This window comes from Rhinolophus sinicus, chromosome 7, assembly GCF_057876585.1.
Source record: "Rhinolophus sinicus isolate RSI-liver-muscle chromosome 7, RSI-T2T, whole genome shotgun sequence".
NCBI lineage: Eukaryota > Metazoa > Chordata > Mammalia > Chiroptera > Rhinolophidae > Rhinolophus > Rhinolophus sinicus.
The window spans coordinates 24,164,977-24,309,155 of NC_142507.1; the positions used below are offsets into that span (position 1 = coordinate 24,164,977).

At 38.6% G+C, this 144,179-nt stretch overlaps 1 protein-coding gene across 1 annotated transcript; it reads left to right on the forward strand.

Moving 5' to 3' along the window:
• The first annotated feature begins 55,088 nt into the window (after positions 1–55,088).
• Positions 55,089–95,460, forward strand: OPRK1 (opioid receptor kappa 1). Its single transcript, XM_074318774.2, has 4 exons — positions 55,089–55,701; positions 56,046–56,350; positions 76,111–76,463; positions 91,560–95,460. Exons 2-4 carry the CDS (start codon positions 56,094–56,096, stop codon positions 92,084–92,086), a joined length of 1,137 nt encoding a protein of 378 aa, XP_074174875.1. The 5' UTR covers positions 55,089–55,701; positions 56,046–56,093; the 3' UTR covers positions 92,087–95,460.
• The last annotated feature ends 48,719 nt before the right edge of the window (positions 95,461–144,179 follow it).

The following is a 144,179-nucleotide window of genomic DNA, read 5'->3' on the forward strand; positions in this document are numbered from 1 at the left end:
GGTTCCTTCCCATTTGAAGAGAAGGTGCTGTTACACCGTGAACTCACCCTTCTTCCTTGAGCAAATAATAAAGTTTCTGCTCTGCTTTATGGAACTCATTCTCATTCTGTTGGCATGATCGACTGGCACTGGGCAGAAGGACCTTGGTTTGGGCCCCTGAGCCGGAAGGGCCGATAACGTTAGTATTTACCACGGTTATCCTGAAGGATGTTTTAATGATACAGAATTTCCCTTTGCACACTTACTAAAACACAAAGTCAGTTTAAAGATTGACTTTTTAGTAAACTATTCAATAGAGGTTTGCGATTTTTTCCATGGGAGCTCTGGCATGACATTTTACAGAAATTGGCCTCAATTCAGCTCTCTTATTGCTCATAATAAAACGTTATACTGAAGTTAGAAAAAGAAAGTGTTAAAGAAAACTCTCGTTGTTACAGAAATTATCACAGTAGTTTCAGATGGGGCTCATACAGCAAAATGTATTGATTATTTACCATTTCAAATCCATGGTCTACACAAAGGGCCACATCTTGAGATGAAATCAGAGACGGTGTCTAACCATGTTAAAACCACATTGTCAGAATTTATTTATCGCTTATATTTATTGGTTATGAGCCACTGCATGGTGACAGTGAGTAGGCAAAACACGAAGCTTGTCATGGGAGCTTTGAGTGACAGACTGAAAACATCAATGCAGCATAACTTTTCCTTGCTCTAGCCTTTCCAATGTTTGAGATTCCCACATTGTTGTTATTGCTAATGTACTTTGTTGTAGAAGGAAAGATATGTAAGATTGGGCACAACTAAGCTATTTTCACCAGCTTGTTTTTTTCCCCTTATTTTGTTTGACCTTTAAAATAAAATTTATTTTTGTCTTATTAAAACTCCTCAATTTTAATGCAACGAAGACATCATATTGTGAAGATATCTGCATTAGTCTGATACACACCAAAATATTTTGACTGTTTCTAAAGTTTTAGAATTCTGAAATTTTATTTTATGTACAGTTATATTTGACAATACTTAAAATTAAGTTGATAACAAAAAAATTTCTTAAATGACATAAATATGTCAAAATAAGGAATTTAAATGAGGGCTCTTGACTAGATAAAAACAAAATGATTAAAAATTATCCTCTGTGTGCATGAGTGTGTGGTGTGTGTGTGTGTGAGTGTGTGTGTGTGTGTGAAAGAGAGAGAGAGACAGAGAGAGACAGAGATAGAGAGAGAAACATGATGCCCGTTTAGTCCTGAATACTTCAATGTGTGTGTCATGCAGGGCGGCCTGCTGGGTCTCTGCTCCCGCTCCACACATAAGAACGCAGGATGTGGCTAGGCCAAAAAGGAATGCCAATGGAGCCATAGATAGGGGAGTCATACCACTATAGTCTTGCTGGCAGCTGGGTTGGAGACACAGGAAGCAGGAGCCACACTATCTGCAACCTGCCGTCCACTTCTCTGCAATCCACAACCCGCACTCCGCTGTGCTAACTGCAGTCTGTGCTTGCCAGCCAACATCTTCTTGCTAGCCCCCAATTTTTGCTAGCATAGCCACAGCAGTTATATTAGTGGCCAATGGCTCACTGGTTACAGCTGATGGTCAACTAGCCACAGCTGATGGCCATGCAATCACAGTTGATGGCCATGTACTACCTGAGTGAGCACCTTTCCACGTGAGGCCGAGAGCCTGGAAACTGCCCTCCTGTCTCTGTCCCCACAGTATATTTCCTATAGACAACGACATTCTCTTACCTCACCACAGAATAATTACCATAATTAGAAGAGTAATATCGATACAGTACTATCATCTACAGACTTCATTGAAACTTTTGTCAGTTGTTGGTCAATATATATCATTACAAATGAAAAGGGAAAGGATCACTCACATACTTTATTATGTAATTATTTAGGTATCTTGTATCTTTAATTTCCTAATATTACATCTGGGAAATTTTCTCAGTATTTCTTTATCTTTTATAACCTTGACATTTGCAAGACATAAGATGGTTCTAAAAATCGAAGCTACAAGGTCAGACAATTAAGTGCATGAACTCATCCTAGAAAAAGTGCTACATACCTCATTGCTGGATGTCACTATGGTCATCTTCGAAGTACTCCCTTTGGGAAGCTATGCACCAACGCCAGCACCTAGTCCACCCTTGTGGGGGCTGAGCACCAGAAAGTAGTTTCCAGGCTCTCGGCCTCACTTAGAAAGGTGTTGGCTCAGGTAGTAAATGGCCATCAACTGTGATTGGATGGCCATCAGCTGTGGCTACTTGGACGTCAGCTGTAACCAGTGAGCCATTGGCCACTAATATAACTGCTATGGCTGGCAAGCAGAGATTGCTAGAAAAATGGGAGCTAGCAAGAAGATGGTGGCTGAGCTAGCAAGAGCGGATTGCAGTTAGGATGGCAGGTTGCGGACAGTGTGGATCCAGCCTCCAGTGAGAGTATAGTACCGCCAGTGAGAATATACTAGTATGACTCCCCTATCTATGGCTCCGTGGGTGTTCCTTTTTGGCCTCACCATATCCTGCGTTCTTATGTGGGGAGCAGGAGATGAGACCCTGCAGGCCTCCCTGCACGACAAATGGCGAAGTGAGCAGGGTCTCCCGCATGACAACCCTTCAAAGCAATTTTGGAACTCTTTTTCTGGAATGGCCATCAGAGCTGTTGTCATATTATCCTGATGTCCTGAATATCATCAAAATGTCTTCCTTTCAGTGTTTCCTTTATCTTAGGGTAAAGAAAGAAGTCATTGGGGGTCAGATCAGGTGAGTAGGGAGAGTGTTTGTGGGGACAGACCCCAGAGAGCAGTTTCCAGACTCTCGGCCTCACACAGAAAGGTGCTGGCTCAGGTAGTAAACGGCCATCAACTGTGATTGGATGGCCATCAGCTGTGGCTAGTTGGCCGTCAGCTGTAACCAGTGAGCCATTGGCCACTAATATAACTGCTGTGGCTATGCTAGCAGAAAATGGGGCCTAGCAAGAAAATGGTGGCTAAGCTGGCAAGCGCGGATTGCAGTTAGCACGACAGAGTGTGGCGGAGTGTGGATTGCGGATTCTGTGGCTCCTGCTTCCGGTGTCTCCAATCCGGCCTCCAGTGAGACTATAGTGGTGTGACTCCCCTATCTATGGCTCCGTGGGTGTTCCTTTTTCGCCTCACCATATCCTGCGTTCTTATGTGGGGAGCGGGACCAGAGACCCCGCATGACACCCTGCATGACACATTGTCGTGCGGGGAAGCCTGCGGGGTCTCTGCTCCCACTCCCCATACAAGAACGCAGGATATGGTGAGGCCAAAAAGGAACACCCACGGAGCCATAGGTAGGGGAGTCATACCACTACGGTCTCACTGGAGGCTGGGTTCACTGGACGTGCGACCTGCTGTCCCTTTTGTCTGCAACCCACCGACGACTCTCTTTCACTCTCCTCCACTCTCCTCCGTAGCCGCAGCAGTTATATTAGCGGCTAATTGGCTAACTGGCTACAGCTGACGGCCAATCAGCCACAGCTGACGGCCATCTACTACCCGAGCCAGCACTCCTCCACGTGAGGCCGAGAGCCTGTAAACTACTTTCTGGGGCTCTGTCCCCACACACCACCCCTATAGGTTCTCGCCTCACAATCTACGCGACAAGCGTCTTCCGCGAGGGTCCCTGTGCCATATTAGCCTACTGACACCTACGGACGAAAAGAAACGGTAGTCTTAGGAACCAACAATGGCAAATCCCTTCCATCTGGGAGGATACATGCCAGCTTCTTGTCCTGGGAAAGGACGGTTGCTGCCACTGGCACCTTTCCTGGTTTGTGGTACCAGACCTTTATGGCAGTGCTTGGGGTCCCTTGCATAGTTTCAACATGTAACAGAACAGGGGACCCCATAATAGGCCATAGTGAAAGCACATAGTTCTCTCGCAAAATCATCCCGGTATCGGGACCTCTGTATACTACAGTCACTTGTGGTGGCCACTCAGCCACCACCCCTGGTGTCACTTGCAAATCATGAGTCAAACCGGCCCCCCATGGGGCTATCAGACCCAACCACCGACAGTGGGGGCTTTTGACCTGCCAGGGCCAAGTCCATTGCTGCCGTTCCCCTGCTTTCAAGCATGTGGGTGCTGGCAGCAAAATGTTCCCATTTCTGCAGTAGCCTGGCTTTAACAGAGTCTCACTGGTGGTAACTTGTAATTGAATGGGAGCGGCCGTTCGATGTAGCAGAGCTTCTACTGGTGCGGGCCCTCCCTTCCGTGGTCTCTCATTCAGGACTCTCAGGACGTCCCATAGACGCGAGGCCCAGTCACGCATCGTAGGAGGGTGTTTTGACACCCGGAGACCTTGCTTCAAAAGACCATTATAACGTTCAATCATGCCAGCTGCTTGTGGATTATACGGGGTGTGAAACAACCATTGCACATCCATCCTGGCAGCCCAGCGCTGCACTTCTTGCCCCGTAAAATGAGTACCCCTGTCACTTTCAATGACTTGGGGGCGCCCATAGAGGGCACACAGCCGTGTAAGGGCGACCACTGTATGCCGCTGATCCGCAGCCGGACAGGGCCAAGCAAACATCAACCCCGTAGCAGTGTCCACTGCTGTAAATGCATATATCGCATTGCGGGCCTTAGGCAGGGGTCCAATGTAATCCACTTGCCAGCGAGTGAGGGGCACCCTCCCTCGCGTAATCTGCTGTGTCTCCCAGGGGAGCCTCCGCCTTTGGGGGCTGTCCTGGGCACAGATGGCACAGTCATAGCAGGCATCTGCTATCTCCTGCCATTTCAAAGGCAGGCCCCAGCGTCTGCTCACCTGCCACATAGTTCGGCTTCCAGCGTGCTGTAATTTCCTATGCAGCCAATGGGCCACATCAGTGGCAGGAGCCCGCTCTAACGATCGTACCCGTGCTAAGGCGTCTGCTTCATCATTACCTGGGGACACTAAGGGGGAGTGACCTGTGACATGCATTAAGGTCACCTCCTTTCTCTGCCCTAGGTCCCAGAGGTCCTGCCACATGGCTTGACCCCACAGTGGACGGTGTCCCACCAACCAGTTTTGGTGTTTCCATGTAGGGAGCCACAACGTTAGGCCCCGGAACACCGCCCAGCTGTCAGTGCAAATAACTAGGGGCCCAGGCTCATGGCTGATCACCATCCACACAGCCCGTAATTCAGCCCACTGGCTACTCTGGCCCGTCCCAGTATCAAACCAAATGGTGTCTGTTTTGGGCTGCACACCAATAGCCGTCCAAACAGCTGCAACCCCTCGGCTAGAACCATCGGTAAACCAGGCATCCTCAGGTACTGGGGACTGTCTTTTTGTAGGGTGAGTGCTCCAAGTCCTCCCCTCTAGGCAGAGCACTTGGCTCAGCCTGGGCTACAAGCTCCACAGGCCCCAGGACCTGTTGTAGCTCTGTGCTCAAAAGGCTTGAACTAAGGGTGCTACGTTGCTCCAAGTAGGCACCCCACTTGGCGAGGGTGGTGGTCTGTGCCACCCCCGTTTTGGGTCCCTGGGTCCATGTACGGACCCACCCCTGGACAGGATAGGTTGTTCGAACCAATACGCGTGCCATTCCTGTGATGGCTTCTGTGGCCACTAGGGCTGCATACACAGCAGCCAGCTGTTTCTCTATTAGAGAGTAGCGGACCTCCGCTCCTTTCCATAATTGGGACCAAAATCCCACTGGCAACCGGAGACGCTCCTGCCGTTGCCAGAGGCCCCATCCATACCCCTCTTGGGTTACGTGAACATCAAGTTCAAATGGGCGGCCGGGGTCCACTACTTGCAGAGCCTGTGCCTGCTGCACTGCCCGTTTTGTGGCAATGAAGGCTTGCTCTATAGCCTCTGTACAATCCCATGAGGCCCCCTTTTTTATCATATTGTACAAGGGCCTTGCTATTTGTGCTAAATGGGGTACAAATGCCCGCCAATATCCTAGCAGACCCAAATATGTCTGCAGTTGGGAGACCTTGGTCGTCCGGGGAAAGGCTTGTATTTTGTCAATGATTGCCTCAGGTATAACCTTTGTCTTACCCGACCACACAACACCCAAAAACTTGACGGATAAGCCAGGGCCTTGGACCTTTTCCTCATTCACCGCCCAGCCGCGTGACTTCAGGTGGTGGAGAAGAGAGGGAGCTGCTTGCTCTAAATCAGAAAGAGAATCTGAGGTTAACAGAATGTCATCAACATAATGGAACAAGGCCACAGAGGATGGGTGATCCCACTGTGCCAAATCCTGGGCCACAAGCCCGTGGCAGATAGTGGGGCTGTGCAAGTATCCTTGCGGAAGGACTTGAAAAGTCCACTGACGCCCATCCCACGTAAAAGCAAACTGCTCTTGACACTCGGGTGCAATGTCAATGGAGAAAAAAGCATTGGCCAAGTCCACTACGTAGTGATATGTCCCCAGGAGGACAGTCAGACAATCCATCAAATCATGAATTGAAGGCACTGCAGCGTGCAAGGGTGGCGTCACCTTATTTAACTCCCTATAGTCCACAGTCATTCGCCAGGTCCCATCTGGCTTCTTGACAGGCCATACTGGGGAGTTAAAGGGACTGTGCATTGGCCTCACAATATGTGCCTTCTCCAATTCCAATATTGTACGACCGATCTCCTCCTGTTCTCCTGGCAGGCGGTACTGTCTCAGTGTAACCACGCGCCAGGGCTGTGGCAACGCTTGAGGAGGGTGGTGAGCATGCCCGCGTGTCACCGCTTTCACCACCCGGATCCGGAGACGGAACTCTCCTACCGACGTCTGTAAGCTGAGGCCATGTAGCATGTCCACCCCTAGAATATATTCCGGAACGGGGGAGACATAAACCTTGTAGGTACGAGGAGGGAGCCTTCCTATACCCAGTGGTAAGGAAACGGCTTTCACAGTCACAGTTTTTCCCCCGTAGCCATCAATGCAGATTGCTGGTCCAGGGAACATTTCTGGGTTCCCATAAACAAGACTGCAGTCAGCACCAGTGTCAACTAGAGCCAAAACCCTCTGTACATTCGAAGGGGACCAATGTATGGACAGTTCCACGTGGGGCCTCCGGTCCCTGCTCGTCCCCTCTGACCGGGTACCTTGGCCTCACCCCTAATCAAGCTGAAAGGAGTCGGCCTCAAGCGGATGCATGAAGTCCTGGAGGGACATGGGTCGCGCTTTCCCTGACTCCTCCTTTATGTTTCTCCGGAATTGTTGTTCCGGACGCAACTGTTTCCAAAGTTCCAGCAGGAGTGCATTGGGTTGTCGGTCCATTTTCTTCCTATCGACCCCTGCTGCCACCAGATCACGCCCCATCTGTGCGCGTGTTACTCTCTGAGGCCCACGACCTCGCCCCTTTACCTTTGGTTTGGGCTTCCACGTCTCAACTGTGCGGACCTCCTGTCTTAACTTCCTTCGCCTCCGGCTTTCAACATCCCCTAGGGTGGCCATGGTAGTTGTAACTTCATGGATCTGCCGCCCTACATATGGTGTAAGAATAGCAACCCAGGATCCAAAAGCACTCGCAGGTGCAGTATCCAAAACCAGATCTCTCATGCTGGCAGTAAAAAGCTCGTCATCTGGGCCCTGCATGTTGAGGTTAAAAATAGCATGTCTCATACCCATTTCACAGATTATTTGCGTAAGTTCTGTATATGACTGCCATTGACTCACAGTGTCTGGCAGCTCGCCAGCCTGTTCCCATACGGTGCGTACCGCAGCAGTGAGCCACGCCATTAGAGAATGGTTGCCTTGGTTGTTGGCCAACCTATGGCAGTTTTGTAACCTTTGTCGCAGGGACGGATGCACTGTCACGAAGGCTAGCTTTTCCATCTCGCCTGGGGAGCAGAGAATGCTGTCTGCTCCCTCATCCCATAAACGTAACAGCCAAGCTGAGACTGGCTCTCCAGGGCACTGTTTGTACCGCCTCCCCAGCTCCTGCAACTCAGTGGGAGTGTATGGGGTGTAGGTAGTGAACTCAGTCACAGCTGGGTTGCTGGCAGCAACGCCCCCGGGGCCCAAAGGTTGCTCACGTTTTACCCTTTGCTTCAAGATTGGCTGGGCTTGGGGGTTGGGAGCTACATTGTCTCCACTGGCTTCCTCCGCCTCTGCCTCAGAGTCTCCACTGTGGGGCCCCTGTTCTAACAGGCGGACCTGGGCTTCCAGCGCTTCCAACCGGGACACCTGGTCAGACACCCGGGCCACTTCATTAAGCACATTTTCCGTGTTGAGACTCAAGGCCTTGAGGAACATCCAGCCCACACGGCCGGCTGTAGCCTCCTCCTCCTCCGGCAACTGCTCAGCCAGAGCCTGCAGGGCCCTCTCCACGCTGGCCGGAGAGCCGTCCATGTCCTCCCACCCCTCCTTGGGGGTCCAACCCTTGAGAACAGTGGCCACCGAACACCATATACTGTGTGGGGGCCATACATCCTCCTGCCCAGAGTCAGAATCCATTCCTACCTGGTCGGAATCTTGCTCACCGTGCCAGGTGTCTGAGTGGGTGGAGGCCTCCGTGTATAATATCCACAATCCTCGGACCCAACAGCCGAAGCAGATCAAGAAGAGGAGGACAACGCCCTCCATGGCCAAGAGGAAGCTGTGCCATCTGGAGGCTCGAGTCTCCCAGGCAGACCGTGCCTCCGGCTCCCGGCGTAGCTCTTTGCGGGCCTCCCGAATCTCGACTTTTGTATGCATAAACTGCTCAACCATCCTTCGGTGAGTTTCGGCCGGTACCATACCCTGCTCGCTGCGCCATTTGTCTTGCGGGGAAGCCTGCGGGGTCTCTGCTCCCGCTCCCCATACAAGAACGCAGGATATGGTGAGGCCAAAAAGGAACACCCACGGAGCCATAGGTAGGGGAGTCATACCACTACGGTCTCACTGGAGGCTGGGTTCACTGGACATGCGACCTGCTGTCCCTTTTGTCTGCAACCCACCGACGACTCTCTTTCACTCTCCTCCACTCTCCTCCGTAGCCACAGCAGTTATATTAGCGGCTAATTGGCTAACTGGCTACAGCTGATGGCCAATCAGCCACAGCTGACGGCCATCTACTACCCGAGCCAGCACTCCTCCACGTGAGGCCGAGAGCCTGTAAACTACTTTCTGGGGCTCTGTCCCCACACACATGGTGCAGCGAGCAGGGTCTCCTGCATAACACCCCGCATGACAGTGTTCCAGTATAGTTATTTGTTTACTGGCTAAATTCTCCCTCACAGACAGTGCCTTGTGAGCTGGTGCATTGTCGTGATGCAAGAGCCATGAATTGTTGGGGAAAAGTTCAGGTCGTTTTTGTCTACCTTTTTCATGCAGCCTTTTCAGCATTTCCAAATAGTAAACTTGGTTAACTGTTTATCCAGTTGATACAAATTCATAATGAATAATCCCTCTAATATCAAAAAAGGTTAACGGCATCATTGCAAAAAGTTCACGAACTTAATTGTCAGACCTCTTATACACAAAAATATGTTTAAAAAAAAATGTCACTTCCCTCGTCTTACGTCAAATCCATTCCTACCTCTTCATTTTTTTTCACCGTATTCCTGCCCACCACATGTAGGTGACCAAACTCATTTTTTTTATGATTTATTCTTATGTCTTTTTTTGTGTGTGGAAGTGAGCAGAAGCAAGCATATTTTGTTTTTTATTCTCTCTTACACAAAAGGAAGCATACTATAAATAACTCTTCTGCATCTTGCTTTTGTCACTTAATAATGTAGCTTGGAAATCACTCTACATTTGTTCACAGAGATCTTCCCTATATTTTTATACACTGCTCAGTGTACCATTGTGTGTACATATCTTATTCATCTACTGTCCTGGGTATGAGGATTTAGTATAAGTTATTTCGATAATTTTGCAACTACAATTCATACTCTCATGCTGCAATTCATACTCTCCTGCATATATATATTTTCATATTGCTGCAGGTGTAACTTTAGGATAAATTCCTAAAAAGTAGAATTTGCTGAGTCATAAAGTAAATACATATGTAGTTTTGTTAGATATTGCCAGATTCTCTTCTAAAAGAGTTCTTGATTTTCTTTCCCACCAGTAACTTATGAGAGTTCTGTTTTCCCAGTCTCACTAACTGAATCTGTTATTACAGTTTTTAATTTTTGCAAAATTGTTGGTGATAAATGGTATCTCAGCAAACTTTTAATTTACAATTCACAAATGAAGAATGAGTTTGAGCATCTTATCATACGTTTAGGGCATATAAATTATATTAATGATTAGTCTATCTTTTACCCATTTTCTTATCAGGATTTTGGCCTTTCCCCCACCTCCAGTTTAAGAGTTTGTTATTTATTAGGGTTGTAGTCTCTTCATTTGTGATATATATTGCAATTATTTTCTCCCAGTTTTTAAGTTGTCTTTTGACATTTTATTTTGTTTTTGTGATTCAAAAGAGTTTTAAAACATGTCTCTTATTTATAACAACTAGAATTTGAATCACAGAAAATCTTTCCCAATTCCAGGTTATAAAATCTTTATGGTTACTTCTAGTACTTCCATGGTTTTGATCTTTTAAATTTATATCTCTGATCTACCTGGAGTTTATTCTTATGCATGATGGATGTTACTGATATATATTTTTCCATTGATCCACTTTGCTTTCTTGGATAGATCCACTTGATCGTAGTTACTTTCCTGTTAAGTTGTGAGATTCTGTTTGCTAATATTTTATTTAATATTTTGGCATCAATATTTATAAATTACATTTGTCTCTAATTTTATTTTGTGCATACAATCTCTTTATCAGGTTTAGTTCTTACTGCTATACTTGCTTCATAAAAATATTAGAAAGTTCTGAATTATCAATGTTCTGGAACAGTTTGTGGAACACTGGTAGAACTGAAGATCATAGAATTTCTCAGCGAAACAGTCGAGCTGTGTCTCTCTTATAATTTAGTTCTTTAATATCCTTCTCTTTATCTTGCAGTAAATTGGTTTAAGCTTTCTGTTTTTGTTTGGGTTAATTTTGCTAAACTGTCTCCCAATGCAATTATTTCATCAGTTTTCAAAATTATTCCCCACTTATTTCATTTCTCATTTTGTATGTGTATACTCCTTTTATGTTCCCTAAGGAATTAGTGTTTGAATTATTAAAAAGAAAACTGGATTTTTATTTTGATTTACTAATTAGGTGTGTTACTTTTTATTTTCTACCTCATTAACTTCTGCTTTTATCTTTATTATTGCTTTTATGCTTTTTTATTTTCTTTGTTGTTGTTTCCTTGAGTTGAGAATTTGGTTCATTTTTTTCCCATTTAAAAAAAATTAAATAAGAGTGTTTATCATAAATTTTCTTCTGATCACTGCTTTGCATGTATTATAGACTTTGATGTATATATATATATATATATATATATATATATATATATATATATATATTTATATATATTCTCATTATTACTCTTTAAATATTCTTTTATTTCAGTCTTTATTTCTCTTTTTACTCAAGAATTATTTAATGGCAATTTTTAAACTTCTAGTTAAAAGGTCTTTTTAGATTTTTGATTGTGTTAATAATGTCAACTTGTATTGCATTGTGATCAAAGAATGTGCTTGTAGTGTATCAATTTCTGCTAATTTACTGTTTTCCTTGTAAACAAGTATATGATCACATATTTTGTGAATATTTCATATGCATTTGAAAAGATGTATTTCCTACTATCAGATATGAAGATTGATATATATCTATAACAGCTGCTATATTCATTATTCTGCTTATATTTTTTACAGTCTTACTTATTTCTGTCTACTTGACCCATTATATTAAAGTCTCTTATCTTCATCTTTTTGCTTCTCTTGTAGTTTTCACTTTTTAAAGTTGATCGATGTGTTATTTGCTGATAGATATTTATAACTCTTCTCTCTTCATTGCAGATTGTGGCTTTTGCATGGAAATTTGTCTTTTGCCTCATTTAATATTTTCTTTACCTGAATTCTATTTTTGTATTAGGTTGGTGCAAAAGTAATTGCAGTTCAAAAGGTTAAAAATAATTGCAAAAACCACAATTACTTTTGCACCACACTAACCTAATGTAATATTAGGATCACAATCCTGCTTTCTAAATGTTTCTTTTTGCCCTTAACACCTTTGCTTGTTATTATTACATTTCTTTAGGTTTTCAAAATCCTGTCCTTTTCTGTAACACTGTTTATATGCTATTTGCTGGGATCTTGATTTGTGAGCTGAATAAAAATCTCCTTCTTCAGATAGGTGAGTTAAGCCTCATTAACATTAATAGATATGTCTGATATGTTTATTTTCAGCTTTGTCATATTTTATATTATAATTTTAATGAGCATTACTAAACTTGCTATATTTCTTCATCTGCATTATGTGTTTTCTTTGCTCTTTACTTTAAATTTTTCTTTTGGTATTTTGAAGCATATTTATTTCTGTTCTATTGAGTTCCTTTGTACGTATTCCTTTTGAATGTACCTAGTCCCCTGTTCTTTTTAAATAATCTTGTTGATTTGTAATCATATATGTTAATTCCCAACTGTTGCATATGTTACAATCAATAATCTTATCCTACTTTTTTTTCCTCTTGATTTTAGTTGCATTATTGCTACTTTGTGAAAACATATACATATAACATATAAAACATAATCTGTACTACACAACATATAGCTTATTCTTCTTCCATCCTTATCACCATTTTGTTATAGTTTTACATCTACAATTAAATATAATAAATTAATTGTTCACCACCAGTCATTTTTTTAAAATTTTATTTTATTAAATTTATTGGGGTTACAATTGTTAGTAAAATCAGTCATTTTTTAACTTTATTTTTATTTTATTTATTTTTAAAAATAATTTCTTATTTTTCAGTTATAGTTGACAACGGATATTACATCAGTTTCAGGTGTACAACATAGTGATTAGATATTTATATAACTTACGAAGCGATCACCCTGATAAATCTAGTACCCATTTAATACTATACATAATTATTACAATTCCATTTTGTTTAGTTTTTTTTTTTCTGGAGTTTTGTTCTGCTCTTTCATTTTGGACATGTTTCTTTATCTCCTCATTCTGTCTGATTCTCTGTGCTTGTGTCTATGTATTAGATTGATCTGCTATATAGCCCCAGTCTGGGCAGAATATAAAAGTTTGCAGTTTCTTTTATGCATTTGAGATTAAGGAAGGAACATACGGGAGATTACATGAAGGTGGGAGAAAGAAAGATAGGGACAAAATTATAGGACAGTAAAGATTGTGGACTTTCTAGAGGTGGTCATGTATTAGAAGGAGGAGTCTGGAAGGGGACATTTCAAAAGTGTGTTAACGTAGATGCACAGAAACAATGGACAAGCCTTGCTTAACGCAAAGATAAGCCTTTTACTAAAAAGTTATATGCCTAGGATATGACTATTTATCTGCTCAGTTAAGAATTTATGATCAGATCACTCTGTGAGGTTACTTCTCATAGAACCACTTTTTGTCCACAAAAGGATATTATCACAATATTTCTGAAAAAATCAATGTGTAATGTTGTCCAATGTTTTAAAAGAGAAGAGACAGCCAATATGAATAAAACTCCATGCTCTTTTGGTTGTATGAGACCTCACCTATATTTAGATATATTTATTTTTTGGGGGGTTAGTAAGGTGAATGTAAGGCCGATGAAGGGGATGAAGTGTGTTCTATATCATGCACAGGCGATCAGAGCATAAGTAGAGTGCATTTTCATTTCACAATGGCAAAAATACTTCAAATGGAAGAAAAAAGAGTTCTAAATCCACTATGAACTGTTAAACTGAAAGCTACCTACATTCATTTTTCTTCCATCCTCAAAGGTGTTGCTTTAATGTATAATTTAGACATCAGAGATAGTTTCATTCCAGGGATTTTTCTGGTGGGTGAAGTGACAAATCACAGGGCAAAAGGAGATTTAGAATGTTGTATGGAAATTTGAAGAGGCTTCTATGAGGAATAGAGAGGATGGAATATCCTAATATAGGAGAATAAGCCTAACAATCAGGTGCACGTATTTTTTTTTACATTTTTTTTTAGTTTCAGGTACAAAACAATGTAATAGTTAAATATTTACACCCCTCACAAGGTGGTAATCCCCCTTCCCCAATCTACCATCCCTCTAACATCGTATATAGCTGTTACAATTCCATTGACTCTATTCCCTATGCTGTACTCCACATCCTATGACCATATATATATACATATATTAAATTATAGTTGATATTCAGGATTATTCAGCTTCAGGTGTACAGTACAGTGATCAGGCATCTATGCCATTCATGAAATGGTCTCCCTAATAAGACAAGTGTCCATTGGATACCCTACCAAGTCTTTACAACATTATTGATTATATTCCCCAAACTGTCTTTTGTATCCCCATGGCAATCTTGTGGTTACCAATTTGTGCTTTTCTAATCCCCTCACCTTCTCTCTCATCCCCATCTCCCTCCCATCCAGCAACCCTCAGATTTTCCTCTATATCTCTGAGACTATTTCTGATTAGTTTGCTCATTTATTCTATTCTTTAGATTCCACATATAAGTGGGATCATGTGGTATTTGTCTTTCTCTGCTGACTTATTTCACTTAGCATAATGTTCTCTAGGTCCATCCATATCATTGTAAATGGTAAGATTTCATTCTTCTTTATGGCTGAGTAATACTCCATTGTATAAATGTACCACAATATTTTAATCCAGTCCTCTATAAATGGGAATTTTGGTTATTTCCACGTCTTGCCTATTGTAAATAGTGCTGCAATAAATATAGGGGTGCATATACGTTTTTTCAAATTAACCTTTTGATTTCTCTGGATAGACATCTAAGAGTGGAATTGCTGGATCATAAGGTGGTTCCATTTTCAGGTTTTTGAGATACCTCCATACTGATTTCCATAGTGTCTGCACCAATCTGCAATCCAACCAACAGTGCATGAGGGATCCCTTTTCTCCACAGCCTCACCAGCACTTGTTTGTTGATTTATTGATGATAGCCATTCTGACAATTATGAGGTGGTATCTTGTCGTGCGGGGAGGCCTGCGGGGTCTCTGCTCCCGCTCCCCATACAAAAACGCAGGATATGGCGAGGCCAAAAAGGAACACCCACGGAGCAATAGGTAGGGGAGTCATACCACTAAGGTCTCACTGGAGGCTGGGTTCACTGGACGTGCAACCTGCTGTCCCTTTTGTCTGCAACCCACCGACGACTCTCTTTCACTCTCCTCCACTCCCCTCGGCTCTCCTTCGTAGCCGCAGCAGTTATATTAGCGGCTAATTGGCTAACTGGCTACAGCTGACGGCCAATCAGCCACAGCTGACGGCCATCTACTACCTGAGCCAGCACTCCTCCACGTGAGGCCGAGAGCCTGTAAACTACTTTCTGGGGCTCTGTCCCCACACTCCACCGCTATAGGTTCTCGCCTCACAATCTACGCGACAAGCGTCTTCCGTGAGGGGCCCTGTGCGAGGAGCCTGGAGGTGAATGCAATATCCTGGACACAGCCAGGCTCTCTGGGCACAGCCAGGGTTTCTCAGGGCACCACCAGTGCTTCTGGGCACAGCCAGACTTCCTGGACTTCTTAGGGTACCACCTGTCTTCCCGGACCCACCCAGGGTTTCTCAGGGCACCACCAATGCTTCTGGGCACGGCCAGACTTCCTGGACTTCTTAGGGTACCACCTGTCTTCCCGGACACAGCCAGGGTTTCTCAGGGCACTGCCACTCTCTGTGGGCAAAGCCACACTTCCTGGACACAGCCAGGGCTTTCAGGGCACTGCCACTTTCTGTGGGCACAGCCACACTTCCTGGACACAGCCAGGGCTCTCAGGGCACTGCCACTCTCTCTGGGAAAAGCCCGACTTCCTGGGCACATCCAGGGTATCTTCAGGGCTCAGCCAGACTTCCTGGACTCAGCCAGGGCTCTCAAGGCACTGCCACTCTCTCTGTGCCTCTCAGGGTACCCTGCTGGAACAACAGCGACTCACAATCAAGGTGCTTACATATTCTCAATGGCGGCCAGTCAAGAGACAAAAACAAATATCCCCCAGTTCCACTACATGGTGGTAAGTTCCCAAACAAACAGTCAAGCGGTCCATTAAATTAGGAATGGAAGGCAATTCCCCATAGTCCATAGTCATTCGCCAGGGCTGTCCTGGGGGTGAGGGATGACCTTGACCTCACCCTCATCTCCCACGGAGGACTCAGCAAGCATTACCTCCTGGGACTATAAGTCCTGCATCCGGGATGCCTGAGCAGGAACTTCCCGGCCCACAGGGCTGCAATGACCTTCGCTTTCTCCGGCCTGTGCTGGTTGGGGAACCGTCCACATCTTTCCACCTCTCCACGGGGCTCCATCTCTGCAGCAGCTGCATGGCTTTTCCTGTGCTGGTGGGAGAACCGTCCACATCCTCCCACCCCTCCACGGGGGTCCAGCTCTCCGGCAGCTGCTCCTCCTGGTCTTCCAGAGACTGAGTGTTCATAAGCACAAACTGCTCCACCACTCTTGGGAGAGCTTTGGCTGGCACCATACCCTGCTCGCTGCGCCATTTGTCATCGCTGCGCCATTTGTCATGAGCTTGCATGTGTTTTTAATTACTTAGGGCTTAGTTTACTCATAGCTTTTAATATACATTATCATTATAAAGGGAGACACTTGTGTCATGCGGGAGAGCCTGCTCGCTGCGCCATTTGTCGTGCGGGGAGGCCTGCGGGGTCTCTGCTCCCGCTCCCCATACAAGAACGCAGGATATGGTGAGGCCAAAAAGGAACACCCACGGAGCCATAGGTAGGGGAGTCATACCACTAAGGTCTCACTGGAGGCTGGGTTCACTGGACGTGCGACCTGCTGTCCCTTTTGTCTGCAACCCACCGACGACTCTCTTTCACTCTCCTCCACTCCCCTCGGCTCTCCTTCGTAGCCGCAGCAGTTATATTAGCGGCTAATTGGCTAACTGGCTACAGCTGACGGCCAATCAGCCACAGCTGACGGCCATCTACTACCCGAGCCAGCACTCCTCCACGTGAGGCCAAGAGCCTGTAAACTACTTTCTGGGGCTCTGTCCCCACATATCTCATTGTGGTTTTAATTTGCATTTCTCTAATTATTAATGACATTGAGCATTTTTTCATATATCTATTGGCTATCTGTGTGTCCTCTTTAGAAAAATGTCTCTTCATGTCCTATGCCCATTTTTTAATTGGTTGTTTGTTTTTCTGGTGTTGAGTTGAATGAGTTGTTTTTATAAATTTTGGATATGAACTGTTTATCATATGTATCATTGACAAATATCTTCCCCCATTCAGTAGGATGCCTTTTTGTTTTATTGATGGCTTCCTTTGCTGTGAAAAAACTTTTTAGTTTGATGTAATCCCATATATGTATTTTTTCTTTTACTTCCTTTCCCTAGGGAATATATCAGTAAAAATATTACTAAGGGTAATGTCTGCAAATCTACTTCTTGTATTTTCTTCTAGGAGTTTTATGGTTTCAGATCTTACATTTAAGTCTTTAATCCATTTAGAATTTATTTTTGTACATGGCATAAGGAGGTGATCCAGCCTCATTTTTTTTTTTTTTTTTTTTTTTGCATGTGTCTGTCCAGATTTCCCAGCACCATTTCTTGAATAGACTATCTTTACCCCAATGCAAATTCTTGCTTCCATTGTTATAGATTGATTGACCATATAGGTATGGATTTATTTCTGGGATCTCTAGTGTGTTCCATTGAAATAAGTATCTGTTTTTAGGCCAGTACCAGGCTGTTTTGATTACTATAGCCTTTTAGTAAGATTTGATGTCAGGTATCATAATACCTCCCACTTTGTTCTTATTTCTCAAAATTACCATGGCTATGTGGGGTCTTTTATGGTTCCATATAAATTTTAGGATTATATGTTCTATTGCTGTGAAAAATGTCCTTGGTAGTTTGATAGGAATTGCATTGAATCTATACATTGCTTTAGGCAATATAGACATTTTAACTATATTAATTCTTCCTATCCATAAGCATGGTATGTGTCTTCATTTATTTGTATTTTCTTTAATGACTCTCTTCATTGTCTTATAATTTTCTGAGTACAGGTCTTTTACTTCTTTGGTTAAATTTATTCCTAAGTATTTTATAGTTTTGAAGGAGTTGTAAGCAGGACTGTTTTCTTAATTTTTCCTTCTGATTGTTTATTATTGGAGCATACAAATGCAACTGATTTCTGAATATTAATTTTGTATCCTGCTACTTTATGAAATTCAGTTATCAGTTCTAATAGTTTTTTGGTGGAGTCTTTGGGGGTTCTCTATATATAGTATGTCATTTGCATATAATGACAATTTTACTTTCTTTTTTCCAATTTGGATGACTGTTTTCTTTTTCTTGTCTGATTGCTGTGGCTAGAACTTTCAGAACTATGTTGAATAAAAGTGGAGAAAGTGGGCAACCTTGTCTTGTTCCTGATCTCAAGGGAAATGGTTTTAGCTTTTCCCCATTGAGTATGATGTTAGCTGTGGGTTTGTCATATATGGCCTTTATTATGTTGAGATATGATTCCTCTATTCCCAGTTTGCAAAGAGTTTTTATCATAAACGGCTGCTGGATTTTGCCAAAGCTTTTTCTTCATCTATTGATATGACCATATGATTATTATTTTTCATTTTGTTAATGTTGTGTATCACGTTAATTGATTTGTGGATATTGAACCAAACTTGCATACCAGGAATTAATCCCACTTGATTGTAGTGTGTATTTTCAATGTATTGCTGAATTCTATTTGCTAACATTTTGTTGAAGATTTTTGAATCTATGTTCATTAGGGGTATCAGGCTGTAGTTTTCTTTTCTTTTTTTTTTTTTTTTAATGTCTTTGTCTGATTTGGGGATCAGGGTAATAGTGGTAAAAAGAGTTTGGGAGCCCCCCTCGTTGAGGAGAATAAGTAAGAATTCTTCTTTGAATGTTTTATAAAATTCACCTGTAAAACCATTTGGTCCATGGCTTTTGTTTGTTGGGAGCTTGTTGCTTACTAATACAATTTCCGTGGTGGTAATCAGTCTATTTGAGTTTTCCATTTCTTCTTGAGTTAGCCTTGGAAGGTTGTATGCTTCTAGAAAATTGTCCATTTCTTCCAGATTGTCTGATTTGTTGGCATATAGTTGCTCATAGTATTTTCTTAAAATTTTTGTATTTCTGTGGTGTCGTCACTTGTCCTCTTTTATTTCAGATTTTATTAACTTGGTTCCTCTCTCTCTCTCTCTCTCTCTCTCTCTCTTTTTTTTTTTTTTTTTTTTGATGAGTCTGGGTAAATGTTTGTCAATTTTATTTATCTTTTAGAAACACTAGCTCTTGGTTTCATTAATTTTTTGTATTTTTTTCTTTTTGTTTTGGTCTCAATTTCACTTATTTCTGCTCTGATCTCTATTATTTCCTTCCTTGTACTCCCTTTGGGCATATTTTGCTGGTCTTTTTCCAGTTCCCTTAGGTACAAAGATAGACTGTTGATTTGAGATTTTTCTTTTTTCTTTAGGTAGGCCTGCATTGCTCTTATGACTGCTTTCTCTGCATCCCATAGATTTTGGGTTGTTGTGTTTTCGTTTTCATTTTTCTCGAGCTATCTTTTGTTTCTTCCTTGATCTTATTGTTGACCCATTCATTATTTAGTAAAGTGTTATTTAGCCTCCATGTATTTGTGTGTTTTCCAGGTTTCTTTTTCTTGTAATTGATTTCTAATTTCAATGCACTGTGATCAGTGAAGATGCTTGGTATGATTTCAATTTTCTTAAATTTATTGAGTCCTGTTTTGTGGCCTAACATGTGGTCTATCTTGGAAAATGTTCCATGTGCACTCGAGAAGAATGCATAGTCTGCAGTTTGGGGTGAAATGCTCTAAAAATATCAATTAAATCCAACTGGCTTAATGTGTCATTTAAAGCTGCTGTTTCCATATTGATGTTCTGTCAGGAGTATCTGTCTCTTAGTGTCTGTGGTGTGTGAAGTCCCCATGCTATGATAGTGCTACTGTTGATTTCTGTCTTTATTTTGGTCAATATCTGTTTTTATATATTTAGGTGCTCCTATGTTGGGTGCATAGATGTTTACTAGGGTTATGTCCTCTTGTTGGATCGATCCTTTTATTATTGTATAGTGCCTTTCTTTATCTTTTATTATAGTCTTCATTTTAAAGTCTATTTTGTCCAATATAAGTACTGCTACTCCAGGTTTTTACTCATTTCCATTTGCATGAAATATCTTATCCCATCCCTTTACTTGCAGCCTGTGTGTGTCTTTGATCTGAGGTGAGTTTCTTGTATACAGCATATGCATGCATGGGTCATGTTTTCTTATCCACTCAGCCACCCTATGTCTTTTGATTGGAGCAATTAATCCATTTACATTTAAAGTGATTATTGATAGGTACATAGTTATTGCCATTTTGTTATTTGCATTTCTGGTCTTCATGAGTTAGATTGTTTTCATCTTTCCTCTGCTTACATAAGCCCTTTTAACATTTCCTCCATTGCTGGCTTGGTGAGAAGCTTATTCTTTTCTGAGAAGCTCTTTATTGCTCCTTCAGTTTTAAATGATAACCTCATTGTGTAAAGCAATTTAGGTTGTAGGCCTTTGTTTTTCATCACTTTGAATATCTCCTACCACTCCCTTCTGGCCTGCAAAGTTTCTGATAGTCTTATGGGAGCACCCTGTCTATCTCTTGCTGTTTTTAGGATTCTTTCTTTGTCTTTAACCTTTGCCATTTTAACTATAATGTGTCTTGGTGTGGGCTTGTTTGGATTCATCTTGGCTGGAACTCTCTGTACTTCCTGAGCTTGTGTATTGATTTCCTTCACCAGGTTAGGGAAGTTTTGGTCATTATTTTTCAAATATGTTCTCGATCCCTTGCTCCCTCCCTTTTCCTTCTGGTATTCCTATTATGTGTTTCACTTGATGTTATACCATAGGTCTCTTAAACTATTTTCATTGTTTTTTTCTTTTTGTTGTTCTGATTTGGGTGATTTCTGCTATCTTTTCTTCTAAATGGCTGATTCAATTCTGTGTTTCATCTAATCTGCTGGTAATTCCTTCAAGTGTGTTCTTGATTTCTGTTATTCTATTCTTTTCTGTTATTGTATTCTGTGTGACTGGTTATTTTTTTTCTTTTTACGATTTCTGTATCTTTCTTTATGTTTGCTATCACCTTGTTGAGATTCTCACTAAGTTCCTTAAACATTCTTATAATTATTGTTATAATAATGATAACAATAATTATTGTTATAATATATTGTTATAACCAACCTGTCTCTAATAGGTTGGTTACCTCTGTTTCATTTAGCTCTAATTCTGGAGGTTTCTTCTGTTCTTTTATTTGGGTCATGTTTCTTCGTTTCCTCATTCTGGCTGTCTCTCTGTGTTTGCTTTGATGTATTAGGTAGATTCCCTATGTCACGCAGTCTTTGCTGGGTGGTCTTATGTAGTATGTGTCCTTTATATTTGAATTGCATAGTCTCCCTATTCTCCTGTGCGGGTGTTCCAGAGGTGTCCCTTGTGTTTTGTGTATTCTCCTATTGAAGTTGAGCTTTAATGGCTTTTGGCTTGTCAGTTGGTGGGATGCCTCCCAGGCTGACTAGCTATGAGAATTGGCTATGCACAAAGTATATGAGCTGCTGTGTGAGGTTGACCCCTCGGATGAGGCTTGGCCCATGTGGGCTCTTGTGCCTATAGAGAATTCCTTTTAGGTGTGTCACTTGTAGGTCAAACCTGGTAATGCTCTGGTTTGGTCTGAAGTTGGCCTCTGGGTGTGTTGATTCTTGTGCCTCTTGGGCTGGACCCTCATGCAGGGTGATTTCAGAACTAAGCAAACCAACAAGCACGACTACATCAACAACAAAAAACAAATACACTCACACATAAAAACAACTGATGAGCAATAGTCAACACAAATAAAAATACCAAAAATACAAAAAACAAAACAAAAAATAGCAATACCCAAAAAAATCAATACAGAAAAACAGAAAGGAGGGAAAGTAGAACAAGGAAAAGAAAAAAGAAGAGAGAGAGAGAGAGAGAGAGAGAGAGAGAGAGAGAGAGAGAGAGAGAGAGAGAAGGGAAAAAGAAAGAAATATATATAACTAAAAAATGGTAATAATAATTTTTTAAAAAGTGCCAGTCTTGGCTTAAGTCAACCAAGATGTCTCCAGGTTGTCCTCTATTGTAGAAAATCTCCTTTGCATCTTGTGAAGGCAGAGCCAGAGCCACCTGGTGCCTAGAGTGACCCTGGCAATGCAGTTCTAGGTGCGTGGGACTATGGGGTGTGTTTGGTAGTTTTTACAAAGTGCAGTTTCTGCTTTTGCCTGCAAAAACTCGCACTGAGAGCACCACAGACAGCCACCAGGAGATGGGCTTTTCTCTGTGCGCAGGAATGCTGGGCCTTAGGACACTTCTTTGGGGGGGAGGGGTAAAAGGTGTGAGATTTCTGAGCTTTGGAAATCCCAGAGCTGCCTCTGCAAGCAACTGCTAACACCTAAGTGTCTCAGCAACTCTAATTGCCCTGCCAGGAGTTGCCCAGAAAAGGTGGGGGCTGGAGGCTTTGTCTCCCTGGCCAGCCCAGCAGTATCACACTAGTCCCAGCCTCTTCCCTAGGTCACAGCTGCAAACTAGCCTTTTCTAGTTCTTGAGGGATGCAGCTCCTCTGTAATCTGCAACTACTACTTTCTAATCCAGGACTGCTTAAAACTCTGGAAAGGCAGGGGTTGGAGAGCTGTGGGAAAGTGGGGGGAGGGGATCAGGCACCATGCTTTCTCTGCTCTCTATCTGACAGTGAGAGCCCAGCCACAGTTCTCAGCTGAGGTCTCTGCCTCCAGTGCTGTGCACTGCCATCCTATATGCTGATCCCTTGGCAGGACCGTGGATCACAGGGAGAGAGCCCACAGCCTAGCTATTGCAATCTCCGGTTTGTGTCCTGGGGTTCTGCATCTCCGCTGCTACAGGTCATGTGTCCGCACTTCCCCCTTCCCTTTTTCTCCGCTTGCCTGGTTTGCCCACCTTCAAGTAATCGTTGTGTGTATATCTTAGCTGTTCTGTGTGATGAGCAGGGAATCCTTTGATGTGCTGTAAATGTTCAATTTGTGGTAACTTCCAGGGGGAGAACTCAAGAAGCCCACCTCTCGCCACCATTTCTATGATGTCACTCAGGCACACTCTTATAAAGATCCCATATGGAGGATTTAATGTTTCCTTGTTTTTTTTTCCTAGAATTTTGTGATCAATCATATTAGTTATCCAGTTTAAAAGTTTTATTCTACATTGCAATTCTCTACAGCTGTCTCTGAAACTCCAGTAAAATCTATTCCCTTACATAGGCAGTAGTGTCATAGAGCATTGAGAACAGGTATATGAAGGAAGGTGTGGCCTCTTTGCTGGATCCTCTGTAAGACCAGGGAGCAGGGGCAGCCAGGGAGGACATGGTTCCTCCTGCAGTCCAGGCTACTCTTTACAGGACCAGGGGCTCAAGGCAGAGGTAAGCAGAGGGCAGAGAAGCATCCATAAGGAGGGACATGGATGAATATGAGACAACTTTTTCTATTTCCCCAAAAATGAAGGGTATGCCAAGAAGAAAGGCATGATAAGGAGGCAAGCACTGAGAGATAGGTTGATAGATAGATGTAGATATGTATGTATGTATAGATCAATAGATATGGATAGACAAAGATATGTGTAGATAGACATAAATAGATATGGATAGTTATATATTAATAGATATATATAGATATAAATATATAGATAGATATAGATGATATAGATATAGATGATAGATATAGATATGTAGGTATAAATGACATATAGATAAAGATATAGATAAAGATAGATATATAAATACTTTCCACACATCTGGATTACAATAGCACCAATGATTAATACTTTCCAACATTTCATCTCTAATCTTCCATTCCCCAGAGTATTCGCTGGAGAAGTCAGCAGAAGGAGAAGAGGAAAAGGGAAAAGTTAAAACACAAATCTGCCACAGGCTGGGTTTTATGGAAGCAGACACTGAGATGGAGTTAAGGGTACAAGCTGTTTATTGGGATCAATACTTCTGAAAGCAAGAGGTAGAAAGCAGCATTAGGCAGACCAGGAGGCAGGCCCAAGGAAGGATCAGCCAACCTGACAGGAGTTCTGAAGAAAGAATTTGCCTGGATTTGAGCCAATTGGCTGAATCTTTGTACTCCCCCGCTGAGTTACTGGATGCAGCTGCCACAGGAAGGGCGTGGCCTCAGGCCAGGCCAGGTGATTCTGCAGCTGAGGCCATTGTGAAGGAGTTGTCAGTTGAATCTGTCTGCTGTCCACTCCCCTTCCTTGATGTGGGGTCTGAGCATTGCCCATCCATGTCTATTACACCCATTCCCACCTCAGGTCTTTGAGCCAAGAACCCTGATGAGAGAGAAGCTCTCAACTGGATCTGAGACTGAAGTTTGAGTATGGTTATTCAGAACACATACTTACCTAAAAGTGGGGTTTCATTATGCAAACAAAACTGTTGTTAGAGCTAAAATTGGAGATATGGCGAAGGGATAGGAGGAGGGAGATTCATTAGAACACATTTTAAGGCAATATTGGGAGAAAAATAAAACTGCTTCCAAAAGTTCAACCCATGTGTAGGTCAAATTAATGGCCTCAGTTCTCTGTACTTAGTTGTATTCATGCTCTTTTTCATGTGACTTTTCAGTTCTTCCCATCATACATGTGAACTGTATTTATCTAACCGTTGCCCACATGACTTGCTTTGGATAATAGAATGAGACAGAGGTGATGGTGTGGTTCTTCCAACCTAGGCCCTAGCAGGTCTTCAAAATTTCTGCTTGCTTTTGTTCATCTTCCATAGGAATGAGCAGGACAGACCTGTGTTTACCCACTGGTCCCAGGAGGAAGACTGAGCAGAGCTGCCTAGCCTAAGATGCCCCAGCCAAGAGTAGAATCCTCAGTTAATCTGCAGACATGTAACTGAAGATGGTTTCTGCCAACTTCTAGCTAACCCAAAGATGCATGATAATAAATAATTATTGTATTAAGCTACCCAGTTTTTTTTTGTTGTTGTTTTTTTAAATTTATTGGGGTGACAATTGTTAGTAAAATTACATAGATTTCAGGTGTACAATTCTGTATTACATCATCTATAAATCCCATTGTGTGTTCACCACCCAGAGTCAGTTCTCCTTCCATCATCATATATTTGATCCCCCTTACCCTCATCTCCCACCCCCCACCCCCCTTACCGTCTGGTAACCACTAAACTATTGTCTGTGTCTATGAGTTTCTGTTTCTCATTTGTTTGTCTTGTTCTCTTGTTGTTTTTAGTTTATATACCACATATCAGTGAAATCACATGGTTCTCTGCTTTTTCTGTCTGACTTATTTCGCTCAGCATTACACCCTCAAGATCCATCCATGTTGTCACAAATGTTCCTGTATCATCTTTTCTTACCACCAAATAGTATTCCATTGTGTATATATACCACAACTTCTTTATCCATTCATCTATCGAAGGACATTTTGGTTGTTTCCATGTCTTGGCCACCGTAAACAAAGCTGCAATGAACATTGGAGCACGCGTGTCTTTATCTACAGATGTTTTCAGATTTTTAGGGTAGATACCCAGGAGAGGGATTGCTGGGTCATATGGTAATTCTATTCGTAATTTTTTGAGGAACCTCCACACTGCCTTCCATAATGGCTGCACCAGTCTGCATTCCCACCAACAGTGTATGAGGGTTCTTTTTCTCCACAGCTTCTCCAACACTTGTTACTATTTGTCTTGTTGATGATAGCCATTCTAACTGGGGTGAGGTGATATCTCATTGTGGTTTTTATTTGCATTTCTCTGATGATTAGTGATGTTCAGCATTTTTTCATATGTCTATTTGCCATTTGTATGTCCTCTTTGGAGAAATGTCTCTTCAGGTGGTCTGCCCATTTTTCAATTGGGTTGTTTGTTTTTCTGTTGTTGAGTTGCATGAGTTCCTTGTATATTCTGGATATTAGCCCCTTATCGGAGGCACTGTTTGCAAAAATCTTCTCCCATTCAGTTGGTGGCCTCTTTATTTTGTTGATGGTTTCTTTTGCTGTGCAGAAGCTTTTAAGTTTCATATAGTCCCATTCGTTTATTTCAGCTTTTACTTCCATTGCCTTTGGAGTCAAATTCATAAAATGCTGTTTGAACCCAAGGTCCATAAGTTTAGTACCTATGATTTCTTCTATGCAGTTTATTGTGTCAGGTGTTATGCTTAAGTCTTTGATCCATTTTGAATTAACTTTGGTACATGGTGACAAACAGCAGTCCAGTTTCATTCTTTTGCACGTGCTACCCAGTTTTTTAGGGGGAGGGGTGTTACATGGCAATAGACAACTGTATATAGTCCATTGGAATAGATGAATTCATACTCATGTTTATATATAACACGAGGGCTGGTGCTGAGAGAGGGGATACAATTTGTCATTTTTTTTTCTATTGAGTAGTTCATTTAGTTCTTATTGATTTGTTAGAGCTCTTTGAATATTAAGAGTTGGCTCTGCATTTTGTAACAATAGTGAATCTCAAAAGATACCGAATCCATACCGTAAAAAACACACATATTTTCCATTTATTTTTAAGTTGAGTAATTTATTATTCCAATAAAATATTTACCCAATTTTTAATTATTCCCACAGTCATATTCACTTTGCACAATTTTCCGAAATAGTCAAAGAAACTTCAGTGTTAGAAGGGAACTGGGAGATCTTTTAGGTTAGTGATTATTAACATATTCGTAATTCCTTTGACAGTTTAATGAAAACTTTGAACTCTTTTCCCAGAAAGAAAACTTATACAGAAAATATTTTGCACACAATTTAAGGGGGGGGGGTGTTCATGGAACCCCTGAAGCTCATGTGTGCACCCCGGTTCAAACACTTTGAAGTAATGACTAACAAAGCAGAGCTTCTTATTATATATGGAACCAACATTAGTAGAAAGTAAGAAGATTAAACTTAAACTGCCCAAGCAAGCAAAAAACCCATAGTAGGGATGAATTTGAACCAAATAGATTATTATTACTATTTTTTAATCCCTTAGGCTAAACTCTCCTTTTAGTCTGAGGTAAGTATAATTTTTTCAACTCTCTACTGCACTTTGGGGGTATAAATAAAGTTAGAGTACTGCTTTAAGGTTCATTTTAATTCTCTTGGCAAAGAAAGGGTCATATAATTGAGTGATTCTTCACTCTATTCAGGATACTTTCTCTGGATCAGATTTTTATTTCCTACAGTTTTCCAGGCAGCAACTTTATGAACACATAGAACACTACAAACATGAATGTGGGTGAGAATCTATGCATGAAAATCATCTAAAGCATCATTTGTGAACAGAGGAACAAGGTCAAGGGGACTTGGAACCATCTGGACATATTTTATCAGATTTTATTTTCACAGTTAAAGCTGACATAATAAAATATTAAAGGTCTGTATTTTAATAAAGCATTTTACTTTATGATCTTTGATAATATTGTCTTGAATTACTTTTATGCCTTAGAGAAAAAATGAAAATTTTAGATAATCATTTTTCAGGGCCACAACAGTGTTTCATAGATTGAATACTACAATTGTTCTTGACATTAGACTCACCTCAGAACATTTAGCAATATGTTCATACTCAGCCCCACACAGACTCGCTTTTACTATGTGTAAGACACTGTGCTAAGTTCTGAAGATCGAGGAACAAGACCTAGATATTCTTTTCAGAACATTATATTCTAGTTTGAAGGACATAAAATTGTCAGCCTGTGGTCCAATTTGGCCTAAAGATGAACATTATGTTTAGTCCATACAGAATTAAGCTCTGAAATTTTAAATTGGTAGCAAATTCATTTTACATTAAGCTAATGTATATTTTTCAGCCTTAAAATCTCAGAATATCCAGCAACACTGAGCCTACATTATATACAACAATCATCAGCTTGGCAGTGCCACTCCTTTAGAAGGATCAGGTCCTCATCTACTCCTACCTAGTCTAGACATTTATGTTGATTGTATGACCTTGTAAGCACTTGAGTGTGAGACAGTTGGTCAAGTCGAAGCAGAAATGTAGACCCAGTCAGTAACTACCCCTTATGAGAAAGGCTATAATAGATGTTTTCACATGAATCTGTAGAACGTGTGTGTGTGTGTGTGTGTGTGTCTGTGTGTGTGTGTGTGTGTGTGTGTGTGTGTGTGTGTGTGGTGTGTTTTAGAGGAGTAGTCCTGGAAATTGTTATTAACATCTTATGTTAAGTTGCATTTGTTCATGAGATTGATTTGCTGGTTATCTACTAATGCCCTAAGAGGACAGCCTCATAGCAAATTGTGAACTCAGTCAAGCACGATTTAGGCGACAGCCTGTTCATGTTGTCGATCTACAATTCCATTCACTGTCTACTAAGTACCTACCAGCACCATGCACTCACTTACAAACTAGATTTTTTAGGTCACCTCCGGGATTGGCTTCAGTGCCATTCTCCGTGTGCCCAGGTACCTCTCTAGTTCTCATATGTATGACCTTGCTTAGTTAACATTGGTAATGCTTTTAGCTCTTGTTACCATCTCAGAGGCCTATGAATTTTTTGATCGGGTACCCTTGAAGTCTGAAATACCTACACAACTAAAAGTAATGGAATCCTATTGGTAAAATGCTCTTCATTATGACAAGTCAATATTTGGAAGCAGGTACGTATCAAATTATGTCATATAGACTTCGACATTCATCTTGCTTTTTAGATAAGCCTTGACTAAGTGCTTTGAACAAGATAAGTACATTAAGGATAGAATAACTAGATCACATAGAGCTTGTTAACCTAAAATTGGGGCCAGGGGCTTTAAGTGAGAGGTAGCGAGCATTTAAAGATAAAGATAATAGCTATTTGGGAAAGCATCGATTCAGGCAGAAGCCCAAATAATATTCTGATGAGAAAACAAAGGCAAGGGATGTGGAAAAATTATATCAATAAAAGGAAGGTCTTTCTACTGGTGTAGATAAGCTAACATAGTGATGCTAATTCTAAGCAATGTTTTTAATTTCCAGTCCAGTAGCCATCAGTCAGTTATAATATCTGCTTTCTTATTATCTTTGCAAACAGTTCTTTGGGATACGATGTTGCTTTATGTCCTGCCCAAAGGTTACTTTGCCCTGTTTTAACATTCCAAATGTTTGAAGAGTAAGACATGAAAGGAAGTTCCTCTGGAGTGGCAGCTCTGGCTCTATTTTAAAGTGGCTCAGTTTATATATTTTTTTTTCTACAAGCTCTAGGATGCTCTGGGTCACCCTGGGGAAGGGAGATAGCAAGAGGCATGCGTCTATCTATGGAGGTGTGATCACAAGGAAAAAATATATGGGTAGAAGGAATTCATAATTTATATTGGAACTTCAACTGAGTCTGATCTTATTCTGTTGTATTCACATTTAACAAAAATGATCATCTCTGCACATTAAAGAAATACAGTGGCAAACAAGTTGTTTGCATGTCAAAAAGCTCCATGTATGTTGTGTCCTCAAAAACTCAAGTACTTAACACTGAGGCTTCAATCCAGAAACGTCATTTAAATGACATGATATTTATAAATATGAAATGTGTTATTGATGTTTTATATGAAATATAAATGGCTCAATGAAAATAAAAGCTCAAGCATTTTTAGTTTCCTTTGATACCCACCATATTAATGTGAGCAAAATAAAGTGAACATTGGAAGTAATGAATTATACAGCTTAAATTTATTTCCATTAAAGAAAAATGTCTTGCCTCAGAAACTTGAGTACTCTAGATTGATTGTATTGCTACAAATCATTCCATTATTTCTTGATCCTTTATCATGCTTGTTTGAAAAAAGCACCATTATCACAAACAGCTACATATTTAGTCCCATTTCCCTTTTATTTATGATTTATTATTTCTCTGCAATTACTGTATTTACACCAACATTAAAAGAAAAAAGTGTACTCAAGGAAAGGACAGTACTTAATTTCCTGCATAGGCAGGTAGTTTTAAGGCCAAAGATGAACGACCCTGCATGCATCAGCTTTAGACTTGAATTTAACTTCCCTGTCAATTTAGTAGTTATCTTGAAAAAGTGGCATATTACCTGCTTATTTTAAAATTGCGATTATGAAGGATAGTCAACTGTCATGGAACATTAGAATTGAAAGCAGCTAAAATGCAAAAGTGCCAAGAATTTCTAAGCATATCTGGGGTGGGGGTGGGGGAGTTTATACAGCATATAAAGGTGAAAAGTAATTATAGATCACTACTTTTAAAAACTGAAAACTATAAATTTATTATGTTATTGATTGTAAGGTCCCAAAATAATGACAAATAAATATAATTTTTCAATAAGATAGAAAAGAAAAATATTGCATGTTCTTTTCACTGCTGTTCATCTACTCAACAACAAATTGAGATGTTTTAGTTATTGGTCCTGAAATCCATCGTTTGAAAAGTTATTAATCTCTCTTTTGTTATGCTTGGTTCCTATGTCAGAGAAACTGTAATTAAAACCTAAGGAAAATATTGCTGAAAATAAGTGATCAAAATATCCCAACACTCACACACACACACACACACACACACACACACACACACACACATGATGGGGGAGAGACAGAGTAAACTCATGGCAACTGTCTTTGCTTGAGTTACTTCCCAAAAACAAAGCCTAGGACAAGAGCTTATATCTTTGGAAACTTGGAAACAGACCCTGAGATTTAGATATGTGTTGAGCAGGTTTATCAGTAAGTGTGTCCTCTGTGTTAACACGTGTAAAGAGTGGGGGAAGTGGATTTGGACCCATGGAGAATTTTCACTGTGATGCAATTGCAACAGATGCCTCAGACAATCCTACAGAGTGCTCTGAATCTGAGATGACCTTGTAGAGTTCCAAATTGGGGCAAGCAGGCTAGACCTTTGTATTTCAATACTGACAAGTTATTGAGTATTAACTGGTCTCAGGGAAGTTAGGATAGCCTTGAGAAATACAGCTCCTTCAGTCAAAAGCAATTTCAGAGAGCCATCAACAAGCAATGATTTCAATACCTGGGACATGAATGCTTTCATTCTCACAGGAGTGCTGGTTGAAGCACCACAGCATCCACTACAGCTTGCATGAAGGCTGAATATTTTGGAAAGCGGTCAAAAGGAAGAAGATGGGGGTGCAAGACAGGGAAGAATAAAATGGAGAGGAGAGGTAAGTCTACTTAAGAGGCATTAGTTCATAATTGAGCTGATCATTGGTATGGGCAACTGGGCTCCTGCTGAGAATCCTTAAAAAAAACAAAAACAAAACAAAACAAAAAAAAACTTTGTGCAATGCACAGAAATGTCCATCTGAGCCATGGCAAATGGGACAATTTATCAAATGACTTCATTCCCCAGTGGACAAACATTGCTCCAGCATAGTTAAATCCCTAGATATGTGCTTATGTCAGAAAGTTGCACAGACTCCTGCAGGACTGCCACATAATCGTAACTAAAACATTATGGAAGAAAGCAACAGCAATGTGGTGTAACCGAGGTGAGGTGCTCTCAGTTTACACCTGATTGAAGCCGGGTGCCAGAGCAGGGGCCTGAGCAAAGAGGTGGGCTGAAATGATATCAGACAGAGAGTAAATAATAGTAGTTTTGCTTTTTCCATTTTCAATAACAGTCTGATATTAGACCTTTAGTCTTTCTTGTTTATTTGACAAATTGATAACTAGAAATCATACCCTGAAAGACTGATATGAATATGATTGGGTCAAGGAGGGAGACAGCAGCTGAGGAAGAGTAAGAGAACAGAGCATAGCCACAAGTGTAGGAGCATCACCAGCGGAGAGCCAAACACAGGGGTCATAGAACAGACAGTAGAAGAAGGCCAAGGACCCTTGATGGAGGTGATTAGTTGGGGTAACAAACCCAGAGAAGTTGGATTATCAACACCTGCTACTCACTCAGCACAAACTTCCAACAGGCTGCAACAGAACTGCTGTCTCCAGGAAGCAGTAGTACTTAAGGAAGGGGGACAGGTAAGTGCCTTGGGCCAGAAGAAACATGCCATATGGCAAGATGAGTTGACAGAGTGCTTTTAGTGCCCATAGCTCTAGATTGAAAGGTACATTTTCTTCTCTGGAGAATTTGTGACACTGAAAATGCCCTTATATATGTTTGAAATTTTTTTTTTAACAGATCCATTGATTATTATTTTTATTGAGGTAAAATTCACACAACATACAACATGCCATTTTAACCATTCCAAAGTTTACAATTCAGTGACTGCCAGTATAGTCACGATGTTGTGCAACAGTTACCACTGTCTAATTCCAGAATGTTTTCATAGCCCCAAATGGAAACTCTGTGCCCGTTGGCAGTCACTGCCCATTCTCCCCTCCCCCAGCCCCTGGCAACCACTAATTTACTTTTCTGTCTGCATAGGTTTCCTTGTTTTGGATATTGCATACAAGTGGGATCATACAATATGTGGTCTTTTGCATCTTTCACTTAGCATAATGTTTTCAAGGTTAATCCATGTTGTAGCATGGAACAACTGCTTCATTCCTTTGTATAGCTGAAAAATATTACATTATGGGGTTAGACCACAATTTGTTTGACCATTGGGTTGTTTCCACCTTTAATTATTGTGAACAGTACTGACGTGATCATTCATGTACAAGTTTTTTTTTTCTTTTTTAAATTTATTTTTTAAATTTATTGGGGTGACAATTGTTAGTAAAATTACATAGATTTCAGGTGTACAATTCTGTATTACATCATCTATAAATCCCATTGAGCGTTCATCACCCAGAGTCAGTTCTCCTTCCATCACAATATATTTGATCCCCATTACCCTCATCTCTCATCCCCGCCCAACCCTATGGTAACCACTAAATTATTGTCTGTGTCTATGAGTTTGTGTTTCACATTTGTTTGTCTTGTTCTTTTGTTGTTTTTGGTTTATATACCACATATCAGTGAAATCACATGGTTCTCTGCTTTTTCTGTCTGACTTATTTCGCTCAGCATTACACTCTCAAGATCCATCCATCTTGTCACAAATGTTCCTATATAATCTTTTCTTACCGCCGAACAGTATTCCATTGTGTATATATACCACAACTTCTTCATCCATTCATCTATCGAAGGACATTTTGGTTGTTTCCATGTCTTGGCCACCGTAAACAAAGCTGCAGTGAACATTGGAGCACACGTGTCTTTATGTATAAATGTTTTCAGATTTTTTGGGTAGATACCCAGGAGAGGGATTGCTGGGTCATATGGTAATTCTATTCGTAATTTTTTGAGGAACGTCCACACTGCCTTCCATAACGGCTGCACCAGTCTGCATTCCCACCAACAGTGTATGAGGGTTCCTTTTTCTCCACAGCCTCTCCAACACTTGTTACTATTTGTCTTGTTGATGATAGACATTCTGACTGGGGTGAGGTGATATCTCATTGTGGTTTTGATTTGCATTTCTCTGATGATTAGTGATGTTCAGCATTTTTTCATGTCTATTTGCAATTTGTATGTCCTCTTTGGAGAAATGTCTGTTCAGGTTCTCTGCCCATTTTTCAATTGGATTGTTTGTTTCTTTGTTGTTGAGTTGCATGAGCTCCTTGTATATTTTGGATATTAGCCCCTTATCGGAGGCACTGTTTGCAAAAATTTTCTCCCATTCAGTTGGTTGCCTCTTTATTTTGTCGATGGTTTCTTTTGCTGTGCAGAAGCTTTTAAGTTTCATATAATCCCATTCGTTTATTTTAGCTTTTACTTCGATTGCCTTTGGAGTCAAATTCATAAAATGCTCTTTGGACCCAAGGTCCATAAGTTTAGTACCTCTGTTTTCTTCTATGCAGTTTATTGTGTCAGGTCTTATGCTTAAGTCTTTGATCCATTTTGAATTAATTTTGGTACATGGTGACAAATAACAGTCCAGTTTCATTATTTTGCATGTGGTTATCCAATTCTCCCAGCACCATTTATTGAAGAGGCTGTCTTTGCTCCATTGTATGTTTTTAGCTTCTTTGTCAAAAATTATCTGTCCATATTTATGTGGTTTAATTTCTGGGTTCTCAATTCTATTCCAATGGTCTATGTGTCTATTTTTCTGCCAATACCATGCTGTTTTGAATATTGTAACTCTGTAGTAAAAGCCAAAGCCAGGAAGTGTGATACCTCCATTATTGTTCTTTTTTCTTAAGATTACTTTGGCTATTCGGGGTCTTTTGTGGTTCCAAACAAATGTGATGATTTTTTGTTCTATTTCTTTAAAAAATACCATTGGGATTTTGATGGGGGTTGCATTGAATCTGTATATTGCTTTAGGTAATATGGCCATTTTAACTATGTTGATTCTTCCAATCCATGAGCACGGAATGTCTTTCCATTTCTTTGTGTCTTCTTCAATTTCTTTCAAAAATGTCTTATAGTTTTCAGCATATAGGTCTTTCACATCCTTGGTTAAGTTTATTCCTAGGTATTTTATTCTTTTTGCTGCAATTGCAAAAGGAATTGTTTTTTTGTATTTCTTTTTCTGAGATTTCATTGTTAGTATATAGGAAAGCAATGGACTTTTGTACTTGATTTTGTAGCCAGCAATTTTACTGTATTCGTTGATTGTTTCCAATAGCTTTTTTGTGGAGTCTTTAGGGTTTTCTATATATAGCATCATGTCATCTGCAAAGAGTGATAATTTTAACTTCTCATTCCCAATTTGGATGCCTTTTATTTCTTTATCTTGCCTGATTGCTCTGGCAAGGACTTCCAACACTATGTTGAAAAGCAGAGGTGATAGGGGACAGCCCTGTTATGTTCCTGAATGTAGAGCAAAGGGCTTCAGTGTTTCACCATTAATTAGGAGATTAGCTGAGGACTTGTCATATATGGCCTTTATTATGTTAAGGTATTTTCCTTCTATACCTATTGTATTAAGTGTTTTAATCATAAATGGATGTTGTATCTTGTAAAATGCTATTTCTGCATCAGTCGATATAATCATATGATTTTTGTCCTTTATTTTGTTTATGTGATGTATCACATTGATGGATTTGCGTATGTTGAACCATCCTTGTGCCCCGGGGATGAACCCCACTTGGTCGTGATGAATAATCTTTTAATGCATTGTTGTATTCAATTTGCTAGAATTTTATTTAGGATTTTTGCATCGGTATTCATCAGAGATATTGGTCTGTAGTTTTCTTTTTTTGTGCTGTCCTTACCAAGTTTTGGTATCAGGGTAATGGTGCCCTCATAAAATGAGTTAGGGAGTACTGTCTCTTCTTTAGTTTTTTGGAAGAGTTGTGGATTTCCTGTCATTCTATCTTTAATTTTCTGGTAAGGCTGTGTCTCCATTGTTTCTTTGCCTTTTTGTTGTTGTCTATTATTTCTGTGTGGTGGTATTCTATGATGTTTCCCTCTGTTTCTTCTTTTATTTCTTCTTCTTATTCAGTACATATTGCAGTTCTGGATTTTTTTTTTTTTTGAGTGGTTACCCTTAAGTTTATGTGAAAGAAAGTTTGATATTTAGAGTATTCCATTTTCTTCAGCACGCTTACTTTCTCCATTCCTGTATTCCGGTTCAGGTCTTTACTCTCCCCTTTTTTATGTTTTGGTTGCCACAAATTGTCCCTGTTGATGGTGGTCGAATAGCCTCCTTTAGTATTTCTTGCAGTGCAGGTCGTGTATTAGAAAATTCCCTCAGCTTCTGTATGTCTGGATAAATCTTAATTCCTCCTTCATATCTAAAGGATATCTTTGCTGGATATATTATTCTCGGATCATAATTTCTCTCTTTCAATAGTTTGAATATTTGGTTCCACTCCCTCCTGGCTTGTACAGTTTCTGCTGAAAAATCTGATGATAGTCTAATGGGATTTCCTTTATAAGTTACTGTCTTCTTTTCCCTGGCTGCCTTTAGGATTCTTTCTTTGTCGTTGATTTTAGTGAACTTCAATACAATGTGCCTTGGTGAAGGCCTGTTGAGATTGAGGTAATTAGGTGTTCTATTTACTTCTTGGATTCGAGGGTCCAGTTCTGTCCACAAATTTGAGAAGTCCTCATCGATGATTTTTTTTAATATATTCTCTGTTGCCTTCTCTCTTTCTTTTCCGTCTTTTATGTCCATTGTTCTTATATGGCTCTTTCTGGTGGAGTCAGAAATTTCTTGTTGAGTTATTTCATTTCTTTTAAGTCTCAAGTCTCTTTCTTCTTCCATCTGTGTGATTTCCAGGTTTCTATCTTCGATGTCACTGATTCTTTGCTCCATCTGGTCAACTCTACTACCTAAGCTGGTTATTTCGTTCTTAATTTCTTCTATTGAGTTCTTAATCTTCAGAAATTCTATTTGGTTCTTTTTAGAATTTCAATCTCTTTCGTAAAATGCTTGTGCTGTTCTTTGATTGTGTTTCTGAGTTCATTTAACTGCCTACTGTGTTTTCTTGCATCTCGTTGAGTTTTTTCAGAACTGCAATCTTGAATTCTCTGTCATTTAAGTCACATATTTCTGTATCTTTAAGTGCCTTTTCTGGAGATTTTTCACTTTCTTTCTGATCTATCTTGTTGCCTTGGTTATTCATGGCAATTACTGATTTACTATTTCTCTTCCTAGACATCTACAGGAGTGGCTTCTGCAACAGGTTGATATGAAGTGGTCTTTCTTTTGTTTGCCAGTACTTGTTGGTAGAATGTTTTATTTTTTTTTCCAACTGCAGCTTATTTTTCTTTTCCCACACGGTAGTGCTGTTTTCTCTGCACTATTCCAGCTTCTCACACAATGGGGGGGGGGATTCCCTGGGAGACGGGATTCTCCTCTGTTAATAGTTCATCTAGGTCACAGGGCACAGTGTCCCGGTGGGTATGCGGAGAGCTTTTGATCTTCCAAAGCTCTTTTCAGCTCCAGATTTAGAGCCCGTGTGTTCTGTTTCAGCAGTTCTGTTTCAGCAGTTCTGTTTCAGCAGTTCTGTTTACTCCTGCAGGGATCTGCCCAGATAGGTGGGGTCAGGGGTGGGGTGAGTTGTGAGAGGTGGCCCAGAGCAATGGCGGCAACCACCACCACAGCCGGTCCTGCTTCTATAGCTCCCTCCCCTTTGCCGGAACTAGTTGGGCTGCAAATTTGTGTCTGCGGTCCACAGTTCTCAGAACAGCAAATATTCTATTCTTTTGATCTGACACTGCTACTGTTCTGTTTCTTCAGGTGGGGGCAGGGCGAGCACTGGGAGGGTAGGGAGGGGGCGGCTAGTCTCAGTGCCTAAGGCTTCCATTCTCTGCTCAGCAGTGAGGGCTTAAACCACCGTTTTCAGCCTTCTTTCCTCAGTCTTTGCTCTGAGGTCTCTGCCCTGAGCATTGGGTTCAGCCGTATTATATGCTACCCCCTCAGCCCTGTGGGCCATAAGCAGAGCCCTAGCAGTCTGAGTTCCTCCCTCTCCTGCTGCTGCGGTAGTTTCGGGAAGCAGCAAGCTGGGAGCACTGAGCTATGTCTGTGCCCTGCCCCCACACAGCTCCGTCTCCACAGTTCTCCCTTTCCTCCTCCCCTGCTCGTGCAATTCTCCCACCTGTAGGTGACTTTGGTAGTCGGCCTCTTCGTCTCCTGTCTGCTGTGCCGGGAGTCCTTTGTGGAGTTTTTGTTGTTCGATTCGTTGTAAATTCCAGGGGAGCTTTACAGAGGCTCACCTCACGCCGCCATTTTTCCTCCTCACTGAAATTTAAATTATGTTACATTTGTGGTCTAGCCAATTACGAATATATGAATACATAAAAATAACTTCAGAATGATAGTGACCTGGATATTTGAAGAAGAAAAGAAATTGGATAGACATCATCAAAATGGTGGCGTGAGGTGAGTACCTGTAAATCTCCCCTGGAATTTACAACTAATTTAACAAATAACTCCACAAAGGGCTCCCTGCACAGCAGACAGGCAAGAAGAAGAGGGCTACTACTAAATTTACCTAATAGTGGGTGAATCGCGGGAGGGGGGAGGAGGGAAGGGAGAAGTGCAGAGACGGAACCACACAGGCACAGGATGCAGACCTAGCTCAGTGTTCCTAACTCGCTGCATCCCTGAACTACCCCAGCTGTGGAAGAGGGAAGAACTTGGACTGCTAGGGCTCCGATACGGCCCACAGGGCTGAGGGGGCAGCATATAACACGGCAGAGACCTCAGAGAAAAGACTGAGGGTAGAAGGCTTAAAATGATGGTTTAAGCCCTCACTGCTGAGCAGAGAATGGAAGCCTTATGCACTGAGACTAACTGTCCCCTCCCTACCCTCCCAGAGCTTGCCCAGCCCACACCTGCCTAGTGCTAGAAGATGAACAGTAGCAGTGTCAGATCAAAAGAACAGAATATTTGCTGTTCTGAGAACTGTGGACCACAGACACACATTCGCAGCCCAACTAGTTCCGACAAAGGGGAGCTGTGGCAGCAGGACTGGCTGTGGGGGTGGTCGCTGCCATTGCTCTGGGCCACCTCTCACAACTCACCTGGCCCCTGGCCCCACCTATCTGGGTGGATCCCTGCAAGAGTAAACAGAACTGCTGAAACATACGGGCTCTGAATATGGTGCAGGAAGAGGTTTGGAACTTCAAAATTTTGTTATAAGACGTTTCTAAAAGAAATCGAAGAAAACACAAAGAAATGGAAAGACATTCCATGTTCATGGATTGGAAGAATCAACATAGTTAAAATGGCCATATTACCCAATGTAATATACAGATTTAATGCAATCCCCATCAAAATCCCAATTGCATTTGTTAAAGAAATAGAACAAAAAATCATCAGATTTCTTTGGAAACACAAAAGACCCCGAATAGCCAAAGTAATCTTAAGAAAAAAGAACAGTACTGGAGGTATCACATTCCCTGACTTTAGCTTGTACTACAGGGCTACAATAATCAAAACAGCATGGTATTGGCAGAAAAACAGACACATAGACCAATGGAATAGAATTGAGAACCCAGAAATAAAAACACATAAATATGGACAGATAATTTTTGACAAAGAAGCCAAAAACATACAATGGAGCAAAGACAGCCTCTTCAATAAATGGTGCTGGGAGAATTGGAAAGCCACGTGCAAAAGAATGAGACTGGGCTGCTATATGTCACCATGTACCAAAGTTAATTCAAAATGGATCAAAGACTTAAGCATAAGACCTGACACAATAAACTGCATAGAAGAAAACATAGGTACTAAACTTATGGACCTTGAGTCCAAAGAGCATTTTATGAATTTGACTCCAAAGGCAATCGAAGTAAAAGCTAAAATAAACAAATGGGACTACATGAAACTTAAAAGCTTCTGCACAGCAAAAGAAACCATCGACAAAATAAAGGGGCCACCAACTGAATGAGAGAAGATTTTTGCAAACAATCCCTCTGATAAGGAGCTAATGTCCAAAATATACAAGGAACTCATGAAATTCAACAACAAAGAAACAAATAACTCAAGTGAGAAATGGGCAGAGGACTTGAAGAGACATTTCTCCAAAGAGGACATACAAATGGCAAATAGACATATGAAAAAATGCTGAACATCACTAATCATCAGAGAAATGCAAATGAAAACCACAATGAGATATCACCTCACCCCAGTCAGAATGGCTATCATCAACAAGACAAATAGTAACAAGTGTTGGAGAGGCTGTGGAGAAAAAGGAATCCTCATACACTGTTGGTGGGAATGCAGACTGGTGCAGCCGTTATGGAAGGCAGTGTGGACGTTCTTCAAAAAATTACGAATAGAATTACTGTATGACCCAGCAATCCCTCTCCTGAGTGTCTACCCAAAACTCTGAAAATATTTATACATAAAGACACGTGTGCTCCAATGTTCATTGCAGCTTTGTTTACGGTGGCCAAGACATGGACACAACCAAAATGGCCTTCGATAGATGAATGCATAAAGAAGTTGTGGTATACATACGCAATGGAATACTATTCGGCAGTAAGAAAAGATGATATGGGAACATTTTTGACAACGTGGATGGATCTTGAGAGTATAATTCTAAGTGAAATAGACAGAAAAAGCAGAGAACCATATGATTTTACTGATATATGGTATATAAACCTAAAACAACAAAAGAACAAGACAAACTAATGAGAAACATAAACTCATAGACACAGACAATAGTTTAGTGGTTACCAGAGGGTAAGGGAGGTGGTGAGTGGGAGATGAAGGTAAGGGGGATCAATATATATGTTGATGGAAGGAGAACTGTCTCTGGGTGGTGAACACACAATGGGATTTATAGATGATGTAATACAGAATTGTACACCTGAAATATATGTAATTTCACTAACAATTGTCACCCCAATAAATAGAAAAGAAAAGAAAGGAAAAGAAATTACATGGTGAAAATACTTTTAATTCAGCCTCCTTCAGAATTACCCTTAATTACCTTCTGCTGGGCATGCTCTCACAATCAAAATTACAGAACACCTATAGAAGAGACAATTGTATAGTGAGAATCTGAGGAACACAGGCATTTGAATTATCAGATAGATAAAATTGAAAAAGCAGTAGATTTAACCTTTGAACATTGTGGTGGATAGGAGCCCTGACCCTTATGCAGTCAAAAATCCACATATAACTTTTGACTCCCCAAAACCTTAACTACTGTCGTTCCTTGGCATTCACAAGGGATTCGTTCCAGGACCCCCTCCCTGTAGATATCAAAATCCATGGATACTCAAGTCCCTTGTATAAAATGGCATAGAACAACACATATAGACAACCCTCCACATCTATATATTCCCAACTTTGGATCTAAAATACTATTTTCAATGCATGATTTGTTGAATCTGCTGCAAAACCCAGGCATAAGATGGCCTACTGTATATTTATTGAAAAAAAATCTGCATATAAGTGGAAGCACAGAGTTGAAACCTGTGTTGTTTAAGAGTTAACTATATGTAAACTCTTTAACAAAATGAGAGAAGAAATACAATTACTACCAAGAAGCTAGACATTATCAAATAAGAAAAAGCAGATTTGAAAAACGATAGCATAGAAACTTTAGAAATAAACAATCATTAAAATTAAATACTCAGTGGATAGTCCAAACAACAGATTAGATACAGTTTAGATGGGATTAGAAAAGTGATTTGAAAGTACTTATAAGAAAAGTGTAAAGAATGTGAAGTGGAAATATTTAAGGACAGAATGGCTGAGAAGTATAAAAATATTGATGGAGAACATACAAATTCATAATCCAGAACATAATATTCTCAGCAGCAGAATTTTTTTTAAAGCCTCAGATAATTATAATTAAAGACCTGAAAAAATAAAGACAAAGATCTTAAAGGCAGATGGAGAGTAAAGACAGATTACTACAAAGGAATGAGATTTAGCCCATAGCTACTTAACAATGAAATCAAGGAGGAAAAAGATATTTTAAGACAAATGAAAATGAAAGCACAAAGATGAATAAATCTATGGGACACAGCCAAAGCAGTTTTAAGAGGGAAATTTATAGCAATACAGACTTACCTCAAGAAACAACAACAACAACACAAATATCTCAAATCAACAATCTAACCTTACAACTCAAGGCACTAGAAAAAAGAAGGACAAACAAAACCGAAAGTAAATAGAAGGAAAAAAATAAGATCAGAGTGGAAATAAATAAAATAGACTGAAAGAAGAAAAAAAGAACAATAGAAAAAATCAATGAGATCAAGAGCTCATTCTTTGAACAGATAAAATTGGTAAGCCTGCAACCAAATGCATCAAGAAAAAATAGCGAGAAGACCCAAATAAATAAAATCAGAAATGAAAGAGGAGAAGAGACAGCTAACACCACAGAAATACAAAGAATTATAAGAAAATATTACAAAGAGTTATGTATCAACAAATTGTACAACCTAAAAGAAATTGACGAATTTTTAGAAACATGCAATCTTTCAAGACTTAATCAGGAATAAACAGATAATTTAAACAGATTAATTACTAGTAACAACATCAAATCAGTAATCAAAAAACTTCCAACAAATAAAAGTCTTCAACCAGATGGCTTCACAAGCAAATTATACCAAACATTTAAAGTAGAAGTAACACCTATCCTTTTCAAGCTATTCAAAAAAATTGAAGAGAAGGGAAGGCTTCCAAACTCATTTCACAAGGTCAGCATTACTGATACCAAAAGCAGAAAAGACACTATAAGAAAAAGAAAATTATAGGACAATATTCTTGATGAACATAGATACAAAAATTCTTCAAAAAAAAATATTAGCCAACAGAATTCATCAATGTATTAAAAAGAGCATACACCATGATCTAGTGGGATTTATTCCAAGGATGCAAAATCTCTTTGACACCAATTATGAACTACCAGACAGAGAAATTAAGAGAACAATCTCATTTACAATTTCATCAAAAAGAAAAAAATACCTAGGAATAAATTTAACCAAGGTAATAAAACACCTGTACTGAGCAAACTATAAGACATTACTGAAAGAAAATAAAAATAAATGGAAGGATATACTATACTCATGGATTGGAAGAATCACATCATTAAAATGTCCATCTTACCCAAAGAAATACAAATTCAATGCAATAACTGTCAAAATACCAGTGGCATTTTTCACAGAACTAGAACAAAGAAACTTAAAATTTACATGGAACCACAAAAGACTCTGAGTAGCCAAAGCAATAGTGAGAAAAAAGAACAAAGTTGGAGGTATCATGATACTGATGTAAAACTATACCAGAAGGCTACAGTATGGTACTGGTATAAAAACAGGCACATAGATCAATGACAATGTGCAATAAATTTTTATTTAGACATTCACTGTATTTTTTTATAACACCTCATAATTTAAAAAGTTGGTTTGTCAGCAATTCCAGACAGAGGAATGGAGAGAGAAAATTTCAATATTGTCCTATAATCTATCTATTCATTACTTTTTTATATTGCATATTGGAAATCAATTTCACACTGCTGCTTCATTTTAGACGCTGTTTAAATGGAATTAATTCTGCACAAGATGTATCTTCTCATGAAATAAGAACAAACAAGAAATTTTACATATTTAAAAAGGAAACTAAAATTATTCCATAACTAAATTTATGTTAGTGTCTTTGCCAGGAAAAAAAAAAGCCAAGATCATAAGCAAATGAGACTAAAATGAGTGTCAGTCATTTGAATATCAAAATTTAAGATAAGTGTGTTTCAGAGTAGTATTCGTTCCTGTATCTTCAGACCTTCTGCAGGAAGGTGTGCACTTCTCCACAATAGGCTTCTCGAGATCCAGAGACAGTGAAAGTTCCAAGGAAACACTTGGAAAAACATTAATTTATAATACAATTCTGGAAGTTGAATTCTGGTATGAGTAATGTAATACTTCTCTTTACAAAAGAGACTACTATATGAAAATTTTATATAGTATTGTTTGTAATTTCTATAAAAATATAAAACAAGCAATTGTTGACTTTGTTTATTCCGTATTCAGCCACTGTATGGCATAAACAAATGAAAATGCAATCTTTTGCTCCAGAGCTGAATGGTGCAACTATTTTAGAGGAAATCCCTGAAGTTTGATTTGTATCACAAGATACAGCATTGTTTCTTCTTCTTGGGAAGACATTAGAGATGTTCTGTTTCCTTTCATTATGGTATTTCTCTTTCTTAAAAAATAGCGTTTTTACTGAGATTGAATTCACATAAAATTTAGTCATTTAATATGTGCAGTACAATGTTTTTAGTATATTTACTGAGTTGCATAACTATGACTACAATCCTAAAACATTTTCATCACCCCAGAAGAAACCTATACCACTGACAGTCATTCATTATTAGCCCCTCCCATGCCTCAGCAACCATTAATATACTTTCTGTCTCTGTAGATTTACCTATTCTGGATATTTCATATAAATGAAATCATGTAGTATATGGTCTTTTGTAATGGGCTTCTTTTACTTAACATACTGTTTTCAAAGCTCATTTGTAATGTAAAATGTATTAGTATTACGTTCCTTTTTTTTCTGAATAATATTCTTTTGTGTAGATATAGGACATATTATTCATCAAATCCTTTGATGGATATTACAGTGGCTTCCATTTTTTGACTATTATGAATAATATTGCTATTAACATTTTTGTACAAGTTTTGGTGAGGATATATGCTTTTATTTCTCTGGAATAAATTTAGGAGTGGAATTGCTCGGTTACATGGTAACTATATGTTCAATATTTTGAGGAGCTCCAAAACTGTTATCCAAAGGGGACACCATTTTACATTCCCACACCATTTTATGTTCCCACCAGCAATGTATAAGGGTTCCAATTTCTCTGAATCTTCTCTGACACTTGTTGTTATCTTTTTTATTATAACCATTCTAGTGTGTGTAAAATACTGTCTCATAATTCTGATTTTAATTTCACAAATGATTAATGATATTGAGCATCTTTTCATGTGTATGTTGGCCACCATAACTACGTTATTTGGGAGTTCATCCTCATGCAGCACCTGCAAAAGTTGGGATATCAGATGTGTGTACAAACTCCTTCCAAGGAGATATTAGTGACTTGGTTTTATTGTTAGAGCAGACCACAGGGAGAAGATGGAAGAAGTGTCTGCCCACTATCCTAGTCTCTAGGCAGGATCACAGCCAGCCTGATAACATTAGAAGATGGCCATCAGGTATTATCTTGTATAATAAGCAATTAGAACCCTTTCGGGAAAAGCCTGGGAGATGGCTGTTTTTGCTCGCTCCCTCTTCACTGAGCCCTCAGGGGAATAGTCACTGTGAATGCTTATGCACCCATTAAGAACTGCTTTTTCATTTACTACGCATTGTGGGTCTCATGGATCCAAACCCATTAGCTTACAGAGCTAGGTATTTGGAGGGGGGCTCTCAGGTGGTAATCTTACTTGCTGAGGTGCTTGATGTGTAGTCCAAACAGGGAGAGAATGGGAGTTAAGTGCTCCCTCCCTATTGTATGGCATTGTGCTGGGGGTGGGGATTATGGTGAGAGTGTCTTGACCTTTCTTATCTGTTTTGATGTGGATATTTTCTCATTCACCCCATGTGCAGGCGTCACTGAGCTAGTTTCTGGATTTATTTTAGAGGGAATGTGTAGTTGTAGATTTGGTACATCTGTGGGAAGAGGGAAGAAGTTCAGAAGCCTACTATGTTACCATCTTGGTCAAATGCTTCAGGCATTTTAATCAGTGTCATAAGAATAGAAATTAATTTTTAAAATCAGAACAGAGAATTTTTTATATTACCATTTAAGAAAAATGTCTTTTAAACAATTCTTAGATCAAAGAGAAAATATAAACAAAAATTAGAGAATTTCCTGAAATTAAGTTGTCTAAATATATCCCTTTTATAAAGGAGTTTAATATACATGTATGTTTTTCAAAATAATTTCCACTATGACCATTGGTCTCTGTTTCATAAAATATATTAACTAGCTCTTGCACAACAGACAATGAAACTGCAGTTCATGCTTCAGTGTTAAAGCAAACACTTAACAGTCTTCTCACATTTTAATTTCACCGTTATGACTCATCTCTGCTTTCATTCAAACTAAAATTTTTGTGCAACCTGGGGAGGTGAAGAGATCACTGGGTGGGATACAAAAGAATGATTCTATTCCTAGCTCCTCTACTTATTAAATGATCATGGTTATGTGACTTAACCCCTTGGAGCCTGTTTTAAATTATAAAACAGAGATAGTCACAGTTATTCTGCATAAAGCACAAAGAAGTTATTATAACCAAATCAGATATTATCATAGGAAGTCCTTTGACAAAAACAAAAGACTTGTACAACTTTATGATATTATTGCCATCATCACACACAAATAATTAATATGCTGCACAGATTTCAACATCAGAATAAAATGGTACCTTTGAAGTAAAACTGGATTTAAATTCTGCTGTATTATTGAAAATATTTATACATGAGTTCTATTTTAATTTACTTTTATCTCTTTACTAAAAGTAATATTTTATAGTAGCTACTCCCTCTGTTGCTCAAATGTCCTTGTTTTCACATTTTTTTTAAACTGGCGGGTGGGGAGTGAGAAATCAGGAATAAAATCAAACAGAATTCACCTCTGTGTCACCTGAATAGTTTCTTGTAATTATCTTTTTCTTTCATAGGGTAGATTATTCAAACTTTTTTTTTGTAGTTTGTAGAACTAGATTTTGAGTTTCTTTTTAAATATCACTCATTCGATGTAGTCTAAAGCTTTTAATGGTACATTCTGTAAAAATTCCAGAAATTAGAAAAGATCTCTTGTCTTATAAGACAAAGGAGTCAGTCAGAAATGATATTATTAGATGTCATGAGCTATTGAGGCTTCTCCACTCAGGACTATTTCTAGACTCTAAGTACTAACTGAATAATTGTGAAATTTATTGCAAAACAATTGACATTTTTGGCAAGCACTGCCTTCAAAGACAAAGCTTATACTCAGTCTAAACTCTCTGGAGTCATGAACTCTTAAGTTTTGTTAAGCTCAGTGAGCTTATTGATATTAAATGTACACAATGCTATGTAGGATTCAAGGGAATCCATCAGCTTGTTTTCTGTAGATTTATTATCTTTTGAGTTCTATCACTTTGCTCATTATTTTGAGAATGAAGATTGGTGCAGTCACTATGGAAGGCAGTGTGGAGGTTCATCAAAAAATTAAGAATAGAATTACCGTATAATCTAGCAATCCTTCTCCTGGGTATCTACCCAAAATATCTGAAAATTTTTATCTGTAAAGATATATGTGCTCCAGTGTTCACTGCAGCTTTATTTACTGTGGCTAAGACATGGAAACAACCAAAGCATCCTTTGATAGATGATTGGATAAAGAAGATGTGGTATATATACAAAATGGAATACTGTCCTGACATAAGAAAAGACAAAATAGTGCATTTGCAACAACATGGATGGATCTTGAGATTATAATGCTAAGCAAAATGAGTCAGACAGAAAAAGTCAAGAACCCTATGATTTCACTGATTTGTGGTATGTAAAACTGAAAACAACAAAGGAATAAGACAAACAAATGAAAAAAACAAAAACTCATAGACACAGACAATAGTTTAGTGGTTACCAGAGGGTAAGGTTGGAGGGGGGTGGTAGATGAGGGTAAAGAGGATCAGATATATGGTGAGGGAGGGAGAACTGACTCTGGGTGGTGAACACACAATGTGATGTATAGATGATATATTACAGAATTGTACACTTGAAACCTATGTGACTTTACTAACCATTGTCACTCCAATAAACTTTAAAAAAAATAATAATTTTGCTTTAAGAAGTATGTAACAAAAAGGAAAAGAAAATGCTATTAACGTTGGTAAATCAAATATAACCAGTCTCAAGTTAATGCTCCCTTTCATACACACGCTAACCTTGTATCAGCACCTTCTCTGGCTCCAAGCCTATTCATCTACTTTTGCTTCTTTATTATGAAATGTAACATATAACCTGCCATTATTCCTAATTAGTCAATATATGTGTTTTTGGATGTCAGATACTATATTGGGGATATCAGTAGTAATATCATTATGAATATTTACTAAATCAAAATGCTTTTCAGTCTTTGCATAGAGGACAGTGGATTTGGGGAGGTCAAGTGAACCAAGTGAGCAGGGAGGATGGGGGTTTGTGTCTTTGGGATGCCCTGGCAACACTCTGGGGGTTCTCCATAGCCTCTCCTGAGCCAAAGAATAGCAAGGCAGAAACAGGTTCTTCAGGGACTAAGTAGTCCCTCAGTTCTTGAGAAATCAGTCATCCTGAAAACGAGCAGTAGGTCATTCCTTCAGTTGTCGTGGTTTGTAAACCTGCCCTAAATTTCCTTGCTTGCTGGGTTGAGAATCAGTAGTTACAGTTATTCTCAAAGATTAAAATCTCCTGACCTTTTTGCACCCCCCCCCAAAATTCATGTTTTTATACATGAAGTGAAATCATGAGTCAACCACATGAACACTTAATTTATGTGCTCATGTTTTAAAAATGGCCTTTCTAATTCAGGTCCCAAAGGATGAAGAGCTGAAGTGTCTTCAGCTGCACTCCAATCCAGTGTTTTCATGTACAGCGGAGCAATAAAGATGGACGTGGAGAGGCAGCCTCCTCTCCTCTAGACCCATTTGGGGTGAATTGTATCAGAGGTGGATGGATGGGTTCAGGAAATGTTTATGAAAAGAATCCCCAAGGAGAATCCCCTCTTACTGTGCCATTTCTAAGCCACATGAGGAGCATACAAACACTAAGAAAGAGCATCATTCCCAGAATAGCAGTCTTAGTAACCATTAATGAAAGGTATCTATTGGGGATGAGCTAGGAATATTTTTACGATAGAAAACAAATAAAAAAGAATAAAAGAATCCCTTGGAATTCTAATATGTTTCTGCAAAGCATATAGACAAGTAAAATTGTAGGAGATATGGTATCACTAAGAACCACATGAAAAAAATTTACTTTCCTGCAAATAATGCACATAAAGTCTAATCAGCTGAGACACAATGTGGTTTCAACCTGTGTCACCCCAGGGTTTGGGAGGATTGGATCAGCTGGCCATGGTCCTCCACAATAGCCAATGAGGTCACCCTTTGGTAAGTTATGGTCTAGTCATGACATATAATGTGTGAAGGTGACTATGTTTTAACCTCAGTAGAAATATACTTAATGTTGATGATTCAAAGGGTGAGGGAACCTGTGCTTGGTGCCTCCATGTTGGTGTTGTTTTGTGGCACTAATGAATTGTTTCATCCATTCCAAGACAATTCAAAGGCAGGGTCTTCCCTCGAAAATCAAGGTAGGGCAAGACAGCATCTTTGCCCATCCAATTAAGACATTCATGAAGACAGATGATCAAACAAAAAAGTGTAATCTTTCAAAATTAGCTTAAAGAAAGTACTTTCTCAACCAACTTCCTTCTGTATGGATGTGGGGTAAGCGTTACCAGGGCGATGTATGAGCTGTTACTCCCCAGCTCCCTTCTTGCATCAGAATGAGCACAACTAGCAAAGATCTCACATGAATTAGGGAATTTGGGTCCTGAGAGGAGACAGACAACACTTTAAACTTGGTAACAGAAAGAGTTTCATAAAGGGATATTTATAATATGAGGTGTGGGAAGAACTGAAGGAAATAACAAAGGATGAAGTCAGTACCCCAGTGACAGAAGCTGGGGGGAAGGGAAGGAGTTTTTCCACTCCTTGGCCTGAAGGGGCAAGAGGAAGGAGGAATTCTTGGAGTTTGGGGAGGCTAGCCAGCATACAGGGTGGGCAGGAACTTTGCCCTTCAGTAGGGCCCCAGAGTGCTGGTGGGAGGGCACTGCGACAAAAACTGAACTCCATTCTCTGCTTGCCCCATGATCTCTTCCCAGAGTACCTCCCATACCTGAACCCAACCAGAACCTTCCAGGCACAGAGCAGGATGGAAAAGGTAGAGAGTGGATATGAGGCGGCAAACAGAAAATACCTAATGGTTCTGAGGAAACAGAGAAGCTAGTGTCCTCATGCCCCAAGGCTGAGTCCTTGACTCCCAAACATCACATAAGCTGAAAGCCTGGGACCTTGTCTGACACAAAGAGGGAAACCACATCTCCGATGTGCACAGGTCTCCCACCCAGCAGCCAGCACAGATGGGTGGGGTTTTCTGTTCCCACAGTGTGCTATAAAGTAAGGAATAGCCTCAGGGCAAGGCCAAAAAAGGCAGATGTCTTTCACACTAATAATCTGACATAACCTTTTCTCCCAGCATAAGGGTTCCTTCAACAGAGAACTTTAATATCAATTGGGTCTTCAGACTTTCATTGTTTTATTGTCTGTTCATTTCCATTCTACTGCTCAAATATAAATAATAATTTAATTACATACAATGCTGGGACCACAGTGATTTTCCCTTTGTCAAATATCTTATTTACATTCTCTGTCCCGTGGACACTTGATTACCTCTACTTCCTGAAATTCTCTCCTCTCTTGATTTCTCTGAGCCTGTTTCTTTTTCTCTTCTCTCATGTACATCTATTATCAGTCTTCTTTGCTAGATCTCTATTAAATGGTAAGGTTTCTGCAGCATTTCTCATCAGCTTAATTTTCTTGCCATTCTAACCTTGGCACCCTTATTCTCTTGTGTGGCTCTAATTGCCTTTTATCTCTCTATCACTGAATATCCCCAACATTAAATAATATTACACCATGTACATAAACCAATGCCTCACAGGTACCTCAAATACAGCCTCACAAAACCCAAGCTCATTATGTTCTCCTCCAAGCTTGCTGTGATTTCTCCTATATTTTCTATTTTAGTTAATGGCACGGTCATTCACTTGGTCACTCAAGCATAAGCCTAAAGTAATTCTAGGCTTTTCCTTCTCCTTAACTTCCATATGCATTCAAGCCACAAGTCTTGCCAATTTAATTTCCTAAATTGTTCTCAAAACTATCATCTCCTCTCCATTTTCTAAGCAATTGCCTTGCATTACGGTTGAGTCATCTCTCACCTAGACCATTACAATAGCTTTACCACTGTTCTCTCTCCAAATGCACTGTCCTCAAACCCATGAACCACCAATTTTCACTCAAGGAATCCACCCACAATCCCAGCATAGCCCCTCAGTCTGTGCATCACTTGACCTGACTCTGTACTACCGTCTTCCTCCACTCTCCACCTGGCTTTCACCTTAGCACCATCAGTGCTGATAACACTGCAAACACACAACTATGTATCAGGCTTTCACACCTTTACATGTGTGCTTCCATACCTTTTCTTCCTGGTAAACTCTTCCTCAAATTTCAAACCCAACCTTGATGTCACCTTTCCTCTACTACCAGAGCTCATTCTGACCTCCTTTGGCCTAATTCTGCCCATACATCTATTATGCCATTTATTTCCTTGTTTTACCATTATTTCTTTCACTCCCCAACCTAGTGCCTGACATGGGACTGGCACTGAACTTTCAAATCGGTGGATTCAATTCAATCAACAGTTTCACTGTAACAAATTTTAGGTTTAAGCTCCAGCTCAATGATGATGGGGAAAGTCCTCATTTTACCCCTCATTTATGTAATGTGCAGGTATGTGGCACACTAAATGCCTTTTTGTTACAACAGTGCCCTTGCAGGACATTTGGTCCTGTCCAAACATTCATGGAGAAATTTGGTCCACTCCATAAGGTCTTTGGTATTTGGTCATATTTGGTCCTGTCCGAAATGTCCATAAGGATGTTTGGTCATCTACCTAACTCTATGTGCCATTACCAACTAGGCTAACAAGATAAAAAAGATTTATTATTGGCAATACATCCACAACACACTGGACTAATAAAACATAATAGTATTTTTATGTATTAATCCTATAAACCAAAAAGATAAGTAAACCTATGGGCTACCTGAACTTAGGGATATCTTCTAAGTGTGGACATTTTGGACAGGACCAAATATCAAGGACCATTTGACATGGACCAAATATACTCATGGTGTTTTTGATAGAACTAAATTTCAAGAGTATTTTTGTATGGACCAAATGTCTCCATGAATGTTTGGACATGACCAAATGTACCTTGTTCTAAGAGAGCATTAAGTTGATTCAATATGGAGCTCCTCACATCTGCTCTTTTCCCCTCTAATACATTCTACAAATTAAAGGTATATTTCAAAGATCCCAGATCTGAGCCTGCCACTCTCCTACCTAAGAGCCTTCAAGGGATGTCTATTACTCTTCAGCTGAAATCCAAAATCCGCCACATCTTTGTTAGGACCCAGTGTGACCTGGGCCTTGACTGCCATTTTATCTTGTGCCACAGTTACCTTGGTCACCAGGCTCAGGTATCTTCGCCTCTCCTCAAACATGCCCTACTCCTTCCATGTCCTTCACATATGCTGTTCCCTGCCTAGAATGGTCCCTTTCTGTCTCTTCACCTGGAAAAGTACCATACAGTCTTTAAATGTCAGCTTCAAAGCCACTTTATCAGCCAGGACTGCACTGATGCGTTTGTACTGAGTAAAGTTAATTGACATATGGTCTTCAAGGCCCCTAACAAACATGTGCAGGATGCACACCTGCAATTGCTCACAGGATGCCTTCATGCCAAAGACATGAAGTGGACTTAAATAAATATTTATCATGGCAATTTATTTACTGACGGATATTAGTAGAGTCTTAAAGAAGGGGAGCCATTTTGGCTATTCTGTTTATTAAACAATTTTCCTACATAACACTTACCAGAATTAACTGTATTTGTTAATAATTAATTATTCATAAATTTTTTTTCAATAATTTAGATTCTGTCTCTTACGCTTAATTGTACATTCCCTTTGGGAAGAGATTGTTTTGTCTTGTTTATTTATTGTTACACCCTCAAGTCTTGCTTTTTCATTTATCACTCGGGTACACTCAGTCATACCTGGTGAGTGAAATGATATGGAGCTGAATGAATTCTAGCTTTTTTAAGGCTGTGTTGGCTGCACCCGGGGTCTTAAGCACATGTAACTGCTCCCTTCAGATATACACTCATTGCAGGTTGATGTCCGTTGTTAAATCCACAATCCACAAGAAAGTGACTTGATCACAGTTTACCATCTATATGATGAAAATAACAAAGCACCGAACACTCAAAATGCTTCATAGCACTAACCAACAAAAATCACTAAAAACACATTTTCCAGCTTTAAATGTGCTTTACTTATAAGCATAATGTCTGCATTGAGCAGAATAGCAGATAAAGTGCTAGTAAGTGTAATAACACACGCTTTATATCAGTGTAGCGTACAGCATTCTGGTAGTTTATTTTTCCTTTCTATTTTATAAGATTCCCTCCAATATTATGATAAAATCTTGTACTCCTGACAACCCAACTCCACATGACCAGCTTTCCTCACTGTGTTGAGAGACACAGGTGAAGTTCCCCTGAAGGTTTCTTAATGCTCTGCACATTTTGGCTTCACTTTGTTTTGCTGTTAATTTGGTAAAAAACAAAACAAAACTACTTTTATAATAATTAGTATTTTTTGCCTTCAAAAGAGTGTCTCAACTAGTAGATGTTTCTTATCAATGATCAGAATTAGAACACAACTTATTGTTTAAAAGTCTCAGGCAGAATTCTGCATTCTGTCTTCATTATATGGGTATTTTCCCAGCAATACCCATTCACACACAGAGACTCACACACACATGTGTATATATATATATATATGTATGTGTGTATATATAGAGAGAGAGACAGATAGAGAGCGCCACAAAAATGTATACACATTTTAAGAAAGGAAAATAACTATTAAAATTTTAATACTCAATATACACCAATAACAAAAGATGATTACAAGTCATGTTTGACTACTGCAATTACAAGAGGGCTCAAAGTAGTTACCATCAGCATCCAGCCCCTTCTGATTATGGCAAACTACTGCTGGAGAAACGTTGACCAAAGTTTCCACTTATATACATTTTTTTGGCACTGTGTGTGTGTGTGTGTGTGTGTGTGTGTGTGTAGGTATATGTATATATAGTGTGTATAATATATAGTATGTGTATATATATTTAATATATATATATATATATATATATATATATATATATATATGTTTTTCACCTCTTTAAAACCTTACCTAATTTTTTTAAGTAATCCTTTTTTTCTCTTTCATTTTTGTCCTTGCTAACTACCCCCTCCTATATTTGTTTTGTACTTTGGGGAACAGTGGCTCTGTTTTTCTTCCTGACATGAAATTGTTCTGTTCAATCAGCATATGGACAGAGCCAGAAACACCTGTGTTAGAACCCAGCTCTGATATTACAAGCTGTGTGAGCACTTGAGTGCTAAATAAAAATAAAAAAAAACAACAACCAATGTGGCAAATGAGTGCAAAAGGAGGATAGGTATTGTAAATACAATTCAAAAGTGTGTAGCACAGACCAGTTGTATCTTCAATGCATGACATATAGATAAACAGACAAATAGGTCATAGACAGAAAAATAAATAGGTGAATAATTCTGCCCGTCCCAGATAATTCCCTTTAACATACTATTTTCGCTTTCTTTCTGACTTGGATACCTCTTTGTGAACTTCTAACAAAACATCTTGCTGGGCTGGGTTGGTGGTGGCATGTGATCCCACTGGCAGGAAGTGAGTCCCCAGACATCTTGAGGAGACTTGTCAGCCATCTTACTAACAGAGAAGGTCCTCAGATACGTGGAGGTCCTACCAGGCCCAAGGTTTTCTGAAAGCAAATGTCATCTTCTAGTGAAAGTTTGTAATCAGACTTAAAAGAACGACAAGATTTGATAATACTTATTTTCAAACTCCTAATGTGTCCAGGGTCGAAGGGATACTGTTGGATAAAGGGGAACTTCCCTGTTGTTCGTCATATCATACTGCTCAAAAGAGCTGTGCATATCCAGGCTGTGGGAAGACTCTGGTGGTCAAATCTTTTTTTGAGAGGAACAGTATCTTGAAAGAGATAGGAGCCCTCTTCTGCTGTCAGCCATGGATGGAATGACTGTATCAGCCATTATGGGGCCCTGGTGTGAGCATGGATGTGAGCTGTGGGTAACAGTGGGGAACCGGTGTTTGTCTTAAGAAGTCAGTCAATCTTAAACAAGGAATCCCTGTGGGAAATCAGGTGCTATAGTCTCCAGGCAGCCCACTCCAATACCCAATTAGGAAGGGGTATGTTCCCATTCTCCTTCAGGATCTCCACTTCAGTAGCTTAGTCCTGGTTCCCCTCCTCCAATCCACCTTTGCTATCCTACCTTTGGGCTATTGTCCTTTTGCCTGAGGGCTTCTCTCACCTAGCAGATCTGACAGAGATGCTTGGACTGGCAGAGTCATGCAAAGAATTTCTCTGTGAGGGTTCAGGTTCGTAGAGAAGGCTCTGTAGTCAAGGATAAGTGATGGCTGCTGGTATTAATTTAAGAGAAAGACATTGTTACCTACCTGGACCAACACTGAGACCTGAGTAAAGGAGAGTATCTGTTCTTCTGAAGACAATACCATCCAGTACAAGTAATACCAGTAAGGTGCAGTCTGTGTATTGTTGTCCCAGTTAGAGACTGAAAGGAACAGAATGCACAGAAATCTATTTATGTAGATTAAATCGTTAATATGTTATGATCTGTCTATTCTAATTGCATCATGTTGCTACTTTATTTGAATGGGTCATTCAAATAAAACTACGAGTTTTCTCCTCACCTGAAAGAAGTTGTGTGCTGAGAATCATGCCTACAATAAATTCTAGGCATATTACGAATAATCCGGATGCATGCTCACTAAATAGGCACACGTTTCCTTACTACTAAATCTAAACGGCACAGTGGCTCACTGTCTTAAAGCCGCTGGGAAGACTGCGGAGACATCCAAGAAAGACTGTAAGGCTCTGAGTTCAAGTGAAGGGTGAGCCCGCGGGGAGTTGGGGACGCTGAGCTGCCCCTCACCCCGGCCCGGCAGGTTGTGGGTGGGCGGGGCGCGACGAGGCCGGGGGTAGGGGGGCGGTGCTAGAGCGTCAGCCGAGCTCCTAGATCGCGCGACCCTTGCGCCTGCCACGTCGTTCCCGCGTCCCGCCTGGCTGAGCGTCGCCAGTTTCTGGGAGCCTCAAGCTGAGCAGCGGAGACTGCGCTTGGTTGAAAAAGCGCCCTTGTCAGAGCGCTGAGCAAGGGTCTAAGAACCCGCGGGGCTGCGGGTGTACGGCGACTACGAGGGCTGAGCGCGACCCGGTACGAGCGGTTCAGCACCGGCCAGGGCGCTCTTTGGACATCTCTACGGGTCTCCAGGAGCCTGAGGTGAGCTTTAGGCTTTGGAGGCTTAGTCCTTGGGAGGGAGGGCTCTGTGTTCTAGGTCTCGTGAACCTTGGGGCTCAGAGCTGCAGTTCCACCAGGGTCCATGCCTAATGAAATGGAGGGGCATCTCAGGAACTCAGGGAAAAGAGCGAGTGCTCTCCGCCCCACCCGCACCCCAGCGGTGCACCTTTCGGCCACGATGGCAGCTAGAGATCCCCCTACCTGTCCTGCTCTGGGGGACATACGGTCAGCGTGGGCACCAGTGGGCCCTGGGATCTCAGCGCCGCGGGCCTCCGCGCGCGGGCAAAGTTTGCGTCTACGAATCCAGCCGGTTCTCGCTCTCGCAGCCCCTGCAGATCCCGCCTCACCTCGCCTCGAGCTGCAGCCGCCCGACCATGGAGTCCCCGGTTCAGATCTTCCGCGGGGAGCCGGACCCCACCTGTGCCCCGAGCACTTGCTTGTTCCCCAATGGCAGCGGCTGGTTCCCAAGCTGGGCGGAACCCGACAGCAACAGCAGTGCGGGCTCCGAGGACGCGCGGCTGGAACCAGCGCACATTTCCCCCGTCATCCCGGTCATCATCACGGCGGTCTACTCTGTGGTGTTCGTCGTGGGCTTGGTGGGCAACTCCCTGGTCATGTTCGTGATCATCCGGTGAGCGCAGGGTCCGGGCGCTACAGTGGCGGAAGCCAGGAGTGTGGGTCGGGGCTCGACACCAAGACCTGCGGAGAGGCGCCAGCCTGTTGGTGGGGGCTCTGTTCAGTCTCGGCAGGGTGGCCTCTTAGAAGTGAAGGATTTCCTGGGAGAGCGTTTGGTGGGGGACTGCGAGGTTCACTCAGGGCGAATCCGGGGCGGCCAGAGGCTCTTGAGCATGTAAGAGTTAGCCCCCCATCCCCACCACTCCTGAAAACTGTGCACCGAGTAAGTACTAGGGTGTGGAGCAAGGTCAATGTCTCATGGAAAGGAAACTAGTCCATTTGCCTGGACTTTTGTTTGATTGCCTGAGCCAGTTTGGAGCATTGTGTTTTGCCCTCTGCGAATAATGTTTAAGATGAAATTTAGGACAACCAAATGCATTGAAGATAATTTGGAATTTCCTGTGATTTAAAAGATTGGTGTTATGCATTATGAAGCAAAGCCCAATATACTATTTAGGGTTATTCGTATCCACACACGAGCCTTTTTAGTACTAAAATGTCATCCTATTCGTTTAGAATAATCAGTGACTTTTGTACATAAACCATCTCATATTTATCTTCTAAAGTACGGGTAGTGGAGGTTTTCAAAAATTGCTTTGCTTTCTATTTTTCACCTTGAGAAATTGAAAGTGTTGTTTTATTGTTCTTTTTTGGAATTACATTGAAGTCAACTTCCAATAATACCTAAATATCCAAATATCCACGTAGATGCTAATTTTCAGGTAAGTGAAATGATTCTTATTTTGGCCTCTTTCAACAAAGAAAAAAAAAGAAAAAAAATCCCAGCTTTGTTTTATATACCATTTGAGATGTATGTGTTTCATTATCTGGGGGACTTACTGCTCTGGAGATGTACCTTTTTGAGAGTGAATAAGAAGCTTACATTCCTTTGAGAAGTTGCTGTGAAATAAAGAAGGCAAATCACTCTGTTTAGGGATATTAAAAGGATGAAGAACTAATTTCTTTTTATTTTTTTAAATCCTGACTTTAGTTTTGAAACAGGCTATTTATTACGAACTTGAAGAACAATAACTACAGTGGCAGGAGTCTGATTCTTTTGGGAAATCAGTATCATAAAATTGCCGGGTGTTTTTTTTTTGGGGGAGGAGGGGCTTGGGAATGTCAGGTCTTTTATCCTCATCCAAGCTCCGGAACTAAATACCATCATTTAAACCTCCAAATACCCAATAAAGCTCATTTTACCTACAGTTAGTGTCTGTAGTTGGTACCCATGGTTTCCATAATTGCTTATTGCATTTTACAGGAATTCTGTCAATGATGAGTAAAGGCTATAGCATGGGGAAAATATTTGAAAAGCAAATTGTTTTTCCAACTCATTGGTAATTTCAGGCTGCCCTCTATTAGAGGGAAGATTATAGTAACCAAAAAGAAAGACAGCTGTATTCTATATTATAATTAAAATTTTTAGGAGATCTTTGGTACAGAGGCTGTTGTTTGTAATAAAACATTGTTACACAAAAAGAGGACACTGGGAAAAACCCAACTCTGTTCTTACTCATATCATATTTAAGTGCTTGAGTAAAACAGATACAGCTTATTGTCATTTGAGTGAGCGCCTGAATTTTTGAGTTTGAGACGAGCCTCTTAGCGGCTCTACAACTTTTTATATGATCTTGAAGACTAAAAGAATGAAGAATCCTAAAATATGTGCAAAGACCACTTTATGGGGAACATTAGATATGTCAAAAAGAAAAAAGAATCATCATGGATTAACTAGGAATTTCAATGGTAAATATAAATAAATATAAATATAAACACTATATATCTATATCTATCTATATCTATGTCTATCTATATATCTCTCTCTATATATCTATATCTACATCTATATCTACATCACAAAGATATCCAGGATTAAATTTGTTAGAAAGGGATAAAGTCAGCTAAAAAATACAAAAGAAGTTAGATAGTTCATATAACATCTTCCATCCTCCCACCCCAGTCTCAGCTACTTGGAGATTAAGTTTGGTAACAAATGAAAAGTGAAGAGTTATAGTATCATCCTGGAATGCCAACCTACTGAAATGATAGTTCATTTAAATCTATAAGAGGATTGAACAGTATTTAGAATTTGTTCAGAGTGATATACGGTCAAAGAATTGAAAAGTAAAACCTCAGTAGAAAAGTCGAGGTATGTAGGTTTAATTGGCTCAGGAGAAGAAAGGACTGAAGATTCGAGAGAGGCATCAAGAGGGCTGTGGGATGCTCATCAGATCTGAGAGCAGGACCCAAGTGTGGGATTCAGATGCAACTTTTATAATCGATGTTGAGGACTGAGCATCATTGCCTGAAAAGATGGGGGCTCATTTATTAGAAAAGTACCATTTCTATACATGCAGAAGGGTCCTGGTGTAGTTCAGTCATCTGGGAAATCATGCTGGAGATGGAATTTGGATGCTTAGATGGCAGGACAAGTGCAAGTCTAGGATGGCCAGCTCAGACCTGGGGAGCAAAGGTTGTGGAAAAAGCGTTGACTATTGTTTTAATCTGCCTTATAAGTAGCTTTTCCCACCTTGGGTACCTGGAAAGCTGCCCAGTATCTTCTGAATATATTTAAAGTTTCAAGGGTTTTCATCACTTAATGTGTACTGATTGCCATAATTCCCTAATATTAGGGCACATTAGCTTCTCACTGTGAAAATCTTAAAATTTATGCATTCCAGCCTCCCATCTCACCAGGCTTTTGGGTTTATGGTCTTGGGGTGAGAAGTTCTTACCTCAGCCTTTGATCCACCTCTTTGGGTTCTACCAACACCGTGGGTATGACACTCAATATCCTAACTCCATGCTCTCTTCACCTCCTCCTGCGCAAGTTACCTGCAATGAGTGCTGTGAGGCCTACCCATGCCTACACCAGACCTTGGTAGGCAGCCCCACCACTGACATCTTAAATATACATTCTTCTCTTATTTCAACTTCCCACATAGACAGCTGTCTTCTCCCTTAGCAAAAATAATTAAAGTTAATGAATTCTAATATATGCCAGGCTGGTAAAGCTACCATCTCATGTGAATTATTTTATTTAATCTTCATAGCCATAAGTATATTACCATGCCTATTTAACAGATGATGGAACTAAGGCAGAGAAAGATTAAATAAACGAATCAAGGTCTCACCTTACTAACTTGTGGGGCTAAAATGATCCCAGCAGCCTGGCCCCAGATCCTGTGCTTTGGTCCGTTTTCCTCTATACCACTTCTGCAAACATTTGGATACCATCTTACTTGGCAGTCCTTCCTTTTCTCCTAGACTAATTATTCTTTTCTTACCTAGTCTAGACTCTATGAGTCATAACTTCAGCCTCTCTTGACAATGTACTCAACTACCTTGCCTTCTTGTCCTTCTGCTACCGTCTTCCGCCAAACTTAATTCTGGATCAAGCCTATAACCTATATCGTTGTTTCTATATACAGCTAATAGAATGCTGTTGAATCAAACCAATTTTATCTTTGTCACGGCAACACTACTGACTTCAAGTGTATCTGACTCCAATTCTACCTAATTTTTCTGTGTCTCTCTCCAGAAAGAACCAATTCCTTTTCCCATTAAAAAAATAAATAAATAAATAAAAATCTAGTTTAATTGGTTGTAATTCTGAAGCCCTCTATCAGACCATATTCCCCTCATGGTCAGAGAATGGTCTTACCCAGTAGTTCACGGCCATACTAGTATCCAGCTGCTAGGAATGCTCCTCCTGTGTAGGTGCACTGGGAGCCATATTCTACTCATTCCCCTTCTATCTTGGTCAAAGAGTTTCCTTCATTCTATCCAAGGCAAATCCCTGTTCCTGTGTGTTGAATCTCATCACCGTCTGCTTCCCTGGTGTCTTTGCCATATCAGTTATCTCCTTTCTACTCTACCTATAATCTCTTCTTCTCCATTGCTTTTGTTCCTTTAAGCCCCTATACATAGTCAAGCATCTGTCATCTTACGAATAATCAATATCATGAACCTTCCATTTTTCTGAGTTCCCTTAGCTAATGCCCTTTCATCCTCCTACTTGACATAGTAAGCTTCTTGGAAGAATAATCTGTCTTCATTTCCTTGTTTTCCACCTGTTCCTCAGCCAAGTGTACTTGGGTTCCATCCCTGACACTCCTTTACCAAAGTTATAGCTCTCACGTTTCAGATGCTCATGTTAGGCTGGCTATCACTTCTATGGAGGTTTGGCATGCTTGACCAATCTTATGTCCCTCAATTTCTCAGACAGCATCCTATCCTTGACTTCCTTCCATATCCTCTGGGTTCCTCGTTAATCTCCATTACAGACTCCTCTGCCTCTGATGTTTCTTAAATGGTCATATTTGCCAGAGCCTTCTCAGCTCTCTTCAGTCCTCACTTTGTATACTCTCCATATTAGGATTCCACTAGAGAAGCAAATCCAGTCAGTGATGTATGTGTTAAGAGATTTATTGCAAGGAATTGGTTTGCATGATTGGCTAGGCAAGTCTGAAACCCATAGGGAAGGCATCAGAAAAGGCAAGTTGCCATCCCCAGGTGGAATTTTTGTCTTTCTCAGAGAAGTCTCAGCTTTGCTCTTAAGGCCTTTCAACTGATTGATCAAGCCCACCAGATTATCTAGGATAATATTCCTTGTGTAAAGTCACCTGGTTATAGACTTTAACAAATCTACAAAATACCTTCACAGCAGCACTTAGATAAGTATTTGACTGAATACTTAGGGACTGTAGCCTAGTCAAAATGACACAGCAAACTGACCATCACACTCTGAATGGGGAGTGTTAAAGTTTCCTGCAAGGAGTAACTTTATAAGGGACTTAGAATAAAAACAAAACAAAAACACAAAAATACTCTGGAAATGGTTCCATTTTCTGAACTCAAATTTCTTCTCCAAAGGCAATCAACCCACACAAGCCTGCTGGGCATGGAGGTTGTTCCTCATGAAGGTACCTGTTTTCTTGTTCATAAATAGGGGGCAGAGCATTTCTTCCTAAGCCATTAACAGAAGTTCTATGTTCCACTCTACTGAGACCATCTTAGGTTACATAGCATATACTGACTCACTGAGGTCACCCCTGACAAAATCTAGGCCTCCTGGTTGAACTTATACCATTCCAACTAAAACTGTGTGGCTGTAACCAAATTGGGGAAGAATGGGGTGTCCTAGTCAGAGTGTCACAGTGCCTGCCTCTTTTCCATCCTAGGTGTATTCTTCCTCCTCCTTGAAGTGTCATTGTAATTATTGCAGTTTATGTACACACATATTCCATATTCTCTCAAATGTCAACATAGCCTGCTTTAGATGATATCACCAAACTATACCTAGAGAGGCATTATAGAAAAGGTAGAGGTATATTGGTATAATCAACCATGTGGTGCTCCCTATCTAACCCAGTCTTACCTTAGACTTTGAGTAAAAACATGCTCTGATTTATCCTAATCCTTTCTTGGAATCAACATTAAACATTTCTTTTAAAGCAAGAATAGCAAAGATAACTTCAGAAGTTATTTTCAAGAGAATCTATCTTGCATTTCTCAAAGTAATTTTACCATTTGACAATCTCTTAAAAGAGAGAATTGGTTTTATTGCAACTGTTTATGTGGATTAACTGAATGGGATTATTTCCTTCCCTGTGGGACATGTGATTACAGATGAAGTCCAAATCCTTGTGAAACTTTCAGAGATCAGAGACTAAACAGCCCCCTACATACACACACACACCCAAAAAATAGGAAAACAAGAAGAAAGAAAATCAATTTGGTGATTGGGATAGAGCTTCTAAACGCTAACAGACTCCTGGCAAAACTGTAGACTTCAAAATCACTTCTTGATTATGTTGACTTTGTAAGACTTTACAGTTTTTCCTGGTGCCTGTCTTAGAGTTAGTTCCAGGAGGAACTTATTTCTTTCTGGGAAATGATAGCTTCTCTCCATTAATCATTCAGCTTCATCTTTTGGGCAGCAGTATCTTCTTTGAACTGCGCAGTTGGCACCTCCTCTCCAGATTTATTTGTGGGTACACTCAGTTATTGCCCCAGGAGGCTCTGTGCTCAGCTAAAAACCTAAAATTGTATGGCTGTGAGACAATTTTCTTTCTAAGATTTGATGTCCATGGTTTCAGTGGTGCAAGTAATACAGTCATAGAACTATATTAACAAAAGATGGTTTCAGATAATATTTGTTTATTCCTCAATGGAAAATCAGCCAATAGATTTTTTGTTTCTTTCTTTGAACAAGACGATGGCTTATGTCTTAGGAAAGATTTATGTAAGAAGAATAGATTTTAGGAGTAAGGATAATATTGTAAAAGGTGTGTGTGTGTGTGTGTGTGTGTGTGTGTGTGTGTTTATAGACACTTCTCTGCTGACTGAGTCAGAATTTAAATGAAAGACAAGAAAAACATAAAACATGATAAACTGAGAAATCCCAAAGTTATGGGTCTAAGAGTGGGCAAAGAAGCCATCAGATTAAGAATGGCTCCAGTTACGGTCATTTAAAGATTAGCTATAACAAGAGGAACAATTTTCTGAGCTCTAGTTGAGCTTATTAACTCATTATTAATTAATATAACTTCACAACAAAACTCTAAACTCTGTGCCTTACTATGTTGCTTTCCACCTAGTGAAGGGCTCACTTCCTCTGACAGAGGACAGAACAGGAGGGTAATCTTGTCTCCTCTCTGCCAGCATCTTGTAGCTTACGAAGTCAGTTTTCAGTATAAAAACAGAAAAATAATTTATGATATCTACATGGAGATCCAGATAGTGTACACTATGAAACAACATTTCAGTCATTTGAGATTTGTCGTTTTCCACTTCGTATCATTGGACATGATAAAAATTCACCCTGTGTACACAGGTGAATGTACCAGAACATTGTTCTAGGAGTCAGGGCCCTGACTGCAGACAAGATGAGCAATTACTGGGTCACTGGCTATTGCAGTGAAATAATTACTCCAACATTCTCCTTCTTCCCCTCTCCCGGCCATCGTCCTTCATGAGCAGCCTGCTGGAGGTGTGATGTGATGCATGCCCACTATTCTGCTGGGTAACTCGACCTGAGTGGTGACTGCAGTCTTGACAGTCATAGGATTCAGAAACATACTCCACTTCTCAGTTCCCTTCATAGCTTTTGTTCTTTGCATGGGAGAGTAATTCCGGGGAACTGAAGGGGCTTGATGCTATGGAAATATGATTCCTTTAGAATACTACATACACATTGAGGCAATTTCAAATCAGTTCATTGGAGAAACAATAACTGAATTTACCTTCTTTTTCTAAAACTAATAAGCTACTTCCCTTTAATAAAGAATCGTAGTTTCAATAGTAAATAGGACGTATCATAAATTGATTTCATTTAGGTGAACTGAAGGCATCTACAGGATTTAATGAAGCAAACTCACTGTTTTCAAATAAATTCTTCTGAGATTTCACATCAGTACAGCCATCATTATTCTTGATTGTTTTAAACATAAAAGCTAGAATGCTATGTGTCTGGAAACATGCCCAGGAAAATAAGTAAATCATGCTTGTGGGTAGCAGAGAAAAGAGTGCCAAAACTCATCCCTCACTATGCTAATCTTCCACTGTTGGTCAAAAAAAAAAATTATTTCTCAGGGGCTTTAGAAACTTTCTACTACTGAGTTTGGTGTTTGGGGGTCTTCAGACTCCTAGTGCAACTCCAGCATAGAAAGATAGGGGCTGGCTTTTTCTGGGTCAGGGATGTTTGATCACACTTTTTTTTTTTTAATCACCAGACCAAACATTTGTTCAGATGTATTCTATTGGCTGTTAGGTATTTAAAGGAGTCTTCAGGAAAATGGACACTAGGTGTTTTTTGTTTATTTGTTTGTTTGTTTTCATTATTTTGGAGCTGTAGTTTGAAAGCTGCTAAGAAGACTCAGATTTTACTTCCCATTTTCTCACTAATTTGTGGTTTTAGGCAAGTCACATACTTCCTCTTTATTCAGTTTCCTCACCTGAAAAATGGGTACTGCCTTTGTAAAACCATAAACACCATAATGCGCATGACAGCATTTCTCCATCAAGGAGTAGTGTGCTAATATTGTATATCAATATTCCCTTCTAGACTATGTCCTGTTTTCTCAGGTGAAAAGTTTTCTACATTCATGATACACACTTGACTGCCCTAATCAGACTGTTTTCCTTTTTTTTCTTTCCCTTTTTTTTGGGGGGGGATTTTTTTTTAAATGTATTGGGGTGACAATTGTTAGTAAAATTACATAGATTTCAGGTGTACAATTCTGTATTACATCATCTATAAATCCCATTGTGTGTTCACCACCCAGAGTCAGTTCTCCTTCCATCACCATATATTTGATCCCCCTTACCCTCATCTCCCACCCCCCACCCCCTTTACCCTCTGGTACCCACTAAACTATTGTCTCTGTCTATGAGTTTTTGTTTCTCCTTTGTTTGTCTTGTTCTTTTGTTGTTTTTGGTTTATATACAACATATCAGTGAAATCATATGGTTCTCTGCTTTTTCTGTCTGACTTATTTTGCTTAGCACTATAATCTCAAGATCCATCCATGTTGTCACAAATGTTATTATGTCATCTTTTCTTACCGCCGAATAGTATTCCATTGTGTATATATACCACAATTTCTTTATCCATTCACCTATCGAAGGACATTTTGGTTGTTTCCATGTCTTGGCCACCATAAACAAAACTGCTATGAACATTGGAGCACACGTGTCTTTATGTATAAATGTTTTCAGATTTTTGGGGTAGATACCCAGGAAAGGGATTGCTGGGTCATATGGTAATTCTAGTCTTAATTTTTTGAGGAACCTCCACACTGCCTTCCGTACAGCTGCACCAGTCTGCATTCCCACCAACAGTGTATGAGGGTTCCTTTTTCTCCACAGCCTCTCCAACACTTGTTATTATTTGTCTTGTTGATGATAGCCATTCTGACTGGGGTGAGGTGATATCTCATTGTGGTTTTGATTTGCATTTCCCTGATGATTAGTGTTGAGCATTTTTTCATATGTCTATTTGCCATTAGTATGTCCTCTTTGGAGAAATGTCTCTCCAGGTCCTCTGCCCATTTTTCAATTGGGTTGTTTGGTTTTTTGTTGTTGAGTTTCATGAATTCCTTGTATATTTCAGATATTAGCCCCTTATCGGAGGCACTGTTTGCAAAAATCTTCTCCCATTCAGTTGGTTGCCTCTTTATTTTGTCAATGGTTTCTTTTGCTGTGCAGAAGCTTTTAAGTTTCCTATAGTCCCATTCGTGTATTTTAGCTTTTACTTCCCTTGCCTTTGGAGTCAAATTCATAAAATGCTCTTTGAACCCAAAATCCATAAGTTTAGTACCTATGTTTTCTTCTATGCAGTTTATTGTGTCAGGTCTTATGCTTAAGTCTTTAATCCATTTTGAATTAACTTTGGTACATGGTGACAGATAGCAGTCCAGTTTCAGTCTTTTGCACGTGGGTATCCAATTCTGCCAGCACCATTTAATGAAGAGGCTGTCTTTCCTCCATTGTATGTTTTTAGCTTCTTTGTGGAACATTATCTGTCCATATTTATGTGGTTTTATTTCTGGGTTCTCAATTCTATTCCATTGGTCTATGTGTCTGTTTTTCTGCCAATACCATGCTGTTTGGATTACTGTAGCCCTGTAGTACAAGCTAAAATCAGGGAGTGTGATACCTCCAGTATTGTTCTTTTTTCTTAAGATTGCTTTGGCTATTTGGGGTCTTTTGTGGTTCCAAACAAATCTGATGATTTTTTGTTCTATTTCTTTTTAAAAATGCCATTGGGATTTTGATGGGGATTGCATTAAATCTGTATATTGCTTGGGGGTAATATGGCCATTCTAACTATGTTGATTTGTCCAATCCATGAGCACGGAATGTCTTTCCATCTCTTTGTGTCTTCTTCAATTTCTTTAAAAAATGTCTTATAGTTATCATCATATAGGTCCTTCACATTCTTGGTTAAGTTTATTCCTAGGTATTTTATTCTTTTTTTGCTGCAATTGCAAAAGGAATTGTTTTTTGTATGTCTTTTACTGAGATTTCATTGTTAGTACATAGGAATGCAATGGACTTTTGTACGTTGGTTTTGTAGCTGGCACCTTTACTGTATTTGCTGATTGTTTCTAACAGCTTTTTGGTGGTTGTTAGGGTTTTCTATATATAGCATCATGTCATCTGCAAAAGTGATAATTTAACTTCTTCATTCCCAATTTGAATGCCTTTTATTTCTTTCTCTTGCCTGATTGCTCTGGCAAGGACTTCCAACACTATGTTGAAAAGCAGAGGTGATAGGGGACAGGCCTGTCATGTTCCTGAACGTAGAGCCAGACCTTCCTGAACGTAGGCCTTCAGTTTTTCACCATTAATTATGAGATTAGCTGAGGGCTTGTCATATATGGCCTTTATAATGTTAAGGTATTTTCCTTCTATGCCTATTTTATTAAGGGTTTTAATCATAAATGGATGTTGTATCTTGTAAAATGCTTTTTCTGCAATAATTGATATAATCATATGATTTTTCTCTGTATTTTGTTTATGTGATGTATCAGATTGATGGATTTGTGGATGTTGAATCATCCTTGTGCCCCGGGGATGAACCCCACTTGGTCGTGATGAATAATCTTTTTAATGCATTGTTGTATTCTATTTGCTAGAATTTTGTTTAGGATTTTTGCGTCTGTATTCATCAGAGATATTGGTCTGTAGTTCTCTTTTTTTGTGTTGTCCTTACCAGGTCTTGGTGTCAGTGTAATGTTGGCCTCATAAAATGAGTTAGGGAGTACTGTCGCTCTTTCAATGTTTTGGAAGAGTTTGAGCAGGATTGGTATTAGATCCTCTTTGAACGTTTCGTTGAATTCACTAGTGAAGCCATCAGGTCCCGGACTTCTGCTTTTGGGAAGGTTTTGGATGACTGATTCAATTTCGTTACTGGTGATCGGTCTGTTTAGATTTTCCAGTTCTTCATGGTTCAGCCTTGGAAGGCTATATGTTTCTAAGAACTTTTCCATTTCTTCTAGGTTATTGAATTTGGTGGCCTACAGTCCTTCATAGTATTCTTAGATGATCCTTTGTATTTCTGTGGTGTCCGTGATAACTTCCCCTTTTTCATTTCTGATTTTGTTAATTAGTGTCTTCTCTCTTTTTATCTTAGTGAGTCTAGCCAAGGGTTTGTCAATTTTGTTAATCTTTTCAAAGAACCAACTCTTTGTCACATTAATTTTTTCTATTGTCTTGTTGTTCTCTATTTCATTTAGATCTGCTCTGATTTTTGTTATTTCCTTTCTTCTGCTGACCTTGGGTTTTACTTGTTCTTCTTTTTCTAGTTCTTTAACTTGTAACATGAGGTTATTTATTTGGGATTTTTCTTGTTTCTTGAGATAGGCCAGCAATGATAAAAATTTCCCTCTTAAAACTGCTTTCGCTCCATCCCAAAAATTTTGGTAGGATGTATTTGCATTGTCATTTGTTTCTAGGTATCTTTTGATCTCTCCTCTAATTTCTTCTTTGACCCAGTCATTCTTTAAAAGTATGCTGTTTATTCTCCATGTATTTGTGTTTTTTCCTGCTTTCTTTTTGCAGTTGATATCCAATTTCAAAACCTTGTGATCAGAGAATATGCTTGGTATGATTTCAATCTTCTTAAATTTGCTGAGGCTGATTTTATGTCCCAATATATGGTCTATCCTTGTGATTGTTCCATGTACACTAGAAAAGAATGTATAGTCTGATGTTTGAGGAAGATTGCTCTATATATGTCAATTATGTCCATTTCATCTAATGTGTCATTTAGGGCTGCTATTTCGTTATTTATTTTCTGTTTGGATGATCTGTCCGTAGCTGTAAATGATGTGTTTAAGTCCCCTAGTTTAATTGTGTTTTGGTCAGTTTTTCCCTTTAGTTCTGTTAGTACTTGCTTGGTATATTTCGGTGCTCCCTGATTGGGGGCTTAAATATTAATTACTGTTATGTCTTCTTGTTGTATAGTCCCCTTTACCATGTGACATGTCCATCTTTGTCTCTTGTTATCTTTTTCACCCTGAAGTCTCTTTCATCTGATATCATTATGGCTACACCTGATTATCTCTGGGTACCATTTGCTTGGAGTGTCAATTTCCACCCTTTCACTTTGAGTTATGCTTGTCCTTGTAACTAGATGTGTCTCTTGGAGACAGCATATGGTTGGTTTTCGTTTTTTGATCCAATCTGCTATTCTGTGCCTTTTTGTTGGTGAGTTCAGTCCATTTACATTTAGGGTGATTACTGATATGTGAGGATTTCCTGTCATTCTATTTTCAGTTTTCTGGTAAGGCTGTGTCTCCTTTGTTTCTTTGCCTTTTTGTTGTTGTCTGTTATTTCTGTGTGATGGTATCCTATGATGTTTCCCTCTGTTTCTTCTTTTATTACAGTATATATTTCAGTTCTGGATTGGTTCTTGTTTTTTTTTTTTTTTTTTTTTTTTTGAGTGGTTACCCTTAAGTTTATGTAAAAGAAAGTTTGATATTTAGAATATTCGATTTTTTTCAGCATGCTTACTTTCTCCATTCCCATATTCCGGTTCAGGCCTTTACTCTCCCCCTTTTTATGTTTTTGTTGCCTCAAATTGTCCGTGTTGATGGTGGTCGAATAGCCTCTTTTATTATTGCTTGTAGTGCAGGTCGTGTATTAGAAAATTCCCTCAGTTTCTCTATGTCTGGAAAGGTCTTTATTCCTCCTTCATATCTAAAGGATATTTTTGCTGGATATATTATTCTTGGCTCATAATTTCTCTTTCAATAGTTTGAATATTTGGTTCCACTCCCTCCTGGCTTATAGAGTTTCTGCTGAAAAATCTGGTGATAATCTAATGGGCTTTCCTTTGTAGGTTATCGTCTTCTTTTCCCTGGCTGCCTTGCGGATTCTTTCTTTGTCATTGATTTTTAGACAGCTTCAATACAATGTGCCTTGGAGAAGGCCTGTTGAGATTGAGGTAATAAGGTGTTCTATTTGCTTCTTGGATTCGAGGGTCCAGTTCTGTCCACAAATTTGGGAAGTTCTCATCGACAATTTGTTTGAATATATTCTCTGTTCCCTTCTCTCTTTCTTCTCCTTCTGGTATGCCCTTTATTCTTATATTGCTCTTTCTGATGGAGTCAGAAAGTTCTTGTAGAGTTCTTTCATTTCTTTTAAGTCTCAAGTCTCTTTCTTCTTCTATCTGTGTCATTTCCAGGTTTCTATCTTCGATGCCACTGATTCTTTCCTCCATCTGGTCTACTGTACTACCTAAGCTGTTTATTTCATTCTTAATTTCTTCTATTGAGTTCTTAATCTCCAGAAATTCTATTTGGTTCTTTTTTTAAAATTTCAATCTCTTTCGTAAAATGCTCATGTAGTTCTTTGATTGTGTTTCTGAGTTCATTAAACTGCCTTTCTGTCTTTTCTTGCATCTCATTGAGTTTTTTCAAAAATGCAATCTTGAATTCTCTGTCATTTAAGTCACATATTTCCATATCTTTAAGTACCTTTTCTGGAGACTTTTCACTTTCTTTCTGAGCTGTCTTGTTGTCTTGGTTATTCATTGCAATTACTGATTTATTATTTCTCTCCCTAAACATCTACAGGAGTGACTTCTGCAACAGGTTGATAGGAAGAGGTCTTTATTTTGTTTTCCAGTACTTGTTGGTAGAATGTTTTATTTTCTGTCCGATGTATCCTTTCTTTTTTCTCTCTCATACGGTAGTGCTATGTTTTCTCAGCACTATTCCAGCTCTCACACAATGGCGGGATTCCCTGGGAGATGGGCTTTTCCTCTGTTAATAGTTCACCTGGATCACAGAGCGCAGTATCTGTGTGGGTATGTGGAGAACTTTTGAAGTTCCAAAGCTCTTCCTGCACCAGATTTAGAGCCCATATGTTTCAGCAGTTCTGTTTACTCCTGCAGGGATCCGCCCAGATAGGTGGGGTCAGTGGCGGGGTGAGTTGTGATAGGTGGCCCAGAGCAATGGCAGCGACCACCACCACAGCTGGTCCTTCCTCCACAGCTCCGTCCCCTTTGCCGGAACTATTTGGGCTGCGAATCTGTGTCTGCGGTCCACAGTCCTCAGAACAGGAATTATTCTGTTCTTTTGATCTGACTCTGCTACTGTTCTGCTTCTAGCACTGGGCAGATGGGGGCAGGGCGAGCTCTGAGAGGGTAAGGAGGGGGCGGCTAGTGTCAGTGCCTAAGGCTTCCGTTCTCTGCTCAGCAGTGAGGGCTTAAACCACCATTTTTAGCTATCTTCCCTCAGTCTTTTCTCCGAGGTCTCTGCTGTGAGCGTTAGGTTCAGCTGTGTTATATGCTGCCCCCTCAGCCTTGTGGGCCATAAACAGAGCCCTACAATCCGAATTCTTCCGTCTCCCATAGCTGCGGTAGTTCTCGGATGCAGCGAACTCGGAGCACTGAGCTAGGTCTGTGTCCTGTGCCCGCGCAGCTCCGTCTCTGTACTTCTCCCTTCCTTCCTCCCCTGCTCTCGTGATTCGCCCACCTTTAGGTGAATTCAGTAGTGGGCCTCTTCATCTTGCCTGTCTGCTGTGCAGCGAGTCCTTTGTGGAGATATTGTTGTTCGATTAGTTGTAAATTCCGGGGGAGCTTTACAGAGCCTCACCTCACACCACCATTTTGATCCAGACTGTTTTTCGATCTTTAACTGCTGAAAGTGGCAGAATCACACTATTTCTCTGAAAAAATTTCTGACTCCTTAACAAGCTTTGGAATGACAGTTCTGAATTCCTTTACTTGTTAGATATTAACTCTGAGAATCCCTGATAATAATCTTCAAAAAAAATTGAGGCATTGATATCTTATGAGATTGAAGTACAGGTTATTAGGACTGTAATAGATAATTAACAACAGTAACAATTATAATAACAATAAGAAGAAAAGCAATGATGACAATGAAGGCTGACATTTACTGAACAATCAAGTACCAGGTTCTGTGCTAAGTAATTTGAGGCATTGTCTCATTTAATCATCATGACAACTTTGCTAGACAATACAAAGTTCCTAAAACACTGTCTGTCACATAATTGTTCCTCAGTAAATGCTTGAAATGGTTTTTCCTCCTGGTGTTCAAGGTCTTCTGTGGCCTGACACTTCTTTGCCCATCCTAACCAGCCTCCCATTACACCCCCTCCCGCATGACCTTGAGCCTTTAAAAAGACTCTAGCCATCAAATCTCTCTATCCAAATTCTTCTCAAAGCTCAAGATACTGTACGTGTTTTTTTCTTCAAGATCTCTTCATTACACATGGATCTTTCTCTTCTGTCTATTCCTCTAGTTCACATTATAATTTTGACTGAGTTAGTTTAAAAGATCCTAGGAGTAGGGTCTGTATATTGAATTTATTTTTCAGTTATCCTTCATGTCCAAGGATATTGCTGTGTATGGAGTGTGCATTTAAAAATGTGTTGAAATAATGAAACAATGAAGACAGGGGAGAGAGCATGAACATAACTGGAGAAAGAAAAGAGGCTATGTGTATGTCAACATGGGGGACAATTGCAGGTAAGAGCCAAAAATAACTGAGACCAATAAAACTGAAAACGTGTTTATATTTAAAGTTATATGGTGGTTAGCCATCAAGATTATGGATTTATCATGCTGTCATAAAGCTAAAAAGGAGCTTCTGATTAACAAATCATCGTTTACATTTTTATAAAGACCCAGTTGGGCAATTAACCTCAATAGCAAGCCATGCTAATAATCCAAGATTGTTCTACCTGAATGTTGTCTGAGCATAGCAGGCACATCATGGAAAGGACAAGAAGCCCTGACACTACTGTAGCACAAGGTCAATATTCCTTCCACTTATGCCTCATTTCTTGTGTGGCAAGTGTCACACTATCCCAGAAACTGTGCCTGGTGACCTTGGTTCCTGATAGCTCAGCAGATAACTTTGTTCCCCTTGCCATCACACAAATGTGTATGGCTGCCAACTTAGAAGCCAGCCTTTAATTCTCTGTAAAGAGAAATACAGTAGGAGGGTCTTGAGTTAAGGTGTCATGGGAAGCATTTTTAACTCCTGGAGACACACTCTACCATGTTGCCCAGGGATGACCTTCCTCACTGCTGGCACTGTCTATTCCCTAGCTGACCCCTCTTTCTGGCCTGTTCCATGCATCTCTGCTGGTACACCATACTGTTGTTTCCAGGTTTGTAACATTGTCAAGTTTAGTGAGGACAGCCCACAGACTTTGCTCTTTTAGTGGCATATATTCCTATGGTGTATATGCTAAAACGTGCAACCATTTACTGCCAGCCCACCTCCAGCTTCTCTACATAAGCCAGAACTTCCCTCCCAGATGATACCATTTTACTTGAAATGCTTGTGAATTTTTGTAAAGCAGTGTGGATAAAATGTAAACACAGTAAGAAAGCTTACTTGTTTTTTTTTCTTTTCTACAAGTGGACATACAATGACCAAAATAACTAACTACCATTTCATTTTGGTTAAATAAATACAAATAATATGCAACAGCTCAACCAGACTGTCTTTGAGGGTGTGGTCTTATAATCATGTGTTTATAGGATCCAGTCCAGTGTAGTTCATACAAGACAGTCAATAAATATTTCTTGAACTCATAGTTTATTTATTACTTTTAATTACTCCTGTTAGTTCTCCCTTTCAGTGTTGTAGACTTACAAGCATATGTCTTCTAGAACTCCGGAAGAAGGGCCGTGCCCTGCTGCCCCTTCGAGATCCTCCCACTGAGCTCCTGCCTCTGCTGACACTAGGCGAATTACAATTTACCAGAGTGTAACTTCTTTCAGCTATTTTAGGAAAAGACATAAATCTACAGGATAAACTCAAAGGGCAGTTGTTGTGAGAATCAAATAAGATACGTGAAAGTCAAAATATTGAGCTTTGTAAATTAGTGCTTGGGAGATGTAAATGCAGGAACTGGGATCAAACCTCTTGGTTTTGAATTCCTGCCATGCCCTTTGTAACTGTATTACACTTTACAACTAGTTCTGCCATGCCCTTCATATCTGTACTTATAACTGTATGACAAATTTACATAATTCCTACCATTTTTGGTGGCCTCATTTATAGAATAGGGATACTAATATGTACCACATAGAGTTGTTGTGAGGACTAAATAGGATAAAGCATGTGGATGTATAGCAGAATGCCTGACACAGGGAGTGTTTTGAAACAAATGGTTATTATTATTATTGTCATTAATATGAACCTCTCAAAATAGGGATGTGAGTCCATGACACTGGGATGTTGGCAGATCCAGGGGTCTCCACAGTAAGAGAGTGCAGGCTCCTTTCTAGGTCCCTGGTAGATGTTCCCAGCCCTGGGGGATGGTAACAGCAGTAGCTCCCTCATGAGTAGTCTGGCCAAAGCTTGTTTCTCTGGGAGCAGAGACTTTCACTACACTTAGTGTATCTTATAAACATTTTTATTGTGGGTGTTCATCTCTCTTATTCTGAGATCCGATGACAGGATTTGAATTCTTTATAAGTTCTTAAGCAATTTCATACATCCATTTGTTATAAATATTTTTGAAAAGCTAAGAGTAAGCTACCACTCAACATTTCATAATTACTTAAAGATATTGTAACTCATGTATTATTCCATTCATGTTCTTGTAGTGTTTGAGGTCCCAGGCTTCATTTTTACTCTTATCTTTTATATTCAAGCTAAATTGGGCATAAATATGTCCTTGGGCATTAACTAAAAACTATGTTGCCCTCTGCTTTGCATGGTAACTAGTGACTTCCACTCATACAAGAGAGGAAAGAAGAGTTGGGGAACATGAAATAAATTAGACATATGCTCCAGATCACGTGCATTCTATTACTTTTCTTGGGAACTTTATGAAATAGGCATTATATTTCCCATTTTATAGTTGGGAAACTGAAGCTCAGAGTTTGTAGTGACCTCTCCAAAGACTATCAGAAAGAAAAATGGCTAGAACCCAGATCTACCTAACTATGTAGGGCAGAGAAGACCAGTCTAACTTCATACAGAAAGAGGAAAATATCAGGGTCACAAAAGGTGAGAATAGAAGTCTAAGATATTGCCTGCTAGAATCTTTGCTAGTATCAGGGATTTGGGGGGAGAAAGTTGCAAGAGTAAGAAATCAGCTTGTTAAGGTGCCTTTTTTCAAACATAAAACCATATATTTAAGACGACAATATTGAACATATAGCATTTCAGTCTTGCTCATTGGAAACATTTGGCTCTGTCTCAGTAGGTGTGTTTGCATAGTTATCTGTGCCTTTTTAAAGCCTATGTTCTGAGCATTGGCCATACACATTTAATCATTTTCTAAAGCTTATGGGCCATTTAATATTTGAGTAAAAACTGTAAAGGCAAAACATATTTTTAAATAAACTTCTCACTCTCCAGATTAAAACACTGTTTAGTTAACAGAGCATCAACATGGAAACCAACAGGTATTGACTCTAGTATCAATCCTCACAATGCCTTCATCCAAGCACAAACAGATTTGTTTCCTAACAAGAAAAGAGGAAGGGACAATTGGGGGCCTGGGGGGCAGTGAGGTATGATCCTGTGTGTGAGAGATTTTGAGTCAGGCCTTCTACTATCTTTATTTCATGTACTGTCAGTTTGGTTTTATTATTCTTATTTAACAGCAACTAAAACTCAGAAAAGGCTTATATTCAGTTCAGACTCAGGACTATCTGAGTTCACAGACCACACTGTTTATAAAGGGAGCCAAGGCAATTCTATCATTTCATGTTAAAAGAAGTTTCTCATGTGAAAATATTTATATGGAGCAACATGGACACAGTGATCAATGAATACCACAGATACTGATTTTATAGCCAAAGCAGATGTGGTTTTCCATAAGACAGCTCCTTTTAAATGATCTTTAATAGAAGTGATGGCCACCATATTGAAGAAGCCTGGCTCCTTGAAGGTGCGTGGGGCGTGGCTGAATTTGATAAGGTTTACAAATCTGAGATACGTAGAAAGTAATTATATCTTAGCACTGGGTGTCTGAAAATCTGCTGATATGGTTTGGAACATTTCATGCCCTGTAGATCCCTGAGGAAGCATTCTCTAAGTAAAACAATCCTCTTAATTTGGTTTTAGTTGAAAATAGAATTGTTCTAAATTTCATGTTATAATGGAAATAGTAATTTGGGCTTAAAGGCAATCTTTCTGACCTACTTTGAAAATTATTCTCCCTATAGTTGGAAAATGAAGCAAATTATGTACTTTAAAATTCTCTCAAGATGAGAGTAAAGAAAAACAGAGTTCTGTCTTACCTAATGTACCAGATTACATTTAGTGCTAGGACACGTATTCGGGAAGAACTGAACCTGCTTTATTTACATAATGCATTTAAAATGAAAAACTAGTGGCACACTGGCAAACAAAATCAACAAACTTGTGATTTAGCCAGTGAAAACTGAAAAGATCTGTATTACATGCAAGTCTGTATTCATCTATTTATCTATGCTGTTTTCTTTACCTTTTAATTTTTTATTTAAATATATTTTTGCACGAAACACTAGAATGAAAGCCCAATAAAGTCATATATTTTTGCCCACTTTATACTACCCCTAATGTCAATAGCAGTGCTTTTACATATTAGACACCCAATAAATATGTAAAGCATAAGTGAATAAAGAACAAATTCAATAACCCAAAGGGTTTCATAAATATATTGACCTCATGGATTTGACATGAACATGGAGGGAAATGATCTTGTTTCTTATCTTTTAGATACACTAAGATGAAGACAGCAACCAACATCTATATATTCAATCTGGCTTTGGCGGATGCGTTAGTTACTACAACCATGCCCTTCCAGAGCACTGTCTATCTGATGAATTCCTGGCCATTTGGAGATGTGCTGTGCAAGATAGTCATTTCCATTGACTACTACAACATGTTTACCAGCATATTCACCTTGACCATGATGAGTGTGGACCGGTATATTGCCGTGTGCCATCCTGTCAAGGCATTGGACTTTCGCACACCCTTGAAGGCAAAGATCATCAATATCTGTATTTGGCTTCTATCTTCATCTGTTGGCATATCTGCTATAGTTCTTGGAGGAACCAAAGTCAGGGAAGGTAAGAGCATTCATTTTCATTTCACTTTTGTAAAACGTTAGGTATATAAATGTTGAATAACTATTGTGTACACCTGAAACTAATATAATATTGTGTGTTAGCTATATTTTAATAAAAAGCTTTAAAAATTAATTAATTATAAATAAATAAAACATAACTTCTAATTAAACTCTTAATTTGGGAGTGAGTAGGACACACATCTAGGGGAAAGGCAGAAAAGACAATGGAAATATAATGCCTAAATACATAGAAGATGAGAAATAAAATAATTCTGTGTTTGTTTCCACATCTAAACATAAGATGGGATAGTGACATTACCTGAACACAGACACCCAACCTATCTCCTATTCTGGAAGTGCTTATCAGAATCTGGAGGGGTGGGGATGAAGTAAGGAACCCCAGGCATATGGATGTTTGAAATACAATTCCACTGTCTCCTGGCAATTCTGAGAAACACCTCCTCTCCCAACTTCTTTCTCCCTAAAAAGGGCCCCAAATCGTTAGAGACATATTGCTCTTTACCCTTTTCTCTTAGGGGTTAATCTCCATAGCACCATCGTAACAGATACATTTGGCCATAGACCATTCAAAATCCTGGTCACAGATGGATAGTAGCACAGATGACCAAAACCATTAGATGTTGGACATATTAGTTCTTAACCCGTACCAACAGGATACTTGATGTTTTCTCTGTATTTCTAGGACTGTGGTTCTCACCCTGGGCTGCACATTGGAATCGCCTAGATACTTTAGAAAATACTGCTGCCTGGGTCCCACCCTGGAGGGTCTGGTTTAATTTACCTGAGGCACAGTCTGGGTATCAAGATTTTTAAGATCTCCCCAGGCTGACACTGACCTGCAGCCAAGGTGAGAACTACTGTTTTAGGAGTTCTAGATAAGTAAAAGATAAAGGTGTGAAAATATCTTTGGTCTCAATAGAAACTCGTGAGGGGAGGGGAGTAGAACAATCATTTTGGACTTTATAAATGTTATTTATTGCCTTAACAATTGTCTAAATGCTCCAGTTTATTAGAGTTTCATGATACCTGTGAGTACAGATAATTGACTGTGTAGCAGAGATTTTCCAGGTCATAGTGAAAGGACGTTGCTAAAATCATAGCTTACCTTGAATGGTACCCATTTTTCAATGAAACATAACTATCCTCTGAAGCTATAAAATGAATTTCCAGTATAGCCACTGCAAGTATTAAGCTATAATATTTGGTAAATTTTAAGATATGCCAAACTTTATCAGAGAAGCATTTTTAAATATGATTAATTACACACAGGATTTTGTTTCTTCAGACACAGAACAAATGGAAATAAAATTGCAAAAATCTCTGAGCTTTAGGTTTTCATGCATAACTCAGATTTAAGAAGAAATGCTGCATATACATTATGAGGTCGAGTAGCATGGGTTAAATAATAAAAAAATGGATGATTTTTCCCAAATAAAGAACTGATTTTTATATTTAATATTATACTTGTAAACTTAACTAGAAAATAACATCCTAGAAGAAATGGATTTCAATTAGTTTTTTGAAAGAGGAAATGGAGATAGATGTGGATTTTCCAGGAAGGCGTTGCTGTAGATGAATGTATGCTGAAGCAATGGCAGAGAAGATCCACCAGTGTAGGCAGAAGATTAATTTGTATAGCAAATGTGGAGGAAATGGGAGAAAATTTAAGTAGCTTTGTAAGAGGGCTCCATTCTTCCTTTGTGTCTTTTATTTTCTGAAGCAGATTTTGTTTATGTAATGACAGATTGTCTCCAGACCATCTAGTGTGCTCATTTTGGAGTGTTGTATTACACTGCATGTCAAGAGTGCTGGATGATCAAGAGGAATGTTTTAGATAATCTCTATGCACTGAATCAGAGCTGAATGCTGTTGGTAGTTCATAGAGTTATATTTGTGGGAAATGCTCACTGAAAGGAATCAGGCATCCATTGCATTAGAACTCATCCACCTAGGCAAGAAACTCAGCTAATACTTCTGAGTTTACCGTATTTCTTTTTGGTTAAGAGCACAGATTCTGGAAGCGAACTACCTCGGATAGAATCCTGATTTCACCATTTATGGGCAGTATCGCTTTGGAAACATTACCTAGACCTCTGTGCCTCATTTTTCTCTTTTGCAAAGTAGGGCTAATAATAGTGCCTGCCTGTTAGGGTGTTTTCCAGATCTAATGAATCAATGAATGGCAAGTTGGTAAAGCAGTATCTGGCATCCAGCGAGCACTCGATAAATGTTAGCTACTAGCATCATCATCTGACATCATGAATTATCAGATCCTGCATCATTGCTTATATTTAGCATCATCTATAGAGTATTCATTCAATATTGAGGGCTCTTATGTACAGCAAAATTTTAACTTTATGGGCCTAATATGTTAAATATAATATTTTAATATTATATATGTGTATATTATTTATTTTTGGAATTCATAGTCTGCCTATTACTATTATTATAATAACTAAGTTATATCTACAAACAGAAACAGAATTATTCTTAAAAATAATACACATAAGAAAGACTTTAATTTAAATATTAAAATCAATTATAATCATGACAGCCCATGACCAAAGAAAACTATGTAACATGCACCAAAGAAAACTATGGCACTCTAATATTAATATAAAAGGAAAAGAAAGACTGCTTTAAAAAAACACTTTATTATGTTATGATTGACATGTAAAAACCTTTGCATATTTAATGTATAAAACTTGATAAGTATGGGGATAAGAATATACATTCACCCCATCAAGACCATAGACATAGGTGTCACTTTCCAAAGTTTCCTCCTGACCTCTTTATTATTATTTTTTTGTGTGCGGTGAGACATTTAACATAAGCTCTACCCTCTTAACAAATTTTAAGTATATAGTACAATATTGTTAACTACAGTCCTATGCTGCATAGTAAATCTCCAGAACTTATTTATCTGCATAACTGAAACTTTGTACTCTTGACCATTTCCCATTCACCCTCAGCCCCTGAAAACCACTGTTCTACTCTCTGCTTCTTTGACTACTTTAGATTCCACATATAAGTGAGATCATGCAGTATTTTCTTTCTATGTCTGGCTTATTTCACTTAGCATAATATGTACCATCCATGTTGTTGCAAATAGCAGGTTTTTCTTCTTTCTTAAGGCTGAATAATATTCATTATGTATTTCATTATATATATATATATAACACATTTTCTTTATCCATTCATCCACTGATGGATATTTAGGTTGTTTCCATACCTTAGCTATTGTGAATAATGCTGCAGTGAATGTGAGAGTGCAGGTATCTTTCAAGATCTTGATTTCAGTTCCTTTGGATAAATAACCAGAAGTAGCACTCCTAGATCGTATGGTAGTTCTATTTTTAATTTTGTGAGGAAACTCCATACTGTTTTTCATAATGGCTGTACCAATTTACAATCTCACCAACAATACATTATCTCTCTCCCTCTCTCTTTTTGATAATAGCCATTCAACCAGATGTGAGATGATACCTCATTGTGGCTTTGATTTGAATTTCCCATGTGATTAGTGATATTGAGCACTGTTTCATATGTCTGTTGGAAATCTGTATGTCTTCTTTGGAGAAATGTCTTATTCAGGTTCTTTGCCCATTTTTTAATAAGGTTATTTACTTTTCTGATATTGAATTGTATGAGTTCCTTATTTTACATATTAACCCCTTTTTAAATACATGGTTTGCAAATATTTACTCCCATTCTGTAGGTTCTCTTTTCATTTTGTTGATTGGGTCATTTGCTCTGAAGAAGCTTTTTTGGTTTTAATTAGTTTGACATAATCTCACTTGTTTATTTTTGTTTTTGTTGCTTGTGCTTTTGGTGTCATACCCCAAATCATCATTGAGACCAATATCAAGTAGCTTTTTTCCCCATGTTTTCTTTCAGGAGATTCATGTTTTCAGGTTTTAAATTTAAATCTTTAATCTATTTTGACTTGAATTGTGTGTGTGTTATAAGATAAGGGTCCAATTTCATTTTTAAAAAAAAGTGAATGTCCAGTTTTCCCAACAGCATTTATTGAAGAGACTATCCTTTTTCCATTTCATTTCTCAGTACCCTTATTGAAGATTACTTGACCATATATGTGTGAATTTTCCAATTTTCCTCCTGTTATTGATTTCTGTTTTCATGTGGTCATATAAGATACGAGATATGATTTCAATCTTCTTAAATTTGTTAAGACTTTCTTTGTGGCCTAACATATGATCTATACTGGAGAATGTTCTATGTATGCTTGAGAAGAATGTATGTTCTCCAGCTTTTGAATGGAATGTTTTATATATGTCTGTTAAGTTCCTTTGATTTATAGTGTTGTTCAAATCTGCTGTTCCCTCATTGATTTTTCTATCTGGATGCTCTACCCATTGTCAGAAGTGGGGCACTGAGGTCCCCTACTATTATTGTATTGCTGTCTATGTCTCCCTTCAGTTCTGTTAATATATTCTTTATATATTTAGGTGCACTAATATTAGGTGCATATATATTTACAATTGTTATATTCACTTGATGAATTGAAACATTTATTATTATATAATGACCTTCTTTGCCTCTTATGGCAGTTTTTACCTTAAAGTTGATTTTATCTGATGTAAGTATAGCTATGCCTGCTCTCTTTTGCTTGCCATTTGCATGGAATATCTTTTTGTATCCCTTTATATTCAGCCTATGTATGTCCTTAAAGCTAAAGATGCACTCTTCTTCCTGAAACAGAACATTTAATAAAAATGATGTGCTTAGACTTGAATTCCCTTGATGATTGCCTTGGTACTCTCTTCCCCCCCCCCTTTTTTTTTTTTTGGTACAAATTAAGCTTCACAATTTATTTTCCTTAAGCACCATGTGTTTCTGCCACCTTATGTGGCAGGGAATATATATTTAATTAGGCAGGCTGGGTACCTATTCTAAGGTAGTTTACATTCTAGATGGAAAGAAAAACATTAAGAAAGGTAACAACTTATTGCAGATGAGCTTCTGTCTAACTTCTGTCACTATATAGTCATACAAAATAGGGTTAGTATAATATATAGAGGTAATACAAGTTACAGGGGAGAGGACTATTCATATGTATTGACCTCTATATAAATGTCTCTGAAGTGACATTTAAACTGAGGCCAATCACAAGAAAGAGACAATGTTGGAATACCCAAAAGTTAAGCAGAAATCAAAACAAAAAAATGTGTCCCCTACCTTCAAAGAAGCTAGAGTTGTCAGAGAAATCAAACCCAGGGTAATTTTTGTTTTATTAAATTTATTGGGGTGACATTGGTTAGTAAAATTATATAGGTTTCAAGTGTACATTTCTATCATACATCATCTATATATTGCATTGTGTTTTCATCACCCAGAGTCAGTTCCCTTCTATCACCATATATTTGACCACCTTTTCCATCTTTTGTCACCTCTTCCCCTCTGGTAACCACTAAACTGTTGTCTGTGTCTGTGAGTCTTTGTTTCTTTGTCTTATTTCCTTTATTGCTTTCAGTTTTTAAACTGAGATTTTTGCAATGTGCCACCCATCAAAATTTGTTTAGTAAAAAAAAAAAAAATTTGCTTAGTAAATACCTTTTTTTCTATGACAACAGTGATTATTTTTTAAAATCATTTTAACTATTCTTAGTCCCATAAACACTAAAACAAAAATTAAAAGAGATGCTTGTTCACTTCTAATAGTAATAGTATTTTGGGCAATTATTTTGGTAGAGAATCAAAAATTACAAGTTTTTCTGGGAACTTTCATTTACCACCGAGATGCTTGATCTGGTATTTAGTTGATAACAGGTATGTCTCCAAGATATTTATTTTTATTAATCAGCCAAAATGATTATATTCTTTTTATTTGAAAGTACATCTAATTGAAATTCTAAGAAGATACATTTTATTTATTAAGAGATATTTGATTAAGATCATATTAAAATGTTTTGAAGAAAACATTACTAATAGAGCTGTTTCACCATTTAAAAAATACCCTTGTGGTATTTTTTTTTTTTTTAATTTTTATTTATATTTATTTATTTATTTATTTATTTATTTATTTATTTATTTATTTGTTTGTTTGTTTGTTTTAAATTAGTTTCAGGTGCACAAGACAAAGCAAAACTTAGACGTTTATCATTTATATCCCTCACACTGTGTGAACCCCCCTCCCCCCATCCACTATCCCTCTGTACGTTCCCAAAACCTCTCACCTTCCCCTTATCCCCACCCCCCCGCCCCTCTAGCAACCCTCTGTTTTTCCTCCATGTTTCCAAAACTGTTTCTGATTAGTTCATTCACTTATTCTTTTCTTTAGATTCCGCATATAAGTGAGATCATATGGTATTTGTCTTTCTCTTTCTGACTTGTTTCACTTAACATAATGTTCTCTAGGTCCATCCATGTTGTTGCAAATGGTAAGATTTCTTTCTTCTTTATGGCTGCGTAATACTCCATTGTATAAATGTACCACAGTTTCTTAATCCAGTCATCTACTGATGGGCATTTCGGTTGTTTCCAGGTCTTGGCTATTGTGTATAGTGCTGCAATAAACATAAGAGTGCATAAAGATTTTTGAATTGGAGTTTTGGATTTCTCCGGATAGATACCTAGGAGTGGGATTGCTGGATCATAAGGTAGTTCCATTTTCAGATTTTTGAGATACCTCCAAACTGTTTTCCATAGTGGCTGCACCAGTCTGCATTCCCACCAACAGTGCACCAGCGTTCCCTTTTCTCTGCATCCACGCCAGCACTTGTTTGTTGATTTATTGATGATAGCCATCCTGACTGGGGTGAGGTGGTATCTCATTGTGGTTTTTATTTGCATTTCCCTAATGGTTAGTGAGGTTGAACATTTCTTCATATGTCTGTTTGCCATCTGTGTGTCCTTTTTAGAAAAATGTCTCTTCATGTCCTCTGCCCATTTTTTAATTGGGTTGTTTGTTTTTTTGGAGTTGAGTGAGTTTTTTATAAATTTGTGATATTAACCCCTTATCAGATATATCATTGGCAAATATCTTTTCCCAATCAGTAGGATCCCTTTTTGTTTTATTGATGGTTTCCTTTGCTGTGAAAAAGCTTTTTAGTTTGATGTAATCCCACATGTTTATTTTTCCTCTTACTTCCCTCGCGCGAGGGGATATATCAGTAAAAATCTTACTCCGGGTAATGTCTGTGAAGTTTCTTCCTATATTTTCTTCTAGGAATTTTATGGTTTCAGATCTTACATTTAAATCTTTAAGCCATTTTGAATTTATTTTTGTATGTGGTGTAAGGAGGTGATCCAGCTTCATCTTTTTGCATGTGTCTGTCCAAGTTTCCCAGCACCATTTATTGAATAGACTGTCTTTACCCCACCATACATTCTTGCTTCCATTGTCATAGATTAAATGGCCATATAGGCATGGATTTATTTCTCGACTCTCTATTCTGTTCCATTGATCTATGGGTCTGTTTTTATGCCAGTACCATGTTGTTTTGATTACTGTAGCCTTGTAGTATAATTTGAAGTCAGGTATTGTTATACCTCCCACTTTGTTCTTATTTCTCAAGATTGTTGAAGATATCCGGGGTCTTTTGTTATCCCATATAAATTTTAGGATTATATGTTCTATTTCTGTGAAAAATGTCGTTGGTAGTTTGATAGGAATTGCATTGAATATATATATTGCCTTAGGCAGTATGGACATTTTAACTATATTAATTCTTCCTATCCATGAACATGGTATGTGTTTCCATCTATTTGTATCTTCTTTCATTTCTTTCTTCAGTGTCTTATAATTTTCTGAGTACAGATCTTTTACTTCTTTGGTTAAATTTATTCCCAGGTATTTTATAGTCTTTGGAGCAATTGTAAATGGAATTGCTTTTTTAATTTCTCCTTCTGATGTTTTATTATTGGTATATACAAATGCAACTGATTTCTGAATATTAATTTTGTATCCTGCTACTTTACTAAATTCATCTATCAGCTCTAATAGTTTCTTGGTGGAGTCTTTAGGGTTCTCTAAATATAGTATCATATCATCTGCATATAATGACAGTTTTACTTCCTCCTTACCGATTTGGATGCCTTTTATTTCTTTTTCTTGTCTGATTGCTGTGGCTAGAACTTCCAGCACTATGTTGAATAGAAGTGGAGAAAGTGGGCAGCCTTGCCTTGTTCCTGATTTTAAGGGGAATGGTTTTAGTTTTTCCCCATTGAGTATGATGTTAGCTATGGGTCTATCATATATGGCCTTTATTATGTTGAGATATGATCCCTCTATTCCCACTTTCTTAAGGGTTTTTATCATGAATGGCTGCTGAATTTTATCAAATGCTTTTCCTGCATCTATTGATATGATCATGTGATTTTTATTTTTCATTTTCTTAATGTGGTGTATCACATTAATTGATTTGCGGATGTTGAACCACCCTTGCATACCAGGGATGAATCCCACTTGATCATGGTGTATAATCTTTTTAATATATTGCCGAATTCTGTTTGCTAGTATTTTGTTGAGGATTTTTGCATCTATGTTCATTAGCGATATCGGCCTGTAGTTTTCTTTTTTTGTGGTGTCTTTGTCTGATTTTGGGATCAGGGTGATAGTGGCTTCGTAAAAAGTGTTTGGGAGTCTTCCCTCCCTCTGGATTTTTTGGAAGAGTTTGAGGAGAATAGGTGACAATTCTTTTTTGAACGTTCTGTAAAATTCACCTGTAAAGCCATCTGGTCCAGGGCTTTTGTTTGTTGGGAGATTGTTGATTACTGATTCAATTTCCTTGGTGGTAATCAGTCTATTCAGGTTTTCTGTCTCCTCTTGAGTTAGCCTTGGGAGGTTGTATGCATCTAGGAAATTGTCCATTTCTTCCAGGTTGTCAAATTTGTTGGCATACAGTTGCTCATAGTAATTTCTTAGGATTTTTTGTATCTCTGCGGTATCTGTTGTCACTTCTCCTCTTTCATTACTGATTTTATTAATTTGGGTCCTCTCTCTCTCTTTTTTTTAATGAGTCTGGCTAAAGGTTTGTCAATTTTGTTTATCTTCTCTAAGAACCAACTCTTGGATTCATTGGTCTTTTGTATTGTTTTTCTGGTTTCTATTTCATTTATTTCCGCTCTGATCTTTATTATCTCCTTCCTTGTACTCCCTTTGGGCTTATTTTGTTGTTCCTTTTCCAGATCCCTTAAGTGTGAAGATAAACTGTTGATTAGTGATGTTTCTTGTTTCTTTAGGTAGGCCTGCAGTGCTATGGAACTTCCCTCTTAGGACTGCTTTCGCGGCATCCCATAGATTTTGGGTCGTTGTATTTTCATTTTCGTTTGTCTCGAGATATTTTTTGATTTCTTCCTTGATCTCCTGTTTGACCCATTCATTATTTAGTAACATATTATTCAGCCTCCATGAATTTGTGTGTCTTCCAGTCTTTTTCCTGTAGTTCATTTCTAATTTCATAGCACTGTGGTCAGAGAAGACAATTGGTATGATTTCAATTTTCTTAAATTTATCCAGACTTGCTTTGTGGCCTAACATATGGTCTATCTTGGAGAATGTTCCATGTGAGCTTGAGAAGAACGTGTATTCTGCAGCATTGGGGTGGAATGCTCTGAAAATATCGGTTAAATCCAAGTGGTCCAATGTGTCATTTAAGGCCGTTGTTTCCGTATTGATTTTCTGTCTGGAAGACCTGTCCCTTGTTGTCAGAGGTGTGTTGAAGTCCCCTACTATGATAGTGTTACTGTTGATCTCCATCTTTATGTCAGTCAATATCTGTTTTATATATTTAGGTGCTCCTATGTTGGGTGCATAGATGTTTACTAGGGTTATATCCTCTTGTCGAATTGATCCCTTTATTATTATATAGTGTCCATCTTTGTCTTTTAATATTTTCTTCATTTTAAAGTCTATTTTGTCAGAGATAAGTATTGCAACTCCAGCTTTTTTCTCATTTCCATTTGCATGGAATATCTTACTCCAACCCTTCACTTTTAGCCTGTGTGTGTCTTTTGATCTGAGGTGAGTCTCTTGTATACAGCATATACAAGGGTCTTGCTTTCTTAATCATTCAGCCACCCTATGTCTCTTGATTGGAGCATTTAAACCATTTACATTTAAAGTGATTATTGATAAGTACATAGTTATTGCCATTTTTAAATTTGTGGTTAGATTGTTTTCATCTTTCTTCTATTTACAGAAGTCCTTTTAGTATTTCTTGCAATGCTGGCCTGGTGGTAATGAATTCCTTTAGCTTACTCTTTTCTGGGAAGCTCTTTATCTCTCCTGCAATTATAAATGATAGCCTTGGTGGATAAAGCAATCTTCGTTGTAGGCCTTTGTTTTCCATCACTTTGAGTATCTCCTGCCACTCCCTCCTGGCCTTCAATGTTTCTGCAGAAAAGTCATTTGATAGTCTTATGGGAGTTCCCTTGTATGTAACCCTCTGTCTTTCTCTTGCTGCTTTTAGGATTCTCTCTTTGTCTTTAATCTTTGCCATTTTAACTATAATGTGTCTTGGAGTGGACCTGTTTGGGTTTATCCTGGTTGGAACTCTCTGCACTTCCTGGACTTGTATGTTGGTTTCCTTCATCAGGTTAGGGAAATTTTCAGACATTATTACTTCAAATATGTTCTCAATCCCTTGTTTCTTCTCTTCACCTTCTAGTATTCCTATGATGCGCATATTGTTGCGCTTAATGTTATCCCATAGGTCTCTTAAACCATCTTCATTGTTTTTTATTCTTTTTTCTTTCTGTTGTTCTGTTTGGGTGATCTCTGCTAACTTGTCTTCTAAGTCACTGATTCGATCCTCTGCTTCATCTAACCTGCTGTTAATTCCTTCAAGTGAGTTCTTTATTTCAGTAACTGTGTTCTTTAGTTCTAACTGGTTGTTCGTTATGATTTCTACATCCTTCTTGATGTCCTCTCTAAGTTTCTTAAACATTCTTATCATCAGTATTCTGAACTCTGTCTCTGACAGTTTGGTTACCTCTGCTTCATTTAGTTCCATTTCTGAAGGTTTCTTCTGTTCTTTTATTTGGGATATGTTTCTTTGTTTCCTCATTCTGGCTGACTCTCTGTGTTTGCTTCGATGTATTAGGTAGATGCCCTGGAGTTCTTAGTTCTTGCTGGATTAGTATATAATAAATGGCCTTTATATTTGACTTGCACTACTTCGTTCTTCTCCCCTGCATGTGCTCTAAAAGTGACTCTTGTGTTGTGTATATTGTCCTGTTAAAGAAGATCCTTAATTGCTTTTCGCTTGTGAGTAGGTGGAGTTAACTCCTAGGCTGACTAGTTGTGAGACTTGGCTTTGCCCACGCAGGGTATTCTGCTGCGTGAGGGTTGACCGCTTAGATGTGGTTTGCCCTTTGGCCTCTATGTGCCTGTAAAGAATCCCCTCTGAGTGTGTCACTTGTAGGTCAAACCCGGTAGTACTCTGGCTTGGTCTGGAGTTGGCCGCTGGGTATGTTGAATCTTGTGCCTCTTAAGCTGGGCACTGGTAGGGCAATTACAGAACAAAGCAAATCACCAAGCACAACAATAACAACAAGGAAAAAGTCAAATACATTCACATGTAAAAAAACAATCGACAACCCCCACTCGACACAGGCAAAGATGTCAGAAATATAAAGACAAATCAAAACAGAACAACAACAAAAAAATAGCGCCAGTTGTAGCTTAAGCCCACCAAGTAATCTCCAGGTTGTTCTCTGCTATAGCACAGAGTCCCCACTCGACACAGGCAAAGATGTCAGAAATATAAAGACAAATCAAAACAGAACAAAAAAAAAAAAACAGCGCCAGTTGTGGCTTAAGCCCACCAAGTAATCTCCAGGTTGTTCTCTGCTATAGCACAGAGTCTCCACTCGACACAGGCAAAGATGTCAAAAATATAAAGACAAATCAAAACAGAACAAAAACAAAACAAAAACAAACAAACAAACAAAAAAACAAACAAACAAAACAAAACAAAAAAACAGCGCCAGTTGTGGCTTAAGCCCACCAAGTAATCTCCAGGTTGTTCTCTGCTGTAGCACAGAGTCCTCACTCGACACAGGCAAAGATGTCAAAAATATAAAGACAAATCAACACAGAACAAAAAAAAAACAGCGCCAGTTGTGGCTTAAGCCCACCAAGTAATCTCCAGGTTGTTCTCTGCTGTAGCACAGAGTCCCCTGCGTATTGTGCAGGTAGAGCCGGTCACCTGGTGCCCAGAGTTACTCTGAGGCTGCAGCTTTAGATGCGTGGGGCTGAGGGGTCTGGACAGTAGGCTTTACAAAGTCAGTGCAGTTTCTGCCCTTGCCGGCACATATGCACACCGAGAATAGCACCACCAGCCCTGTGTCCAGCTCTCCTGAGTCTTAGGGCACCTCTTCCCTGTGTGTGTGTGTGGCCGGCAGGGAATTCCTCAGCTGCTGAAAGCTGAGTGCTGTATCTGCCACTTACTGCTGATCCCTGGGAGTGCCTCCGCCGATGTAATTGCCCCGCCCTAGGCAGGCCAGAAAGGGTGGGGGCTGGGGATGGAAAGAGGGGTCTTCTCTTTCCCAGCCCAGCTGTGTCACACCCCACCCACAGGCCAGAAACGGTGGTATCTGGGGGTGGATGAGTCTCCTGTCTCCTAGTCCAGGGCAAACCACACTCTTCTCAGCCTCTTCCCTGGGCCAGAGCCAGCGGCCAGTCTTCCCATAGCCCAAACCCCAAGGCTCCTCTGTAATCTGACACTGCTCTTCAGATCAGGAGCCAGTTCAAGTCTCTGGAAGGGTGGGGGTAGGATTGGAAGAGCGGGGGGAGGGGCCCAGGTATGGAGTTTAATAGCCTCAAATGCTAGATATCCTCCCTCTGCGGGGGGGAGAGGTCTGCTGTGGGACGCAAAGTAGAGTCCGCCACCTGGCTTTTGTGTTCTCTCTTTTGTCCTGGGAACCCCTGCGTCTCTGCAGCTGGGGATGTGGTTGCCCCGCTCTAGGCTGGCTAGAAAGGGTGGGGGCTGGGGATGGAAGGAGGGGTCTTCTCTTTCCCAGCCCCGCTGTCTTAACACTCTTCCCGCAGGCCAGAAAAGGTGGTGGCTGGGGGCGGAAGATTCCCAGCTCCTAGCCTCCTCCCTGGGCCTGCCTGTCTTCCCGGAGCCCAGGCTCCAAGGCGCCTCTGTAATCTGCCGCTGCTCCTTAGTGCAGGGGCTAGATCAAGTCTCTAGAAAGGCGGGGGTAGGGTCGGAAGAGCGGGGGAAGGTGCCCAGGCACGGAATCTGTGTTCCTTGTCCGGCCCAAGGACCAACTGAGGTTATTAGCTGAAGTTAATGCTGGATATGCTGCCCCTGCAGCGGGAGAGGTCCGCTGTGGGACGCAGGGCAAAACGCCCACCTCCTGGCTTCCGGGCTCTCCTCCGTCCTGGGATATCCTGCGTATCTGTAGCCGTGGGTGTGGGCTGGAATTTCACAGGCACAGGTGCGGAGCAGATTTCCACAACCCAAGGGTGGGGGCCGAATTTCTACCGCCACAGGTGTGGACCGCGATTCCAACCCTCGTCCCCACCGCCGCCGCAGGTGCGGCGTGTCTCCGCTCCGCTCCCTTCCTTCTTCCCCTGCTCGCCCAATTTTTCCCCACCTGCAAGAAATCCCTGCGCGAGTCTCTTCGCTGTTCTGCGTGATGAGCAGAGAGTCCTTTGATGGGTTATAAGCTTCCCGTTTCTGATAAGATCCGACGGAGAACTCAAAAAGTGCGCCCCGCTGCCGCCATTCCAATGGAATCACTTGCTCTGAACTTCAGTGTTGGGGCAGCAGCTGAAAAGTCGGCAGGGAAAAATGGTGAGGAATTGAGTTATCTGGCCCGGGACAGGAGCTGGAGAAGTGGCTTTGTCCTGGACAGAAGAACTGGTGTGAGGCCACTGTTTCTTTGTTGAGCCCTATCCCTTCCCAGTGCATGAAGACAGGTGGCCGCCATTAGTCCGTCATGCCCTAGGGATTCCTTGTGGTATTTTTGAAGCAGATTTTTTCCAATGTCAGAAGAAAATATTTTTGTTATAAAAATTACACTCAATATTGCTCATGATTACTTTATCCATAAGGAAAGATCAGCACAAAGAGAGTTTGGCTTGCTTTGTGCTTGATGACAGATCAGAGGCAAGAAGAAAAAATGTGGGCTGGGTGATGCTTGGGGAAAAGGAGAGAGTTCTGGAAGAATAAGTGTATCCCCAATGAACTTACTACAAAAGATACTTATCCTCGGTCTCTGCTCTGTCTGATATTAAGGTCACTCGAAAGAAAGTACTCTCCGTCAAAGAAAAGCAGAGCAAATAATCAGTTTTCTAAGTAATCATATAAAAATATGTTTTATTTGTTACATAGTCAATGTTGATAAAAATGAAAAATGTGTCTGATTTATGAATTTTCTTGATGATGTTGATGATTCTTTTCCTTTTCTTCCTCCCTTCTCCTTCTTCCATTTTCTTTCTTCTCCTCCTCCTTCTCCTTCTTCTCCAAAAGTTTACTCATATTTCAGTGATGCCCTTAATCACAAGCATCACCATTGGTTCCATTAAATCACAATACCTGTGTCATATTTAGACAGACTTTGTATACATTTTTATTGACTTACATAATGGTTTCTTGAAAACAAGTTAATGTTTTTCAGACAAGCTGGTTTTTATGAAATTAAATGGCTAGATTTACAATATTTAGTCATTTATTATAAATAGATACTAGCTTTTATTGCCAGAGCCTTGGATCTGGGAGAATTGTTAATAAATGGAAATGCAAATAAGTGCTTATGCTATAAATTAACAATTTAGCTCGTCTGAAATTCATCCATGTCAAACCAATTTCCACAACTAGATAATTCATATTGCTAGCTAATTTAATTTATTCTGTAGTTTCATGTATGTTACCCATAAATGGTAACTTTCTGGGTTCATTGTTCCATGCACAAAGATAGAATGGTTAATATATACAGCATTTATTCCTAATTAGGTGATCTGCTTCAGGTAATATCATCTCACTATAATTGGACCTTTGCAACCCAAGGTATTAAAATCCACATTTAAATTACCTTGTCACCATGATGATAATTTTCTTTATGTGGGTTTGTTTGTTCTGTTCACCTCCTCCTGACATAGATATCATAGAGTGCTCCTTGCAGTTCCCGGATGACGATTACTCCTGGTGGGACCTCTTCATGAAGATCTGCGTCTTTGTATTCGCTTTTGTGGTTCCTGTCATCATCATCATCATCTGCTACACCCTGATGATCCTGCGATTAAAGAGTGTCCGACTGCTTTCTGGCTCCCGAGAGAAAGATCGCAACCTGCGTCGGATCACCAGGCTTGTCCTGGTGGTAGTGGCGGTCTTTATCATTTGCTGGACTCCCATTCACATTTTCATCCTTGTGGAGGCTCTGGGCAGCACCTCCCACAGCACGGCTGCCCTCTCCAGCTATTACTTCTGCATCGCTTTAGGTTACACCAACAGCAGCCTGAACCCCGTTCTCTATGCCTTTCTCGATGAAAACTTCAAGCGGTGTTTCAGGGACTTCTGCTTTCCAATTAAGATGAGGATGGAGCGGCAGAGCACTAGTAGAGTCAGAAATACGGTTCAGGATCCTGCTTACATGAGGGATGTTGATGGCATAAATAAACCAGTATGACTAGTCGTGGAGATGTCTTCATATAGTTCTCCAGGAAAAGAAGAGTTCAATGACCTAGGTTTAACTCAGATTACTACTGCAGTCTGAGATGGAAAAGTAGAACGTCTAACAAACTTTTAGATATCTCGTGGTCTGAAGTCATAAGACTCAGGCTTTATGGGTCATGCATTAGCGACCCAGGTCAGTGGAAGTATCAAGGCTTTAGGGATTGAGTACAAAAGATCTGAGTTAGCAAATACAACCCTTCTCTAGGGCAGTGAAGCAAGGCTAACTCTCAGTTCCTTTGATGAACAAGAAACAAGCCTTTTTCTTCTGGTTACCAAAATTTACTTAAGGACTCAGCTGCTGTGGCCTTCCTATGCAACGTGGTTTCAAAAGCTCTGCTTAGGAAAAAATGAAAAAGAGCACTTGTTTCAGATCTTAGTGGGCATGCAAACCAGATGCCTAACATTGACAGTTAACGACCTCAGTAAGAATGACAACCATTTCCAGGACCCAGGCCCTACTCACTTTATGCTACATGGACACATATTTCATGTGGCTGTGTTAATAAGGATTCCAACTTAAGTTTGACTTGGATCCACGCCTGAATTTTCTGATGTTCATATATAATAGAAAATTATCTTGGTCTTTAAATATTCAAAAAGTAGTTTCCAACATAGTTTAATCTCTGGAACACTATATTTTTTAGCACAGTATTCAGATAAATAATCTCATGATAAAGCATGTCCTGATGTTAAGAAACAAAGTGGTTTAAATGCCACCAAAAGTATATATAGTTCCATTTGTAAATAATAGTAAACGTGTAAAGAAGGAATTGGTTTGCCTTCCATCCAGGCAGTTTCTTGAGGCCATGCTAATGGTATCCCCTGAATAATTTAGAGTTGATGTTGAGACATTTTGCTGCCACATAAGCTTCTCTTTGTGAATCAGTTAATGGCACCATCTCTTTCAGACCCCCTGAGCACCAATTGGTCCTCAACAGTGCTCATAATTTCTGTGTTAATGAATCACAAAATATTTAACTCACTCCCAGGTTGTAGCTCTTGTAGAATCTAGTTTATATACAACATCTCATTATGAATATATACCTATTACTATAGTCTCTCTCTTCATGGAGGGAGGGCATTTTGCTCATGTAAATCTTGAGAGGTTGTTTTGTGGCTTTCAAAAGAAAGATTTGCTCCTAATTGTGGTTTGAATGAGGACATTATGTCACTTGTGGGGTATGGACATACCTTGCACTGTGTTATGTGAAGTGCATACCTGCTGAAGATAATGCCTGGAACAACACCTTTAGAGTAATTTTGCTAAAATTTGCAGGTGATATATAAATTCCCCCTTCTTTTCCCTGAAACTATGATTTCAGAGGTAATGACTTTTTCTGTAATTTTCAAAATAAATGGATAATTTAGAAATAACACCCATCTTTTCCTTAGCCTATGTGTTATTAGGGCAGTATCCTCTGGAACTTAAGAAAATCAAATGTATAGACCTATATAACTATAGACATCACAACTTTTATAAGTTCTGTTCACTGTGTGTTTTCTCTCTTGCATATATACTCTCTTCTTCTGAATTGAAAGTTTTATTATGGCTTCAGAATTTTGGTGTGATGTTTGTCAATTAGTTTGTCAATTCCAGATTTTCATGGTACCTGATACAGATGCCTTACTGCAGCAAGGCAAGATTTTTCCTAGTGATAACAAAGTGCACTTTGATCATTTATTAAATTTTACTGACTTTTTTTAGGTGTCCTTGTAGTCTTATAATAAATGTAGATAGGAATGGCTTAAATATTGATTGTCATTCACCCCATAGTTAAAAATCTTGGCTATCATACAGAAGGGATATCTATTTAGTAAGTAGTTTCAGAAATAAACCCTACTGGAATGGAAAATGCAGAAGCCTCTTTACAACAGTAAAACGCAGGAGATTTCCTTGAAGGATTTTTACATGGTGCAAAACTACAACAGAGACAAAAATCATAGAACAAACTTATAGTAATGTGTTCTCTTTAAATTAGTACCCCACATGCCTTCATAATATCAGTTGCCATTATTGGAGCCTTACTGAGCTTTAGACTAATCATCCTGCATCTCTTCATATCTAAGTTTGCAGCCCAAAGAGAGAGAGAAGTGGCTCTAACTGCCCATGAGGAATGTTATAAACTTCATTATTACTAAAACAAATTTTCCCAAACTGAAAGAAGGAGAATGACTATGTAATTTTAGGGCACCACATTAAAGAATGATAAAGTGAATCATGTACACTAGGAAAAATACCACTTACACAAATGTTATTTCTTTGTTAAAAGTGAGTGTGTGTACAAATGTGTGTGTGTGTGCATGTGTGTGAGAGTGTGTGCATACATATCTGTGTCATAGTGTGCATGCATGCATACATGTGCAAGTGTGTGTCTATGTGTCTCTGTGTGTGTATGTGTTGTCATGAAGCAGTGGTCATAATGTGATTTCTTCATCATTTCAGACAATGCATTTGTCCAAACCTCATTCCCTCTCAGATACGTATGTTCCACTTCTTAGTGCTCTTGTTCTCCCATCATAGCAGAGTGCCCTGTTCATCATGTCTCCTTGAGACAAGAACTGCATGTCTCTAAACTTGAGATCAACTCTCTACATGAACTCCATCTTCCAACCTGAGTAACAACTTCTGGAAGATAGGAGCTAGTGAAAAGTCAGAGAAAAAAAATGCAAGGAAATGAAACAGACATGCAGAAGGCATGTGGATGAAAAACTATAATTCTTACTAGGAGGAGAGTGGAACCATCGTTGGTTTCTCAGACTACTCTTATGAATCGAGGGGCATCCCCTATGCAAAGAATTTAAGTCAAAACTCCAGGCTTTATGCTGAGAAAGGAAGCATAGTTTGGAAAGATAGTTTTGAAAACAGCAAGGAATATTCACATAAATCTTAAGAAAATGTCTCCATTCTATGATGTATTACTGAAACACAAAAGTTCTTAAATTTGTACAACCATTATTGGACAATTTATAGATGTTTAATCCAGTGTCAGAACATAATATGAATTACTGAAATGAAAGAAATACATTGGCTGGCTTTAAGTTAGAGCTTTTTAAAGGAGAAATCTATTACAAATTGTATGTCCATTCAATGAAATTTATTTTCTAAGCAAGAACTGTTTGGAAGATTCAGCATACACTTGAAAATCCCATCCCAAAAGGGCATAAATATGCTTGCCCTAGGCAATTTTCTTCTCTAAAACAAAAGTATATTCTATAATGTTTATTATTTATATACTGTTCTTTTAAGAAATATTTATGCATTGTATATATATTCATGTGCCTTTCAATAAAATACAAATTGTACCTGCTAAAAATCATAGCAGAAAATTACTGTGATAAATCATTTATTCTTTAATGGTTTTGATCATGCTGTATTTAAGTAAGGATAATATTAAAGGTTTCTTAAATTATAAACAATTGCATTAACTTTACATCCATGACAATGCTATGGATTATTAATGCAAAGGACCAAAACATGTAGTAATCTAAACTATGATCTTAAATTCCCATATCTATCAATTGATTAGGAAAATTCACCTGTTTTCACAATAATGTTGCCAAGATCCCAGAATCAATGTTATATACTGCCCTTCCTATGAAAAAAAACACGTGGTTCCACTACAAAAATATGTAAAATTCAAAATCAAACTGTTATACCAATAAAAAACTTAAATTCAACATAGAAATGCAAGCAGCCTTATGCCCTTCTCCAACAACAATATAACCACATCACTGCCATGAATCATGTGTTTCTAAACCTCATAGTATTTGTACACACAAACAAAGAGCAATTTGAAAACCAGTATCCCCAGCAGCATGGTGGAGTGATAAGACTCCATTGTTTCTTCCCTTAAATTTACAGCGCATTGGAGAACTATAACTGAACAAAGGATCCCCTGCTCAACACACAAACACACCTGAAAGATCCACTCCTTGGGACATCTGAAGGTGGTCATATTGTCTTGAGTAAGGTAGGCAGACAGGGAAAGGACAAGAACAATGGCCACGGATGCAGTTCAGCACCAACCATGGCTCACCATGGCTCCAGTGAGTGCAGCAGTGGGGTAGGAATTGAGCTGCAGATCTCATATGACAGCCTGGTGTGTAAGAGGGGCAGAAGTAGTTTCCCTCCTGGAGAAAGCATCTCCCTTTCCCCTCCCCAATCACAATAGAGCCTATTAGAAGTGACTGGAAAGTTGAACACACACAGACACACACACACACACACACACACACACACACACAGTGGAACCAACTGCCATAACTGGCAGCGGGCAGAACCATGACGTCACAAACTTGCCTTTTCTCCTCCACATGCCATGCCCCTGCAGAGCCACGTAAAGCTAAAAACTGGGAAAAGGAGGTAGCTCTGGGAGCTTACAAAACTGGTTCTTCACTAATTTCCACATTCCCAACCACAGTGGTGATGCCCTAGAAGCAAGGTGAACAGGACACCCACCATCCAGTAGATATGGCAGTTTTCTTACCAGAATGACGTTGTTCCACAGTTATCTGAGAGGTGCAAATAGTGCAGGTAACAGAAAAGAAAAATGTGCTCTATAGCACCACCTATGGGAAAACAAAAGAATGTGCCCTACCTATCAAACTGCTGAACTGTTGAGAGCAAAACAGTATGTACACAAGAAAACTGATCACTATCTCAAATGTGCAGGTAGAGAAACAATTCATGAAATACCATGAACAACCAAAGTAACTTGGGAGCACAGAAATAAAATGAAAGTCTCCAGAAACCAAATTCAAAGTCATGGAATATTGTGATTTAAATGACAGGGAAATTAAGTTTACAATTATGAAGAAACTCAATGATATACAAGAAAACTCAGAAAGCAGTTTAATGAAGTCGGGAATAAAATTAAAGAACAAATTTCTTTGGTACTTTATCAAAGAAATTGAAACTATAGAAAAGAACCAAACAGAAATTCTGGACAGATTACGTCACAGAAATGGTGGTGTGACAAGTTCCTCTTGAAATCTCCTCTGGAATTTACAACAAATTGAACAGGTATAATCCCACAAAGGACTCCCTGCACAGCATACAGGCAAGACTGAGAGACTCGCAATTGGAATCATCTAAAGGGGGGCAAATTGGGTGACCTGGAGAGGAGGGAAGGGCGAAGTACAGACACATTAGCAATGGGTCACAGGCCGCCTGACTCAGACCAGAGCTCGGAGCTACCACAGTCACAGGAGAGGGAAGGAATCCGCTACGACCCACAGTCCTACCTCAAGGATCAGCATATAACACATGAACTCAATTCTCATGGCAGAGACCTTGGAGCAAAGACAGGGAAGAAGGATGAGAATGGTGGTTTAAGCCCTCACTGCCAGGCAGAGGACAGAAGACATAGGCACGAAACCTAGTCAACCCCTTCCTTCCTCCAAGAGATTGCGCTACCACCAACTTCCCATGCTAGAAGCAGATGGTAGCATTACAAATCAAAAGAACAGAACATGTAGAGCTCTGAGAACTGCAGCCCTGCAGCCACAGACTCAGCACAACTAATTCCGGTGAAAGGGAAGGTATTGTAGGGGCAAGGTAATGGTGGGCAGGTTGGAGCCACCTCTCACAACCCACCCAACCCCTGCTCCCACCTATCTGGGCAGATTCCCGCAGGGGTAACAGAGCCACTGAAACACACAGGCTCGGCATCTGGTTGCAGGAAGAGCTTTGGGACTTGAAATCTCTCCACATGAGCCCATGGAGGCAGTGCCCTGAGACCCAAGGAACACGCTCAGAGAGGAGAATGCCACCTTCCAGGGAACACCCCCACCCCATTGTGTGAGAAGCTGGAACAGTGTAATAAAAAATATAACACTATGGTGTGAGAGAAGATAAAAAGGCTGCAGTGAGAGAAAATAAAACATTCCACCAAACCCTATTGAAAAGCAAAATAAAGACATCTTCCTGTCAACTGGTTGCAGAGCCCACTTCTGTAGATGCCTGGGAACTGCCTCTGGGTGGTGAACACACAATGTGATACACAGATAATGTATTACAGAAATGTACACCTGTAATCTATGTAACTTTACTAACAATAGTCACCCCAATAAACTTTAATTTAAAACAATTAATGACAAAGAATACTGAAGGAAGCCAGAGAAAAGAAGATGGTAACCTACAAAGGAAATCACATCAGATTAACAGATTTTTCAGCAGAAACTCCAGAAGCCTGGAGTGAGTGGAATCAGATATTCAAGTTATTGAAATAGAAATTATAAGCCAAGAATAATATATCCAGCAAAGATATCCTTTGATATGAAGGAAGAATAAAGACTTTTAAAAAAACATACAGAATATGAGGGAATTTTCTAACAACCTTCATTACAAGAAATACTGAAGGACTTATTTCGCTCAGCATTACACTCTCAAGATCCATCCATGTTGTCACAAATGTTCCTATATCAACTTAAAAAAAAAAAAAAAAGCAAAAGAATACAGAACCATGAGTGGAATTATGAACAGACAGACAGAAGCAGGAAATGACAACCTTTACATTTAAATGTAACATACAATCTAAAGAAGAAAAAGTCATTTTTTTTTAAAAAAAGCAAAAAGACAACTTGCTCCTGAAATGAAGAAATAAACCCACAACATAAATAGGGATAATTTGTGACAACAAAATCATAAAAGGAGAGAGAATAAATGTCTGAACTGCCAAAGGGGAATAGGAAAGGAAACATGTTGAAGAAAATGGAATACTGTAAATATGAAACTTTCTTTTACATAAATGTAGTGGTAACCACACACACACAAAAATCCACAGCTGAATTATATAATATGAAAAAAGAAGAAAGAGGGAAAAAGAATAGGTAACCCCACTCAGAAATAACAGACAGCAACAAAAAAAGCAAGAAACAATTGAGACACCATCCTACCAGAAAACCAGATAGAATATTAGGAAATTTTCATATATCAATAATCACACTGAATGTAAATGGACTGAACTCACCAATAAAAAGGCACAGAGTAGAGATTGGATCAAAAAAACTAAACCCAACCATCCTCCAAGAGACCCAAACTCCAAGACACACATCTCAGCTACAAGGACAAGCATAGACTCAAAATAAAAGGATGGAAATTGACACTCCAAGCAAATGGTATTCAGAGGAAATCAGGTGTACCATACTGATATCAGATGAAACAGACTTCAGGATAAACAAGGTAACAAGAAACAAAGATGGACATTTCATAATAATAAAGTGGACTGTACAACAAGAAGACATAACAGTCATCAATATTTATGCCCCCAATCAGGGTGCACTGAAATATACCAAGCAACTACTAACAGAACTAAAGGGAGAAGTTGACCAAAGCACAATCATAGTAGGGGACCTAAATGCGTCATTGACAGCTATGGATAGATCATCCAAACAGAAAATAAACAAAAAAATATCAGCCCTAAATAACACATTAGATGAAATGGACACATCGACATTTGTAGAGCACTTCATCCTAGAACATCAAACTATACATTCTTGTCTACTGTACATGGAACATTCTCCAGGATAGACTATATACTGGGACATAAATCTAGTCTCAGCAGATTTAGAAGACTGAAATCATCCCAAGCATATTATCTGATCACAAGGCTTTGAAATTGGATATCAACTGCAAAACGAAAGCAGGAAAAAAACACACAAATATGTGGACATTAAATAGCATACTTTTAAATGACTGAGTCAAAGGGAAATAAGAGGAGAGATCAAAAGATACATAAAAACAAATGAGAATGAAAATACATCCTACTAAAATGTTGGGATGCAGGGAAAGCAGTATTAAGAGGGAAATTCATATCATTACATTCCTATATGAAGAAAGAAGAAAAATCCCAGATAAACAACCTCACATTACACCTTAAAGAACTAGAAAAAGAAGAACAAAAGAAACCCAAAGTCAGGAGAAAGAAGGAAATAATGAAAATCAGACAGGAACTAAATGAAATAGAGAACCAAAAAACAGTAGAAAAAATTAATGCAACAAAGTGCTCGTTCTTTGAAAAGATTAATAAAATTGACAAACCCTTGACTATACTCATTAAGATAAAAAGAGAAAAGACACAAAGAAAATCAGAAATGAAAGAGGGGAAGTTATCATGGATGCCAAGGAAATACAAAGGATCATAGGAATACTATGAAGGACTATATGCCACCAAATTCAATAACCTAGAAGAAATGAACATGTTCTTAGAAACATATAGCCTTCCTAGGCTGAATCATGAAGAACTGGAAAATTTAAATAGACTGATCACCAGTAAGGAAATTGAATCAGTCATCCAAAACCTTCCCAAAAGCAAAAGTCCGGGACCAGATGGCTTCACTAGTGAATTCTACCAAACCTTCAAAGAAGATCTAATACCTGTCCTACTCAAACTCTTCCAAAAAAATTGAAGAAGAGACTATACTTGCTAACTCATTGTATGAGGCCAACATTACCCTGATACCAAAACCTGGTAAGGATAATGCAACAAAATAAAATATAGACTAATATCGCTGATGAATACAGATGCAGAAATCCTAAACAAAATTTTAACAAATCGAATACAACAATGTATTAAAAATATTGTGCATCACGACCAAGAGGGGTTCATCCCAGGGGCACAGATGGTTCAACATGTGCAAATCAATCAATGTGTTACACCACATAAACAAAATAAAGGACAAAAATCACATGATTATATCAATATATGCAGAAAAAGTGTTTGACAAGATACAACATCCATTTATGATTAAAACACTTACTAAATGGGTATAGAAGGAAAACACCTTAACATAATAAAGGCCATATATGACAAACCCTCAGCTACTATCATAATTAACGGTGAAAAACAGAGCAGTTTTTAAGGAAATAGAATAAAAAGTCATCAGATGTGTATGGAACCACAAAAGACCCCAAACAGCCAAAGCAATCCTCAGAAAAAAGAGTAGTGTTGGAGGTATCACACTCCCTGACTTCAGCTTGTACTACAAAGCAGCGAAAATCAAAACAGTATGGTATTGGCAGAAAAACAGACACACAGACCGATAGAACAGAATTGAAATCCCAGAAATAAACCCACATAAATATTGACAGATAATTTTTTACAAAGGAGTCAAAAAAAACAATGGAGAAAAGACAGCCTCTTCAACAAAGGGTTCTGGGAGAATTGGAAAGCCACACGCAAAAGAATGAAATTAGATTGCTGTCTGTCACCATGTACCAAAATTAACTCAAAATGGATCAAAGACCTAAACTTAAGACCTGAAACAATAAACTGCATAGAAGAAAACATAGGAACTAAACTTATGGACCTCTTGGGTTCAAAGAGGATTTTATAAATTTGAGTTCAAAGGCAAGGGAAGTAAAAGCTAAAATAAATGGTTAGGACTATATCAAAGTAAAAAGCAAAAGAAACACAAGAAACCATCAATAAAACAGGCAACCAATCAAATGGGAGAAGATTTTTGCAAACAACGCCTCCAACAACGGGCTCATATCCAAAATATATAAGGAACTCATACAATTCAACAACAACAAAAAAACACAAACAATCCCATTAAAAAATGGGCAGAGGACCTGAATACATTTTTCCAAAGAGCACATACAGATGGCCATTAGACATACAAAAAGATGCTCAACATCACTAATCATCAGAGAAATGCAAATAAAACCCACAATGAGTTATAACCTTACACCAGTGAGAATGGCTATCATCGACAAGACAAGTAATAACAAGTTTGGAGAGGCTGTGGAGAAAAAGGATCCCTCATGCACTGTTGGTGGGAATACAGATTTGTGCAGCCACTATGGAAGGCAGTGTGGAGGTTCCTCAAAAAATTACGAATTACCGTATGACCCAGCAATCCCTCTCCTGGGTGTCTACCCAAAAACTCTGAAAACATTTATACATAAGGACACATGTGCTCCAATGTTCATTGCAGCTTTATTTACAGTGGCCAAGACATGGATAGATGACTGGATAAAAAAGTTGTGATATATATACACAATGGAATACTATTCTGCCATAAGAAAAGATGAAATAGTACCATTTGCTACAACATGGATGGATCTTGAGATTATTATGCTAAATGAAATGTGTCAGACAGAAAAAGTCAAGAACCATATGATTTCACTGATATGTGGTTTATAACACTGAAAACAACAAGGAACAAGACAAAAAAAGAAAAAAGAAAAACTCATAGACATAGACAATAGTTTAGTGGTTACCAGAGGGTAAGGTTGGAGGGTAGTGGTAGATGAGGGTATATGGGATCAAATACCTGGTGATGGAGGAGAAGTGACTCTGGGTGGTGAACACACAATGGGATTTATAGATAATGTATTACAGAATTGTACACCTGAAGCTTATGTAGCTTTATTCACCATTGTCACCCCAATAAACTTTAATTCAAAAAAACATATGAAACAATTTGATTAAAAAGGGGGTGGAAAAGATGCTAATTGCGTAACTTTAAAAATGAATGTAATCTGTAAGACTAAAGACAAAAGAACTGCACATATGCATTGTACGCTTTTTGTTAAAGTATTTTTTCCATGAGGGTAAATGTTAACTATGCTGATAATGTTATACAAGTATTTTGGAAGTGAGCAATTAAGTAAATGGACGACAGATGGTATGTCAGCTGGAGTGGATATTTACAGACAAGAAAAGGAAGGAAAGTAAAATAATCTATATAGTAATGGATTAGAGTTGGAGACCTCAATATAACCTCATGTTTATCTTAGTATAGTTACAGATGGTTACGTACAGAAAAAATCTATAGCTATATATGTATACATGGGTTATTATATAGAAATATACTTCCTTTCTCTCAACTAAGAGAGTCTAAAGAAATGACTTCACAGCAATGAGCATCCAGAGCCCAGATCATGGTTTGTAATATAATCTCTAATAACCAGGGACGATTATGATTCTAGGAGTGAGGCAGGTGATATGCAAGATGAGCCTGGAACATGTCATAGTGCCAGAAAGTAAGAATGTACTCAAAATAAATAAATAAAACCATAATTTAGGGGAGATGTCAAAGGAGCCTACCAAAAGATCTCCCAACAGCTAAAGCCGGAACAGCTTGAGTGACACAAATTTTAAAAGTAGTATCGGATTATAATAACCCAAATTGGAAAACAAGTATCCATGAGTCCATACTCATGGGTAAATGAGTATAATTTAAAAAATGAATAAATAAATGAAGGAGAAGAAATAAATTGCAAACATTTTATATAGATAGTCTTCTTTCTACCTATAGGAGGTATTGCATTTCCCCACTCTTTATCTGCAAGCTACATGCAGTGAGTGAAATAATACAAAGAATATAGTATGGAAAGGGAGAAAAGGAGTAACTTTATAATGGAGAAAGTTGACGAACACTGACTCAGCCAAATGACCAAGGCTAACATCAGTGAAATGTCAAGTTGATAGAATGTATCCTTGATGTGATGACAATGGCATTTTACCTTGTTTTCTTCTCCCCAAACTGTAATTTAGTCTACATTATGATAAAAATACCAGAAAAATCCCAAGAAATAGTACTCCTTAAAACTGTAAGGATCATCAAAAATAATGAAAGTCTGAGCAATTGTCACTGTCGAGAAATGCCCAAGGAGACATCACAACTAAATGTAATGTGTATGGATGAAATATTGGAACAAAAAAGGACATTAAAAAAAGAAAATAGTAATAAAGTATGGACTTTTTTGAATGTATCAATATTGCTTTGCTAATTGTAAACACATGTACAATACTAATGTAAGATAATAATAGGGGAATCTGGGTGCAAAATACGTACAAAATCTGTATACTATCTTCTCAATTTTACTGTAAATCTAAATCCATTCTAAAAAATAACATCTATTTGAAAAATAATAATACCTCTACAATTCTTGCATATTTGGGTGTGTTTCCCTCCCTCTTCTACCCCATTGTTGTTTTTCTTTGCTTTTCAGTTTGGGAAGTTTCTATTGACATATCTTAAAATGCACTGATTCTTTCCTTAGCAAGGTCCAGTCTACTGATGAGCCCATGACAGGCATTCATCATTTCTATTACAATGCTTTTGATTTGTATTATTTCCTTAATTTTTTTTCTTAGAGTTTCCATCTCTCTGCTTACACTACACATTTATTCTTGCCTGTTGTCTGATTTTCTGTTTCTCTTTCCATTTTAACGCTCTTAGTATACTATTCGTAGTTATTTTAAATTCCTGGTCTGAAAATTCCAAAATTTCTGCCACATCTGAGTCCAGTCCTTGATGCTTGGTTTGCCTCTTCAGTCTGTATTTCTTGTTTTTTGTTTTTGTTTTTTCATTTTAGCACGCCTTGTGTTTGCTGTTGTTGTTGTTGAAAGCCAAACATGATAAGAGATCTGCCAATTAAGTTCAGGAACTTGCCACAGTGCACTTATGTTGGCAGCACTGTACAAGCAGCTCAGTAAGATTTCATAACTTTGGTATATTAGTATTTCACAGCTGTGTTCATGTCAACGTGTGGCAGTGTCTTGCTGAGTGGCATTCATTATTCATTATTGTTGTTGCATGTCTTTTTGTGCCATTAGGCGAATACCTAAGCTTGAATTGCAGCAACAAACAAACATTAGGTTTCTTGTTAAACTTGGCAAGTGTGGAAGTGAAATCAGAGACATGTTAGTCCAAGTTTATGGGGATAATGCCATGCAGAGAACAGCAGTGTACAAATGGGTTAAATGTTTTTCTGAGGGGAAAGAACGTGTCACTGATGAAGAGATGTCAGGGAGGCCCAGTAACGAGCAGAACAGATGAAAACATTGCAAAAATTTGTTGAGTTGTGCATCAAAATTGTCAGTGGGTTGTGAGAAGCATAGAAGACCAAGTAAACGTTGATAGAGAAACAGTTAGGAAAATCTTAACTGAAAATCTTGGCATGAAAAAGGTGTGTGCAAAAATGGTCCCGAAGGAGCTCTTGCATCACAATGCACCAGCTCACAGGGCACTGTCTGTGAGGGAGTTTTTAACCAGTAAACAAATAACTATATTGGAATACCCTCCCTAGTCACCTGATCTGTCCCCCAATGACTTCTTTCTTTACCCGAAGATGAAGAAAATATTGAAAGGAAGACATTTTGATGACATTCAGGACATTAAGGGTAATGCAATGACAGCTCTGGTGGCCATTCCAGGAAAAGAGTTCCAAAATTGCTTTGAAGGGTGGACTAGGCACTGGCATCATCAGTGCACAGCTTTCCAAGGGGAGTACTTCAAAGGTGACCATAATGATATTCAACAATGAGATATGCAGTACTTTTTTAGGATGAGTTCTCAAACTTAATTGTCCGCCTCATATGCTGAGTTAGAAGAACTAAGGTAAATATGCCTTTAGTGTCAGGTTTCATATTTATCTGACTAGAAGTTAGGCTGTGCTTACTGTTGCTGTAGCTGTGTGTGTCAGAGGCTAACGTTTCCCCTAGTGTCCTTGATTTTGTTTCCCCTGTTTTCTTTAGGTTTTCTTGGACATTCCTAAAATAGGATTTGAGCCTTGCAGTTCTTTTCAGCTGTACTCTTTCGTTGTTATAAAGGAGACTTTATGCTATGATGTAATGTTTGGGAAAGGGAGATGCATTCTGTATTCCTATAATAAGGTGTCAGCCCATGTCCCTGGGCTGTGACCTTCACAACTGCCTCTCAGCTGTTTTCCACCCTCTTGGGTGGGGTAAGAAGACTGGAGGGGGCTGGAGTTGGGTGTTTCCCTTCCCCTGTTGATTAGACTCTGGTAAAACCCAAGATTAGGTAGGCTCTGGCAAAATAATTTCCCTTGAGGGCAGGCCTTTATTAGTGAGAACAGATGCTCTCGTCTAGTTCAAAATCATTACTTTCCCCCCTTCTGCTTGAAGAAGGCAGGGTTTCTCTCTGATCTTCACTTTGAGAATCTGGTGGGGTTCCTGGAGGTAAAACTCACAACCTAAGACTGGGCTCATAGGAGTTTTTGTTTTGTCTGGAGCTAGTCTGCATTCAGCCACCAGCAATTGGTCAATTATCTTTTGTTTCTACCAGCTGCAGCTTCTGTTCCTGGTAAGCTGTTTCTCTCTATCCCTCCTACATCTACTTTTCAGGATGGTAGTTTGCCCTGTGAACTCATTTCTCTGATGAATCTTAGAAAATCATTAATTTTCAGTTTTTCTCGGTCTTTTCCTCATTGTCAGGATGTGACATGTAACTTCCAAGGTCTTTAAATGTCAGGACAGGAACTGGAAGTCTCCAGAAATAAAATGGAATCATGCCATGCTGCTCACTTGGTGCACTGAATGCAGGGACCTGCCATTGTTTGAAAATAGAGAATGGCTCTTAGTTGTCTTGAAGGAAGTTTGGCCAGAGAGCATGTGAAATTTGGATGTAAGCTCAATGCAATGGTATGTTAATATGCATCTACCTTTTGGCATTTCACTCTGTTACTTTATACTTTGAGCAAATGACTCAACACAGAGGTCAAATAAGTTAAGCAATCTAATTAGCCAACTTCATGTAGAAACACTATAAATAAATTTCACACTTTATTTTAAGTGTAACCAACTTTCTCTTTAGAAAATAAACACATTGTGAAAGACTAGGGACTGTCAAATTCAGGAAGCCAGAATATTCATGACAGATCAAATTTTCAGTTAAAGTACTCATGTTTTCCAAGCAATGGAGATGTTGTATCAGCCTCACAAGGGACTGGTTCAGACACCAATGAAATCAATGAAATCCGGTGTCGTAGGAGGAAAACTTGGTGCCAACTCTACTGAATGTGTCATTTAAAATAGGCTCTAAGCCTTGGTTAAAGGTCAAGAGGTATCTGTCTACATAATACAAGAACATGAAATAAAGTTGTTTTTCTTATTTTAAATATGGAGTCTTTTTATCACTGTTATCAGAAAGGTATGACATTGATTGTGTCAAGAGACACAAAAGGTTATTTTTCCAGAGAGATGACTATTTTACATCATGGTTTTACATTGATGAGTAAAGATATGGACAATGTATTAACATTTGTCTCAGAAGCACCCCAGTCTTTTTATTTATTTATTTATTTATTTATTTTTAATTTTTTTTTATTGTAGCCATTTGGAAACAGAAGTCAAATAAAATGTGTCCTAGGCTTTGATATCCTCTATGTTGAATTTTTTCTTCAGAAAATTATTTCTAAATTGGTATGCCGTATATAAGAAATGGAAAATACAGCTTTTACTGAGTGTTATTTTGCGTACTATATACTTTTTGACTGGGAGGTAATACTATATAAACTTAGAATTTTTCATGAAATAAATCTAAATGCCAAAGTCATAATTTTAATCACCACGGTAAGAACTGCTATTTAGTATTAAACTCTCCTTCTGGAACATTTGGGGCTGTCATAGACAATAACAACAACTGCCACTGATTAAGTGCTTTTGAGTACCAGCTATTGTCCAAGCACTTTTCATGTATTAACTTATTTAACTCTCTAAATAACCCAGTGATATAGGCAGTACCGTTGTTCCTATTTTATGATGAAATTAAGGCTTCAGAAGGTTTGACAACTTGTGCAAGCTCATGCATGTAACAAATGGCATGTCAAGTTCATATTCTGGAGCCAGGTGCCAAACATTTTTGCAAAGAGATGACTTTATTCTTTGAGACTTTCATCCATGAGGGTGATCTCAGATCCAGATTATCACAGACACCATCTCAGAAGACACTGCTGGTCACTGAGAGAAGAGGTCCTGGGGCTCTGGCCATGCACTCTATCTAGCCTGTACCATGGAAAGACTTTCATTCCTTAAGACACAATAGTAGAGAGTGACCAATGACCTCCAGTTGACTAGAAGATACCTACAGCTACAGCCTCGCTTTCACTTTTGAAAGATAGCTTGAGAGTAAGAAGAAAAAACTATTATGCATTTCACTTGATTTTGTTTCAAATATTTAGTAATAAATCTTTGAAAATATTCTCTCTTTATTAGCTGTTCCCTGTATTAAATCCTAGGATTGCTGTACAAAGTACCACAAACTGAGTAGCTTAAAACAGCAGACATTTTTGTCTCACAGTTTTAGAGATTAGAACTCTGAAATCAAGGTGTTGGCAGAAACATGTTTTCACTGAAAGTTCTACAGGTGTCTCATTCCTTGCCTCTTCCTAGCTTCTGGGAGTTGCTAGCAATCTTCGGTGTTTCCTGAACTGATGATACATCACTCCAATCTCTGCCTCCATCATCACATGGTTCTCTTCCTGTGGGTCTTTTCGTCAGTGTTTTCTCCTATTATAAGGATAGCAAGCATACTGGATTTACGGCCCACTCAATCCAATATCACCTTATCTTAACTTGATTACATCTGTAAAGGCTATAATTTCAAGTAAGGTCATATTCTGGGGCTCTAGATGAACATGAATTTTTGTCAGGGACACTATTTAGAAGTTGGATAGTTAAGTATATGTTTGCCCCTCAGAAATTCTGTAGTAAAGCAGAGCCAAGAGTCTGGAATCTAATTCTTCCGCATCACAGTGACCAATAGAGAGGCCTTCGGGGCCACACATCAGCATGGTGATCTCTGGGTACTCAACTGACAAATGCTTGCAAACTGAACTCCGACATCTGACTTGAATGGAAGAAACTGAGAACAGTGTCATTTTCACAAAATGTCATTTGTTTACTCAGGCTCAGATTGTAAAAGTTTTTTAAAGTTTAGGTTTAAACCCTAAGGTTGGTTAATGTCTACTCTGATGCTCCTCATCTTGAAAAAGCTGAAGATTTTATTTTAAAATTTAATGTATTTCAGATCATCTATATGCTCAGTGATTTTTAACCATTAGTATTCAGAATAATTGCCAATAGTTCTGCTGCCAAATGTTTGCTGGCTTGAATTCTATGACTGCACATCTAAAAAAAAATCAAAGGATCTGTATGGATTTATATTCACATTCAGTGACTGGATAAAGCATCACAAACATGAAAACAGACAGACCATGGGTAATTGTATTGGCTTCTATTTTTGATTCACAAGCCTATTTGATATTGCTGTGTACCTTGTTATTCTCTTTAGATGTGAATTTGGCGACTTTGGTCATTTGCTTAATGTCACTAAAAGCTGCATGACATCTGGTAATGAGGAGCTTGATGGTTAGCACAGGTTCCAGAGACATCATGTGTGGGGACAGAGCCAGGAGTGCAGTTTCCAGGCTCTCGCCCTCACGTGGAAAGGTGCTGGCTCAGGTAGTAAATGGCCATAACTGTGATTGGATGGCCATCAGCTGTGGCTATTTGGCTGTCAGCTGTAACCAGTGAGCCATTGGCCACTAATATAACTGCTGTGGCTACGCTAGCAGGAAATGGGGACTGGCAAGATGGGGGCTGAGCTAGCAAGTGTGGATTGCAGTTAGCACTGCGGAGTGCAGGTTGTGGATTGCAGAGTAATGGACAGGCAGGTTGCAGATCGTGTGGATCCTGCTTCCTGTGTCTCCAACCCAGCCACCAGCGAGACTATAATTGTATGACTCCCTTATCTATGGCTCCGTGGGTGTTCCTTTTTGTCCTCACCATATCCTGCATTCTTATGTGGGGAGCAGGACTAGAGACCCCACCTGACACCCCACATGACACCATGGTAATAGGTTTATATATAGATTTTTCTACTTCCTGCATCTGCATGTTGGAGGATCATATGCTGTATTTTAGTCATTAAGTCTATTTCCTTGGGATACTGAACCCATCAAAACTCCATTCAGCAAAATATCAGAGGTTCTCTTCTGGTCACTCCCTTTTACATTTTGGGTCCTGCAGGCACCCGTTTCATTGACAGGAGTTCAGTAAATCAATGCACATGGTTTATTTCAAGTATTGACCTGGAGGGAATAAGTTCCCTTCTTTGCTGTTATCACGACTGATGAGACATGATCAGGTAGGGGTAAAAGAAGAAAGCTCAATCCTCCCTGTTTTGACATGAATTCTTGGGGGCCATAGGAAGCACCTGCCAAAAAGGTGGCAGTGAGCTAAATAAAATGGATAAAAACTCCTCCCTTTTAAAAATTATTTAGACTAACAGTGGGAATACATATATTTAAAAGTCCATGGTGCTGATGTTTATGTCCTTTACTTCCTTCCTACCTCCCCCTACTTTCCCCAGACACTGTGTATGTGGCAGCTTCCGGTTGGCTGAAATGTCCTCACTAGTACGGAAGAGAACTGGCTAACCGCGTGCTAGGTCACTATTAAGGAAAGTCTGATCCTCAGAATACAAATTTGTATTTTGAAAAGCGATATTCTGCCACTGAGTTATAGCATTTGCTTGAAGAAGAAACAAACAAATAATTTTTTATCTTATATCTGTACCAGCAAGGAAGAAAGAAGTACAGTAAGTGTAATACTTACTTAGAAGTCTAGGCCAGGAGTCTGGCGCCAAATTGATGGGTTTGAATCCAGGGCTGCCACTGAGCTGTCTGACTTCTAGAGTGTGTCCTTATATATTAAATACGGATATTAATAGTTCTTTTCATGTAGAATTATATACAAGTTAGATTCGCAATAGCTACTTTAATAGATTAAACTACAAATTCCTATGTTAACTAGGAGAAGTATATTTCTAACTCACAGAAAGTCCAAAACAGCTACCTCTGAAAGGCAAGCATCACTCTTTTAGTGAGTCAGGGCCCCTTCATGCTGTAGTTCCACTGCCTTCAACATAAAACACCCAGGTTATGACATTTCCATCCAATCTCAGATAGGAAAGGTTTTTATGGGTCAGGCCTGATAAAGGTACATATCACTTCCACTCTCATTTAATTGGCTAAAACTCAGTTATGTGACCACCTTTAAGCACATGATTGGTTAGAAAATAGCTATGTGACCAGGGAAAAGAGGAAGCAGATTTGGTGAACAGCTAGCCCTTCTGTTGTAACACTTACGTAAAATAAATGAGTTAGCATGTATAAAGCACTTGGAATAATGCTAGCCACTTTAAACATTATAGACTTAAACATTATAGACTTGCTTTTAAATTTTTTCCTAAAATTTAATTATGTAAATTTTTTCAAATATACAGAAAAGGTGAACCAATTTTATAGTGAACAATGTGGCCATCACCTAGATTCCACATTAATATTTCATTCTATTTGCTTTATTATATTCCCATCTACCTATTCTGCTCTATCCACCAATCCACCTCATTTCTATATCCATCAGTGTAAGTTGCTTCAATATATTACCCCGCCCCCCCAAATACTTTAATTAGAGTTAAACATCTGTCAATGTTTTTTTTCTTTTCAGGTAAATGTTACATGAAATCCAATGCATAAATCTTAACTGTAGCACATTATGAGTTTTGATCTAAATGCATGCACCCATGTAATGAAATCTGTTAATAGACAGAATATTCCTATTATCTTAGAAAGTACCCTCTTGGCTTTTCCCAACCACCAACACCTTCAAGACAATCACTGTTCTGATTATTTTCCAGCATAAGTTATTTTTGCCTGTTCTAGAACTTAAGATAATTGGGATGATCCTGTATGCAGTTTGTCTGTGTGTGTGTGTGTGTGTGTGTGTGTGTGTGTGTGCGCGCGCGCAATGCATTTTTCATTAGCATAATGTTTTTGAGATTCATTCACATTATTGTGTGCGTCAGTAATTCCATTGTATGAGTATATCATAGGTTTTTTTTTCCCATTTTCCTTTTATTGGATACATGAGCTATTATTAATAAAGTCTTATAAACATTCTTGTATTTGTTTTGAGTATCTAGGAGTAAAATTGCTGGGCAAGATGGTAGATGTATGTTTAGTTTTATGACAAACTGCATATAAATGATCCTTTGAAATATAAAATAAGAGATCATAAGCAAAAGAATTTCCATGAGGCTAGTGATTCTTTTCATTGCTGAGTATTAAAGTCCTCCATGGGACATTGAAAATAATAGATACCAAGCCCTGTCCCAAGTCAACACTGAGGGGTACAGTAGAAGGTCTTTGTATTTCTAGAGCACCACAGAAAAGTGTAGTTGGTCTTAATAGCCATGATTCTGGGTCTCAATGAGCTTAATGAAATAAGGAAGTTTTACCTATCTGCGTGTCCTCAAAGACTAGCATAGTGTGGAATCCATAGAATATGTCAGGCAAGTATTTGTTGAAATGAGATGTTAGACATTGTGGCTTGAATATTAAATATGTTCACTTTGCCCTAATGAATACATCACATATTAGGTATAGAAATCTAAACATTCAGGTAATTTCAATTAAGACTCTTATGTTACGTAAGTACTTCACATATATATTTTCTGGGTTAAGAAACAACAATCAAAAACTGAGGTAATATTCATCTTTATTTTTTCCACAGAACCCAGCAAAGTGCTTTGCACTTAGCATGTACTCTAAGAAGACATGTCTAATAAGGAAAAAAATAGAATAAAATGGACAGGGTCTTATTACAATCATTTTAGTATGGAGAATGCACACTTAATTTTTTTTCTTTAATTTCATTTATTTATTCATTTATTTCAGTTACCGTTGACATTCAACATTATTTTATGTTAGTTTCAGGTATACAACATAGTTGTTAGACATTTATATAATTTATGCAGTGCCCCCCTCCATTAGTCTAGTACCCACCTGGCACTATACATAGTTGTTGCAATATTAATGACTATATCATCTTTGCTGTACTTTATATCCCCATGACTATTTTGTAACTACCAATTTGTATTTCTTAGTCCTTTCACCTTTTTCACTCAGCTTCCCAACCTTCCGCCCCTCTGGCAACCATCAGTTTATTCTCTGTATCTGTGAGTCTTTTTATGTTTGTTCATTTATTTTGTTTTTCAGATTCCACATATAAGTGAGATCTTATGGTATTTGCTTTCTCAGTCTGACTTATTTCACTTAGCATAATACACTCTGGATCCATTCATGTTTTCGCAAATGGTAAGATTTCATTCTTCTTTATGGCTGAGTAATATTCTATCATATATATGTAACACCTCTATTTTGTCCAATCACCTATTGATGGGCAGTTAGGTTGCTTTAATATCTTGGCTATTGTAATTAGTACTGCAATGAACATAGGAGTGCATATATCTTTTTGAAATAGTGTTTTGAATTTCTTTGGATAAATACCCAAAAGTGGAATTCCTGGGTCATAGTCAGTTCAATTTTTTAATTTTTTGAGGAATTTCCAAATCAATTTTCATATTGGCTGTACCAGTTTGCAATCCCACCAACAGTGCATGGGGGTTCCCTTTTCTCTACATTCTGGCCAACACTTATTGTTTATTGATTTATTGATGATAGCCATTCTGACAGTTGTAAGATGATATCTCATTGTGGTTTTAACTTGCATTTCTCTGACGATTAGTAACATTGAGCATCTTTTCATATGTCTATTGGCCATCTGTATGTCTTCTTTGAAGAAATGTCTATTCAGGTTCTCTGTCCATTTTTTAATTGGATTGTTTGGTTTTATTGGTATTGAGTTCTTTATAAATTTTGGATAATAATACCTTATCAGATGTATCAGTGGCAAATATCTTCTCCCATTTAGTAGGCTGTCTTTTCATTTTGTTGGTGGTTTCCTTTGCTGTAATGCACACTTAAATTTTCAGAACAACAGCTCTTCTAGAACATTAGCATGATTTTAATTGTAAACATATTAAAATCACGTATAAAAAAGATCCACACTTCATTATATTAACCCCTGTGAGTCTAAAGACCATAGAGAAATTCTAAAGTTCCAACCAAATAAAAGTCCATGGGTTTAATGTTTAATTTAGTTCTGGAGAGTCAACTACATGTCTAGTCAAACACCTGTCCTGAATATTTCCATAATAGTCTCCATTTTAAATTTTAGATTACATATTATGCCTATAGATTCAGAGAAGTTGGTCATTCTTTTCCTGACAACACATAGATCCAGGTAGAAAAAAAATTGTACAACAACAGATCACCAGATGCTCTCTACTTTCCTGTCTCCTGCTCTTCCCTTCATATTGTCTTCTTTCCAAATTTTTTCAGTCTCTAGGACTCTTTTCACTCCATCTCCCAACCCAAGTTACCTTAGAAATCTAGAAAATACTACATAACACTTATGTAGTATATTTATTTTCATTCTGGTTCTTAGTAAAACCAGCTCTAGAACTCTAATGACATACTTACAGGTTATCATTTAATTTGCTAAAGATATTAGGGATCATGTTTGGAGGATTATAACTAAAATTCAAACTAAAAAAATTTATACAGTTGTGACCAAGACATGCCTTTTGATATTCCCTTTTATTGTGCACTCAACAAGTGTTTGTTGAATGAATGAATGAACAAATGAATGAGATATGTGAAGTAGAAAATGCCTGGTGCTATGGCAGTAGCAGACCTATATTCTAAATATTTTACAACCTTAAGTTAGTTCCGTTTTACTCACCTAAAAAGTTACAGTAGTAATCACTACCTCTGAGGATGATTTTAAAGAGATGATGAGGTGATTTATATTTAAATGATTTATAATTGATCAAGCTTTATACAAAAAAAAAGTTATTATTAACCCGCTAAATAATGACCTATGGATTAGCTACCAAGAAACTTTCCTGAATACCAAAATTAAGACTTCCTATTGTTTCCATTTTATAGTTACTTAAGAAGTCTGACTACGGCCAATTATTGCCTTTAAACTGAGGTCTGTGTGACCTAAGGGAAGAAATAAATTCAGAAACTCTAATCTCACAATATTGAGCTATGTCTGGCAATGTCTGGCTAGATGTGTATATCAGATAACTTGGTAAATGTTAAATCAAAATCCAGACAGATTGTCTGGGCTAGAATTCAAAAGATTTCGTAGAGTCCAAGGTTTTCATTCTTGAACAAAATATTTTCTTAATAACATCATCATCCATGAAAAAGCAATCTTTTTTTCTGAGAAAAATATTTCTTTGGAGAAATCTATTCATCACTAAGGCCCAAGGCCACTAAATGATCTGAATGACTATCTGCTGAGAGGTTTTTCTAAACTGTTTCCCTTTAAATATGCTTTCATGTATTGTAGAGCCCTTAGACAAAGATTAGTTTTGCACAGAAAAATTTTATGGTGAAGTAAATCACTATAATAAAAAAAACACACGTCAGTTTTGTCATTGCCAATGCACCACAACAGATCTAGGCTTTTGCAGCTCCTTTAAACTTCATTTCATCTTAAACCCCATGAATATGAAGTCTCAAGCACACTTTACATATAAAAATGGTTGCATACTGAACTCTTTAGCAGCAAGAAACAATTTTAATGTTCGGCAAGTACCAAGGTTAATGTAATATATGGAAGTAAGAATGTAGTTTTGTGACTAGTCCATGAAAATCATAAGCAGTTAACCCAAACCCTAAGATATTTAAATATATATTTATACTCTCCCAAAAGGACTTGCTTGGTTTCCATGGTGTCCGTGGTTGATCTTGATTCTCCTACTTCTGCAGGCTTTGGTGGATTCAATTCAATTAGTAAAAACCAGAATGTTTCACAGAGACTATCCAAAAAAAAAAGGGCATCTCTCATAAGATTCTTTTGCTGACTTTTTTATTATGCCCATTCTTTTAGTGTGCTCTAATTTTTCACTGGAACAGTGTAGTACTCTGCACCTATGGTTACTGAATCACCTTTCTATGCCTCGCTAGTCCTTTAAACTGTTATACAAGGTCTGACAATTAAGTTCGAGAACATGTTGCAACGACGTTGCTAACTTTTTTGATATCAGAGGGATTATTCATTATGAATTTGTACCAACTGAACAAACAGTTAACCAAATTTACTATTTGGAAGTGCTGAAAAGGCTGTGTGAAAAAGCTAGACGACCTGAACTTTTCCCTAACAATTTATGACTCTTGCATCACGACAATGCTCGTGCAGCACTGTCTGTGAGGGAGTTTTTAACCAGTAAACAAATAACTGACTGTATTGGAGCACCATTCCTATTCACCTGATCTCGCCCCCAATGACTTCTTTCTTTACCCAAGGATAAAAGAAATATTGAAAGGAAGACACTTTGATGATATTCAGGACATCAATGGTAATACAACAACCGGTCTCATGGTCATTCCAGAAAAAGAGTTCCAAAATTGCTTTGAAGGGTGGACTGGGCACTGGCATCAGTGCATAGCTTCCCAAGGGGAGTACTTCGATGGTGACTATAGGGATATTCAGCAATGAGATAGGTGTCCTTTTTCTAGGATGAGTTTGTGAACTTAATTGTATGTTAGATCAGTGATTTCGGGCTTGCCTGTGCATCACAATCACCTGAGAAAAATTCAAACTACAGATGATAAACCTATGCTGAAGTCCTACTTAATTAACCACCACCAACCAAGACTTCCTTTAATCCTCCATGCTTATGCATAATGAACAATAATTATTCATGATGGTTTTAGTTTTTAAAAAAATTATGTAATGAACTTGTAAGTTACATAGAAGATGTAAGCCACCTAGCCCAATGCCTGACAGATAATGGGTATTCAGTAAATGCTAATTAGTTCCTCTTTATTTAATCATCACAAATTTTATAGCCTTTATTTGTTTAAATAAACATTTTAATAGGTTTGTGTCTCCTATATTTCTTCCTGTTCTGTATAGTTATGTCTTCTTTAGTCAAAGTTTCTCTGGCTTACTCTTGTCCTTCAATTATCCCTTTCAGACTCTTTCTTTGACATTTTGATATTAAACTCATGTGTTACTCTGTGTATTTCTTAACCTTCTATAAAATTATATATTCTGCCACCTACTTTTTTTTATTTTTAGTCTTGATCTTTGCTTCTTTATTTTTTGCTATAATTTTCTTCCAGCAAGTAGTGAAGAAGACCTTGAAATCTCAGAGCCATGGGTTTGATGTGTCTTTACAATATTTTAATTTATTTAAATTACATTTGTTAAACATTATTGGAAGACTTCGAAACTTAAAATTTAAGCTTTATGTATGATTGGAATATCCTATATAGGTGGAAAAGGTAAAAAGAATTTCACAGCTAAAAGAGATCTTAGGTATTATCAGTTCACCTGCTTCATTTACACATGAAGCAGGTTAGATGCAGAGATAAAATTAATTCCCACGGTTATGTTGGTTGCTAACTAGTGGTTGACTCTTTCTGGGGGGAGGAGGGAGGTGGTGGACTTTGGGGGAGAGTAGCTCATGTTTAATTGTGACATTTAAAAACTGTACAATTGTTTTTCTTTTTAATCTGCACTCCCCCCCCCCCATACTTAGTCTCGTAAAGACAGAAAAACACCAAGCAATCAGAGCTTTTGGATTTGATAAGTTTACTCCTTCAGTTCCTACCTGCAGCACCCAATATTCCTTTGCAATACCGGACAGACCCGGCATTGGTCAACAGTAAATTTCTGATTTCCAGTGTTGGAAAATTCATAGTCCCTGAGTGTTCTGTGTTGGAGTGACACTTGTCCAAAACTATTATCTCCCCATAGTTGGGGAGATTTAAATGTACCAGTGAGAAAAACCTTTTCTCCTTCAAGAAAAAAGAAAATCACACCTCAAAACCCAGGATATCTGGCTGTAAGGTTTTTCCTCTTGTCCTATCGCTTCAGTATGTTTTGTTCATTTTATTTTTTCCAATGGAGTAAAAGAGATCAAAACCTAACCCGACTTTCAGGATAGAAGACAGTGGTGGCTGTGAAGGGAGTGACATGAGGCAACTGAGACATTCCTTCACCCCTCCCCCACCCTATGAATGTGCTTCACAGAAAAACAACAAAAGTTGCAAATCTATAAAATATAACAGCTAGAACTACAAAATCCATCATCCAAAGGTGGTAGAAAGCAGGAAGGGGAGGTCAGAAGGTAAATGGCACAGAAAAAGTATCAAATCAGTCCAGGCACTGGGCTGGCAAATGCTAGAGAAGAGCTGCAGAAAAACCAGCAGTCTTGTCAGGCTCACGTGTGGTGGTAACCATCCACACACTGGTGTCAGGAAGATTCTGCCCTGCATGCCTAGAAACAAAAATCCCAATTCCTCAAAGAGAAGGGGACATACAGAGGATCCTTGGAAGAATAGGTCCTGCCTCTGAGGTGGGGAGGGGTGAAGAAAGGAGAAGAGCTGCCACAGCATCTTTCCAATCCATCATCCCCTCTGGATGGCAGGTGACTCAGCAGCCTGCGGTAGCCTTCAGTTAACAGGACACGGCTGCTGTGCATGGAATCCTCTGTGAGAGTTGAGCTCAGGGCAGGATGCAGGCAGACAGTCTTGTGGAAGAGTCTGTTGCTTAAAAAGACTACTGGGAAGAAGTACAACTGGCTCTTTGATATTCATTAAGCTGATATTGAGAAAAAGAAAAGGATAGAGAAGAGGTGCCACTGATAACGCATGAATGCTGTGAGAAAAGCCAAGGGCAAATCAAATCTAAGCTAGTAAGGCCGGTTATTTTTTCCATTTTAATAAATTAAGTAATATAGGTTACAGTTGACATGCAGTACTGTTTTATATCAGTTTCAGGTGTGCAGCCTAGTGATTAGAAATTTATATAACTTACGAACTGATCACCCTGATTAGTCTAGTACCCACCTGGCACTATACACAGTTATTACAATATTATTGACTATATTCCCTATGCTTTACTTTACCTCCCTATGACTATTTATAACTACCGATTTGTACATTTTAATGCCTTCACCTTTTGCAGCCTGCCAACACCCTTCCCCTCTAGAAACCATCAGTTTGTTCTCTGTATCTGTGAGTCTGTTTCTGTTTTGTTTTTTGTTTATTTTGTTCTTAGGATTCCAGATATAAGTGAGACCATATGGCATTTGTCTTTCTCTGACTGACTTGCTCCACTCAGCACAATACCCTCTAAGTCCAACCATGTTGTTGCAGATGGCAATATTTTATTTCTTTATGGCTGAATACTAATAGTCCATTGTATATGTGTACCATGGCTTCTTTATCCATTCATCCATTCAGGGACACCCAGGTTGCCTCTATATCTTGGCTATTGTAAATAATGCTGCAATGAGCATATGGATGCACATGTCCCTTTGAAGTAGTGTGTGGGGTTTCCTTGCATAAGTACCCAGAAGTGGGGTTACTGGGTTCTTCTTTGTCTCCTGTTACAGACTTTGTTTTAAAGGCTACTTTGTCCGATATACGCATTGCTATCCCAGCTTCTTCTTTTTCCTTTTTTTTTCTGTTTTCATAAAATACCATTTTCCATTCCTTTACTTTCAGCCTGTATGTGTCTTTTGATGTGAAGTGAGTCTTTTGTAGACAGCATATGTATGTAAATATCATTTTTTAAAATCCATTTGGCCACCCTATCTCTTTTGAGTGGAGCATTTAATCCATTTATATTTAAATTGTTTAGCGATATGTAGTTATTGCCATTTTATTATTCATGTTTTTTACCTTTGTTTTCTTCTTCTTAATGAAGTCCCCTTAGGTACTGGTCCAAGATGGCACATTAGGTGGGTGCCCCCCAGGATCACACCAAAATTACAAATAAACTATATGACAATTAACATTGGGGTTCACCTGAACACTAGCTGAGCAGAACCACTAAAACTAAGGATTTAAAGAAGAGGCCACATTGAGACTGGTAGGAGGGGCAGAGACATGAGGCAGGCTGACCCCAGGCCAGCAGAAAGGAGGCCAATGCTGGGAGTAACACCTCAGTGACAGAGGTCCCCCCTGAGGAGGGAGGGGGCCCCCCAGCTCCTCGCTGGACTTTCCAACCCAGGGGTTCTGTGCTAGAAAGGGGAGTCCCCATGACATCTCTTGGAAATCAGCAAGGACTCTCTCTGCTCGACCCAGTGGGGCGGAGGGCAGCTGGAGGCCCAGATGCCCTCTTGTGGAGCTGGCACATGGACTCACTCACTGGCAGGAATTCACCTGGTCTCTGGCGGAGGGAGTGGCAGCTCAGGAGGCCCAGGGACATGAGGGAGAGTACTGAACTGGGTGCCTTTGGCTCAGGAGCTTGATCTCCCTGTGTGGAGCCTGTGCACATGTGGATTACTGGGAGGTGCCATCTTTTCAGGTGTAAGCCCTCCCCAAAGGGCCAGGTCTGGGACCGCATTGGTATGGTGGAATGAGCATGTGCACTGGAGTGAATGCTGCCTTGCTGATGCTGTGTCTCTGCTCTCCACACAGCTTGTGCTGCATTGCCTGGGAAACTCCTGACTGTCAGGCTGCTGGCCCCACCCACAGGCAGGGATTTGGGATGGATGGAGGTGCTATGGGATGTGGTGGTGGGAGAGCATTTGATGGAGGGCATTGGGCCAAGAGCTATGCCACTCCTCATGAGTGGTGGCTGGCCATTGTATTCTCAGCATGATTTTGCAGACTGGTTGCCAGTGCCAGAGCAGAAACTGCACTGACCTGTGGAAGCCACCAAACATATCCCATAATACCCTGGGAACCTGCCCCACCCACCTGGAGCTGCACTGCCAGGGGCACTCTGGGTTCCTGGTGGCCAGTCTTGACTTCTCAAGCTGCAGAGCTTTTTTTGCAGTAATAGACAGTCCCAAGCGGCCTGGTGAGATTTTTATGATGAACAGTGTCCCAGGGGCCACCACAGCTACTTGCCAGCAGCTCTCAAGAGCCCAGGAGCCTGAGGTGAAGGCTAGCTCACATGTAGCTTGCAGGGAGGCACCGTTTATTCTGGGTTGGGTCCTCCCCCAGGGTGCCACGTCTGGGACCCAATTGGTTTGGTGGAACCCACATGCGCACTGCTTTGTGCCACGCTAGGTAACCAATGTCCACACAGCTGGTGCTACATTGCCAGGGAGACTCTATTACTGGCCAGCCAACCCCATCCCACAGGCTGTGTGCAGATTAAAGCAGGCAGAGAGCCTTTTTACTTCTTTTATTTTTTATTTATTTTTCTTCCTTTTTCTCTCTTTTTTTCTTTTCCTTTTTCCCTTTCTTTTTTTTCCTGGTTTTTTTTTTTTTTTACTGTGTTTTCTTTGTTTTGCTTTTTTGTTTTTTTTTCTTTTGTTTTTGTTTTTTTGTATTTTTGTTTGTCTGTTTGTTGTTGGTTTGTGTGTGTGTGTGTGTATTTGTATTTGTTTTTGTTGGTTTGTTTTGTTTTGTTTTGTTTTTCAAGGTGGTCATGGGCACAACACTGGTCCAAGAGCTGAGACTACACTGAATCTGTAGAAAACACTGACCACACCCATTAGCCCCCTGTAACACCTCCCTGCCCAGCTAGAGCTGCATTGCCAGGGGCACTCTGGGTGCCTGGGTAACCTGCCCTTCCCCCACAAACTGCAGAAGAGGTTTTTTACAGCAGCAGACAGTTCGCAGAGAGCTGGGAAGATTTTGGTGGTGAAGAGTTAGGTGAAAACTGCACTGCAACCACTAGGGTGCAGCTCTCTGGAATTAGTAAGCCTCAAGTGGAGGCTGGCTGCAGAATCTTCAGGGTGCTGTGCAAAGTGGTCATTGGTCAGGTACTGTTGTAAGACCAGAATTTGCATTAACATTATAAAAACCACCCACCACATCTCATGACTCACTTGAACTCCATCACACCCCACCGACCTCCACCTGCATCACTGAAGCCATGCTCAACATCTAGTCAGTCACCCAGATGCACACACCTAACGAACCTCCTTCAAGAGCTGGGCCTTATGGGCAGCTGGTGGTAACAGGTCTAGGGGGTCCCTGGACATTTTGTTAAACTGACTCAAGCCCAATATTCATCCCAACCACCCTCAGTTCACAACGAGGCCACTCCCACATGCCTCCAGGTCCGGCATGGGCAGAAGCCAACCAAATACAGCTTTGGGGCAACTACCAGGTAGCCACAGGCTGGTAACAGACAGGGCTGAAATTGCCCTGCATGGGAGCCCTTCCCAAGAGACACCAGAAATAGCACATCCAGAGAACAGCTTCGGACCAAAGCACTACCTGGTTGTACCCACGAGTGGAACACCCAAAGGGGGTTCTTAACAGGCATAAGAGTCCAAAGGGGCAAAACCTCCTCTGGGGGTGGGGGGGGTCAGCCCTCATACAGCATATATTGTGGGCATAGCCCATCTTCATAGCTAGTCAGATTGGGAGTCAATCCCACCAACTGACACACCAAAAGCAATCAAGGCTCAAATGCAGCAGGAGAACAAACACAACAGAAGGCAAATCTCTGGAACACATGCACAGGAAGTTAGGGAGAGTTTGCAATTCAACTACCAAAGACACATACTACATAAGGCCACCCAGCAAAGACTGGGAGACATATGAGATCTACCTAATACATAGAAGCAAACATACAGCAACAGCCAGAATGAGGAAACAAAGAAATATGTCCCAAATAAAAGAACAGAAAAAAATCTCCAGAAATAGAACTCAATGAAATGGAGGCAATCAACCTAACAAGATAGAGTTTAAAATACTGATTATAAGAATGCTTAAGGAACTAGTGAGAATTTCAACAAAGAGATTGCAAACATAAAGAAGGATATAGAAACAATGAAAAATAACCAGTCAGAAATAAAGAATACAATAACCGAGATGAAGAATACACTAGAAGGAATCACCAGCACATTAGATGAAGCAAAGGATCAAATTAGTGATTTAGAAGACAAGGTAGCAGAATTTACCCAATCAGAACAACAAAAAGAATAAAAAACAATGACAATAGTAAGAGAGCTATGGGACAACATCAAGCACAACAATATTTGCATCATAGAAGTACCAGAAGGCGAAGAAAAAGAGAAAAGAATTGAAAGCCTATTTGAAGAAACAGTGACAGAAAATATCCTTAATCAGGTGAAGGAAAATGACATACAAGCCCAGGAAGCAGAGAGTCCCAAACAAGATGAACTGAAACAGGCCCACAACAAGACATATCATAGTTAAAATGTCAAAGGTTAAAGACAAAGAGAGAATCCTGAAAGCAGCAAGAGAAAGACAGTGAGTTACTTACAAGGGTGCTCCCATAATACTATCAGCTGACTTTTCTCAGGCCACAGGGAGTGGCAGGAAATATTCAAAGTGATGAAAAACAAAGGCATAAGAAGGCCCTACAACCAAGATTGCTCTACCCAGCAAAGGTATCATTTAAAATTGAAGGAGAGATAAAGAGCTTCTCAGAAAAGAATAAGCTAAAGGCATTGGTTACCACCAAGCCAGTACTGCAGGAAATGTTAAAAGGGCTTCTTTAAGCAGAAGAAAGGAAAAAACTTGCTAATGGGAAAGACCAGAAATGCAAATAATAAAATGACAATAACTATGTACCTATCAATAATCACTTTAAATGTAAATGGATTCCATGCTCCAGTCAAAAAACATAGTGTAGCTGAGTGGATAAGAAAACAAGACTCAGGCATATGCTGTTTACAAGAAACCCACCTCAGATCAAAAGACACACACAAAAGTAAAGGGATGGAATAAGATATTTCACACAAATGGAAACAAGAAAAAAGCTGGGGTAGCAATACTTATTTCAGACAAAATAGACTTTAAAACAAAGACTATTACAAAAGATAAAGAAGGCCACTACATAATAATGATAAAGAGATTGCTCAAACAAAAAACATAACTCTAGTAAACAACTATGCACCCAACATAGGAGCACCTAAATATATAAAACAGATATTGACTGACATAAAGACAGAGATCAACAGTAACACAATCATAGTAGGGGACTTCTGCACCCTGTTGACACCAATGGACAGGTCCTCCAGACAGAAAATCAACACGGAAACAGTAGCCTTAAATGACACATTAGACCAGATGGATTTAATCAATATTTTTAGAGCACTTCATGCAAAGCAGCAGAATATACATTCTTTTCAAGTGCACATGGAACGTTTTCCAAGATAGACCACATGTTAGGCCACAAAACAAGTCTCAATAAATTTAAGAAGATTAAAATCATATCAAGTGTCTTCTCTAACCACAGTGTTATGAAACTAGAAATAAATTACAAGAAGAAAACTGAAAAATACACAAACACATGGTAACTGAATAACATGCTGCTAAATTATGAATAGGTCAGCAATGAGATCAAGGAAGAAATCAAAAGATACGTTGAGACAAACAAAAATGAAAGCACAATTACCCAAACTCTATGGGATGCAGTGAAAGCAGTCCTAAGAGGGAAATTTACAGCAATGCAGGCCTACCTTAAGAAACAAGAAAAATCTTAAAGCAACCATCTACCTTTACACTTAAGGGTACTGGAAAAAGAAGAGCTAACTAAACCTAAAGAGTATACAAGGAAGGAATAATAGAGATCATAGTGGAAATAAACAAAATAGAGACCAAAAGTACAATACAATAGATCAAAAGCTGTTTTTTTAAAGATAAACAAAATTAACAAAACTTTAGCCAGACTCATCAAAAAAAAGAGAACTCAATTTAATAAAATCAGAAATAAAAGAGGAGAAGTGACAACAGACACCTCAGAAATACAAAAAAAAAAAAATGTTTAAGAAAATACTACATGCAATTATACACCAACAAATTAGACAATCTCAAAGAAGTGGATAAATTCCTAGAAGCATACAATTTTCTAAGGCTGAATCAAGAAGAAACAGATAATCTGAACAGACCGATTGCTCCGATGAAGTTGCATCAGTAATCAACAAGCTCCAAACAAAGAGAATTCCAGGACCAGATGGCTTCACAGGTATTACCAAACATTCAAAAAATAATTATCATCCATTCTTCTTTATTCCAAAAAATCAAGAAGGAGAGAAGACTCCCAACCTCAAAAAGAAAATTATAGGCCTATATCCCTAATGATCATAGAAGTGAAAATCCTCAACAGAATATTAGCAAACTAAATTCAGTGATACATTAAAAAGATCATATACCACAATCAAGTGGGATTCATTCCTGGTATGCAAGGTTGGTTCAGTATCTGCAATTAAATAACATGATACACCACATTAGCAAAATGAAAAATGAAAATCACAAGGTCATATCAATAGATGCAGAAAAAAATCATGTGACAAAATCCAGCATCCATTTATTATAAAAACTCTTAACAAAGTGGGAATAGAGGGAACAAATCTCAACATAATAAAGGCCATAGATGATAAACCCATAGCTAACATCATGCTCAATGGGGAAAAGCTAAAAGCATTCCCCTTAAGGTCAGGAAGAAGACAAGGATGCTTACTGTAACTACTTTTATTCAACATAGTACTGGAAGTTCTAGCCACAGAGATCATATAAGAAAAATAAATAAAAGGCATCCAAATTGGAAAGGAGGAAGTAAAATTGTCATTATTTGCATGTGACATGATACTATATATAGAAAACCCCAAAGATTTCACCAAGAAAACTCGTAGAGCTGATAAATGAATTTCATAAAGTAGCAGTATACAAAATTAATATTCAGAAATAAGTTCCATTTGTATATACACCAATAACAAACTATTGGAAGGAGTAATTAAGAAAACAATCCCATTTACAATTGCTTCAAATACAATAAAATACTTAGGAATAAATTAAACCAAGGAAGTAAAAGACCTGTACTAAGAAAATTATAAGACATTGAAGAGAGAAATTAAGAAGATACAAATAAATGGAAACATATACCATGCTCATTGATAGGAAGAATTAATATAGTTAAAAAGTCCATACTATTTAAGGCAATATACACATTCAATACAATCCCTATCAAATTACCAATGACATTTTTCACAGAACTAGACCAAATAATCCTAAAATTTATATGGAACCATAAAAGATGTTGACTAGCCACGGCAATCTGGAAAAATAAGAACAAAGTGGGAGGTATCATGCTACCTGATATAAATCATACTACAAGGCTATAGTAATTAAAACAGCATGGTATTGGCATAAAAACAGACACACAGATGAATGGAACAGAATAGATCCCAGAAATAAATCCATGCCCATATGGTCATTTAATCTATGACAATGGAAGCATGAATTTACATTGAGTAAAGACAGTCTATTTAATAAATGATGCTGAGAAAACTGGACAGATACATGCAAAAAGATGAAACTGGACCACCTTCTTATGCCATATACAAGAATAAAATCAAAATGAATTAACGACTTAAATGTAGAATCCAAAACCATAGAAATCCAAAACAATTTCTTCTCCTAGAAGAAAATATAGGAAGTAAATTCACAGACATTACCCTTTGTAATATTTTTACTGATATATCCCCTTGGGCAAAGGAAGCAAAAGAAAATATAATCATATTGGACTAATTCAACCTAAAAAGATTTTTTCACAGCAAAGGAAACCACCAATGAATCAGAAAAACATCCTACTGAATGGGAGAAGATACTTGCCAGTGATATATCTGATAAGGGGTTAATTCCAAAATTTATAAAAAACTCATACAACTCAACACCAAAAAATCCAAACCAATTAAAAAATGGGCAGAGGACATGAGGAGACATTTCTCGAAAAAAGACATACAGATGGCCAACAGACATATGAAAAGATGCTCAACGTCACTAATCATTAGAGAGATGCAAATAGAAACCACAGTGAAATACCACTATACTCCTGTCAGAATGACTATCATCAATAAATCAACAAACAACAAGTGTTGGTGAGGATTTGAAGAAAAGGGAACCCTCATGCACTGTTGATGGGATTGCAGATTGGTGCAGCCACAATGGAAACAATATGGAGGTTCCTCAAAAAAATTAAAATGTAACTACCTTATGACACAGCAATTCCACTACTGGTTATCTATCCAGAGAAATCCAAAACTAATTGGAAAATATATATGCACCCTTATGTTTATTACAACCCTATTCACAATAGACAAGATATGGCAACAACTGAAATGCCCATCAATAGATGATTGGATAGAGAAACTGGTACATTTATACAATGGAGTATTACTCGGCCATATAAAGAATGAAATCTTACCATTTGAAACAGCATTGATGGACCTAGAAAATATTATGCTAAGTGAAATAAGTCAGACTGAGAAAGACAAATACCATATTATTTCACTTATATGTGAAATCTAAAGAACAGAATAAACGAACAAACAAAATAGGAATAGACTCTGAGATATAGAGAAAAACTGATATTTGCTAGATGGGAGGGGTGTGAGGATGGGGAAGAAAGTGAAGGTATTAGAAAGCAGAAATTGGTAATCACAATAGTCATGGGGATATGAAATACAGTATAGGGAATATAATCGACAATGTTGTAAAGTTTAAGTAGGGTGCCTAATGGGTACTGGACTTATCAGGGAGATCACTTCATAGACTGTGTAGCTGCCTGACCACTGGACTACACACCTGAAGTTGACATTCAATATTATTCTAGTTCAGCTTCAGGTGTGTAGTGCAGTGGTCAGGCAGCCAAAAAAATTGTATACACATTTTAAGAGATGTTAACACTTCGGTCAACATTGCATAAGCAGTAGTTTACCGTAATCAGAAGTGTCTGGATGCTGATGGTAACCACTTTGAGCACCTCTTGTGATTGCAGAAGTCAAATGTAACTTGTATTCATCTTTTTTTATTGGTGTATATTAATATTAATACATTTTTTTCCTTTCTTAAAATGTGTATACCTTTTTTTGACACCCTCTGTATCTGGTCACAGGATGTAAAGTTCAGCATAGGGAATATAGTCAACAGTATTGTAACAGCTACATATGACATCAGAGGGGTAGTAGATGGGGGGGTATCAATTTGTGAGGAGTGTAAATGTCTAATTATTTATTACATTGCTTTGTACACCTGAAACTAGTTTTTAAAAAAAGTTTAAAAAAAAAAAGATGTCCATTTAGCATTTCTTGTAATACTGTGGCGATGAGCTCCTTGTCTGGAAAGCTCTTTATCTTCCTTTGATTCCAAGTGATTGGTTTGCTGGGTAGAGTAATCTTCATTGTAGGTTCTTGCTTTTCATCACTTTGAATGTTCCAGGCCAATCCTTTCTGACCTGCAAAGTTTCTGTTGAGAAAGTAGCTAACAGTCTTATGGGAACTCCCTGCTTTTCTCTTGTTGCTTTTGAGAGTCTCTCTTTGTCTTTAACTTTTGGCATTTTAATTATGATGTGTCTTGGTGTGGGCCTGTTTGGGTTTATCTTGTTTGGGACTCTCTGTGCTTTTGGGGCTTATATGTATATTTCCTTTGCCAGGTCAGGAAAGTTTTCTGTCACTACTTCTTCAAATAGGATTTCAATTCCTTTCTCTCTCTCTTTTCCTTCTGGTACTCCTATGATAGAAATGTTGGTACATTTGATGCTGTATCAATGACTGCTTAAAGTATTCTCATTTTTTTTGGATTTTATTTCTTTTCCTTCCCTTCCCTTCCCTTCCCTTCCCTTCCCTTCCCTTCCCTTCCCTTCCCTTCCCTTTCCTTTTCTTTTCTTTTTTCTGTTCTGATTGGGTGTGACTCGGTTTTTTTCTGCTGTCTTCTGAATCACTGATTCAATCATCTGATTCATCTAATCTGTTAATTTTCTTTAAATATTTCTTATTTCATTTATTGTACTTTTTATTTCTGATTCTTTTTCATGTTTTCTATCTCCATTTTTAAGTTTCCTATCTCTTTGTTGAAGTTTTCACTAGATCATTGATCATCCCTATAAGCAGTGTTTTGAACTCTAGTATATGGTCTACATTTTGTTGTTCTTTTTCTGGAGCTCTGTTCTTTCATTTGGTACATGTTTCTTTGTCTACCCATTTTGGATGCTACCCTGTATTTCTTTCTGTATATTAGGTAAGGCTGCTATGTCTCCTGGGCTTAGTAGAGTGGGCTTATATAGTAGGTGTCCTGTGGGGTCCAGTGACACAGTTTCCTTCGTCCCCTGAGCCAGATGCTCCACATGTGTCCCTTGTGTGTGTTGTGTGTGACCTCCTGTTGTAGTTGAGCCTTAGTGGCTATTTTCATCTCATTGGGAGGAATAGACCCTTGAGCTGATTGGTTATGAGCACTGGCCATGACTACATTGGAGGAGCTGTTGTGCAGGGGCTGACTCTACAGAGTAGAATTCACTTTCATGGGGCTCTAGTGTCTTCCCAGTCTTCCCTTTGAATGTGTCACCCTAGAGGTAGTTTGGTGATGCTTTGGCTTGGTCTGAAGCTGACCACTAGGTGTGCCAATGCTGGGGCCTCCTGGGAGGGGCCCTACTTCAGGCCAAGTTCACTGTGCCCTACATAAGGTCACCTGGAATGAACCACAAAGCAATCTGCAGATGACTGCCATCTGTGGGGAGTTGGAGGTATCTTGGGGAACCCTCGACTAAAACCTAGGCCAGCTGCCACCAATGGTAGTGTTGAGGTTGCTCAGCTAGTGGTACTGGGCACGCCAAGGCAAGATGCTTCTCATTGGGGTTTGTGAACCTTTGAGAGATTTTGGGACAGTCCACAGCATGAACCAATACAGGCTGTCTGTATAGAAAAGCCACTAGAAGTGGCTTGTGTGGGTCAGAAAGTTGGATGGGGCAGGGTCTCAGGGAATCACCATGGCAGGGTGAACAACCATGTTAGCCAAGTTGATGGAGACTCAGATATGGTGTCCATCTGTGTCTGCATGCTGGGATGGGGGAGGACTCAACAAAGGAACAATGACTTCTGTCAGCTCTTCTGTCTGGGAGAAAGCCGCTCCTCCAGCCCTTGTCCTGTAGCCATACAATTTAGTTACTCCCTGTATGTCCCTGGTGCTTTTTGAGCTGCTGCCCCAGTGTTGGAGCTCAGAGCAAATGAGTTCATCAAGGGTAAGTCTGCACACAGGCCTTTTAAGAGGAATGCCTGGGACTGCAGCCACCCTCCATCTCACTGAGCCACAATCTCCACTGCTTTTCACAGCCAGAAGTTGTAGGGACTTCTCAGAGGATAACTTCACAACTGAGATATCCCTTCTGATTTTTGCCATATGTGGGTGTGGTACCAGCTTGTTCCTTGTCTCTGCCCCTCCTATCAGCCTTGATGTGGCTTCTTCTGTATATCCTTAGTTGTAGGACTTCTGTGCAGCTACACTTCAGGAAATTCTCAATGATAGTTGTTTTGTAGTTTATTTGTAATTTTGATGTGTTGAATATTTATTTATGATCAAACTCTCATATACTAGGAGTAGAAGGAGATCTTTCTCAATCTCATATTGAGTTTCCAAAAAAACAAGTCTTTGGTAACATCATATGTTGGGAATATTAAATGTCTTCCCTTTAAGATTGAGAACAAAGCAATGACTCATTTGACCACTTCTTCTCATCTGTATTTAATATGGTACTGGGACTTCTAGCCAGTTTACTAAGGATAAATTAACAAGTAAATTGTAAAGATTGGAAAGGAAGAAGTAAAATTCAGATTGCATAAAATGTACAATGAAATGTACAATGTAAAAAATAAGTGAATTTAACAAAATTATGGAATACAAGGTCACACACAGAAAATAAGTAACATTTCTACATGATAACAATAAACAATTGGAAAATAAAAATTTTTAAATCCATTTACAAGAATATTAAAAACTATAAAATGCCTAGGAATTAATTTTTTAAAAAGGTATACAAGACTTCTATATTGGAAAACTTAAATATTATTAAGAAAAATTACAGAAAAACTAAATATGCCATGTTCATGGGTTTAAATTTTCAATATTGCTATGATATTTATCCTGCCAAAATTGAGCTACAGATGCATTGCAATTCTAACATATCCAAGCAGGTATCTCTGAAGAACTAAACAAGCTTTTCTAAAATTAGGAAGGAAATGCAAAGCAAATAATATAGTCAGAAAAGATCTCTTAAAAGTAATACAAAGTTGAAGGACATACTTAATATCAATGCTTGCTATAACAATAAAGTATGTGACATGTGCAAAGATAGAAAATAGATGAATGAAACAGATTAGTGAGTTCAGAATTTAACCCACAGATATCTAGTCAATTGAATTTTAGCCAAGACACTGTGTCAATTAAATGGGTGAAAAAAGCATTTTTTTTCCAATAAGTATTTTGAAACAGAAGTTGCTGAAAATCCAGATATCTGTATGGAAAAAAAAAAAAAAAAACCTCCATAATTGACATATATGAAACACCGAGGACCACAGAATAAAAATTGATTTCAAATATAAATGAAGGATTTACCAAGGTAAGCTTTATTGTGGATCTTAACCAACTCTCAATAAATTTAAGAGGATTGAAACTGTACAAAGCATGTATTCCGATCACAACAGGGTTTAACTAGAACTCAATAACCAAATGAAAAAAAAGGGGGGTGGGAGAGGACATATATGTAGAAATACTTGGAAATTAAGAAACACTCAATTAATAATCCATAGGGCAAAGATGAAATCACTATGGAAATTGGAAAATAATTTTATCTAAATGAAGAAGAAAACACAATCTAACAAAGTTGTGAGATGCTGCTAAAGCAGTGATTAAAAAGAGATTTATAGCTTTAAATGTTTATATTTAAAAAGACAAAAAAGAAATATCAAGTCAATATTCTTAACTAGGAATTAGTAAACTTTTAAAATAAATGACTAGATAGTGAACATTTTGAACTTTGAGGATCAAATATAGTCTCTTTGACTGCTGTCTGATTTTTTTGTTGGTTTTTCTTTTACAACTCTTTAAAATATAAAAACCATTCTTAGCTGAGGCTGTATAAAAATAGACCAATGGCTATAATTTGCTTACTCTAATATAAGCTATTGCCTTAAGAAACTAGGAAAAAAACTGAGCAAGTTAAACTTAAAATAAGCATAAAAGGAAGTAATTATCACTGAAATTGGAAAGAGAAAATCAAAAGAGAAAAACAATAAAATTTAAAAAACCAGGTTATTTGACGTAATCAATAAAATTATAAACCTCTAGGCAACAAGAATAAGAAGAGAGAAGACTAAATTATCATCCCTAGAAGAAAGAGACCTTACTTCAAATTCTAAAGAAATTAAAAACATAATAGAGGCATCTTATGAACAACTTTGTATAAATATATTTTATAGCTTAGATGAAAAGAACTCATTTTTTGAAAGGCACAAGACACTAAAGCTTATTCACTTGTGAAAAAAATAAGTAACCTGAATAGTCCCTATTGTTCAAGAAATTTAATTCATAATTTAAAACATTCTCATACAAAAAAACAAACAAAAAAACCCCACTCCTTTTCAGAAGTCTTCATTGAAGAATTCTACCAAGCAATTAAGGAGAAATTATACCAATTATACACAAACTCATCCAGAAAACAGAACAGAAATGAGTACTTTCAAAATTATTTGATGAAGGTAGCATAGCGCTGACACCAAAACCAGAAAAATATATTATAAGAAAATTGCAGACCAGTAGTCTTCATGGACATAGATGTAAAATTCTTTAACAAAATTCTAGCAAATGGAATCCAGCAATATTCAAAGGAAAGGTATCATTATTGAGTGAGGTTCACCCTAGGAATATAAAGTTTGTTTAAGGTAAATTATCATTTCATCAGGCTAAAAAGGGAAAACTATATAATAATTTCAATATATGCATAAAAAGTATGTGACAAACTTCAATACTCACTTGTAATAACACACACACGGAGATTTGAAGAAAATACTTGCAAAACATGTAACTGCTAAGAGATATATGTCTAGATTATATAAATAAGTCTTTTAACTCAATAATATGAAGACAAACAATTCAATTCAATTTAAAAAATAATATTATATAGCGATTTCACTAGAAGATATATATACATACCCAATAAATCCATGGAAATATACTAATTGTCATTAGTCATCATGGAACTGCAAATTATAATCACAATGAAATAGCACTGCATACTCACTACAATGGCCCAAATTTAAAAGAACTAAAAATATCAAGTATCGGGGATGATGTGAGCAACTGAAACTCTCATGTAGTGCTGGTGGAAAGACAAAATGGTCGTGTCACTTTGGGAAAGCATATTGGTAGTTTCTTACTAATTTAAACATATGCTTTCCATATGATCCAGTAATTCCACATCTAGAGAAATAAAAATGTATATTCGCACAAAGACTTGTACACAAATGTTCATGGATGCTTTATTCATAGTAGCCAAAAATTGGAAGCAAGCCAAGTATCCATCCAATGGAGAATGAATAAACAAACATATTGTGATAAACCCGTGAATTCAAATTCTGTTCAGCAATAAAAAAGGATGAACTACTGATACATGCAGCAATATGTATGAATGTACAAAGTATTGTGCTATGTAAAAGAACTCAGACAGAAAAGTTATACATAGCATGATTGCACATATTCTCTCATGATTCTCTGATATAGGAAATTTTAGTAGTAGAAAACAATCTTATTGTTGTAAACTAATAAGCAATATACTCTCATGAAGCACTCCTTCCATTATTTATTGCTTATCGATGAAGGAAAATCGCTATAATTTGATAAAAAACTTTGATAAGGTTTCTGTCTAAACTACGTGATTAATAAAGAGAAACTAGAGAAGCAATAAAATGTATCTGTTCTCAGACTCTTTACAAACTTTTCCATTTTCAAGTGAAGTTAAATTTTCCTGGAACTAAAAGTATGCAACAGGGCAATCATCTGTTCCAGATTGTTCATAGTTTCTAACAGTAAGAACAAAGTATTTACCCAGACTGAAGTGAAATTAAAAAAAAAAAAAAAAAGGCTTTTTGAGCACCAAACACCAAAACAGATTTTTTACTAAAGACTTTAAAAAGTCCTTTACATTGAAAGTTCCCTTTTGCTTTATAGATATATAAATTACAAATTAAAGAACTTTACTAGACACCAGAAAGATGTCTATACTTGCCATTGCATTTTTCTATAGTTGGCCTGGCCTAGTGTATAGATTTATTATTATACATGCATAACTACAAGTATTATTATCATTTATGCGGTGACTATAAGGGATCAGACCCTTTGCTAGTCATTTTGCATGTGAAACCTCATGTATGCTTCATAGCAAATTTATGGTGATAAATATTATTTCTGTTTCATGAATAAGAATAATAAAACTCAGACTAATAATCTCAAGGCCATCCAGGTAAGTGATGGATTCAAGATTTGATCCCAACTCTATCTTCTTGCTATATCTGCTTCAGTACCCTTGTATTCTGCTTTCTCTTCAGTTACAATGGGCAGACAATATTTAAGGTCCAGCCTACTCAATGTTTTGACTCCTCCAATTACCATTCTCCATTCCATACCCCCATTTTACTAAATTATTCTTGTCAACATTTAAATTATATGTTTTTGCAGGTTTATGTGTTTAGCAGGGGAATACATTTTTATTCCCCTACCAATTATGTAGTTAATTAAGACAGATTCAATTGATATAAGCTAAAGGAAATAAATTTCATCATTACTGAAAATTCATTATTGACTGATCTTTAAATTGTTGGCCTAAGGGCCCTCTAACACACTTTGCTCCTACTTCCATTTAGAATACTGGGAAGGCGTCCTACAGGAAAGTTTAAGTTTAGAGCAGAAATGCTTATCCAGGACATTGCCTCATCCTGATCTGGCACAGGGAGGAAGAAGGAAAGGAACAATTCTCCAGTGCCTTTGGGCTTTTAATAGATTAACTCCACCAACTTGAGAAACAGGACCAATGTATTTTGCCCATGGATCAGTCAACTCACTCGTATACTGTGAGGAGCAAAGAGTAAGTTATGGGACAAAGGGCCAAAAGTGTCACTCTGATAGAGTCTTTCTACATGGAAATGTAAAACCAGGGAAAGGATGTTCTCTTTATGCCCACCACGAACACGGTAGACTGTAATATTTCCCATTGGGAAGCACTAATGGCACTAGTGGTTCCTAAAAGCACTCTCATGTTCCCTGGTACTATAAAGCAACTAACCCATATCTCTGCTTTCCTTCAAACAAGTCTTAGTTTGTTTGGGCTGCTTAAATAGAATCCCACAGATTGGGTGGCTTACAAATAACAGAAATTTATTTCTCACAGTTCTGGAAATCCAAGATCAATGTGCCATCAGATTCGGTATCTGATGAGGACAAGCTTCCTGGTTTATGACAAAGGAGATGAGGTAACACTTTGAGGTCTCTTTTATAAGAACCTTAATCCCAAACATGACATCACTGCCCTTATGACATAATTGCTACCCAAAGGGCCCAACTCTTAATATTACCTCGGGGATAGTATTTCAACGTATGAATTCTGGGTGAACACAAACATTTAGACCATAGCATAATATTCCTTGAAAAAGTTGCAAAGTTCTTGAAAGAGTTGTTGGTACTCACATCTGTACTTCCATTGCTTAACACTCTCCAATAAAGGTTTTGTTCTCAATATTCCACTGAAACTACTCTCATCAAGGTCATCAACTGTTCTCTGTCTTCATCTTGCTTGACCTTCCAGTTGTAGTTGACTGTTTAATCCTTCTTTTTTTTTTTAATTAAAGTTTATTGGGGTGAAAATTGTTAGTAAATGGTGATGGAAGGAGAACTGACTCTGGGTGGTGAACACACAATGGGATTTGTAGATGATGTAATACAGAATTGTGCACCTGAAATCTATGTAACTTTGTTTCATCCTTCTTGATATTTTCTTTAGTACTTTTTTCAAGTTGCCTCCCTCTGTCTCTCTCTATCTGTCTCTTTCTCTGTCTCCATCTCTCTCTTTTTACACATAAAACTTTCTGTCTCATCCTTTGTTATATAAATTGGCCAAAGATGGCCCCTGTATATTGGCCCCTATGTTGTTTACTTCTTCACAGCAGGAAAGGACCTTTGGCTCAAAACTGGTGCCAAACTCAAATTCTTACACATCCAGTTGCTTTCACATAGCCCATATATATATATATATATATATATATATATATATATATATATATATATTTTTTTTTTTTTACCCACTTAGAGCCTGCCTGATTTATATATCCTTCAAAATTGCACCCAAAATCTGCTAGCCACAAATAAGACACACTCCAAGGCTATAAACAATCCTTAGCCTCTGCTGCCTTTAGAAGTTCTCTGACACAGTCTCCCCATTTTGTTGTTAAGCAGTATTGCCTAGACATATAAGACTCCTTTCCCCTGGGGAGGTCCCTTGTCCTCTCCCCTTCTGAGTTATGGCCTGTAACCAATGTCTCTGGAAGGTCTCCTACTAGGAGAAACTTCCCCTCTCATGCAACCTAGTCCAAACACCACCAATAAGGGGCTTATTGTGTGTTAGTGCCTGTCATTGTCCTGTCTTTTTCTTGAGCAGCCTCAAAATTCCCAAACTCACTAACTTCTCTTTTCCTGATTCCTCTTCTTCTGCCCAACCTCTACTTATAGAGTGCCCCTAAGATACACTTTTTAATCCTCTTCCCTAGTTTTAGGTAATTTTATCTAGATCCAAGGATTTAAATACCACCTATTTGCTGATCATTTCCAAATTCATGTCTTAAACACTAATCTCTTCCATAAGATCCGTACAGCTGCTTACTTCACATTATCATGCAAATGTCTAACAGGCGTTGTAAATGAAACATGTTCAAAATGGAACTCTTGACTCCACTCTCTTTGTTTACCACCAATCCCGCCCTTCCCCATCTCATTTAATGGCATCACCAATGAGTTCTCATCATCAGCCAGTCCTGCAACCAAACTATAGATCCTAAATTGATCACTACTCACCACCTCCCCCTACTTCATTAGCCCAAGTCAATTTTCTCTCTTATCTATATTGCTTCTTCTCCCTTCTTTACTCCCCACCAACATTTATGTTTTTATGCTGCAGTGAGAGTTCTTACAAATGTTAATAGGTAACAGAAATCTTCTATTTAAAATGCTCCAGTGGTTTTCTTTTATCCACAGGCTACAACCCAGATCTTCATCACGACCGACCAGGTCCCACAGGAACAAGCCTCCTAACCCTGTCTCCTGAATTCAGGACTCTCCTGCCCGACTCTTCTTTATATTCTTGGGGTATAGCAGGCTTGTTCCTGCTTCTGATCTCTTTACCTGGAATACTCTTTGCTCAGATAGTCATATGACTAATTCCTTTTCTCACTTATACTCAAATGTTAACATTTCAGAAAGGCACTGCCTGACTCCTTCTAAAACACCAAATCATATCTCTCTTTAGCCATTGTCCTCCTTCTATTTCTTTGTAGTAGTTACCAACTCTGAGCTTACTTATATATTTGTCTATTTCTTCCTTTCTGTCTTCCTCTGTCTGGATGTGAGCTCCATTAAATGTGGGCCCTGTGTGTCTTCATTTTCCCCATATTTTCAGTGCCTAAGGCAGGGACATAAGAAAATATTGGCTAAAGGAATAATTGACTTTGAACCCCACCATCTTGATAACTACACTAAATTGATTTCTTTAGAAAGATCATTGTATTAGTTTCTTAGGGCTGCTATAACAAAGTACCATAAACTGTGTGTCTTAAAACAACTGAAGTATTGTTTCACGGTTTAGGGACTAGAAGTATGAAATCAAAGTATCAGGGGGCCATGCTCCCTCTAAAAGCTATAGGGGAAGACTCTTCCCTTGTCTCCTTCAACTTCTGGAAGACTGAGATGTTCCTTGGCTTGTGGCAACATAACTCCAATTTTCGCATGGTTCTCCCTGTGTGTTGTCACAACCCTCTCCCTGTGCATGTTTCTGTGTCCAAATTTTTCCTTTTTGTAAGTACATCAGCCATATTGGATTAAAACCCACCCTAATGACCTAATTTTAACTTAGCTGTCTCTGTATTTCCTAATAAGGTTACATTCTGAGGTACTGGGACTTAGGACTTCAAATTATCTTTGTGAGGGATACAATTCAGTAAGTATCCTACAGCAGATAATACCAGACATTGTGTCTGAATTACTGTTAGGTATACAGAGAATGTTTACTTGCTCAGCTGCTCACTGTTAGCAGGAGTTCAGAAAATCAAGTACAAATAAAAAACAAAACTCCAGAACCACTAGGGCACGGGTGATTAACCAGCTACTTTCCTAACTCTTCATTCCTTTTTTCTCTAATCGGTTTTCTGAAACTTCACACGAAGACTTGAAATATTTTGAAAATGATACATTTTGCCTCTTTAATTAAGTTTTGTCCTGATGAGCTCCTATAACTCAAGGCTGTTTCCCCATTTCCAGTGCTTAGATATGACTCCTAAAAGATGATCCATCAGAGACGCAGTCTTTTCCATGACGTTTATGACCAGGGACCATCTGACTTTTAATTACACAGTAATTGCTATTGTATAAGCTTCAAGCTGCTCTGTAACTTAAAAATCTTATTTTAAATTTAAAACCACATTGATTACCATATTTTTTTCTAAATTCAAGCCAATATGTTAGAAAAAACAGTCAAATGAAACCTTTTAGTACTTAAAATGTGGACATAGTCATTTTACATTTTTGAAAATCATTTCAGTCCTGGTAGATGTTTTGTTATGATTAGTTCAGAAAGCATTTTACAGACAACAGAATTTTAAGTTTAGAGAGATAGGATTCAGACAGTCATTAAATCCATTTTTCTGCCTTTAGGCAAAGTCACTCTGGTCAAAACCTACCACCATAACTTATATTTTTTAAAGTCAAAATTCAAAACCAAACTGCATGGGTAATGAATGAAGTTTAATTCAAGATCTTTGGTCTTCTGCATGGAAAGAATGCTACCCTTGACACCGAGACTCACTTTTATCAATAAACAATGCTGAAAATCTAGTACACACCACCTGAAACTTTCCTCAGAGCCATGGTCACAAAGCAACATAATTAATCAGCAGATTTCACTCCTTGACCAGGGGTCAGTGCAATAGGAAAAAAAAAAAAAATGCTTACTTCAATAAAACATCTCAGGCCAAGCACAGGGCTGCTGGAATGAACTCTTCTGCATAGCTTGCCTCCCTGACTCAAGCTGAAGACATTAATACGACAAACAATCACTCATAGTTTGACAGCAATTATTAGCCTTGCAATAGTGTATGGTCAGAATCAAAATTCATGGATTCCAAACATTTTAAATAAGCAAGGAGGTGTTGGTATTGTTTAAAACAGGCAACTGCACCATCCATAAAAAACAGTGTAGGCTTTCTCAAGTGTTTGTCCTCACTGTGCAATTATTTTCCCTCTCTGAACTATAATGTTCTGGACTTTGTTGTATACATAAGTGGAATGATTAAAAACCATAATGAATTTACCATCAATCAAGTCTAAATCTTCAGAAGGATTCCCCTCCAAAAGGTTAACACCCTGAGGAAACTGATTTAACAATGCATCTGACTACCAACATCAGTACTACCACACGTTTCATCAGCTTCTACAATATAACTTTTACCAATGATTCTCATATTGTCCCATATAGCTGTATCACATGGCTGTCAGGACACATGGCTACTGTATCAATCAGATTTCAGTATAGTATAATTATTTTATTACTGTCAACAAAATCTACCTTTTCCCGAATACTATATATTATTTCTCAGAGGAGTATGGGTTAGGTACCATGTCTCTTTTGTTTCAGGGTTTCAGTCCTTTTGAGGGCAGAGCCAAATTCCTTTCCTGAGGTTACATGATTCAACAAGTAGTAGTTCTCAGTCAGAGGCATCCCATGCAGGACTCATCTATATTACATGGGAAATACTCTTGTCTGTTTAAAATGTGTTCAATATCCATGAGTTGCACTGTAAAGAAAGAATGGTTAGCATTCACTTGTGGCACTAAAGCCAATAGAGATAATGTGCATTTTCCCATGATAATGTCCTTAGACAAGATGACTCACACATCTCCCATGACTGTCCCAACAGAACCCAGCCACAAGGCCCCAAACTACCTGCAAGGGTGGAGTGCCTAAGCGTGGGTGAGCACCACTTGTCTCAGCAATAGGAGATCAGAAGAGGTCAGGCTACCCAGGGGTCACAAATAAACCCCAAACTTCAGGGACTAACCATAATATAGGTGTTTTTCTTGCTCACATCACTGCCATATATAATTTAAGTGGATCCTGCCTCTACTTCAAGCAGTGACTCAAGGACCCCGGCAGCTCCCACATTTCAACTCCCCCAACCCACTACAAGAGGACTCAGCTGTTCGGTGAGCACTGGCAGTCTCCTTCACATTACCTAATATGTATTAATATTCAAGTTTCAGGGAGACAAAACCATAAAATTTCAACTTCTTGTGAGTTATCAGAAAATTGAAATTTATTCCTCCTGTTCTTATTTTAAATTGCTAAGTGGAAAATATCACACAGTTAAAGAAAGATGCATAAAGAATACCTACCCTGTGCCTAATGGACTGATATTCCAAGTCTAGTATAGCACAGTGGTGCCCAAAATAATTTAAAACACATTCTATATACTTTTGAAAAAAAAAAATCTTTGCAACCCTGTAATAGAAGGGCATTATATAGAAAAAATAAAATTATCTCAATGAAAAGCCTTTATTTCTTATTCTATGAAGCTATACATAGAAGAGAGAAAGAAAAGCTCTTCATTATCTTTCTTTGTTTATCAGATGTTGTAATTCATTGCAGCTGCCAACTATAACCAACACTTCTTGAATTTAAAAGAGCTTTTATTTGGTGTAAATGGGCAACATTTTAAATCTTCCATTATTTCTGCTCTCTCTACTTTCTTTTTAAAGATAGGCTGTGTCAAGCCAAGTATACCATATCGTTAAATCAATCATTTGATTTAATTGAGGGTTTTTAACATCATAATGGCTTATATAAATGAATCAAATAAATGTATCAATCAAATTTTAATCAGTTAGCCTAATTTAGTTATCATGACAACTTAAATAATGAGAAATAAAATAATTAGCATGTATCTATTTCTGTTGGCTATCGTTAATGGACACCAGCAATCATATAAATAGGCATTCATTGTAATGGTTGAAAAAACCCTGAATTTATCTCAGAACAGACTGTGTATAGATGGGACCATTAGCAAGTAGATGCCAAACAATTCCATATGGTTTGTATCGTTTCTCCCATTAGGTAGTAGACACTTTGATGTCTACAAATCTTCAGAAATAATGTCTTACTTGCTTTGATATTCCTGTAGAACCCAGAAAAGGGTTTGTGTATGGATACTAAAATTTTTTTGTGTAATTGAAAAAAAAACACACAAACATTAAAGGAAGCAAAACATTTTGAATTACAACTGTTTATTTGCAAACACAGATTATTTAGATCTCATTTTTATTTTACCTCATTTTTTTTTTAAATTTTATTTTATTAAATTTATTGGGGTGACAATTGCTAGTAAAATTACATAGATTTCAGGTGTACAATTCTGTATTACATCATCTATAAATCCCATTGTGTGGTCACCGCCCAGAGTCAGTTCTCCTTCCATCACCATATATATTGATTCCCGTTTACCCTCATCTCCTGCCCCCAACCTCTCTTACCCTCTGGTAAACACTAAACTGTTGTCTGTGTCTATGAGTTTTTGTTTCTCATTTGTTTGTCTTGTTCTTTTGTTGTTTTTGGTTTATATACCACATATCAGTGAAATCAAATGGTTCTCTGCTTTTTCTGTCTCATTTCGCTTAGCATTATACTCTCAAGATCCATCCATGTGGTCACAAATCTTCCTATATCATCTTTTCTTAGCACCGAATAGTATTCCATTGTGTATACATACCACAACTTCTTTATCCATTCATTATCGAAGGACATTTTGATTGTTTCCATGTCTTGGCCACCGTAAATAAAGCTGCAGTGAACATTGGACACACGTGTCTTTATGTATAAATGTTTTCAGATTTTTTTGGTAGATACCCAGGAGAGGGATTGCTGGGTCATATGGCAATTCTATTCGTAATTCTTTGAGGAACCTCCACACTGCCTTCCATAACGGCTGCACCAGTCTGCATTCCCACCAACAGTGTATGAGGGTTCCTTTTTCTCCACAGCCTCTCCAACACTTGTTACTATTTGTCATGTTGATGATAGCCATTCTGACTGGGGTGAGGTGATATCTCATTGTGTTTTGTATTTGCATTTCTCTGATGATTAGTGATGTTGAGCATTTTTTCATATGTCTATTTGCCATTTGGATGTCCTCTTTGGAGAAATGTCTCTTCAGGTTGTCTGCCTATTTTTCAATTGGGTTGTCTGGTTTTCTGTTGTTGAGTTGCATGACTTCCTTATATATTTTGGATATTAGCCCCTTATTGGAGGCACTGTTTGCAAAAATCTTCTCCCATTCAGTTGGTTGCCTCTTTAGTTTGTCGATGGTTTCTTTTGCTGTGCAGAAGCTTTTAAGTTTCCTATAGTCCCATTCGTTTATTTTAGCTTTTACTTCCCTTGCCTTTGGAGTCAAATTCATACAATGCTCTTTGAACCCATGGTCCATAAGTTTAGTACCTATGTTTTCTTCTGTGCAGTTTATTGTGTCAGGTCTTATGCTTAAGTCTTTGATTCATTTTGAATTAATTTTGGTACATGGTGACCGATAGCAGTCCAGTTTCATTCTTTTAACGTGGCTTTCCAACTTTCCCAGCACCATTTATTGAAGAGGCTGTCTTTTCTCCATTGTATGTTTTTTGCTTCTTTGTCAAAAATTATCTGTCCATATTCATGTGGTTTTATTTCTGGGTTCTCAAGAGTTCTCAATTCTACTCCATTGGTCTATGTGTCTGTTTTTCTGCCAATACCATGCTGTTTTGATTATTGTAGCCCTGTAGTACAAGCTAAAGTCAGGGAGTGTGATACCTCCAGTATTGTTCTTTTTTGTTAAGATTGCTTTGGCTATTCAGGGTCTTTTGTGGTTCCAAACAAATCTGATGATTTTTTTGTTCTATTTCTTTAAAAAATGCCATTGGGATTTTGATGGGGATTGCATTAAATCTGTATATTGCTTTGGGTAACATGGCCATTTTAACTATGTTGATTCTTCCAATCCATGAGCACGGAATGTCTTTCCATTTCTTCGTGTCTTCAATTTCATTCAAAAATCTCTTATAGTTTTCAGCACATAGGTCCTTCACCATCCTTGGTTAAGTTTATTCCCTGGTATTTTATTCTTTTTGCTGCAATTGCAAAAGGAATTGTTTTTTTGTATTTCGTTTTCTGAGATTTCATTGTTAGTATATAGGAATGCAATGGACTTTTGTACTTTGATTTTGTAGCCGACAACTTCAGTGTATTCGTTGATTGTTTCTAATAGCGTTTTGGTAGAGTCTTTAGGGTTTTCTATATATAGAATCCTGTCATCTGCAAAGAGTGATAATTTAACTTCTTCATTCCCAATTTGGATGCCTTTTATTTCTTTCTCTTGCCTGATTGCTCTGGCAAGGAATTCCAAAACTATATTGAAAAGCAGAGGTGATAGGGGACAGCCCTGTCGTGTTCCTGAATGTAGAGCAAAGGGCTTTGGTTTTTCACCATTAATTATGAGATTAGCTGAGGGTTTGTCATATATGGCCTTTATTATGCTAAGGTATTTTCCTTCTATACCTATTTTATTAAGTGTTTTAATCATAAATGGATGTTGTATCTTTTCAAATGCTTTTTTCTGCAGCAGTTCATATAATCATATGATTTTTGTCCTTTATTTTGTTTATGTGATGTATCACATCGATGTATTTGCGTATGTTGAACCATCCTTGTGCCCTGGGGATGAACCCCACTTGGTTGTGATGAATAATCTTTTTAATGCATTGTTGTATTCGATTTGCTAGAATTTTGTTTAGGATTTTTGCATCTGTATTCATCAGAGATACTGGTCTGCAGTTTTCTTTTTTTGTGTTGTCCTTACCAGGTTTTGGTATCAGGGTAATGTTGGCCTCATAAAATGAGTTACGGAGTACTGTCTCTTGTTCAATGTTTTGGAAGAGTTTGAGCAGGATTGGTATTAGATCCTCTTTGAAGGTTTGGTAGAATTCACGAGGGAAGCCATCTGGTCCCGGACTTTTGCTTTTGGGAAGGTTTTGGATGACTGATTCAATTTCATTACTGGTAATTGGTCTATTTAGATTTTCCAGTTCTTCATGGTTCAGTCTTGGAAGGCTATAGGTTTCTAAGAACTTCTCCATTTCTTCTAGGTTATTGAGTTTTGTTGCATATAGTCCTTCATAGTATTCTTGGATGATCCTTTGTGTTTCTGTGGTGTCTGTGATAACTTCCCCTTTTACGTTTCTGATTTTGTTAATTAGTTCTTCTCTCTTTTTATCTTAGTGAGTCTAGCCAAGGGTTTGTTAATTTTGTTAATATTTTCAA

Bases quoted from the DNA above. Each gene is read 5' to 3' on its own strand.
- OPRK1 (XM_074318774.2), top strand. From the start codon at position 56,094: ATGGAGTCCCCGGTTCAGATCTTCCGCGGGGAGCCGGACCCCACCTGT. The intron at 56,351-76,110 runs GTGAGCGCAGGG...CTTATCTTTTAG, and splicing joins GTCATGTTCGTGATCATCCG to ATACACTAAGATGAAGACAG. The intron at 76,464-91,559 runs GTAAGAGCATTC...CTCCTGACATAG, and splicing joins AGGAACCAAAGTCAGGGAAG to ATATCATAGAGTGCTCCTTG.